This window comes from Thunnus albacares, chromosome 13 (genome assembly GCF_914725855.1).
Source record: "Thunnus albacares chromosome 13, fThuAlb1.1, whole genome shotgun sequence".
NCBI lineage: Eukaryota > Metazoa > Chordata > Actinopteri > Scombriformes > Scombridae > Thunnus > Thunnus albacares.
This window is the reverse complement of record NC_058118.1, coordinates 8,677,635-8,821,813: the sequence shown is the minus strand read 5'-3', so window position 1 is coordinate 8,821,813 and position 144,179 is coordinate 8,677,635. Positions and strand designations below refer to the sequence as shown.

The window sequence follows — 144,179 nt, the reverse complement described above, 5'->3', positions numbered from 1 at the left end:
TCAAGCCATCTTCAGTCTTCAATAAATGCTTTGGGAGGAAATGTAAAGCTAAAATTCTGCACTTGGCAGGCAGACTGCATCACTTTCCTGAGATACTTGCTGCTCAGTAGGAGATAAACAGCCAAGCTAGAGGATGTAAGCAGGTGCTGCAGCCTAACATTACATCCTAGCCACAGCTACCCCCAACCATGCCCCCTATACCTCCACAGCATGAAGCACTAACCTCAAGAGATTGATGTCATCACAAATTTGAAGTGCACCTCAGCCAAATTAACAACCAAAAGTGTGCTCAGAGAGCCTCTGTGCAAGATTTATATTGAATTTCAGGCACATGCACAGTGCTGAAATATAGCTTCTTTGATGAAAATAATGTTTCTTTAAAAATAAGAAATATAAAAACGGTCAAATTAAAACATCACTGACATAGGAACCCAATATCAAAGCTCTTGTGACCTAGTAGTTTGAATCGCGTGTTTGCTTTCAGAAGATATGCATGTTGCAACATGTACATGAAAGCTATAAATGCAATTGTCAAACAAAGGTGGTACACAGTTGCAGAAGCAACTCTTTGACTATGTAATTCACATGCAATGGCAATTTGTGCACATTAATATTTGATACATACATCTTCTTATCTGAAGGAACAGTATCCTCTGTTAGTCCAGAGCACCAAATAGAATGTGCAGTAGTTACAGAAACATTAACCTTCATCTTGTCTTGTTGTAGTTAAAAAAGTACTTTTGCAGTAATATGTTTTTCCATAACCTTCTTATGAATAGATAGTCTACAGTATATGAAAAATGAAGAATATGAAAAATGTTCTGTTCTATATTCCATGGCCAAGCAAACATAAATAAGACTGAAGTCATCATAACGGTGCACATATGTGTGCACAGTATGTGCAGTAAGAGTAAATCAGGCTCATCACCATAGAGTCAATCATAAAGTGTGCATGTGTACAGTTAAAATTAAAAGCAAAGTTACATGGCTGGCTGGCTTGCCATTTAGGGCAACAATATTTATGAGAAACTGTGAGTGTTAATAACCCAAATGTCATGTCCTCTCAATACACTTACTTACTTAAAGAATTGCATATCATGTAATATTGAAAGAAAAATACATTTTACCTTCACTCTGTTGTTGTGCAGACAACAGTGGAAAAACTATGGAGAAGATTAGATGTGATGCTTGAGTTTCCCTCATTGAACAGATCTGCGTCCCATATGTCTAGGCCAACAAAAGAGAGACCTCCTGAGAGGCAACCACGAGATGTTGAGCGAGGCAAATCTTAAACATCTAAAGGAATAGGCACAGTTCCAAAAACAGCTTTAGAGTCGCAGAGAAGAAGTAAACAAGCAAGAAACCCCGATTGGATGGGAACCAAGGTGAGAGGTGTGTTGAAGGAGCAGTTGAGGGAGACAGTGATATTCAATAACGGATTTTCTAATTTACTAAAAGCGTAAATGCAGGGGAAAAGAGGAATTGAGTTTATTTAGTTGGGTGCAGAAAGAAAAGGGAGAGACTAAGACCTTTATTTGACGAGTACTAGACACGCGAGGTGAGGGGAAGAATGAGAGACCTTTAATTAGACAAGATTGACAGCGAGAGGTTGTGAAGTCTAATTAGGTGTGTTTGAAAAAAACGCTTTTGAAAGTGAGATCACTCAACTGAATAAGAGACTTCGTTATAGCTGAAACGAAACAGAGAAAGTAAGAGATGGATGGTGTATCTTTTAAATCACTATGGGCAACATTTCAGATAACAATTGATGAGTTCTTTTGTCTGTTTCATGAGCAGATAAATTTCCTGTCAATTTAATTTTCATAATACTGAGGGCTATAATTTCATACCAGAGCAGATCAAGCTCATAACCTTGTAAAGTGACAGTGTCACTGGGCACAAGCAGGTATTTTCCTGCCTGCACCCATTTGGTAATTTCATGGTTCTCCATGACATCACTGGTAACCATATGTGAGGGGTTAGAACACTAAAGGGAAATGTCAATACAAATCAGGCAATTTGGCATCGAAAATTATGCTGTGCACTACTGTCAGATGTCTCAGCACAATGAATGACTTTTTGTCCTTTTTATAGCTTCAGCTGGGAAACGCATAATGTAGAGGTCTGAAAAATAAATTCTTATCAACAAGACTAAGTCTACACAGGGGCGTTTCTAGGAGTTGACAAGGTCTGGGGCTAAGCCCAGACCATCTGGGGCTGTGGTGTGTGTGTGCAGAGCCAAATTCTTTTTGGGTGGTCCCTGCTGTTCTGCCTGGATCACTACTGCCTAAATTTCATTTAATTTTACTGCATTTCCTGTATGACTACTGCAAACATTACCTTTCATTTGAAATTTAATTTTTAATAATAATGTTAAGATAATTGCTCTGGATAAAATAGGTATCTGCAGGGCAGCTGGGAATTCTCAAACCTATGGCACCAGTGTTTAATTGCTCCTTTACTTTTTTAGTCTGTTTTTACATTTTTATTTGACTGCTGTAATATTGAGCACACTATAAAAACTAATTTTGCCCATAAGTCATGATAGGTAGCTAACCTAGCTTTTAGTAATAATATTGATGTTTTAACAAGTAGCTAACATTAGTCTTAAGCCCTATTCAGATGGGATTGGTTTTACAGGGTGATGTCAAATAATTTTGTTTATCGCAGATGTCCCCACTACCTCAGTGATAATTACAGAGCAAATTACCAACTGCTTTTCATCCAATAAATTTTGAATGGAGACCTATATATGGAAATTATAGGCGTTTTCCTAAAAGTTTTGTCTGCTATCAAATACCATAAGCACTATTTGATTCACTTAACTGTCATCTATTTTTATGTTGAATTCTCACGGAGCACAGTAATGTGGCTTTCACTGTAACATCCGTTCACATCGCTGAATACTGCTTCAACACTCTGCTGGTATTTGAATATTTGAACAGTTAATGCTCACTCTACACAGGATGCCTTACAAAACCTTCCAGTTTGCCTGCTAGTAGTCTGTCATCAGATGTTAAAAAAGAGAGAGAGAGAGAGACAGAGAAGCATCACAAGCTGCTGAGGTGGGTGACTGTCCTGACAGCTTTAGGTAGCCACTCCAATCTGTAATATTTGAGAGAAATTACAGAGATTCTAATCCCGACCGAATGGGTACATGAAATTATCCTATGACAGTAATTAAGTCCCTCAACCTGTCAGTCGCAGTTTGCTTCAAAAATCAAGCATCAGGTTGAGTCTAATAACTTGGTCAGTACAGAACACACAGACATGATTCAGACAATGTTGGATACAGGAGAATCTCACCTTTTAGATATGTATTACAGCACATAGTCTGGAACAACAAAATATTTAACAAATTTACTTGACAAGTTTGAGAGGAAAGAAATGTTTAAGTCTGTGTAAAACAATTATAAATATGTGTTCTGAGTTTGTCACATCTCAGAAAAATGTGTTTTTAACCCAGCCAAATTTGAATGATTGAAAAAATCACCAAACATATGAGCCTCAAAATCATGGAAAAATAAGCAGTATTCTCTGCTCTGAAACGCTGGGGGTGTGTCTGCTGAAAGTACGGCCCAAATGCACAGCCTCTGAGTTAACAACGCTCATACTAAACTCCTGTATAAAAATACACAATTTAAAATAAGCCTTGTTTGTGGGTGTATGGCAAGCAGCATGGATATCTTAAAAATAAAGAAACATTAAAAGCCACTGTTTATTTTGGCACATACTTTGTAGGTAAATGTGGACTTGTTTCTGTAAAAATGTAACTTAAATGACTGGTTAACAAGCGATCCATCATCAATCATTGTTATGTTAAATTGTCATTTGGAAATGGAGTTTTTGGAATTAAGGACTATGTTTTTTCCAGATACAGGCAGACTGCACCAGCTGGAGAGTTCCCCTCACTCCTGCTCATGCTGTCTCTAGGTTCATAATTTTGGGAGGATAAGCCACGTTCCTTTGAGTCGCTCCATCTCCTCCTCTCCTCTTTTTTTTCACAAGTATTTGATGTCTCTAAAAATTTGTAAAATATGTATCTTGACTTGTTAAACCAGTGTAAATGTATTATTATGGTTTGATTGCTAGAAACATTCTTAATAGGTGTTTATATGGTTAATCAATATTGCAGTTTCTAAGTGTTTTCCCATTGGTTTTCATGATGTTTCACTGATGACAGAAATGAGTGAGTATCCAATTTGCAGGCATGTAGCTTTCAAATATTCAATAGGAAAAATTATTCCCCTTTAAGTTGAAGGCCAGTTTTCTCTTCACACAAAGAAATTAATAAGTAATCAAGGTGTTCCCTCCAAAAGAGCACCAAGGCTCCTTTTTCTTCCAAAACACCCCCCTAGACTATAAAGTTTACAACTCTTTGTCTGGCTTGTCTTCTTTTGCTTCTTCACTTCTCTGTTCCTCTCGGCCTTGACAGCTGTCAGTCATGGCCCATTCATTGCGTTTTGGGTGTCCTTTTTTTTTTATTTTTCTTCCGAGGGCTGAAAGCCCAAGAAAAGAAATTCTCAACTAAGGAGAAAGACTGACAAAGAAGCCATAGACCAAGTACCATTAGCCATTGCACAACTTTTGCCATATGAATAATATAGTATTTTTGTAATCTCCTATTTTTTTATTTTTTTCATGTAGTGAAAGTTTTTGGTTAGTTAGAGCTCCTGCATCCAAACTCTGCAGCCTGCCATGGAACACAACAAAGCTGGAAAACACACTGTGTTCCTGCTGTTTGGCCTCAGCTGAGTCTGAGACTGGATCCACCCTCCTGGGATGCAGTGAACCAAAGTGCTTCACTGAACCTGCTGCAGCGGTTCTCATCTTGCTGTCACCCTGGCGACCTGAGGATCACTGAGTCTGCTTTGCTTTCTCCAGCGTTTTCCGGGAAGTTTGCCTCATCATCAGCCCTTCATCACCACAGAAACAATAGGAAAACCATCTGCCATGCTTCTGTCTCAGTGTTGATGCAAAGAGCTATCCAAAATTAAATTTTTATTGGCTTTAGTTAGAGTTAATTACTTAATTATAATTGCACTTTTGACTCATTTTTGATAACATTCATTTATTAATCCATTCATTGTTGGCAGTAACTTAATTTAATTTACTTATTCATTCATTCATCCATTCTAGTTGTATATATGGTTAGTGGTACTAACCATATATACAACTGGTGGTACCCTTGGTAGTTTAATAAATATCTTGATTTATCACCATGTCGTTGTATTTGTGTATTCCTTTAAAACAGACATGGAGATCCCTGTACTCAGAGTTCACAACTTTCAGATATGAGACTGATTAGTTTGATTTTGTTATTTTCCTCCTAATTAATTAATTAATATTAATTAATATTAATTAATAATTATAATTTTAAGAGTACAAAATATTGATTTCCAAGTGTAGTCTAGTCCCTACAATTGTAGCCATTGCCATTATACTGACATGAGATTTTATCTTTTTGGCTTCTTCATGAATGAGATAGATATGTGAGTTTGCACTTACGTCACAAGAAATTATTGAAGAATCCTCGAACACCACAGAACCAGTCATGGTCCCTATGGAAGAATATTAGCGCTCCCCTGCATTTACAACAATTGTGTGTGCTATTTCCAGTCACAAAAATCTCTCACAAAAATCTCTCCAAACACATGGGAGACAACATGGATTTAGCAGCAGTAAACCAGTGAACTTGAGAATAAGATGCCATTTATGTGACTTTGAAGAACCTGCAGACATTAAACTATACTTTCGTCATTTTGGCACGCATTTGACAATTAAGGAAACTGTCATTTGGACATATAGGCTATTCGTTGTGCTTTTAAATCAAGTGTTAACTCCAGTTTTACATCACACAAAAGTTGATATCATAACTCTAACTCTTTACAAGATTTTAAGGCAGAGCCCTCAGAACACTCAGAAGATCATGTTTTAGATACTGCTGCACAAATAGCCAATACTAATACTCACTCAGCAGATAGAAATTGTGTTGGCTTCCAGTCAGATGATGACAAAGACTCACATCTTTGCTTCTATGCATGCAAGCAGTCTTTCATGTACGGGTGGGCAATATGGCAAAAATATCATATTGTGTTTGTTTTTTTTCCAGGCAGGATCTCGAGCCACGATCCTATTGCGGTTCTTTTTCATGTTGGTTTTTAAGACTGTTTTGCAAGTTACTGAATAGAACACAAGATTCAAGATTAAAAAAACTTTATTGTCTATCACATCATAGAAATTTGTTTAGCTTAGGGGCTCACAAACAACATAAAAACATACACCCATGAAAGACTCACATAAAATTACATTAAAACACAAACAATTTGATAAATAAATAGCAGCAGCTGTGCAAGGCTGCATTATAAAGTAGTGACAGTCTATTTGGCCTTGTTTAAAATGGATATTGCAGTGGAAAACAAAACTAACAGTTCAACCAAACTAATGTCACATCTGAAAAGCAAATAGTTGATGTGTAGAAGCGTTAACGCATTGTTTCAGATAACTAGCTGTATGTGCACTGTTAAAAAAGGCACCAACACAATAGACCAGAGCTGACATTACACTAGCTTGCAGCATGACAGAAGTTAACGCTACCAGTTAGCGGGTGACCTAACCACTAAACAGCGTTTACCTGCAGTCCAGTTTAACATGATGTGCAGCAGGTGAGCCTCCCAGCAGGACATCGAAACTGCTGTAAATTTCACAAAAATGCTACCAAGCATCAAATCTGAGTGAACTGGTGAGCTGGTGACGTGACGATGCTCAGCATTCACCATTAAAAACCAACAATTTGGGCTCCTGATGTGAACCGTACAGATAGTTTGCTCCGCTGTGAGCTTGTTTTTACCCAAAATCCTTATCGCTGAGGGTCATTTTCTCCAGCAGATTGGAGATGTGGTACAAGGTGCTCGCCATGTCAGCGCTAATACCCATTAGTTTCCTGCTAGCAGACTGTGCTGTGCTGAACTGATACAATGTGCACTGTAGCACAACACTAACGATCTCTCTATAAAGGCAGATTGTAGAGACATTTTAATCGTTCACGATCTAATATCGTCAAATCACACACCCCTACAGTCATGTATCAAAGTTAGCTACACAAGAAATAATGAATTTCATGAAATTGCTATTTTAGCTGAACTTTCAAAAAACACTGTTGAAGTGGCTCCTACAGAGCATAACTCAAGATGCCACACTGAAGTTAGTAATTGAGACCTTCCAGAAAACCAATCCTCTTAGCTGTCTTTTTAGAGAGTGGTTCTCTTGGAACTGAATACAAAAGGCAGTTATTTTACAAGGAAAGATTCAATGTTATTGAGCCAGTTGAATATTTTTAAGATGGTCTGCACAAAAAAAACTTTCAATTGTATTGCCAAAATAACTGAAAAGGGGTAACGTAATTGACAAAATCCTAGAACAGTCAAATGTAAAATCTCAGTCTGGTCAATATAGCCTAAATCATTTTGTGATGGGCTATACTTCAAAGATAATCCACTTCCTTCAGGGGAAGAGTTAGGTATTTCTCTAGAATTATATATTGATGAATCTGAAATACGCAACCCTTTGGGAACTTCAAGAAAGAAACATAAAGATACTGCTATTTATTGGGTATTTGCAGATTTGCTTGTCAGATACAGATCAGCCTTATTCATTATATACCTTGCAGTGCTGAGCAATATGATGTGAAGACTTTTGGTTATGAACCAATTGGTGAACCACTTCTTAGGGAGCTTTGTATACTTGAAAACCAGGGATTTTACATTGATAGGTTGGGTACCTGCATCAAAGGCACAGTCCTCTATGTGTCATCAGACAATCTAGGAGCTCATTCTTTGGCTGGGTTTCAAGAGACATTTTATGTTGATAAATTTTGTAGATTCTGCTTAGCCAGCCATGATGCTATTCAGAGTGTCTCTGTGAGGGATGGTTTGTTTCCACTGAGAACAAAAATATTGCACACTGAAGCTGTTCAGAGAGTAAAAGAGAACGAGGGTCTTGTTGATAGAGTGAAACGTGACTGTGTCCAACACAAACAAACCTACTTTCACTGTGTAACAGGTTTTCCACTGGACTTCTTACGTGACTTATTGGAAGGAATAGTACCCGTGGAGTTGTGTTTGTGTTTAAAGACACTGATTTACAAGAATGACTTTACCTTAGAGGAAATGAATACTGCCATTCAGCGTGTTCCTCATACATTCTCAGACAGGCCACAGACAATTCCAAAGCCCTTAAGATTAAAAGAAATGGGTTGGTGGGGACAGCTATGACAATTGGTCACTTTTGAGACTGCTACCCTTTCTTACTGGCAATAAAATACCTGAGAATGACATGACTTGGGGTATCATCTTTGTCTTCCTACACAGAACTCAATACACACAATGTTTTTTATCAACTGGAAGCACAAGTGGACTTCCTGATTTTGGGGAAATTGTTAATGTGCTAATTGTTGAAAACAGGCCCTGTTGTGGAACCATACAAGCTTGGTGAATGAAGCACTTGAGATGTTATAAGGTCTGCAAAAATCTCTCTGCAAAACTGCTTGTAGTCCAACCAGATGAGCTCAACGACTACGTCCCCCACATGGTTCGAGACATTCTTCTGGTTTCTCCTAAAGCATTTCTGCTGCATTCAGGTGGGTTAACTGCAGAGTTAAATAAGCACCTCTCTTCCACATTATGACCTTTTTAAATGTATGGCTACTGGATTGGATTGCATTGTAGGGTGTTTCTTTTGTTTTGTCCACCCCCGGTATCTTGTTTCAACTAAGTCTTGCCATTACCTTTACATGTTTGGTCATTCTCTTAAGAGGTATTGACAACTAATCCAAGTGTCATATCTTTAATCTCAAACTGCAGTTACTGTTGCAGTTAATGAAATAAATACTTATTTTATTATCCCAGTGCCCAACATGCTGCTGCAAGTTATTCTCAACAAAGATGACATTAGGACAATCCAGATTGATAATTGGCCAGAGACTCCTGATGAGTTTCATTAATTCTTGAAATGTAAGTTGTGAAGGAGAACTGCAGTATGGCTGTGAGATGAGCCAGACAAAACACCATTATTTCCTATGGCTGCAATGTGGCTCACCTTTCTGCACAGATCGAGCTGAAAAAAGTTTGCGTCTTCTGTTTTCTTTTTTATTTCCTATAGATTGAAGCTGAATTCACTCGGATCACTTCAGCTGACCTGAGAGGGCCTTTTTTTTCTGGGCTGGAACAGCATTTTCCTTGATTACTGCAGATAAAAAAATGTCCTAAGCATGCTTGATGATGATGTAAGTATTTTAACTTAGGGGTGCACCAAAGTATTGATCAATTATAAATTTTGGCCGATACTCACTCTCAAGTTTAATAACGGTGATGTCTAATTTGACTGATGCCCAGGGCCGCTGCTAACCATTTGAATGCCCTAAGCATAATTGGTCATGGGGGTCCAGTTTTCTCTTTTTCCGTTTTTCAGCTTTTTTTTCAGAAATTCATGTTGTCTCTTACTTGCCATTATGCCTCATTCAGGGGCGGAGCTAGACTCTCAGCACAGAGGGGGCGAAGCATTCTAAGGGGCCTTTCTTAAAACAGTCATTTTAAAATGCGCAACTGTAAAATAGGTGATTTTTATTGAGCCATGCAAGCCTAAGTCACAGGAAACATACAGTGAAGCCACTTTGAGACAAGCTTGTTCTGAAGAACAAAAAAGAAAACAGGTTGCCAGCCGCGTTCGAATGTTTCAGCACTGAGGACAGCATGTGGTGCTCTACATACACCGACTGACCAACAGTTCAGCACCACCACCAACAGATAGCGACAAACCAGGTGCTCTGTCTCCATACCATGTCTTTCTAACACGGGAATAACATAAACATAAAATAGACACAGCGGTCTACAACAATACAAGGCCTATTCGAATATAAAGTGTCTACAACACCACAGGCAGTGACACAGACAGGTGCTGAGATGCGGTAAACATGGAGTTAAACGACACATTAATCTAACATTATGACTGATTTCTTCATAACCAATTTTTAAGTTAATAAAGATTAATTATGGATGTTTTACTTACCAATTGTTGTCCCTGCTTAGACTGCTGAAGTTTAGTGTAACGTTAGTCCATTTGTGTATTTCTCCATCCTCCATGGAACAAAATAATCCGAACAGTTTCACAAACTTTGTACATTTCACGGTCCCTTTTAAAAACTAGCTACATCCTCCTCTCCTTCATGGTGGCAAACCTGCAAACCACTTAGTCCTTAGTAGTGTTTATGTCCCGCTCAACACACAGCAAAGTGAGGTTGGATAGTTTGGCCTCATCCACACACGAACGCAAATAGCTCTTAATGTACCTCAGAAGGCTGAAACTTTGTCTGGCAAGTTTCATTCACCATAAACATAAAAAGACGCGAATATCTCATATTCTGGATAAAGTTTTCAGAGAAGTTAGACATAAACTTTGAATCGCTTCTGCGGTCTTCACTTCCCGCAGAGTTAACGAGCAGAAATACGGACAGCGCCACTCTGCCATTGCAACCCACACTGTGGTGGGAGGGGGGATTACACCCATAGTTATAAGAACTACCATAGAGAATGAATAGAAGAAGCTGAGAGAGTTAAATTCTCCTTTTCCTCCTGCACCTGCGGGGTCGAGCACTACGTCCCCAGAGGGCCCCAACTGAGCGTGGGCCCTGGGGCGGCCGCCCCCTCTGCCCCCACAGTCGCTCCGCTTATGGCTTCATTCAAAAACAGCTTGTTAAAGCCGGCGAATATGGCAACCTTCGGGCGAAGGCGGGTTGTAGGCTACAAGCGAACCGAAGCAAACTCCGAAGCGAACAGACGAGGGCTTTGAGGGTTATACCACTCTGAGGAAGGGGCGGGTGGGGCTCTTTTTATATATTAGGTAAAAACATCTAATTTGCCTGAATTGAGTGATATGGTACATACAATGAAAAAAAACAACGGTGGGCCTGTCCATAACTAATATATATATATATATATATATATATATATATATATATATATATATATATATATATATATATATATATATATATAATTTGTGTTAAAATGTAATAATGTGATAATTATCATGACATTTTTGTCAACCTTAATTTTGGGGGGCCCTGCCTGGTACTTGAGGCCCCACACGCTCTGTATACTCTGCGTATGCTGAGCGGTGGCACTGCCAATGCCATAGCCAATATTATTACACTAGATATCCCAGCATGTGAGATGTCATTTGTTTTACTTCTCTGCATGTATGAAGAATATTTTAGGGCAATGTCAATGGTGATTGTACACTTTCAACTTATACAACTACTGATGCTAACACGTAGTAGCATTGGTATCAGCATTAGAAGTTGTAGCAATTATAGTAGTGCTAATAGAACAATAACAATACAATCACAATTAGTCATTGTAATTGTACTGTTAGTCATAGCAGCAAACTCACACAGTGTTGTGCTTTCTTGCACTATTTCTCTTTCTCTCATTGTCTCACACTCAGTCACTCATTCATATACTTTCAGAGTATTCAGAGTACCATTTTGTGAGAGTGAATAGACTGTTGCTTGTTGAACATGAATTTTTTACATGAATTTAGATTTAACAATCTATGGATCAGCTATGCACCTTGCTTTAATAACCTCTGTTATTAAAGCGGGGTGTCCTCATGGCCATAATTACTAAGTGGCTGGTGGTTGTGTGGCTTTAATAGTGTACTCAACCAAATGAGAAGGGCCGTCATTCTGTGGGGCCTGCCATATTTCCTCCATGAAGATCCTTCAAAGTTCCACAGGACTGCAGAGGTAAGCTTGATTTTTGATGCTGAATGAATCAATGAAACTCGATCTGGAAAGGGGCAGCAAGGCAGGCTGTTTCATGAAGAAAGAAGACAGAGTCTTTTGAGTTGAGCTTGGTGCTCTTTTTCTTTTTTTTGACATATCTACTCTGTAACATTGAATAATAAATGCATTTATACATACAGTCAGACTTGAATCACCAGACTTCTGTGGACCAAAATCATCTTTTTTAAAATTGTTTTAAATTATTTTCAGACTGACACAACACCCTCTGGAGGGCCCTAGTGAGTATGGATTTGGTTGGTTGAGGTTGGACGGCATATGTGCCGATGTGTAATTATTATTTTGAATGACCTTTGCTACTGGTTAGAATATCATAATATCAACGCCAAACAACCACTTCAAAATGTATTTCTCCAGTATTTCTCCACATAAGCATACAAAACAATCAAGTCACGCAATGTGCCTTTTGACTGTGTTGTGGCCAAGAATACACAAAAAGTAGCCAGCTGTAAATGTTTTAATGTCCAGCTGTATGGCCGGCAGCCAGTGTTTGTGGAAAACCCAATTTTTCCCAATTTTATTCACCCTATCAGGTTTGGTTACCTTTTAACATTTCCTCTAGCACCACTCTCAACCAAATGTACAAACTCACTGATCTGACAATTCATTTTTTGTCTTGTCAGACAATAAAACAATCACAAATGATTATACAGTTATATTTATTTTTTCTGTCTTTGAGAAGGCCACAGACACGACAGCATGGCAAGGGAAATGAAAGTCAGCATCCTCCTGATAAAAGAAGGAGAGGATCTTGACTTCTCTGTTGTGCTGGAAGATGAGATCATTCTCCATGGCATCAACGACTACTGACATGCAGTAGCTATGTTAATGGGTCTGCTATATGCACTGAACATTTACTACCAGTATACCTTCAAAGTCATTCAGAAGGTTCTCATGAATAGCGGCAGTGAGCACTGCTCTGCAAGGGTTCACGGACAAAGGAATAGACTTCTTCAGAAAATTGTGTAGGAACTACACTGAGACAGGAGTTTTGTGAAAGCTGCCAATGATACACTGGTTTGGCATTATCCTACAGTTTTCTTTTAGTTCTGTTCCACTATTACAATATAACCCTATTCACTAACCACCACATTCTCAGTTCAGCAAATTTAAGAGCTTTTCCATAAGGGTGTAGGTTAACATTAGTCATAACTTTGTATTATTATTATTGTAACACTCAAAGTATTATGAATAGTTACCTGTGTTGTCTCTTCCTCTTGCTGGTCTGCTCCCTCCCTTCTTGGCAAAAAATTCTGTATATCCATCTATAAAGCAAAATACATTGAAATTGAATGCCCAGCACATGATAACCATTGAGCAACTATCAAACAAAGGTAGCATGATGTTACATACTTAAACACTTACATACCAGGAGCTGAATGATACAGCAGCTAAAGTTAGCTAGCTGGCTAATTATCAGATATATCCAGGCAACACTGTTACCCTACACTAATTAGCTTGTTGACATGTATCAGTAACGTTAGTTTAGCCATGTTCTCCAGTGAAAATTTAAGAATGCACCAGCAGGAAATATCACAGATATGTAGTTAGGGTTTGCTTAGCTACAATAGTCAATACACCAGTGGTTCTCAACTCTAGGGGCAGCACGGTCGCTAGTGGGACTTTTGTTTATACCGTGTCTTTTTATGTAGTGTTGTCACTGCTGTGTGAGCCTGACAGCCAACTGACAGCATGAAGCAGAAGCAGACCGGGGCAAAGGGGGCTCTTCTGCTCTCGTCGTGGTCTTACAATTGTTAATTGTTAAAGCTAAGCTTGCCAGTTAGCCAGCAGCCACTGTCTTTTTCATACCTTTTATTGTATTTCAATATTTACTGTAAGTGTATTGCAACTTTAGCAAGGGAAGTATTAATCTCGTTTTTCTAAGAGCATCTCTCCTGTAAAGAAATCCTTTAGTATTTTCTCTATCTTTGATGTAATATAGTAACACTAATTACCAGTGGCAACGCTATTTGATCAATTATTTTAAGTGCTACACTATTATGTGACATGTTAAATTAACTGTTTGCTTGACGCATGTTTCATTGGTTGAGTTTCTCAAGTAACATTACACACCACCACTTTCGCATAGCTGGCATGTCATGTTAAATTGGGGGATAGGAGAGGTTTCATGTTATAATCTAATCGGGATTATGCAGGACACTATCAACATGTATTTGAATGTATGAATTATGAAAGGGAGGCATTTCTATAATATTGCAAAATAGTGATATACAGGTTAGCTGTGGAGCCAACTGAAGCTTATATATATTAACAGGTCTTGAACAAGACCTAAATAGAAAGTGAATAAAAGCATTGACATTTTACATTGTTGCAAATACCCAAAGGTCTGGAACAAGACCCAAGTTCTGTGAAATGAACTACATGCGCAAACGGTCAACAGAACTGGACCCTATGCTTTAATGAAGTGCAAAATCTCTTGTGCGCAAGACTGCAACATAATATGAGTCATATAAAAACAGCAGCATATGACATGTCACTAAATCCAAATGTGAAACTCTCCATAGTGGGTTGACATACCAAATAATAATACATACATACATTAAGGCTTGCAATTTGTTGTACCAAGTGCAAGCATGCATTCCCAATCTAGAAAACAAACAAACAAACAAAAATCAACAGTCGTTCAGTTTCACAAAAAGACACCATTTATTTCTTAACTGACAGTAGATTCCAGCTAGGATTCTGGTCCAATAGTTTGGGGATCTTTTCGTGTTAACCACACTCCTCTGATTTCCAAAAGCCACTCATTTTGTGGCTGTCTGCTATCCATGGCATAGTCGATCTCTGGTAAAGAAAACAAGCTAGGGTTGTAGAATATCAATCAAACACAAGAGCCCTCTAACATCACATAACCAGCACAATATTTATCAAAATTACCTGCTTCAGAAACTAATAGAAATAGGAGTTTACACTATCATAATCTATTGGATAGATTGTTTTGTTTCCTCACTGGGTACTGTTTCTTCCCCTTCAGCCAGTGAACAGTGTTTACCCCTGGTCAATCAGCAACAATCACTGTCCCCCCTTATTAAAAGTCCTACAGTGACATCCCCTGTGCTGTACACCTTATAAACTGATCAGTGCAGGAGCCACTTAACTGGCATATGACACATCAATAGCATGACTCATCAACTACTATCCAGCTGCTTCAAGTCCCTGCCATTTTCTCCTGTCTGGGGTGTTTGATAAAGCCCAAAGACAATCTCCTGGCTTACACATTCCGGAGCTTCACAATGATTTCCACATTGATCTGGGATCAGCTCATGTTAACTAAGCTAGCATTAACTGAGCTTTGAGAACATTTGTTGCTATAGCTAATAACATTAATCCTAAACAAAAAACTCTTTGCTAAATAATGTTTACTATTGGACAATATCATCATATAAACTACCTCTCTCTCACATGCACACCATTCTGGCAGCAGGCTAAGCTAATGTTAGGTTATTGTCGTCGCAAGACTAACACTGACGCCGCATCTAACCTAGCCAACAGCTGCAATAAATAACTTCATTTTTAAATGTTTTTAATTTCATTTATTTGTGCATTAACATCATACCTTAAACTTTAGCTGCACTGAGCTGTTACCTACCTGCTGCTTCTGCTGTGCCATTGCTCATTTTCTTCTTGTTTTCTAATGAACTTTGTCTGACCTAAAATCCAAGAATCCTTGATCAAATCTTCATCCCATCTCCAACTGGACTGATGGTCCTCCATTGGACCATTGTGGGCTTAAGGGTTTAACTGGAGGCTCACATTGCACCCCCTCACGCCACACCCCCAGTCTACAGGCCACAGCCGGACCCTTCTCGCTAAAGCCCTGGAAGCCCAATGTTGATGACATTGATGAGTCTACAGCCAAACTAGCAGCTAGTTTTGCAGGTATTTGGTCATAACCAAAAATAACAAATTGAAATTTTGACATCATGGTGACACTAGATTTAAAGTTAATGTCTGTACCAAATGTCATGGCAATCTATTACTTGTCGAGACATTTTACACAAAACCATGAATGTGAACCTCATAGTAGCATAAGAGGAAAAGTCAGGAGACCACCAAAGTCAATATAGTTCATCCTCTGGGGACTGTGAATGTATGTACAGAAATTCATACATTCACTGTTGAGATATTTATGTCTGAACCAAAGTGGTTGACTGAATGACCGTCATTAACATCCACAGAGCCATGCCGCTAAGACTGTCATATTTATAATTTAATAGTGTTATATAATTTCTTAGTATATATATAAATATATAATATAATAATAATATAATAATATAATTAATTTACAGAAAAGTAAAACTTTTCTGGATTCCTAAACTGTTCAGTAAATTTAACTACCACTATTTTCCATTGAATATGTTGTCCAATATATGGATATTATTGACAATTACCAAAAAAATGTGATTAATCACATTATTTCTCAAAGCATAACACAGTCTTCTGGTGAAAGTCTTAATTGAAAAAACAAGGTTGGAAACTGCATTTGTACAGTATTGGTGGAGGCATTTGATTGTCTAATTGTGCATCATGCCTAGTATCTTCAGCAGTATATTAACCAGTTGAGTACACACTTAAACATGTGGTTTCCTTATTATCTGCACTAACTCCTGGGGTAAATATATATATAATATAATATATCTAACTAGAGGTAACTTTTCAAATGGAGCGTTCAGAGCAGGCTGATGCCCTGGCTTTTGATTTTCAGGCAGCATTTTTACATAAGTTCACCTCAGTTTGGAACCATTGTTATTACAAAAAGTATTGATTATAGGCACTTTAAATGTCCAGCTGACCATAAGTGCTGTCTGTACTGTCTCATGTGAAGACAAAGTATTGAGATGTGTCTTTACCTATTGATACTGGATGAGAATGGATTTTTTACTCCTACAGTCTTTTAAGCACAATCCCAAATTGGTAACTAAAACCATTATCAGTGGACTATCATATAGAGCAAGTGCTTTCCTCACTTGGTATTTTCTCTCAAAGTGAGTTTCAGTAGTTTTGAGGGAGTCCAATAGTGGTTAATGATTGTAAAGTGAATGAATCTAGTTCTCATCACCCTTGACAACATTTTGGAATTCTTATAAGTTGGACCAATCATTATCTGTAAATGAAACATTGAAATCTTTCCCATAGTGATTTTAAAGCGGTAGGTTTAATGAACTTGCACACTAAAAGAGACTAATATCTAGGCACCTCATGACCAAGTCTGAATATCTAACAGTTGATCAATATTTTTTTTTTCTCATGCAGCAGCAACATTCACCCAAGATATATTTTCTTGGAGACTACAAATTTGGAGATACCTCCATCACCGATTAACTAGCAGTTTGTATTCTTGACAGAGATTCTCAAAGGGCCTCAAGGTATTGCTGTCATATAGATCTCATAACTTTTTCACTAGAGACATCAACCCCATCAATATGTAAGCTACTACTTACCTCTCTCTCTCTGCATTTATAAAGCTGACTCATCCTGCCATGATCCCACTCTGCTCCCAAGGCTCCATTCAATATTGTGCACAGGGGTGTCCCACTCAACCTCATTTCACAAACACTGCTCACTCACTGCAGCCAAACTTCTCTCTACTTGTCTATTAGCATTTCACAGTCTGATCTGCTCAGGTACTTGGAAGGGCTCACGTTATTGAGGGAGGATATATCATATATGGATTTGCACACACTAGAACATCACCTAAATGTATAGAACAGACATTATTTCTGTCCCTCTCTCCGTTCAGGATTTATGAGCAAAACACATTGTTTCCACTGCATTAAATAAGTCTGCAACCAATTAATAAAATCAAACAGAAAATGGCTGCTGCGCCACACATATACTGCAATGTCCTTGAAACCAGTCATAAAGCACTGACTGTAGCACCAGAAATAAATTCCTGATCATAGGACCAGAAGTAAACAGCTGACTACACAACTGGAAACAAACAAGCAGCAATGAGACCAGAAATAAATGACTCACCCACAGAGCTGGAACTAAACTGGTGATCACAGGAGAGTAGATAGATGACCAATTATCAAGTGGTGAATAGGCAAAGCTCCAAGGGTTTGACATCTGTGAGCTGTGTGCATATCCCCTCAACAAGCCGGTGCCCTTTCAGCTGCCTCTTAAAGGACTTGGTCGCTGCGAAGCTGTCTACACTGACTGTCCCTGAGGAGATGGGTCAGTTCCTCCTAAAGGTTACATTCTGTCACTCCAGGGGAGGAGGGTCAGTTGTTCATGGAGATAACAATCAGCTGGTGATTACTGTACAGTAGGTGTATGTGTGTGTGTCAAGGGCATACATTTGCATATGGACAGTAGGGACATGTCCTTACCAATATTTTGGGAGGACAGAATTGTCCCTACCAATATTTGAACTAACTCATTTGCATTATCTTTGGAGTGAAGTCATATTAGAGAATTCCATGTGCCCTACCAGAGGCTACGTCTCCAAGATCACCACTTTAGGCATGCTAGCATTTGATTGGCTAAAAGGGAGGGGGGCTATCTGAAGGCTCACGTCACATGCAAATATTGTACTTATTGTGGGACATGGAGGAGGCAAGAACTGATCAGTGTGCTGACAACAGTAAGTTATCAGGGCTGTCAGTACATACCTCAAGCATGGGCAAAAATTTAGTCTTTCTTCTCAGACTTACTCCCCTTCCTCTATTGCTTGCACTGCACACCACGCATAATGTAATTTTGTCCATGCCAACATGTTTTGTACTTTGTAGATATCATGCCAGATGCCACCAGAATAGAGAAGAGACATTAGGAGCTTTTCATCACCCAGAGTGTAATAGAGTAATAGAGAGTATATAAATAATCAGTCAACTGATGTTAGTTAACCATGTTAGCTGGTGCTAACTAGCAAGCTAACTCTGGCTTCTGTCAACTGTAGGCTAGCAGTCAGGTTTCTATCAGGAGTAAACATGAAATGGGTGGATATCAAAATATGATTTGAATTTCAGTCTAGAAAACCCATGGAAATGTCACCATTAATGAACCATTTTGTATGCAGGAAACGCAGCAGTAGGCTACAGAAGTAGAGCAGACTGATGAGGAAACATCTTCACACATGCATCATGCATCTTCAGGGTTTCAGGTGAGGTCCTAATTATGAATTTTAGTTTGAAAGTATATGGAGACATCAGCATCAAAGTTAGTGTTAGGATGTTCAATAAATATAACCTTCGAAAGTCAACATATTTGGTCATGAGTTTATTTGGAAAAAAATCTTACATCAGAATAAGTTGGTTTCATAAGATCCTATTCACTCAATATTTAAAATTGCTGTAAAAAAAATGGGACCCCAAGTTTAACCATATGTTTGTAAGTATCTTATTTATCGATGCATAATTTTATTACACATAGGAAACTCAGGTTGAGGGAGAAGCAGCTGGACCTTCAGGGCTTCAAGTGAGGTCTTAAAATGATTCTGTGATCAAACACATGCTACCTATCTACTAAAGCTAGAAATCTCTGTATCTCTGTGTCTGTATGTCTTTCGTGTATCTCTTGATACATTCATCTGATCGACTCCACATTTGGTGGGTGTATGGCTGGAGAACAAAGGGAGTGCATTGTCGAATTTGGTGCAATTTGGACATGCATTACGTTTGATATTCATAAACTTTGAATAAACCAGTGATCAGTGAGCCTCTCTGCTCTGCAGGGGCAGGGCGGAGCTTCAGGGCTCTGCCAACTGACTCTTGCATGTCAGAGAGACCAGAAACGAGGCGTTATATGAGTCAGAGAAAAGTGCTCTAAAAAGAGAATTGTAGACAGTGAAAACAGAGCTTTTAATCAAGAATGGACACTCTTACTCTGTGTCTAGACAGAAAGCGTAGCATTAGCAGCACGTTTAGCAGATCTGACTACACAGGAGGTCTTTAGGTACGTTGTTGAGTGTAGGTCATAGGGATGTGCAGAGAGCCCAGTATTTGTATCTATATGTTTAGGCAGCAAAATTATTTATATTTGTATTTGTATTCAAATAAAAGTGGAAATAGGTGTAAAAATCTAGTTTTTGTTTTTATTATGCTTTTAATTTTAGGATATTTAAGTGTTTAAATAAGTGTTCATGAATAAACTATCTTACAAAGGAGGTCCCAAGGTCTCGAACTCAAGTCTCCCAGATCATAGATTACTGTTCTGACTACTGAGCTAAACCCAGTGCATTGCCAACATGCAGACAGACCTCTACTTATTTATACACTCATAATACAGAGACAGTGCAGCATGTAACGTGTAGAGAAGAACTTCAAAGGCGATTCTTGCTTTGAAAAGGAGAAGGAGGTTATGGAGAGTCCCTTGGGAGCACTTCATGCATGTCAGTGGCTCAGTTTTATCTCTGAGGAACACCCCTGATTCCAGGAGTGATCACAAAATAAGAAAATGTGCATCATGCAGCAGGTGGATGTGACTCCTTTCGTTGAGACCTGCTGATTAACAGCAGAGCAGAGGAGAGGGACTGAGATAGTGATGTAACTGACCTGCACACTAGTATTCAACATGTTTTTTTTTTTTCTTCCCGAAAACAAATAATTTTTAAAATATTTGTACAAAATAAAGGTTTGTAGAAAACCCACAATTTGTGCTTTGCTGAATAATGCATTTGTATTCAGGCACACCCCTAGTAGGTCACCCGCATTTTGGAAGTGCTCAGAGCCCAGTACACAATGAGTGTAGTGAACTGAAGGCACAAAAAATAGGAACGATCAAAGAGCCCAATATGATCAATCCACTTTATTTTAGGATGCACATTGTTTAATTTTAAATGCAGCCCTTATTTTACTGGAAATGAGAAAAGAACATGTATTTATTAATAGAGTAGGCTACTTATAATTTATAACATCTGTGTATAATAGATTGTTTGTTTTTTTTCATGTTGTTAGTGTATATACTATATTCATACTATGTTCATTTTTCTACACGTTGAAGTAGCAGCCAGAGGCCAAGCAATCGAGCCATTCAGAGCAGGCACGTTTTGAACAGACACTGCACTAGTTATGGATTAACTGTAAATTACCAACTTACATTCAATGTAACTATAGTCTACCTATTTTGATGTTAACTTAATTGTAAGTTATTACAACACAGGATGCAAAAGAATAATTGTTAATTGCTAATGTTGATTTGTTTTCCCTTTAGGAGACAGTCAGTGTGAGTGAGGATGATCCTGAAGCAAGTCAGTATAGGAGTGTAATGGACATGGAGAGTAAGCCATACCAGCCTGATCCAAAATTCATAGTAGGACAGCAACTTCCAAACAAGATGTTATGGTTTCAGGTGAACTGGTACAGTCAGTATCCATGGCTTCACTATAGTCCAACACTGAAAAAGGTTCTTTGTTTTGAATGTGTCAAAGCATACACCATAAAAAAGACTACTTTGGAAAAAAAGAATGACCCTGCCTTCTAAACAAAGGGTTTCAATAATTGGAAGAATGCCACAGGTAGCTTTAGTCGCCACCAAGCCAGCAAAGCACACCATCATGCAGTACAATTAATGCACAGGAGCAAACTCCAGTTCCCACACAAATATCAAGTGCATCGGAAGAGGCGAGGCACTGTCTGGAGGAAATAATGGGTGCTGTAAGGTATCTGGCTAGGCAGAGAGTAGCATTTCGAGGACATGAGGCAAATGAAGGGAATTTCTACTACCTTGTGAAGTTGCTTACAAATGTTGACCCTGTTTTTTTCGTCTTGGCTCACCTGTTGCCATGATTATGCCAGTCCACAGTGCCAAAATGAATACTTAACCTTGCTTGGTAACACAATTGTCAGAGGCATTGTAGCAACAATCAGGTCCTTACCAGTGGTACAGCTGTCAGTTATAATGGATGGCACTCAGGATATACTGGGAAAAGAGCAAATTTCCATATGTTTTAGATATGTGGGCCAAGAGCTGGTGCAGCAGGAAGTCTTTGTGGAATTGTATGAGGTGCCAGGGACAACCGGTGAGCAGATAGCCAAAATAGCTATTGATGTGCTCTTGAGATTGAATATTCTAGTATCAGGCTAACGAGGTCAGACATATAATGGCAGGAAAGTGCTCAGGGGCACAGGCAGTGTTGAAGAGAGAACAGCCATTGGCTCGGTATGTGCATTGTGGTGCACATTGTGTAAATCTTATAAATGTGCTTGCAGTGCCTCTCCCCTAGTGGGTCCACGAACTTGGAACTTCAAGGAAATTCAAGGGACTAGTGCGTGGACAAGCTGTCGATACAGTTCTTAGTCAGTATGAGGCTGTGTTGTCTAGTTTAAGGAAATGGCCTTGGGGGGTAGGGTGTGGGTTGTTGTGTCCCTATCAATGTTGAGGCAAAACCTACACCCCTGGTGTATGGGTGTGTATAGAGAATGAAGGACGGATAAAAGGTTTGGATAAGTCTGCAAGGTAGGATTCCATATTACAGTATAATATGCATACTGATTTCTTACACAATATGGAAATAATATCAATGTTTCTGTACTGACTGCTCTTTAGGGCAATACTGTACTAAAATAAGTATAAATGTAAGCAAATTGCACCAGAAAGGTTCTGAATAAATTGATAATATGCACTTATTGATCCCCCACTGAAAGATTAGATAGTGCTAGTCAATAAATGTTGGATTGTGGTTGGTAAAATGTTCAGAAACTGTTAAACCCAGACGCTCCTGGAGATTTTATCCAGCTCGAAATAACAAGTGTTTAGTCTAATGTAAAAATTTGGACAAGCCTTTTCATACCCATCATTGGATTATGACCAAGATCAGTTTAAACAGTCCAGTACGTTAGCTCTGAGATTGGTAAGCACTCACAAATTAATTACACAATGAAATGCCCGGTGAAATAATAGGTTGCTAGAACCAAATAATGTAAAGTGTCCTGCAGAGAAAATACAGAGCTAGGATAATGAGCCAGTCAATTATTTGTATCTGCCCAAGTGACAGTTGGCTCTCACTATTCAGCAAAGTTAACTTCCTGCCTGCAAAATGTCACCGAGTTATTCTATTTTGCAAGATTCCACCGTCGCCAAAACCAAAATACCCTCAGAGAGGGGAAGACATATAAAACAAAAAGGAACTACAACAAGACTTCCAAGAAGAAAGTGAACCACAACCAATTATTCTATCACCTAGAGGCCTCTGTAAAAGGTTGACAGATTGTATGAGGCAGGTGATTAGTTTTAAGTGTCAGATGATTGGGCGGTGAACTCTGCACTTAGAGAACTATTACAAGGACTAATGGAAGGAAAGCTAATATTCTCAGAAAAACTCCCTAACAAGCTTTCTCTTTTTGATTAAATATAATGAAACACTTCAAGTGTTGAAACAGCTTTGCCAGTCAAATACCTAGAAACTGTTTTACATGGCACCAGCCATGATGATGCAGGCAGTGAACAGAATGACTTATAAGTGAGCACTACTTTTCCCACAATAAATATGAGATTTGCATTAGATCTACCCTAAAACCAGCACGTGAAGTCAGTGTACATTACTCTGATGCTGTTAAATTACAAACCAAGAAAGATTCTGCTAATTAGACTTAATATTTAATTACAAATCACAGCCTGTAAAATATAATATGCCAAGACTATCTTCCAACAACAGACTATAATGCCTGAGGGCATTACAGTGTTCTACACACAGCTCTTGTTTAACATTTCATTTGCTGTGAGATTTCTTGTGTTCTTACAGATGACTTTGGATATGTCATGCTATTTCACTTGCTGGTAAATCTTGAATCTTAAAGAATGAACACACTCTGACCCATTTGTGGTTTTTTTTTCTTCTTTCTTTGAGCAATGAGCAATAATTCTTTGGGCTCTTTAGCATATTATAAGGATAATATTTATTTATTTACCTATTTATAGTCTTTATTTTATACCATGTTACCTCTTCTACTTCAGGACAAACATACATATTTCATGGCCCTTGTATGCCCCTGCCTTCATTTACTTCCTATGTTTTCGAAGAGCCTATTCTGGCCCTTTTTGTTGTTCTTAACACAGCTCGCATTACTCAGCATATTTAGTGCCACACATACCTCTCCCAATCTATCCTTCGATCATTTAAGTTTACTTTCCATTCCAATCTCCACCTGGTTTGTATTGGGTAACATCAGTCTGAAAAATGTTTTTTCCTGTAATTGCACTTGACAAGCAACCTGCTGGCCCAAGTAACTGTTTATTGACTTGTCTCTCTACAGAGCGGTGCTACTCCTCATGGTGCAGTGCCACTGTAGTTGTTTGAGAGGCATAAGGTGCTGGCTTGCACCCATCCCCACCCAGGTGCCACAGTGTGTAAACGCAATGATCGATTTCGAATTTCTTGAGAGCTGCAGGGAATTCTGGTGGTTACACAAAAACTGTCCAAAAACCAGAGAACATCTGAACATCTGTACCTGCAGCATTTCACTGAGCAAGACACGATTTGCTCTCTCTTTGCTCACATATTCTATGTCCTTCTTGCAGCAGCAGCTAACAAAAAGATGAAGGAAATGGGTATTTGAGCCTGTCTACTCTAGATTAGCCCAGTTGCATATGTGATTAATGTTGATATGCCTGGTATTGTTTTTGGATTATCTTATTCACATTAAAGAAAAAATTCCAGGTCTTAATGAAACATATCATGAATCGAATGACCACATGAATGTTCGCAATAGATTTGGCTGGAGTTCTGGCAGTATATCAAACTGAAATTCAAGTGGGCACTTGAGGGAAAAAAAAACAACATGACCTCTGATGTCGAGAGCCCTTATTAGTTATTGCAGAGAACAGTAGATATTGTAAATGCACAGCTTAGGCTGCTAATGGAAATGAGTATGAGAGAAGGGAGAAACTGCTAATGTAGTTTAGACGTCTGAAGATATCCATGTACTGTAAATGCTGAATACATCTTAGGCAACTGCAAACTGTGTTAATTCCATTTGGACCTGTAGTGGTGGCTTATTAGATTACTGCTTAAATGTCATATTTATCAGGTTTAGAGATGTAAATGGAAAGCATTAGATGTATCCTTTAAGGCTACATAGAAGAAGTAAGCAAGCTCTCCCCGGCTAACAGAGAGCTCGTGTAGAGTTTGTGGCTGATTTATTCCAATACAGATCACTACTGGCCCACATGCCGTTCAGTGTGTGGGTGGTTTACATTAAACTAAATGAATATTTGGTGCTACAGTCAGCCCAGGAAGTATTTGAACAACAAAATACTGTTTGATATTTTGGCTCCATTCTTTTTCTCTACTTCAAATGTTCAATGAGATGATGCTAATGAGGTTAGTTGGTTTTAATTTTAGAGTGTCTTCAGATTCAAATTAATATTCAATGAAGCACTAGTTCGTTTCCTTTTATTCTACTGTTAGAGCCATTATGTGCATGTGGTGCCTGGAGACACAAGTACCTCTCCATGAACAAGGGGGGTTGTTGTGAACAGAGGCCAGCAGCACTGAAGCACCGCTCACCTGTTCAGCCCGACAGCCAACTCGGCTCTGCTCTGCCCTGCCAAGCTACCAGCTGGTGGCAATCTTCAATTACAACACCTGAGCCGCATTAACTCGTCAGCCCCGACCCTGAAAGCTAGCAGGTGCGTGAGGGGGAGGTGCAGGGCCTCACTGGTACCTGTGGACAAGGTTTAGCTCATGTTAAAGGAAAGAAAAGTAGTTATATTAATTTACTGAGATGCAGATTGTAGTGAAAAAATGAGCTAGCTACTGTCAACAAAAACAGTACATAAGCAGCCAGTTAGTTATCATTGCAACTCTGACAAATGATACATGTGCAGAATACTCTGTTATGAACTGTTGTTGTCTTAACTTCGTACTTCGTAATTCCAACATAATACAGCTACTTAGCAATAAAATGACAACTTTTATCCTGTCAGTGTAACAAATATCTCATTATGAACTGATGCTGTAAAAAACTGCACAGCTTTCGTACATTCGCACATTTGGTTTTAAACTGAGAAAGTGACGATCTTATGTTGGCAATCAGAAAACTATGGCAACATGAGGAGTTATCACATTAATAATTGGTTTCTTTGATCACATTTAGTTTCAATAGGAGCATTTTGCAAAGAGAAAATATTCAATATTTATAGAAGAACCATATATTACGTACTACCTGCAAGTAACTTAGAGAAAAGGTTGACATTGGAATGCTTTGAAAAGCAACACGTCTGGGAAGAAAACAATATGTTGAGTTTTACAGTGAAGTTATCGCACAAGATGAAGGCTGACAAGTCTGACATGTTATCTGACCAATTACTTTTGACATAATTAAATGTAGCCACTGTGCACTGAAGAGGTGTCTTTTTATATACTGTGTTCCTTGATTAAAGTGAACCCTCTGCTCAACCTCACAGCCATTATGTCCTCTCCTTGTAAAACAAATCATTACAGCAAACTAAAATTCAATCTCACTCAGTGCGGTGGCATCATAATAAGTGCTTGATCTCAGTGGCAGTGTGCCTCATCATTTGAATTAATGCTGAAATACTCTCAGCAACCGGCACTATTTAGACAATGATTTATTGAAGTGAGGATATTGACTCTGAAATTGATTTCTGATATTTTCATAGCAGAACTGAGAGTGACAACTGAATTTTGTAGACTATTAGAGTGTTTACATTTGTAGAGGTTTTGGCAGAAAGTAAACACATCTTCTGTGTTATGATAGATGAACTTAATTTATCTATAAAGTTCTTCAAACAAATTAACCAGAAGATGAACACATTGTCAGTAAGGCAGAAGTTCTGATACAGTGAAATTTTATTGTTGATTGCAATGTTTAAGTCTGCACGCACCTTTTAAATTGTTCTGAAATTAGTAATCACATTTTGACCCAAGTCTGTTTGAGGGCTCAATTATAAAAGGTCTGTCAATGCAAACGGACAGCTTATGGCTAATTCAGCAATGACTGAGAGTGTGCTCAGGTGGGAGGTAATAGGAATTAAATGAGTGATGCAAAGCTTCACAGACTCAGCTGAGTTGGGAGAGATGCTTTCATTGCAAGCTGATACAGACACAGTTTGTTTTTTGTTTTTTTTCCCTGTTTTTAGTATGTGTGAGAGCAACTGACAGCCATGATTAAATTAATGATGATGTTGTACATGAAACATACTGAGTGCACTTCTACAGAGTGCTTATTCACTTAAAGCAAACGTCCCGTAATGATTCACCTAAATTTACTTCATCAATTTTAATGCAGTAATAACATCCTCAGTTAATCAAAGTAAAAAATTATGGGAAGTGATACAAATTGCTGAGTGTTGTCAGACTTAAAAACTTGTAACCGTCATTTGTTTCACCTGTATTTCTGTTATCAATCATTTATATAGAAATGGCTTTGAATAGATGAGCAAAAAACTGCCCTGCTCTCAAGTACTTGAAACAGTAGTGCACATACAAGGATGCAGATTTGGATTGATCACGCAGACATTTTTTTTCCTCCAGTGAACTAACCGTGACAATGTTTGGGCATTGTTTTGCTTATTTGAGCGCAGGGCAGGCTTGAAAAAGCATCACAGTAACAAGGCTGTGTCTGATCCATGTTACATTTGTATTCACGGTTCTAAAAGACATGGATTTTGAAGTCATTCATCAGTATAGCAACCATAGTGCAGGCTTTTAGAAGCATAGCTCCCAGGTGCATGGTGTGTTATATAGAGAGCAGATGTAGCTTGAAGAAACATTGCTATTTGAAAGTATTTAATTGGAGACTGCATTTCAAGACAGCCAGCCCTGCCGCTGGTTTTATTCTAATTGCCAGCAGCAACGCACTTAATGAAGCGAGTGGTGAAGAGTGTGGGTAAAAGAGTGAGAGTGACCAGGTTTCCAAGGCAACAGCAGCAGTAGCCGAGTAGTGTTTTCATCTTGAGGAAAAGGCTACAGGAGAGCAGTGTTTCCCTGCAGTGCTTCCTGCAGCTCTATAATGAATATCTATACGGTAAAAGATATTCGTGGAAATGTTGCAGGGCTGAAAAATGCACACAAACCTGTAGAGTAAGGCCTTTACAATCCACCAGAGGAACAATTTTTCTTAGACATGTATAGACCACTTCTGAAGTACAATAGTGCACCCAGTTTGAAAGTAACTCTGCAGGGAGAGCTTGGAAAAATTTCTGTCTTAAGGTTTTAACAAAGAAATAGGTTAGTTGTGTTTTGCCCTGCTTATCTTACAGATATATATCAATGCAATTTCTTTGGAAGCCAGAATGTGTCTATTTGCACTATTTCAACAATACATGCCCACAATGGATTACTATCCATTACCCCTGCAGTACAGTTCTGCAAAGTATCAGGTTTGGGGTTTTTAGTGCACTTCAGCCTTGGGTCGTGTTCAGGTTTGGTTATTTCCAAATATCGTTTATGAGGAAATTACTCTCTTTTTCTTTTTGCCAATAGTCTGCATCCATGTGTGTCATGTGTTCCAAGTAGGACACACTAGGCCCAGCAGGAAGAGAGAGAGAGAGAGAGAGAGAGAGAGAGAGAGAGAGAGAAAGAAAGAGAGAGCGTGTAGCCGATGTGTTGCATTAGCCTAACGGTCAGTAATGGATGAAATAAAGCAAAAACTTGCTAAAGGGAGTGTTTCAAAATCCCCAATGATTCAGGGAAAGATTCATCACTGTAGGAACATGATGACCTTGTATGATCCATGATTATGCCTGTTCATAGAACTTGTGAGCTCATCAGGGAAAGGCTCTCACGGTTTAAACAAGCTGGGATGAACAGTAGCCAGTATTGGGAAAAGGCAATATTGAGCTTGATAAACACCCATGAGTAAGTTTTCATACCTCAGTGACTCAATAGGTGATCAGTACCAGTCCATTCAAAAATAAACCTATGTAAGAGTTCTCTAGCTACGGTTAAGGTTTAAGAATGAAGAGCATGTTCGTGACAAATAAGCATTTAGGTCAGGCAACTAAAATGTTAGATAAAGTTTAGGAATGATTGTGATTATGCTTAATCATAACCAAACACTGGCTGTAAGCACTGTAGGAGATCAGTCTCAGTCTGCGGTTTTAAAGTCAAACCCTTTGTTTGTTCATCTGCCACCCTGACATCCACACCCTCCCTCACTTTTCAGTATGCTACAAGCTTCATGGTTCTTCCTGATTTGGCACTGGTTGCTAAAAGCTGTTTGAGCAAACAATAAGTGCTCTTCTTCATCGGAGGAGGACATTCTCTAACGGGTAAGGCAGACAGTTTATTATTATAAAATATTATCGTGTCATGCGCTGTCATGCTATCACAGCTGGCTGCAATTTATGTTTTCGCTATGCATGTAACATTTTGTAAGAGGGAGTGATAATTGGCTTATATACAGCTGTAAGCTACTTGGTGTATCTTTGTGTACTGTATATTTTGGTCATTCCCAAATTAGTTATTAGAGATATTTCTTTGTCACTGAGGAAGGAATAGCTCAAATATAATGTAAGGTTGGTTTCCATTCTCAAATTTGGTAGTACCAGCCTCAGACTGTGTCTTAAGCTCATTGTACGGGCCAGTTTTGGGTATCAGTTTTTCGTCAGTTCGACCTCTATTCTGCAGATAATTACTCAGTTTGACAACTTTGAAACAACCTCATGTTACAAAAGTTGATGTCAGCCTATAGTGCTTCACTGTGAAAAGAATATGATGTGTAAAACTGAATTATAAGTCAGGCACCACATGAGATATGTATTCAGTTATTGACTCAATTTAACATATTCAATTTATCATCTTCCTGGTCTCATCTGTATTTCATTGTCAATTACCACATGGTCTTGGGTCTCCCTCACCCAATTCTAGGTGACTCCCCTGAATAGCAAAACACTTCCATGAGTCAAAAAGAAGATAATAACCATAATACTGAGACAGCACATCCCTCAAGTAAGAGGGTCTCCAGCAGAACATAGACACATTAATAATTGATAGATAGAAAGCCAGCACTACACGGCAATTCTGAGAAGCCCAGTGACTGCCACAGGAGAAATTTCCAGCAGCAAATAGGTCTTGAAGGTACCAGTTATGTCATCTTTCACTACAACAGTGAAGTGAAAGGCCGAGCTAGTCTAATAGACTAATAAATTAGAAAATTGAGCCCCTTACCCTGGGTTAAAATTCCATGGGGAACAGATGTGTTGTAATGCCTAAGTAACAATTTAAGCAGTACACTCAGATCACAAAATATCTGTGAATGGTAAAAATGCTCCCCTCAGCCAAAAGCCTCAAACACTCGGTTGTAGTGATGTAAGTTGTAACTCTGGCTTACCACAGTTTTCTAACCGTATAGTATAGCAGGCAGCAGCATTCCCAGTCTACCAGTCACAGCATGTGCTGTAATTCATTGCATTTAGCATCGAAAGCTTGAACTTCCATTTGTATCTGTTTCTATCACTGCAGTAGATGATGTAATACAGTTTGCACAGCAAGCTCTGCCCCATGTCCGCCTTTAAGGTTACATGCTATTGATAATATTGGCTTCCTCTCACTCCCTACAAAGCAAGGTAGGGGCTAAAATTAGCAGTGAGTTAAACAAAGCATCAGAGCTGATAAACTCAGTGAAGTTACTCATGCAAGTTCTGTTTGCAAGGAAAGCATTGGAAGAGAACCTGATGGGATAATTGTGTCTCCTCGAGCTCTTGCACCTCTTTCACCCTACTGCTTGGACTGAGAGAGAACTAATTACTGTACATGAGCTGGACTTAAGTTTTAGGTTGTTTCATAGTTGTGTTGGCTTTTCACATTAAATTTGCATTTGTGTAAGTAATGCAGCTTACTTATGCGGTAGGTGACTCTATAATTGCAGTGAAGCCACCACTGCAAATATTCTGCATGGGGTTGAAAAATGTCTCTAATGAAATATCCTCGAGGCAGTCACCAGGAAGTCTTCTAAACACATCAACAGAATCTCTCTCAAGCGATTGTCTATTAAGACGTGGCTGCTGCTTGCCTTAAAATCAGTTCAGAGGGTGTGAGACCTTTACTCTCTTGGTCCATCCAAGTCACATACTCACATTGAACCAGAGCTGTGCCATGCTAAGGCAAAACCCATCCTTCATACCTTCAAGCACTGGGAGTTCTCTCAGATCCAGGATGGTTCACTTGGATGTTTTTATCTTCCATCTCACTGGGTGGAAAACATGCATCATAATTATGCCCTGCTGTTGCCATAGCATGTTATGTGCAACAAACAGGTGCACGGCAGCGATGCACAGCAGCTTTTTATCTGTTTATGCTGTCAGACAGGCTGGTAAACTCCTGTCAAAACACTCACCCATTGGCGTGGCAATGGCGTTTCACAGGTCTTTGTGGAGGAGATCATGGTTGGCACCCTGCCTCAATGTGCTGGGTGTGTCAGGGTTTCTCTTATGGTCTATTTTGAACTCTGGTTCGAGCAACCTATGAGTGGTGAGCTGTTTTCCATTAATCTGCCCGTTGCCCCCATTTTCCAGTGCGCATTGTTCTCAAGGATGCACATTCCTCAGCCTCAGCTGGTGCTAAGCACTACTAGGGCTGGCAGGAGCAAGAGGCCATGCAAAATACCCATATCCAGGAACATTCTCAAGGGAACTGTGCAGATGGGTATTCAAGCCTTTAAAGTGCTGTTAGAGGTTGTGTGTACACTGTGATAGTAAATATTGTGACATTTTACACACTTAACCAACAGTCACATCAGGCAAATGCTGAATACAAAGCTAACCTTGTACTTGAAGACAAGAAAGGGGACAACTGATGGCAGCAAATAGAGATATGTACGGTCAGCTGCCTTGCTTCTTCTCAAACAGCCTTTCAGTACTCCTAAAGTATTACCCTCATTGTACAATGTAATTAATCTGTTTTTTATGTTTACTGGACTATATCCTCACATTTATATATTACTGAATGCAATGTTGAACTGAATGTGATGCTATATTTGGAGTATATTTATTTTATGAATACAAAAGTGATCTTTGACACCTACAAAATCAAATTACCAGTAACTACAATGAGCCATTTTTTTAATATATTATTCTATACAAAATGTCACTTTTCTCCCAGTGTTTACTGAGATAATGTGTGAAAAGCAAGCATACAAACATTGACTACATTACTACTACTTACTACTACTACTAAATTTTTATATAACAAAGCCATGCATTGACTGAAGTCTTAGCCATAATGCTCACTGGCAGCTATGACTGAGGACAATGTGTCTAATGAGTGTAGATTAACAAGCTTATACAAGGGAGATTGTTGCCTTTATCTATGTCCAGAAGAGTTAATATTGACAGTTCTGTTGGACAGTGCAGTTGTTCAGCACTCACAGAGTGCTTATACCATATGCTTGATCTTTGAAGTAAATATAATATAGGTTCAGCCGGCTGGTTGGTGATGACTTTTGATCTAACACCATCATCAGGTCAAAATTTCAGTCTGTCCAATACTTTGGTTTGTGACCAAATACCTTCAAAGTTAATGATATTCCCACCAGCCTCAGTTCTACTTTTTGCGCTAATTAGCACGTTAGATTGCAAACATGCCAAACTAAGATGGTAACAGATTGATGAAAACAATGATGTTTACAACACAGATATGACAAAACGTGCCATATATATTATAAATAGTTCATGCCTAAATGTTCAGAAAAAATGAAGACTGTATTTGTTACATCTCTCTAGCTCATTTTCACATCTCTGCTCACCCAACACTAGATATATCATAAAATCTCACAAGTGACTTAACATGTTGACCTTTCTCCTTTCACCATTTTCACACAAACGAACTATGACATACTGCCATGCATATCTAGTAACACTTTCATGCTTCAACATGATAAACCCATGGTATATATAATACCAAAGACCACCCTCAGGGCAGTTACATCATTTACTTCACCATGACCGCTAAAGATCAAAAACCAAATGTATCTATCTAACAATTTGGATATCTTTACAATGAGCATTACAGAGTCTATGGCTATAAACCCCAAGGCTTGTTAGCTTTCTCATTTAACATGGCCTGAGATGTACAGTGACATTACTCAGAATATTATCCAACTCTCTGTCTTGATCTTGCCTGATACATTGTGTGATGTTTAATAAATATATGCATTATCTACCATTTTAATGATTATTGAGGACAAGATTTTTCTTGCCATCTAGCCCGAGTGAATTAAAATGAGTGCTGTCTTAAAAATCCTTTAGCGCAGACACTGCAAGCGACCAAGAATGAAAGGCACAGTGGCATGTAGTACTATATTCTCTCTCATCTTAGGAAGAATATACAGCAGGACTACATTACCAGAGTGACTGAAGACTCTGTCTTGGATACTGTTTGTGAAACAGGCCTAAAATTGCTTAATCACTCATGTTACATTACTGTAGTTCACACATGACTAAATAATATTGTATTTGTGCAACAATGATTAAGTCAATTAAGTTCACAACTAATGTGCTAATGATCAAACACAGTAGAAAGGCATAGAGTGTGAACATCCAGACATAGAAGAGTTCCCCTTTCACTGAATGCTTTCAACCGTAGCTCATTGTCCATGGAAAAAAAAAAATCTCTCTGACTTAAAGCAAAGGCACATAGACATCTCAAAATTAACATCACAAGACAGCGGTCTCGTAAGCCTTGGCCTAAATGTGTAGCTATGGCCAGCTCATCAATGCTTTAAAGAAATGTCCTGTATTATGCTGAGTGCATGATGTGGACTGTGTACTTCTGCCACTTTTTTTGTTCTAGTTGAAGTAGTGAACACAGGTCCTGGGACTCTCCTACTTCATGCCCTGGAACGCATCCCTCTCGACATTCTAGGGCTTCCTGACTTAGAAATGAGGCGCTGGTCCCCACATGACAAGAATACTAGTTCTCCTTAATGAGCCTGTGTCCTAGAGTGAGACACATTTTACACAATGTAGCTCCAAGGCTGCAGAACCTCTTATAAAAATGTAACAACCAAACGCTTGTTTAACACTCAAAAGCGATGAATAATAATAGAAAACAAAGAAAACACTGACAACATTCATTTTTTCCCTGAAGTGATTTTATTACAAAGTTCATGAGGACTTACAGTATTACAAGAGAATTTGTCAACATGCGAAAACAGAACAAAGCAGAACACAGGAGTTTAACAAACTGGTAAGATAAGACAATCCACTGTTCACAATAAACATAAAAACTGATTAAGTCCTCAGGAGGTGGGAGCCGGTGAATGACTACAGTGCAGGCATAGAACGGCCACATTCACACTGACTCAGCAAAGGTCAATCCAACCAAGGCAAGATGTGCACATCTCAAGAAAACATGTTACAATTTTTATATGCCATCGGCTTTTCTCAGAACTTTTAGAAAGCTTCACTTGTATGTACATAAAACTGTACAAAAACATGGCATCACAAGCATTTTATCCTATATAAATATACCAACAATTAGGATAACAACTAGATTCTCTCTTGCAAAGACATATTTTCAAGGCAATTGTCTTTGTTCTAGATGAACAGTGAAAAAGATGAAATGTGCAGTTTATTTCAGTCTGTTTGGGAGAGGGCCTTTTGAATATGAACCAGTACTGACATTTCAGAAAGTAAAATAAAAGAAAGCGAGTAAACTGTTTCTACCAATTATCTTTGGAATTCATGCTAAAATCACTGCCTGCTTGACAGCAGACACAGGGTTGTGGAGATCTATGTACACTACACCACCAACATTTCTTTATTTTTTCACACAACCAGTTTGATAAGAGTCTTTGATAAGAAAAAAAAAATCCCCTGCCAATTTCAGTACAGTAATTTATCCATCTGTCCACAGAAATGATCACCATACAATACACACTACAGAGAGGCAAAATATACTCAAGTGAATTCAACATTAAATCAATGTTACAGTACAAATTAAACATTATTCAACATACTTTTGAGTGTATTTAGGTGCTTCATGATGTCCTCTAACTTTGATCAAGGAGAACCATTCTGTGTTTGAGAGAGAGCACAGTTCATTCAGCATGAGTTCAAAAGAAAGGTCGAACCTGGTGATATATTGTTCCAGGGGTGAGTAGCAGGTCATTAGCTGGAGTGAAAGAGTCCGACTCATGAAGGGGGGGGAGGCCCGAGCTTGTTTTTATTTCGTAGAGGACTTTAATCAAACTCCTGTCATTCAGTTCAGAGCAACGGTCGACGATCACGATCACGAGTTAGCCGCATTTATTTCATGTATTGGTGATCAAAAAGACAAATCTGAAGATACATTCCAGATTCACTGAAGCAAAAAGTGTACTTAGGCTGGAATCAGGTTATGATTTAACCCCAGAGATAAATCTTGATGCAAAGCAGTTGTGAATCTGAATTGAGCCAAAGAATTTAAATAGATAAAGTTGTGACTGAGGCTATGTGACATTGGATTTATCACTCATTGCTATCTTTCTCACTTGTCATTAATTCCAGGTCAGTGATCTTACCCGCTGCCTTCAGTTGGTGAAGGCACAGCTCTGAGAGGGGCGCATGGGGGAGCCGTGGGGGTTTATCACAGTGTATCATGGCTGTTGTTTAAATTTTATTTCAGTCGCTAAATGGCTTTGAAAACGGCATAATGTGCTTTCTCCCCCTCAAGGCAGGATAATCGCCCACCTTATTTAATCATGGCCATGTCCAGTAATTTCCATATGTTTTCAGTTTAATTATTCTAAACACAGTTTTCAATGGCAGCATGATGAGGTAAGTGCTGATAAAAAATACCCCTTTTAACTGATTGTAGCTCTGCGGGTGGATTTGCATTATCTGGTGGGTGCCTTGTCCTGGGGGTGTGCTCACACATGCCCTAGCTCAGGACTCATTACTCACCCTAATTAGGAAATGTCCATTCCAGGCTCTTCCACCCTTACTCAGAGACACAATCTCACTATGGAAATACTCTGCAGAGGTGAAAGGTATCTACAAATCTAATCAAATCAATGTTTAAATCAGAGACACCGGCTAGCTCTAAGATGTTGTAAGGCAGGCTATGTAGTCATCATTAACATCTAATTACTGACTAATACATAGTGTCCTTCAGACATATCCTTCAGATTCACTTGGAAAATCTTTGTAAAGATAAATGAAGCCCACGGGCATGCCCTATTTTTATTCTTTGCTCAATAGCCAAAGGAGGAAAAATACCTAATAACTTATTAAGCATGTTGTCCTCAATACAAGGAAATCATAATTAACAGGAGTTGCAGTAAATTGAGCCTGACTCCTACTATCTAATCTTACATTTAAGCTCAACTTTTCCCTCTATTTGTGGACATAATAATTGACATGAAATCAAATATTTAATTTGCAATCTTTTTATTTTAAAGGACCACACTGAATGTGGATTCTTTCCATTCAGTGGTTGCACTGAATGTTGAATTCACTTCTGAAGAAGTATATATTGAGTGAGAATACAGTGGGAGACTTTGGAAAACAAAGGAAGTGCTCTGAATGTAGAGCACCTATCTAGTTTACTTCAGCGTAATATTAAGTTGCGTAAGTACTTGAACTCTCCTGTGGCTCTCAAGACTCAAGTGCCTTCTTTCTGAACCTTAATGTAAATAACTGCTCATGCATTCATTAAATCTACAGGAGTTCTTATGGGTCGTGAGGGGAAAGGATTATGAGTTGCATGTAGAGCCCGTCTGATTGTCACGATAGAGAAAAGCTTTTTAAACTGACACACTGGTATGATTTCACCAACAGAGTGAGTCACAAGCTTTTGAATCAAAAGCCAATCAGAATGTATCGAGTGAGTAGTCTGCGTTTGGTCATTGTGACTCCAGGGGTACTGTGGCCAAGTCATGATGAACGATAGGTCACAGTGCTGAGAGTCAGTGGAACATAATGTCAGTTTAAATGGTGCCACACAGCTTTCTCCACCAGTGGCAGAGCTCTACGGGGAGCAGAGGTAAAGGCCATTCTACTATGATTATGGGTCGAAGGTGTGTGTGTGATTGTGTGGAGCGGATAAATGCCTTCCACAATTTCGAACTCTACTCCTGGAGATGGTTTCAATCAAGTTTTAACAGCAGCAGCAAAGAAAAGCTTAAATATGCTAAAATTCTGAGGCAAGTTTTTTTTCAGCTTATGCCAGACAAAAAATATATGTAGAACACACCATTCAAATGTATTTACAGCACTGTACATTAAGATAGACCATTTCATTGATTGTTAGTCAAAAGTGTTATGCCTTCTGATAGGGCTTTACCGGCCGTCTAGTAAATTATCTAATAATGGCACAAGAGCACTGATCACAACTTTCAAATTCAAGAGATCACTTCACAGAATGGGACTTGGCTAACTACAACAATAATTAGTTACTACTAAAGTAGCAATTACCGTCTGCATTTCCTTTTGTATCCTTCAAGATTTTGTATAAATAAATGAGTGAGTGCATCAATTAACTTTGTGAAATTCTTAATAAATATGCTAATAAATTAATAATTTAAGGAGGAAATGACAAAAAAACAAGTGTTCATGCCAGTGATTGAATGAGTCACAGCCTATTGTTACCTACAAAACGGGCATTGGCTTTAGCATGTTTAGCATGTTTCTCCTTCCGCAGTGGGTGTATCTTTTCTTCATTTGTGCACCGATCGGATGATGATATTCCTCACAGGTAAATTTCCCTTTTGGGGGTGTGGGCAGAGGGGGAGGTGGGCGGGTACTCAGAGGCAACGCTCAGGGGCATCTCCTCTAAGGGGCAGTCCTGACTGGCGTCATGACCACTGTTGGAATAGGCACTGCGGGAGGGTGGAAGGCGCGACCGATGCTCCTCGCCACCCAGCCTGGCGCTCCCATTGGCCAGGCGTCCCAGGCTCCCTCTCTCCTGGTAAGGCACGAAGGTGGAGAGTTTCGGGAGGTTCCTGGTCTTGCGTACAGGGGAGGGATGCCCGGGCATCCAGCAGGCGTCTGAGTGGCCCAATTCGCTGCACTCGGTTGTACAGTTTCCGGTCATTGCCACATCAGGGAGAGAGCGGATATCTGTGGGCAGCAGAGAGAAAACAGCACCATCAGTGAACTTCATAGTGATAAACATTCAGAACAACATTCATAAAAGATAAAATAAAAAGTCATATAAGGCATTTGTGAACAGAAATGGTGTCATCTGAAACACCCCATGAAACCCCCCACCACCCCCCTCCTTGAGGTCTTTGCAGCTGTTGCTAAGCAGTGAGCAGCAGTTGCTATGTAGCTGTTGCTATGCACTGTGTAATGAGCGCTACTCTGTGTGTAGTCCACTAGCTGATGTGATACATTCAGGAGATGGTGTGCTGTGTCTTTGTCATTTAGAAGTATCCAGAAGCAGTTTGTCTGGTATGTTTGAAATATATCTCTGTACTGTTTATACTTTCAACAGAAATGTATTGATTTCTACTACATGTGATGTGTTTGCTGTAAATGTTCCAAATTTGTGTTAACATAAAGAAGACAAGCATACACAAAATACTACAAAATCACAGACATACAGCACATTGTTTGGTAACAAATGAAAGGGATGGATTCCTTTGGGCAAAAACATTGTTGAATGAGTTATTGATTGACAGTGCTGAAATGAGTTTCCTGCCCTTGATTATCATCCATTTTTTATTCAGTCTCCTAATTAAATAAATGGGTCCATGACCCAGTGACCCCATTTTAATGTGCAAGCTGTGATAGCTCCAAAATACGCTTGCTTCAACCATCACTCGAGAGTATCACATAAAAGAGAACGCTTCACAGAACACCAAAACGTTCTAGGCAAGTAAAATGCTACGGAATAACCCATGTATTTTGTTTACCAGCAATGTGCAGCTGGCAGCCAATAGACTTGTTAAGCAGCCCACCTGTTGACAAGCTAAACATACAGCTGAGATTAAATGGAAATACCCTTCAATTTATCTTTGTTATCCCTTCAGACTCAGGCTAGGGCAGCCAAATCAATGTCTGTGGAGAGAGAAGCAGACAACGAAGATCTGTGAGTCTGTGATGTCACCCACATGTAAAGTTTTGATTGCTGTGATAAATACATTACTGTAACGCTACAGTGTTGTCCACGCCATGAAAGAACATGTCCATCACGGGTGCCCTGTCTTGTTTTGTGGCTTACAGACGACGTGTGAAAGAGAGAAAATGTATTCGTAGAGAAAGAAAAGAGCTCAGTGCTGCGTATACAACGGGTAGAAAGATGTTGCTGCATGTGCATGATGCAACCACAAGAGATGACGTATTACAAGCAGTAGTGAGAGTTCACAGTTAATAGAGAAAATGCAAGCTTGACAGTAAGCCTATGAGATGCACTATCAGTATTGTACTCATGACCAGTGGCAAGATAATTATCCCACAAAATGTCAGATCTCTGAGGCTGGAAAAAAGTGCATCTGGCCCACCAAGGCTCCAATCAATCAAAAGCCAAAGTGAGGCAGCTTGTGTGTTGACCAGGCATGACTTAAAATTTTAAACTGCGTAATGAAAATTAATGGTAGTTATTTATTCTCATTTCACGTTCCATATTTATGTCTAAAACATCCATTTCTCATCGGTAATCCATATACAATTGTCCCATTGTTTAGTAAAATAATAATTATTGGACAAAGGAGAATGCATAGCTCGATCTATTGTTGCCCTTAATCTCATTGTTCCTGTAATCCTAAATTGCTAGATGTTCAGGCTTTGAAATACATTTACTTCACAATTGGGCAATGTTCTGCCTTATCCATGCTTAATTATATCATTATGGTTAAGTAGCGAATTCTTCTCTCTGTTTACTAGGCCAATGTCAATGAACTGGGGTTCTTTTCAACTGAATAAAGTACACTTTTATGCTTGATTAATAGAGGGAAAACTGAGTTTGAAGCTTTGAGAAAAGACAGGCTACCAAAGCAAGGAGTGTGTGTGTGTGTACTGCCTCATGCATGATGATCAGAGTTCCATTTTTCTCAGCTCGCTAAGAGCGTTGTCTGTATGCATCACTGCAGTGAAATGGACTCTTGCTACAAAAGATGTTCATGGGAAGAGAGTTTGGGAGAGTGTTGAGGAGTACGCTTCTAAGCACAAGCACAGTTGTGTAGGCATCTACTCCAAAAGGATTTCACACTTGATTAAAGCCTCTCCACAGCTTCCAGGAGGTTTACGCCACACCAAGCGGCTTCGTGTAACATTCTGCGTAGCTCCACGACTAAAGATGTGTACGGAGGGGGGAAAAAGGTACATTGACACAGGTTTTCTAAAACACTTCTCATGCCACAGTTGTTCATGCTACTTTCTTTATGAATTAGAAATTACCATTGAATGTGTGGAATGTGAAAGGGCTTGGTATGAATACAATTCATGTCCACAAAAGATGCAGAAATGTCCCCATATTTACCTGTTTATGTATGATTTCTCTTTTAACTCATTCAGTCTCACAAAAGAAGAGATAAAAGACATAAAAGGTTAACCTGACTGCCACATCTTCACTGACTGTCAGGTTGGTAATTGACTTTAGGTTGACTGTGTTTTTAGAAAATAAAATTTGGACTTAAATTAAATGAACTGCCAACTAAAAGAAAACATGTAATGCAAAATGATTCCATGCACCAGTGACAGGAATTAAAGCACATTCTGAATTGTGCTCATCATCAAGGGCCATAAAATGAGCAATGACAGCTAAATACACTGCCTAGCTTGCCAGAGTCTGCCATTTTCTTCCAAAGGTGCCAAAGCACATATCGTATGTCATCAAGGGAGAACATAGATGCTCAAATGCCAGCTATTTTTGTAGGCTACTAACTTGCCTGTTAGTGTTTCATCTAAATTTTGCATGGTTTTATTTATAAAGTAGCTTTGACATATGATCTATTCTTCACAGACAATTTAACAAATGAGAGGTCTATGTACAGGAACTGCAACCTGTCTTGTTGGAGTAATTGTTGCTACATGCTGTCATTAGTGTGCTATAGTACATATAATTTCCAGTCACACATGTCGACTCACAACAGGTTTTCAACATGTAATAATAATAAATTGGCTATCATGTAGTTATGACAGAATGGCATGATAGGGTGTATCATTTGTGAAAGCACAAGTTTCTACATTTGCTTGCACTGACCTTTCTGTCACACTCAAATCCATCTCTGTAAAAAAAATCAATACTGATAATTATACTTTTGTGTCTGCCTTTTGCTGTGGCCATTAGCCATCTGTAGCTGTAGTACCCACTTACAGCGTGGCAGAATACTGTCTGCTCTGCACATCAAAACACACTCCCACACTTTGCTGAAATGATCATTGTTTGAATATTTGGTGGACATGATGAAGCAAATGAGTCAACCATGGGGTAAAGGAGCAGCCAAAGGCACAGTGGGGAAATTGGTATTTTCTCACCCACTCAAACCTGTTTTCTCCTGTACCTCTACCTGAAATAAATCTGCTCACAGGCTGGAACAAACCCTTTAGAGTTTATAGTCTTGTATGTCATGGATGGAGAGCCAAGGTGGACAATGGAGAAGAGAGAGGGAAACCACAGCACAGTTATGCTACTGGCTGGAACAGGCTGACTGGATTTACTGAGCTTGTGATTTGGTTTTGAAGAGCAGTGACTCAATGACATTTCTTCCTCTCTGCACACCAGAATTCTTTTCCTCTAGACCTGGAGATAGATTGCACCTGTAGCTTTCTCCTTTTATATTGGGTCAGTCTGCTTAAAGCAATATCATGAAAAAAACAAACAAAAGAAAAACAGTAATTTCCACCTTCTACCGCCCTCAGTACCACATCAACTACTCACAGTGAACCTTAGCAAAGCTGCTAAAGCACCTCCACTGCAGTAGCATAACATGCACTCCACAGTGCAGTTACAGAGTGGGGGTACACACAGAGCTTAACCCCCTGGCTGACAGATACATGTGAGGGGTGGGTTTGCATGCTGCTTGCATCAGGGTGCCAGTGGGAGGTGTTGAGTGTCTGAGGCAGGCTTCCTCATCGTCTGATCCCCTGCCCACGGGCATGGGGGAAGCTGCCTCTTCCTGAGATTTCACACTGCTCCTCTCTGTTTGATTGCAAATGCTGCCTCTCCCCACCGGCTGCTTTCCAGCGTGTGCGCCACACCGCTATGATCGATGGCGAACAAATATGAGAGACCCACTGCTCATAGAGGGATAACGGGGAAAAACAGCCACTATCGTTTGGGAGTGTATGAGCGATATTAATGGTGTATTTGTGGCCCCTGCAAACAGTTTATGTGGCAAATGAAAGTTCCAAGAAACAAAAGGAGCAAGAAGAAATGTTCCACATCTGAGGAGACATTAGTGTCTGGTGCTGGCTATCAGTATAATGACTGGGTGTGAATGTATACTGTGGTTGTCACACTCTGTGAGGAAAAACAACAAGAAACCAGGGTTTTGTATTTCTTTCGCTATGACATGTCAAGTCTTGTTATTCAAGTGCTCAGAACTGTTTCTCACAGTAAGCAGAGGCAACCGAAAACACTCTTTTTTTTTTTCCTCCAGAGGGGTGCATTTTTAAGAGAGGGAAACTTGCGACAAGCACACAAACATAGTGTTGACATGCACATTCTCCTTGCTCATTGTAATGGAATACAAAAGAACAATGGTGGAGTTTGTAACTTCAGACATGCACTTGCACATCTCACAAGCAAAATTAGAATGTGTAGGCTTGAAGGCTTTGTCACCTTATCACTACAGAGAGTGAAGTGTGAGATAAAGCTGCAGTCTACCATTTTGTTATAATAATGTGATGGTATTCTGTAGATAATTGGTATGCATTTATTCCAAAACACAATTTGCGTACAACTGTTCACACACATACACGCAGCACCACTGACATTTTATTCTTAAAGACAGAGTTATAAATGCACAATAACATACATCCATCTTAATTTACACCTGCTGTTTCCATGCATTTTATTTTTTTTGTTTTATGAAAACGAAATAAAAAACCTGTGAACAAACCACTTTACACTGCCACGGAGATAAATCTATGTCCCTTTGCTCTCTAAAGTGTAAATGGTTCAATGTTTTGGTGGAAACAAGCTAATCAATTTCTCAGTCAAACTGTCGGAGTAAGGTGATTCCAGGATAAGAATTGGTATTGAGGTTTAAGGCACATGTGTCAGAGTCTACTTCACAGATGTAAGGTCTGAATGTTTAGCTTCCTGAGCAGGCGAGCCGCTTGCTGACAAAGTCTGATGAGTGGGCATGTCGGCCAGCGGCACGTCAGGAAAAGCCGCTGTAGATGGTTCAGTGGGTGATGGTACAGCTCCTGTCAGTTCTCTCACCATCTTCCATTTTGTCTTGGAGTTCCTTTATTTGAAGACTGCCTTTTGTATCACTGCTTTTGACAAAGCCCTAGCACCTGCTGACAGATCACGCTATGCACCAGCTCCTCCAATTGAGAAGTTGATATGCAGTGTGATATGTCAACCAACACTAAGGCTTTGTCAAACTGTGACACACAAAAGGTATCTTCAGATAAAACAGATTCAAAACTTTGGCGGGGGGACTGGGAGGAAATGGTGATAAATGATGATACAGTTACTTTGGTAAGTAATATACTCGTTTCTCTCTTTGCAAGCAGAGGTGTTTGTGAAATGCTTGTGTGGAGAACAGTTTCATGCCTCTGCCCACAACAATCTGTTTGGCTTGCTGGCCAATTACTGACAGGAAACTGCATTCTGAACCTTGACAACAGAATATTGATCCGCAGCGGCTGCCAATGCAAAAAAAAAAAAAAAACAAAGCAAATTATTTATCATGAACCCAGTGATTCAGGCTTATGATTATCATAAAGTCCTGTTTCCAGTTTCAAGACTGTATCTTGATTGACTTAGTTCCAGCAGTACCAGTTATGCGTTTGTGACTGCAAGGTAACAACAAAATAACAAATAAATGGTAAGTCTCCAGATAACATCTATCCATTTGCATTAAGACATTAAACATCCTGCAGTACAGTCTTGACCATGGACTTATACAGTTATTCAAGTTAACTTTGCCTTGAGAAGAAATGATGCCTACATCGTGTTACCTAAATCTTTCATCAGGACAGTCAGCTTGGATAATAAACAGCATTACTCTATATGCTGTATTCAATCTCATATTAATGCAGAGAGGACTTAAGGGATTCAGACTTGAATGTGAATGTTGAGTTTGAAAGGCATTAGTTAGACATCAGTGCCTTCCTCTATATTTAGAAATTTGCATTTAGTCTTCAGGCCAATAGAGGTATTTTATTAATGCTGTTCATTTAAATCTGTATTGGGTGCAATAACAATAATAATAATAACAATAATAATAGTGTAATAACATGTATGTATGTAAATTCAAATAACATGATATACATGGACGTCATTAGTCATTGATCATGAAAAAGTCATAATAATTTAGGTTACACTATATATATATATAAGATTGAATATTAGAATTAACTGCATAGACATTTTAGCTTCATAGGTGTATTGGGAAAGAGTTTTTTTGTAATCATATAATACATTTATGGTGGCCATGTGATAACCTGTCTGCATAATTACATTTAGGCCCACTCTGCTTCTTCTTTCTCTCACTCCTGAAATAGGAAACCTTGCATTTCCCATTCACTTTTCTGTGTAATTTAATTAGAAAAGCTGAAAGAAATGTAGACTAAATCCCTGTGGTGCGAGGTTGTGACTGGATGCTCAATAGGCTGATGATTTTTTTTTTTTTTTTATATACTTTTTTTCCCCCCACAAAGTGTAACTCCATCACAAATTCTGCACAGGTCTAGTGAGAAGAAGAACTTGGCTCTCAACAGTTTAAATCAAAGTTTGTTTGAAAACATTTTCAGCCGCTCGCCGCTGAACAACCTCATTGTTCTTAGTTCTGCTGTGAGCAGATGTTTATGTCGACCTGTATTTCTGGTGCAGATTAGCTATTAAAAAAATGTGGGGACTTTATTTGGCTTTATAATTGGTGATGGCACTCAGGTTGGAAGTGAAGATGGAGTTGAGAAAAATGAACCACCAACAATATTGAGATGTTTATGACTGATTTAATGGGAAATATTGTCATGATTATTAAACACCGTTTTATCACCAGACCCCTCTCTGATTGCTGTGTGACATTTGCATGAGGAGTCACTTGTCTATTCCTGTCTCACACCCAAACGTTTTTTTCTTGTCTCTTGTCTCTTGTCTGAATGTCTCTTTCTTGGTCCGTGCCTTTGAAGCTTTCTTCCTGCTTTAGGCTTTCACATTTGCACTCTCTGGCTCTTTCTACCACAGTGGCAGCGCTCTGTGGCTTCATACTAGCATGTGCAAGATGTTTCATTTTGCAACAGCAGAAAACAGAGCCTATGAATTCAGTCTTACTGTTAATGTTCATTGCATTTAGTGCAATAATACTGTTGGGCTTTTATCTTTGTTTGTCGCCCACGTACTACCCTGTCTCTAAGAGCCTCCATTTAAACCATTACAAAATTTCAGTGGAAAATAAATATTTTTTCTTTCATAATTACACCAAGGGAGTGGTGAAAATGTCCTTTAAGTGTATCCAATATTTTGACTGGATATAACTGGTTCTAGATTGCTTTGATGGTCATTAACAGCTACAAGTATATGTTCAAATTGCACCGGATAGCATGGGTACAACTTTTATTTTCATCAGTAAGAGAATCAAAGTCTTCTACATATGTGATCTACAGTTCTAATCATCAAAGAAGGAATTATTTTCCTCTCAGGATTTTCCCCTGGAGTTAATTTCGATGCACCACTTTCATGCTCACTATCTTTCACTGATTGATCTTATTGACATGTAAAACGGATGTCTTCCATGATCCATTTGTTGTTTTTCCTCCCCTTTCGATCAAGATGTTATCTCTTTGCTAATTCTACCTTTGATCTCCACGGTCTACAGTGTGAGACGTCGTTAACTTGGGGCTAACATTAGCTGCTAATTATGCCTGCACCTGCATACAAGGCGGAATAGAAAATAGAAATGTCTAACCATCAACAGCACAGAAAGTTTGTTTTCCGAGTAGTTACGTATTCGCGGCTTCTTGCCATGTCTTGTGGGCTACATGGCCTTGCCTATGGCCATAGTTGTTCCAAGACAACGTTTATCATTTGATCATACATCATATCCTTAAACCAGAAACCAAGTGGTCAGGCTCAGATTGTGATCAGAGAACTGTGTAGTCTGGGTGCATTCTAGGCAAGATGCATATATCAGCAGGAGTGATATAAAGATTTAACTGTGATAAAAATTAATACACACAGATTTAAATAATGCAGTCACAGGAGATACATCATTTTCAGTCCGAGTATGGACAAACATCAACATAATCTCACAAAATCCGATCTTCAGAATCATATAAGCAGCCCATGTATGCGGCTAAATGATGACCCTGGGGAGGCAAAGCTTTATTTGACCGCTTACTGTAGCCAGAGACTTGCTGCGTGACTGACAATTCACTGGGAAAGTCAGAATACTAACGCAGTCAGATGGAAAGCTCTGTTCCTGCAATGCTCTGAACAATACAGCTATGTGTTTGGAGCAGGACAATTCAAATTTATAACATGATGAAATATGGAAATTGCCTTTTGTGCAGCAGAGAGGCAACAGGAGAGAACAGCAGCAATCTCCAAATGCTGTGCTGCCAGGCCTCAGCTTTTCTGACAAGGCTTTGATTAAAGAAAGAGGAAAAAATATCACATGGAATCAAGAGCGTGATTGAATATATAATTATTAAGGAAAACTGCAAATTTCAGTCTTTAAATATGGACTTAAAGAGAAACGCAAAACACAGAAGGCAGCAGGGGGTCATCATTTCTGCTTATGAGACCAGCATGATTCCCCCGCCCTGTTCTTCCTTAACGATCCATAGTATTCAGCTGCATGTTCGTGATTGACCTTTATAAGCTTCGGCATGGTGAACAAGTGTCAAAAGTCATGTCCTTTGATGTTGTTGAAACCCTCTAACAGAAAGAATCATCACCAAAATAACAATGGTGACCTAATATTAACTGAGATATTGGAGTAAATGTGGGGGAGAGGCAAGAACACTTGGGAATTTCTGGGAGGCCAAGTATTTTAGTTAATTGAATGAAGACCCCCATCTGCACTTTAGTGCTGTGTATTAAAAGGGCATTAAAATAGCAATATAAATGTTTTATCACATTAGAATAACATAAATGGACAGGACACTACACTACACTACATTATGAGATAATAAAATGAAAGTTTAATGAACTGATTAAAAAAATAGGTCAGTGACGGAGTCTGGATCTGTCTGTGACCCAACATGAAAAGAGAAAAATATCATAAGCTTCCACGTTTCAGTCAACCGTTGAGATTGAGCCGTGCGCACCAGGCATATTCACTTTGCTTTCATGCCATGTGAGTGTGGCTAGTGATGAGGTAGATTGGGGCTATCAAGTGTGAGGAAGCCATAGCAATAACAACAACAAAGCAGGAAAGCAGTTAGAAGAGGGAAGAAAAGCAAATGCACAACTAGAGTAAACATCGATGTTTTTTTTTTTTTTATTAAAGTGGCTGCACCCACCATCTGTTTTTTTCAGTGCCTGTGGTGGCTGTGTTTATGATGGGTACCTCAACTCCAGGGTAGATACAGTTTCAAAGTAGACAGCTCATCAAGAGCGACAGTGAGTGACAAGTGTTGGGACCTTGAAACATGACCATCTTAGAGGGAGTTACCCGAAGGGAAAGTGAAAAATCCATATTATTGCTTTAAGTAAAATAAACCCCTGGTGGTGACCAGTGACTTGCAAAAAGATGTTTCTGTTACAGCTTGGAACTAGCACAAATCACTCACAATTTTACAATGGAGTGAAGTACACGCTAATTAAAGCATATCCAGCAGATACGCAGGATGAACAGGATGAAAACAAGCTTCATCATGCAAAATTCTGTCAGAATTACTCCACTTCTGGCTTGAGAACAAGGGCTCTTTAGGGAAGGCTTGAGCCAGGAAGTGAGTTTTAATGTGAGTTTTGAAAGCCAGAAATTGCTAGTACTGGTGAAGTGATCACTGAGATGTGGCATTGATCAAAAAACCCTTTCAAGCCTCTGTAAAAATATTCTTTTTTTTTTTTTTTTTTTTTGGTAATAGGGCAGTAAAGTGAAGTTATGGCACCTTAAATGCATACCAATGTAACATGCATGGCCATGAGGTTAAGCAAGACAAATTCAGGTTATTTCTATTTAGCTCAAGGCATGCAGAATATTGACTGCATGATATACCATGTTAACACAAAACTGCAAATTAAGAATTGATCCATTCACAAGGTGGATATTTCCATTTGTAAAGAAATGTACTGCTGCTTTCCATTTAGTGTAGAAAGGATTTTTTCAGTTTCACTGGATATAGTCCTCATTGAGTTTGTAAGGTCCTTGAACTGCAGTGAATTCTGAGATATCCTCAACTGACTGTGAGAAAGCCTTAAAGCAAGAGCGGCTCCATTCCTCTGTGACTCACTGGAAATAAGGAAATGCATGTCAGACCCATACAGTACAATTCCAGTCCCTCAAGTGCCATCCATCATTGAAGGGCAGAACACTAGTTAGAGGGAGGTTTGGCGGCTCTCGGTCCCCATCACACTATGATGGAGAGATGACCCCCGGGGCCTTTCTCTGATGCCGGCTTGAGCTGCCCGACCAACTGAGGTTGAAGTGGATATGGCCCCTCGCCAGCATCCCCTCCCTGATGCACAATGCTCTACCTGCTCTACGAATCACATCTGGGGTGAGTCTGGGTAAGACCCTGTGAGAGCAACAGAGCACTACCACCACTTTCTATTTCTGCCTCCATAATTATCCTTAAAGTTCCAACTCATGATCCCATGTACCTGCCAGTGGACACTCAAGCTAAAAGGAGCAACTCTTACAGCCATGAACGACACTGGGCTAATTAAGAAATCTTTCTCCATGTGTCTTTATAAACTTGTTCTTTCAAACCCACGTTTACACACACATTACCACCTCCAAACCTGCTGCTTCAGCACGCTGTAGCCCAGACTCACTGGAGTGGCAAGAGCAGGCAGTGTGCTATCCAATTTTTGCCTAAGTACAGAGAGCCATCCACGTTTGTTAGAGTAATACATGAGCACATCTAAAGCTTAGGGATACTGGCTTAGGCATACTGGCTCACTCATTCATTTTACAAGCTTAGTGCTAAAACCGGACATTTTCAGTGGCAGTGTGGTGTTAAAAGCACTATTTATGGAACCTAATGTGTGCTTATATGCATGTACTTTCCTTTCTGCGCATAATTCAGAACACTCATCTGGGTTTTCATCCATGTTATATACATCTGGATAAGAGCTGAGTAGCTTGTGTAGATCTCAATTAAAATGACGAGATATGTCCCTAGAAAATGTTCTAGAAATTGTCTGCTAAATCAATCATGATTTATGCTTTCCGCTTCTTTATAATTTAAACAACATTTAAATAAACATGTTCTATTATTTAAACAACATTTTTACAGTTTTTCCATGTTTTCCCAGCAAGAAAAAAAAAATATAATAATACCCAACACAAAACATACAGTATATTCAGACTGTACAAACTAAACCCCAAATCAATTTCAGGTTCTGACAAAAGCATGCTATTATCAGTGATGTTATCATCGCAGTCTTCCAGTCAGCTGGACACAATGATGAAACTGCAGAGAAATCGCTTTTATGTGTAAAAGAAGGTAGTATGAAATTGAATGCAAGGGGTAGATTTATTGGGATAATGGGACTTCTATTCTGGTTCAATCTAGATTTCACAAGTGGCTGCAATCTTTGCCGCACAACAATATGTCAGTTCACACTAAGACACAATAAGCCAATTCCATACTTTGCTACAGTTAATGGTCTGAGCTGTGATGCCGTGTCCTTTCTCTCACACAGCCCCCTCACTCAAAGGTTTGGCCTGTCTGCAGTCATTTGACAAATACTGTAATGTGCAAGGCCAAAGTTTTGGCTGAGCGTGTAGGTCGCATTGTTAGTGATCACACAAGCGAAAGCACATTTTCGGATTCAAATTGGGCGAGGAAAATCTAGACACGTTCAAAACTGTGAGGCCTTGACACATCATCAGTTCCATTTTGGATTCAGCTGCATTGTCCCATAAAGTCATTGGTAAAAGGGTGATAGTAAACCATTGTCCATGGTGTCAAAGCCTAATCTAGGTTAGAGAGTTTAATTCTTTAATTCTGCTCCAGTTAGGATCTTCCAGTGACCTATTTGCTCTGAAATAAAATTACAAACAATCAGGGGGTAACAAACAGCAGCAGCTGATGTGAGCAGAGCACAATGCGTGTGCTACAATGAGCTCCGGATTATAGGCCTATTACTCATGACAACTTGCCTCAGGGGACCACTTATAAGCATGTTTTTTTTTTCTACAAAAACCTCCACAAAACTGCCAGTCCCATGACCTGTCCCCTCTCGGGTGGTGGCAGTTCCAGCAGTGGCTGGCGTAGGCCACGGTGCCGGTACAGGGTGGCATGGTCTCCACTGGTGGTCCTTCTTTGTTTTTCGACCAGGGGTCAGCGAACCCCTAGTGGCCCGTGGTGTAATTGCAAGGGGTCCGTGAAATAATATAATATGCAGGGGGTCCAGTATCCAAAAAATGGTCTACTCCATTCAATAGTACAAAACAGGCAGAGTCTGTGACAAGGCACAATGACATCTGTGTGAAGAAACCCACACGCCTGCATCAGCATGCTATACTGGCCCAAGCTGGCACTCACAGGACAAACAAGCCCCATTATGCTGACGTTCTGCCTCTCCGACTGCACAATGTCTTCCTCCAGATATCTCTTTATTTAAAAATGTTCCTCATGCTATGCACATTTATACATGCGTCATATTATTTTAGTGCACACACAAAACAAGTATTCACATGGAACCAATGATGTTGAAGCAGTAATGAATAAAAGCAGAGAAAAATCCCTGACAGGAGTTCAAAAAGAACAAATATACAACACTACATGCATCATCTAAGAGATCTAAGGCAGGAAAATCAGACAGCATTACTAAAGAACCTCATTATCATGCAAATGCCATTTATTCCATTTTATCTCACCCTTCTCAATAGCCCATATGGCAGTGAGTCCACACAGAGGAAGACACAGAGAGACCTCATGCTGGGCAACCGGCCACATCAAAATTCCTCCATCTGTGGTCAATTGAGTTTGTGTGTGTGTGTGCGTGTGTGTGTGTATGTGTGCGTGTGTGTGTGTACCTGTCTTCAATCCACCTGTGTCCTGTCGGTGCTAGCCCTCATATCACAGCCAAGATGCCTAACAACTGATCCCCAGAAGAGTGATTATTGTCTTGGTTGGACTGGACATGACGGGATTGCCGATCAAACTTGTGTCCCAAGAAGAGAGCAGAGGCCTATCAAGGGACCCAAATGAGTCATGCCTGACGGTTCTGGGCGGCACGAGGTTAAACAATTTATGTTATGTGACTCCTGGTGTGTGCAGGGACTCAAAATATGCTAACTGGCTAGGGTTGTCATCAGTTTTCTTTGTTATGAAATGTAAGTGCTGGAAGCCATTGAGAAACTAGGTGAAACAAAATCAAATCAAGTGAATTCATTCATCTTGTGTTACTGATATTATATAAATAAACAGTTTTTGGTACTTGTGTCATTTTTATGAGGACTTGAAATGCCAGACATAATATAAACAGCAAATCACCAAAGTGATGCATTCTCCCCGTGAACTGATCATTAACAAATATTGTACTATAAATCACTTTGATTTGATCCCTAATCAAAATCTGATCAGCAGTGTCTGAGACACAGTGGATGGACACATGGGACAGACAAAGACCAGTTCTTGGTCCTCCGCTGGTTTCACTGTGGAGTTTCACTGGAAAGGAATAAAAGGCTTTGTAATTTATGTAATGATAACTGTCTGTGGGATGAATATCGTGTTTTGTTTGAATGTAAAAACACAACTATTATGAAGAATAGATAGAAATACCTGCCAAATACTTTGCAAACCATCCTTCTATGTTTAAACTTATATTATTATTGAAGACAAATAAACCAAGGATAGCATGTAAACAAGGTGCATTTTTGAGTAATGGTCTGCCTCTCTTTAAGTGACTTAGTCTGTGCTAAAGATCTATTCTGGCTGTTTACCATTGTACTACTGCTTTGTTTTCTATTGTACTCCATAACACAATGTGGTTTCGAGTAAATAAAATCTGAATCTGAGTCTGACAAATCATGCATCTTGACAGCAACCAGACATACAAGATAAGCATTTTTCATGCTTTCTAAAGCAATCAATTTAAAAAGAATTACAGAGCTCAGTGATTATGATGAGAGTCTATTAAAGTAAAATAGCACTGTAATCAAAATGATTTAGAGATTTGAGTGTGTGATGTAACAAAGTCCAATGTAAACAAATACATGCATGCAGGTGCGTGCACACACGCACACACACACACACACACACATCCAAGGGATAAACATTTTCTGATGAGGCTAACCAACAGCTGAGCAATGTGCACGTGACACGCCTGAACATAAGAGTGAAAGATACACATGGGAAAACTGAAATGGAGTGCACACTAACACAGCCTGAAGACAAGAATTAGAAAAAAGTGGGAGGAGGAAGCAGCTGCTCAGGCAAAGGAAAAGAGGAACTCTAGAAATTAATTGCTGCAGATCAGGCAGCATACATGCCTTATATCAGAAATGTTATTACTGTCGTTTGAATCTACTCTTAACACCAAAGCCTAGAACCATGAGGGAATACATTGATGTCTACTTCAGTGAATCGGAGAAACACTTTTGTCTCTGCCAACCAGTCCAAGAACACCAAGTCATATTAACTATATTTAACAACAAAAATAAAATTTAACACAAACATTCACCAACTAATATAAAAATAACTAAAAATTTGTCTTTGCTAGTTACCAATCTCTGGCATTAATATCCTTAATACTGGCCTGTCAACAGACTTTATATCAGCTAACTGACTCGTCTTTCGGTGCATTTCAGGAAATCTTTAGATGCCTTTAAGGATAAAAAACTTTTGACCATGGAGCTCAGACTCTAGAAGCTGACCTGATACCAGTCTAATATAGTCAAGGTCTGACTGTTCACATTGCTCCACAAACAACCAAAAGTGGATCTAAAATGGATCATGAACTACATCACTCTCCACTGTAGGCCACTGGTGCACTCTCAAAATGTAGATTCGCCACTGTCAAAGTTCAACTTGTATAACAAAATGCACATCCATGTCGATATTTCTGGGGCACAGAGATGCAAAGGCTGACAGTCTGGGGTTCATATATTGCTTTTTATCCAACTTAAATGGAGTGACACATCATGCTCACCTTCCCATTTTTTGCCTGTCAGTCATCTCTACTGCAATGAATAAAGCTCCGCACCAGTACAACCTGTCACTCTGTCACTCAAATGCTTAAAAAAAGACTTCACGTCACCATTCAGGTGGAGCAGGGGAGGAATTCCTCTGTCTCTTTTGATTTTCCTGTCTAATCCTTCATTTTATGTGGGCTCTCTGTTATCTCCCTGAAGTGGGAATCACATTTTAATTAGGTCTATCCTTGGTTAGCAGTTCATCTTTGCATCTCCGTCTCCTATGTGTTCATCCTATGGGCTTTGCCTCCTTGTCAGAGACTCTTAGTCCCCGCTCCCTGTCACAATCTAACATCTCCCCCATCTTGTGCCATCTTTTCATTCTTTAACTGCTCCATCTCCACTCGCAATCTTGCTCTCCTGCTGCTGACAACAAAGAGCACCCTGTCTGAGAAAAAACCTGTGTTCTGCAGATGGGAAAAACACAATAAACAGCCACAACAATAGAGAAAAAAAGAGAGTGCATATATTACACATTTTAAGTGCAGAGAGCAGATGGAAATAATCAGCTGTTGGCTCATGGGCCTTAAACAGCTAGCCTGTGTATGTGATGACTAAATCTATCCATTAAATGGGATATTAAATAATCTCTGACCTCTATAGGGTTAGAGGAAGCTGCAACATTGGCAAGAGTCATCCTCTTGTACACACCCACCACCCCTTCCTATCCTTTAATTATATCACAAACTTATACAAACAAATACACATTTACAATAGAGATGAATAAGTCACCTAATGACATCCAACATAATTGTCTGGTGAAGAGTTGAGGCATCACAATGCAAAATAATATACTAATGATATAACTTTGTCATGCGCTATTTCAGCATGAGGGTGACAATAACTATCAACTCTATCAGGTCCTTGCTCATAAAAACCCTGTTTTGTATATGTCACTAAAAGTCTTATTACTTTTCCTTAAAATCCACATTATGCAAAAAAGCAGAACCGCCCATGCTTTTGAAAATGAATCTATACGTTCACATAAATGAAAAAATGGAAAGGTGAGCTGCAAAATATCAGCATGTAAAAGTGTCTAATCCAGAGAGCGGTGCAATGCAAAATACTATAACTGGAAATGCACCATGTAAATCACTTACCATACTGTGTTACAAGACAGGTAATGGATTATGTTTGACAGCTTAAGGCAGCAAAATTGTTATTATGATACTCAGTTCACAGAATGGCAGTTACAGCTCTGGCTATGACTTTTTTTTCTTTTAATATGGACCAATGCTGAGATCATCAGTGTTTAGCTCCTGGATTGATTACCGTGCCTCGAAAATATGGCTCCTGCACACCTAAGCTGTAGTTTAACTTCATTCCAACTAGAGGCAAGGAAATGCTTAGAGTAAACACAGTGATGTCTGCACAGATGTCATGGTTCAGATTTATTTAGAGGGCAAATGCTCCATTAGTTGGGCTTTTTTAATTAGCACACTTGTGAGGAAGGGTCATTAAGGATGTCTGACAGAGGACCTGCTGATGAGGAGGATGGAGACACTGCTAACGCCGACCCAGAAACAACACGCACACACACACACACAGATCTGCTTAAAAACCAATAACATTTTACACAGTCATCGACAAACACAGCAACTCACTGTCAGTGGTGTCACAACATTTCCTCTCTAAAGTTGCCACAGAGCACAAACAAATCTTCCACAAATGTCTCCATTGACAACACCACACACACACACACACACACACACACAGAAAGCCAAACAGATCCATTTACATTTAAATACATATTCATACATAACAGAATGGAGGGGATTGTCATACCATTTTCAGGGTGTTCAGTCTCTCCAATGCTGCCATCTGGAGTGGTTCTCTCATAGTGGTCTTCAGGCAGGGTCAGGGGTCCGATGCGAGGACCAGAGGATGACTTGCTGCTGGGTGTCTCTGATTCCTCCAAGCCGCTGTCATAGTAGCTGTGCTGAGAGGTATCCTGCAGGTCTTGCACAGGGTTGGTGGTGGAGAAGGTCACTCGCCGATGGGGATGCTAAAAAACAGAGAGACAGCAAATGAGTTTCTTCTTTTTCAACTTCACTTTTCCTTTTGTTTGTTGGTTCCATGGAGACACCAAGTGGGTTGTGTGGTAGCAGTTACAGCTCAAAACTCCACCATTTAAGACAACTGTCTGAAATTTGCCGGCCTTATAAAGTTCACTCTTCAAAAGTCAGAAAATAGTATTAAATATTAAACACTCTTAAATATTAAATAGTCTTTTGCACTATTATTATTCTGAAGATTATATAAGGTAGAAATATATGAACGGAGTGAGGTCACAGACTTCAATAATAAGAGTGTGCATATTAGCAGCAGCATAAATTGAATAAATTGAGACAAAAATACATACACTATTAAAATATCTCATATTATACCACAGAATTTAGATATCTAAATATGGGCCATGTGTTTAACTGTCCTGTATATGTAAAGAATGATTAAAATCTATTTGTATGCAGTATATAATAAATGAGCAGATGTACTGTATGTTCAAGAACTTTAGAGAAATGTGTTGACAAAACAAATGACAAATCCTGACATGTTGACAATGTATATGATTTTAAAACTCTACACACCTTATCTATGACAATAAAACAGCAGGTACATCCAGGGTACAGACATTGAACATGTGCGTATTCATGTTATCAGATGGAGGTGGTGTACAGTATGTACAAAAATAAAAAAACAATAACGTACATATTCCATGCACATTATTGTTTGTTATTTACACAATTAAACTCAGAAAATGTTATTGGATAGAAGTAACCTTTGTATAGAGTTATAGTAATTCCTGTGGAGATAATGTCTATACATTTGTGCAGACTGTGCAAACACATGTCAAACAAGTGACATAGGGTGTTCAAGAGATTGAAAACGTGGAAAGTAATATTATTGCTGCTATTATTATTATTACTCAGGCAAAAGTTTCATTTTATAAATCTGCCACTGCCAAATGAATTCTGATGACAATGATTGGTACACTAATCAGTAGCCCCAGCGAGCTACTTCCTATCTCCATATTTTAATATTTTCCCTTTCCACAGCTTTTGATGTTTAACCGAGTGGAAAGCTAGACAATATTTCTGCAATTTAACTGAAAAAGAATCCCAACAAGATCTAAATAAGGCTAACAAAAAGAACAAAATGAGCATTGGAAACATAGTTTGTGACAGTCACTACTTTGCCAGCATTAGAATACATCATTAGATCTGCTTTCGCTGTTAGATACTGATAAGCTTTGATGAAAGAATAAAAGAGTAAATGAATGAATGAAAATACTGATGAAATCCTGAATTTGATAGCTTGAAGAGGAGCAGAGCGCCATATAATAAATCATTCAAGATCACACCCTTTATCAAATTGAACGGCTTGTAAATACAGTTAGGAGACCATTAAATTTCCTCTTCCAAAGATCAGTTTACTAATGGCGACTTACCACCGATCCACAACAGAAAGATGACTCCTTATAGTGCACATGCAATCACACTCTTCCCCCACCCCCACACATGAGCACCTCTCGTAAAAGTCAGGAAAGCACTGATACAGCAGAACAGGCCTGCCTCTGCTGCTCGAGTCATCCCAGATCAATACCACGGGTCTGTGCTTTCTACCATTCAACCACTTTTCTGCCAAACAAATCCATGCTAGAAATCATTCGAACCATCATCCTTTTAGTACATACACACCAGATATTGAGAAATGCTTTTAGAGCTCGGGTAAGTGCTATCAACACTGTGTTCTTAATACCATTACTGGGCTTAGAAATGTTTCCAGAAACCTGCTCATCTCCCATCATCTCAACCAGACATATTTTTGCTCACTGCGCAGCTGGATCTCTTAGTCCTTCATCTAAATAATGATTGAGTTCTGGGATGCATCATATTTTTTCACCTAGTACTGCTATAACATCAATATATCAAACAAGGTATACATCAGGAAATCTATCTTAGCCCTATAAGCTACCTGCTAAATTTTCTAAACAAAAGAGAAAGATTCTGGAGACACAACAAAACAATGGCTCCTTATATATTTGTCTGTGATAGTGATTTGTATGCCTGGTGCAAAAACAAGAAAAAGAGGGAAATGGGATGACTTGAGGGATAAGAGTAAAACATTTGTTTTCTTTCCATTAAACATGCTCTTTGATTGGTGCTGCTTTGCACAGTAACATTTTCTAACTCAAAAGCTGTGTGTGTTGAGCTGGAAATATGTTATCTATCACAGAAAGAACGCACTGTTTATCATTACTCGCTCATGTCAATTATTTGCGATAACAGGCCAAACTTATTACAAATTCTCAGTTATTCTACTACTGTTATTGTGTTATTTAAATAAATGTACTATTGCCTCGTGTTGCTGGACTAGACAAATGATATATTTCAATGGTGCATTCTTAAAATGATCGGGGGTCTCTGTGGCTCCGTGAGTATTTAAATGCTGGGCGGCATTTACAGTTGTTGTTCAAATATGGATTCTTGCTTAAACTTCTCCTCAAGGCATCACTCCAGAGAGTCAGCATGTTTCCTGGTTATGATAACTAGCTAAGGCTGCAGAGATGGGAAATAGATTCTCCTTTTAGTGGTAGCACAAATCCTTTGCCAGGCCTTGGGGGCTGCAGGGATGCAGTAAGACGGAAGGATGGAAGGGGAGGCTGAGCAGGAGAGGGGAGTTGGTCAGGCAGACACGGACGGCGCTTTGGCTGGAGGGGACAAGCAGAAGGATTAGATTCTAGGAGACTGGAGGCGGGAGTGGGGGATTGTTTGGGCATTGTGGGTAGGAGTAAGAAGCTATGGGGCTAAGAATGAAAGAGGGGACATTTATGATGACATCTAAATTCATAACCCCATTTGGATTGGGCTAAAATGGCCTCATTTATGCGCGTAAAATTACAATCCCAAAGCAGATGGAAAGATTCAGCAGGATTCTGTCTTTATGAGGGGACCAAGACACATTTTAACAGAGTAATAAACAGCAATCATCCACTGCCTACCTGGAGCTCCCGTAGCGTTTGGAGCCCCTTTTTCTGTCAGGCTGCCAGAAATATTATCTACAACCTACTGCCTCAGAATAATCCCAAGCCACACATGGTTGCACCTGAATGTTTCCATTGATACACTGATATGCCAAAAAGCCAAAAGAGATGCTGGCAGTAAATTAATTATGTAGTTTCTTCGATTCATTACTGTTTGCATGGATTCATGGTCAAGTAAGATTAAAAGTGATCACAGTTTTATTATATACTGTAAATTAGGTTAATTTCCCCTTTAACCAGCTGTCCTCCACTGCATTAAGTAAACAAAAACAGTAAAAATCAGAATGACTGCTACATCCACCTATTTTCCTTAAGCTTTTCAGTGCCATAGATCCCACACTTATCTACACAAAGACCACCCCCACCCCTAGTGCTGAGATTGCGTTGCTTTATTGCCTTGAACATAATGCACTTGAAAAAAATAAATTAAAAGCAGACTGTGCACCTACACTGCATGACAGCCTGTGCCTTTCCTTTCCCATCTGCAACCTCACACGTACATAATTGGTATTTCAAAAACATGGGTCAGTACCTGAACTAGTCAACTTTGAATGAACAAATAAGCTACTTGTTATGAATCACATATATAGGAATGATTTGCACATCATGGTCTTTACACAAGTTTGTGTCATTTCTAAAATTGTAGATTACAAAATAAAAGTGAGAGATTATTTTCTCCACAGACAAAAGAAAAATGTCTTTTCTCGTTTTTTTTGAAAAAAGTTTTGGGAATGTTTTGATTGTGACTGACATCGCCTTCTTGTTGTGGACATTGCAACATACAGTATAATAAAAACTGTTGTCTAACCAGGGCGTGCTGTTAAGGACGAATTTTTTTGGATGACCAAATGTCAAATTAGAGGGTCTTGTCACAAAACAAAAATTATTTAGGAACTCTCAGGCAGAGTAATAAGTAAAGATACATTACAAGCTTTTAGATGTGCTTGTGGCTGTGTCTCAGGAGGTAGAGCAGGTCGACCACTAATCAGAAGATCGGCGGTTCGATCCCCGGCTTCTCCAGTCCGCATGCCAAAGTGTTCTTGGGCAAGATACTGAACCCCAAATTGCTCCTGAATGGCTCCATTGGTGTGTGAGTGTGAGTATGTTGGAATGACCATTCTGATGAGCAGGTTTGCACCTTGCATGGCAGCCTCTGCCATCAGTGTATGAATGTGTGTATGATTGGGTGAATGTTGGCATGTAGTGTAAAGCACTTTGAGTGGCTGGAAGAATAGAAAGGCGCTACATAAATGCTGCCCATTTACCATTTGAGGTTGTTATGTCGGCTGAAGGTACTCATTTGTAATTAACAGAACTATTGTTGTAATACAACAAAAAAACAAAAAAACATTTGACTTCATAAGCACTACACCCTCCTCTCCCTGTCCTTCTTACATTCTTACATGCCAACATGCCAACTGTAGTGTTGCCTCTGCTGGTGACTACACATCATATATTAAAACAATGGGATACCACAACATGATATGACATAACTTAGTTTCAAACAACTGATAAGGAGTGAAAACAGTCTGACACAGATCATAAGTGATGATCTAAGTGAGTTAAACCACAAGCTTAAAGCTCTATATTTATGGTAAGAGAAGCCTGCTAGTCTGAATTTAGCATTTTAGGCTATGCTGAGACTGGCAGCACATATCAGATTTATGGTACACAATAAATATTTCATTTATCAATTATCAGATTCAAACTACATTCATAGGTGTTTCATATCCGCTTAAGCTTTCAAACTGTCTTTTACATCGCTTTCAATTTGACACATAACAGTGACGTCATGTCCAGAGAGCTGTCAGCCCTGTTAGCTGGCTGTGACTGCTGCAAAAAATATATATATCAAACACCTCTGTCACTGATGTTGTCTGGTGTGATGGAGGACTTCTGCTCTGAGACTAGATATTGCTATGGTGTGAAGAGTTAGAGGATATATCTCCATTATTCACCCAGCCTGCGGCTTGCTGTTTTGTGTTCATATTGGAAAAATGCACCACCACTTTGTGAATGCACTCGTGCCTATGTCGTCTCCACAGCAACTGATGCAGATGGGTTATCGTTATATCTAATCGCTTGCAAATAACAGTCTGGACAGTCTGTCCTAAAGATCAGATTTGAGAAAAAAAAGGATTTGCCTGCAGTTTGAATGAAGGGAAAAAGGGATTCCTGGGGCAAATGGCTGTGCCTAAGCAACAAGAAGAGCGTTCTGGTGACTATGGAGCATCTCTATTGCCATTGCTGATTTGCACCAGTGATCCCTGATGGGACAGCAGATCCCACTGCTGTTGTGCTTTCCCATAGAACAGAGTACTCAGTGTGAATGCCCTGGAGCTACCTGACACCACTCTGCCGTAAGGTGCCCTGTCATATAGCCAAGCTTCGCTGATTGCCAGTGCACAGGGTTGCTGGTACTTATGCAGATGGGAAAGCTTTTCCATCCACAACTTTTTGAAAAGACTTTCAGCACATTTGCAGTTGAGTTAGATTTAGTGTTTGAATCTCTTTCTTATGCGTCCAAGTTTGGTGTTTTGACTTACCTGTATGTGAATATTTGGTGATCAAACTGGCGATTGAATTGTGTGTACTTTAACTACCTTGTAGAAATAATTCCATGGTGTACTGTATTTCACAGCAAGCAGCAGTTGAGTGGTTGATTGTATATATGGTGGGACTAGATATTCTGGTATCACAGAATATTAACATAATAATTAAGTATATTTAATAAATATAACACAGAAGATTATATTTTTATTATTATTTTAGAATGGTACTCTGGTGGTTCTTCTACACAAGTACCCCCATTTTATATTAATTTTAATAACGGTACATCCTTTAATATCTAACCTGAGATTGAAAGCTTGAGGAAGCATATAATCTTTGAGGCATTAACCTCTGATTTTTAATCTAAAGTGGTTGATACCCCATTTATGTCACTCTGATTGCATCTTCATTTATGCTACTCTGGCTGCTTACTAAAACATTTCTAGATCAAAGTCAAATAGTGCATAATTTTGATGAATTAATCATAAAAAATAATCCTTTTTAATCAATCCAGTTATCATAACATCATGTGCTAGATAGATGATATGCTATTTGCTGTACCACTAATATAATTTTGCTCTATATTTCCCTCTATATTTCGCTGCTATGTTAAAATGTTATTTTGCCCAAAGCTGAAACAATTTACAACAGAGAAAAGCACCAAACACTGAATTTAAATAAAATTTTGTGTTACTTTCCATGTCCAGTGAGTAGCAATGAATTTGTCACAGTTAGTTTGTTGCCAAATGTTTTCATTTAAATTTTTTATTACACAAAGGTATTGTTAAAGCTGAGTCATTGAGGCCAGTGAAACATGCTGAATATTCAGAATTTCAGTTGGACATGCAAAGAACAACCACCACCTGCGTTTCATAACTTTGAAGAAGACACATGAATGGGAATAATAACCAACACAGTCATTGCTATGTTGTATAGCAACTTGGGTGCTATTCGCTGGTCGAAAATACAGCTTCTACAAAGAGTTACGAAACAGTATCTTTTCTTCTAATAAAAGCAAACCAGTGAAATGGGAGGCTTCAGAAAGTGAAGAATGTAGTCTATATGTTTCACAGTCACACATACACACACACACACACACACACACAGACAGGTGAAAAGAAAGGAACGAGGTTATGAGCATGATGCTCATAGGATTTCATTTACTTTTCAATGGAGTGCTTTTAACCGGTTGTGAAGCCAAACAGCTATAGTATACTCCGCTGGAATACCCTCAACTTTTCTAGCTGCAGGAAACCTATGTGGCCTTGTTTATAAATCCTGAGTTGAGGTATATTGTATGTGTACTGGAGCTGGAAGCCAGACTTTTCCTATTGAATCACAGTTCTGTGTCTCTCAGATATTATGAAATGGGTTTTCTGCCCATGTTAAAGGAAACGGCTGATGTCTCAGTGCCCCTGTGATATGAAAAATTCAATTTAAAAGGATGAGAGAAAGAATGGTGCACGGCCTATTTTCATTCCCCCACACTGAGAGATATGAGAATGATGTTCTATTGTGTGGAGGAAATGATGCCAATCGTACTGCAGTGAAATTCCTTCATAATTCAATTCAATTTCTTCTAAATCCCAATGGCAAGCTCCTCTGCCAAAGAGAGGCAGAATGACGGAGACAAAAAGGGAGGGCTGGAGAGTAAGATGGAAGAAGACGGACTAAAGATTGAGACTAAAACAATGGGGAAAGAGAGAGCAGCCAGACTTGCTGAAAGGTAAGGGGAAGAGGCGGTGATACAAAGTGGAGGGGAAGTGGATAGAAGAAAAATGTTTTAGTAATGATTAATTTTGATCACTGTGGCATTTTAAGTATAGCCAACTAATTTTCTCTAATTACCTCTCTGCAGCGTCTGACAGCCAGCAGAGAAAATCATTTTTTGTTAAGATCTAACAGGACAAGCTGCTACAGCTAATTTTTGTTAGCGTTCAAAACTGGTATACTGAAGTATATGAAACCTGTGGTGTATACATCTTCTGTTATTCCGAATGTAGCATTAGTTGCAAAATGTGCATGTAAACTCTTTGATAGCCTGTGAGATTTCCCCGAGTGTGGTATCTAGAATTTCCATTTAGTTGCGATGTTTGTGAGTACATCTTGGCTCTGGCATTTTGGGCGTGTATGCAGGAATCAATGAGCTGCTGCCTCTGAAGGCACAGAAAAAATGAGCTGCACCAACAAATATGACAATGAAGAAGTGCACCTCTCAGTGCATGCAGCAAGCATAAAACCATAAAGACTGAAGCAGTTGCAAAGGAAATGCATATGGAACTGTTTTATTTTCCATTCCCCCATTATGTCTTCCATTCTCATCCCATCTACTGTTCTCTTCTCTCTCTTTCTCTGCACGCACACACACACACACACACACACACACACACACACACCCACACACACACCCACACACACAGTTGTTTTTGTAGGTGCAATAGCTCCAAGGCAAGCAGCGTGGAATTGGAGTCTTCAAAGAGTCTTGGATTATCAAAGAGACACAGCTACCAGAAAACTAGGGGACACGCTAGAGAGGGGGAGGGAAGAACATAAGTGAGAGGCGGGGAGGGGGGGGGGAGAGTGCAGAGGAGTCAGCATGGATTTGGGTGGAGGATGAAGTGATCAGACAGGGGAGGGGGGGGGGTGGATAAAGACCAGAAGTCCCTTTGTTCACGTACTGTACTGTAAATGGAGAGAAAAAAAGGCTGGAGTGAATGCATTAAAAAACAATCACATAGACCTTAATGGTCTTGATAGGCAAGACTGAATTCACATTCTTCACTGTCTGTGCCACCGCCTATTCTTGAGGTTCTTTTTTTTTTCTCCTACACAGAGAATTTCATTTCAATGGGAGCACTGGCCTTGAAATACCATAATGTTGTCACAGTAAAACCAAGTATTACTGCAGTAGGATCCACCAAGTGTGAATATAGCTGCCACATCTAATGACAAATCTGACTGTTCACGCCATTCCATACGACAGGATGTGGGAGTGCTGGTGTAAATGCATCACCCTTCGACAAAAAGCTCTCCGTCAGCCTCTCTGTCCCACAATGAGCTATGGATGTCTTTTTTCCATTACAAGAGCACTTCTCACTATAGAACACATTTCAAGTGAGTGTATGAAACGGATTCTGGTCGGTTCACTGCTGTCAGCTGCGGGGCATCATCCAGCAATGATCCTGTCCCGCTGCCACAGCTAACACACATAAACCTCCCACCTTCACTGACCTGGTTTGAACTAAATTAGGCGTATTTAATGTCTGATGAAAGCGTTAAATGCTCCTAGCACACAATGTCAAAAACAAATCAAAGTCCAAAAAGTAATTTTCTCTATGCAAAACTTTTCTTGTAAAATGTGGTTCTCATGTGAACAAAAGTCTTCCTCCTGCCTGTACCATTTGGTAATTTTGCAGGATGCCATGATATTGTTTGTTCTGACACAGGAAGAGGATTGCAGTTGTTAAGGAGTTGCACATGTTAAAGATGTTCTGTGTTGTTTTGATGGCATCAGCTTGTGAAGGCACACATGTACATGAACATAGACCAAAACCACAATACCACATGAATACAGTCAAAAAATGGAATCTTGATTGCTGTTTCTAAGCCACAATTAGCTGAATGAAGGCAGTACGCTGTGTGTGGATAGTACTAACACATGCAAGATTAAGATAACATTTTTGGTTGAGAGCAGAGAAGAGAAGACAACTTAGGAGACTGATAAAATACCTGGGATTCTAAGTATAGCTACTGTGTGGCAGACTGTTATGTTTAACATTGTACATGCAAAGCTTTTACTCATTATCTGATGATCAAATAATCGTTTTCTGTGTGCCACAGTTGAATTGCAATTGATTCATCAGCAACAGTTGTTTCTTTGAGCCTGTGCAGCTGTTATGTTAAATCTAATATACGTAGATACTGAGTTTGAGCTGATTAATAGTACACAATATAATTTCGGTGATTGGTATTTTTCTGACATAATGAAATAAGATGATGAAATGGGGAAACACAAATGCAATATTCTTTGGTGTCAAGAGAGATTTTGGGGGTGGGGTGTGTGTAGGGTTGAGGCGTGGGGGTGGGTGTGTGTGAAAGGATCAGTGGTAAAACTTAATTGGGAAGGGCACAGGATTAAAATTTTGATTGGTTAAGGGTTTAGACGGTGATGTCTTTTTTTTCCTCGACACTCTCATTGTCTTAAACTGTGGGGACTGAATATGCTAATATGAGCTCAAAGGGCCAAATCACACAGAATGAACAAGACTTTTAGTTGGGGGGTTTGCAAGCAATGTGCTACTAGACACTCTGGAAAAGAATCAATGTTCCGAACAGCGAAACAAGAAGTAAGAAGACAGGAGAAATGGAGGACACGATGTAGAGAAAAACAAAGAAAAGGGAGTCAGAGGAAAATAAAGCTGGAGAGCAACTGCAGAAGCTATTCTCTGCCACAGTGTAGAGGAAAAAAGAACTGAAAGAGAGAAAAGGACAGGTTGCCAAGCCTGTTCGGAAGAAAAGATGGTGATCTGAACTTAGAGAAGATTTTTACCAAGAGTGATGTTAAGAAGATGCCCAGATAAATAATTTAAGATAGCAGGAGAAAGAAATAACTGCAAAGAAAAAACCTCTAACCCTTACATGACAGAGGAGGTGCTTTGATGATGGCTATGCTTTTGGCCAGTCTGCTACAACTGAAAATGGTTTTTAAAAGTCTGACCTTTTGACTCTTGCATGACTTTTATTAATGCATCGGTTTTATCATATCAACATTGGGTGTTAAACACTGAATGGCTGTTAAATTTGACAATGTCTATGCCATCCCAATCAGGCTTCAATTGTTCAAGAGTTTAAGCATCTTACTGGCATTTACTGAAATATTGTTGCATTTTACAAAAAATCCTAACTATCTGATTGATGAGTCACAGCATTGTGCCCTACATTTATCTAACTGTCCTTGTGTTTTGGGTTAGGGTTAGGGTTAAAATCTCACAATCTGATTGGTTGATAGCCATGGTATAATGAGCATATACCACAGCTATGATGTTTAATGTCCTTTTACAGTTCTATTTTTAACTATCACTCAGCAGCTACTGTTAAAATGTTGCCAAAATCTGTAAGCAAGCAGAGACCACTGTCTCCGCTGCACCATGGTGCGGGCACAAATGTGAAAGCTCTATCCAGAACTATAGGTGACCGACGCTAAGGGACCGGAGAGAGTGGAGCAGCATCCTCACCACACCAAGCAATGAGAAAAAAAAGAGTACGCCTAACGTTATTGCAAACACTTTGCAACATGACCCCACTAACGTTGGACAGTTTTCCTATAAGTGTACAATTAATGGGAATGTTCATATTAATGTGAATAAATAAGCTCTGGTTTGATCGCTGACTAGCTTGAATGTTAGTTTAGCAGTGTACTGACAGTGCATAGCAACCGCAGGCAGTTGGGAACTACTTTCTTGTAAATGACTCTTGTAATGTAATTGTTATTTAATAAAACCGTTTTTATTGTATTGTGTCTGTAATTTCTATATTGTAATATTTTGTTAACTACCTTATAAAAGCAATATCTCACGACTGACAGTGGTATATTGTGATTATACCACAGTGAAGGGGGTTGTCAGCCCTCAACTGCACATTGGGCCAAACAATGCCCCTTAGCTGTGATATAATCACAACATACCACTGTCAGTCCAGAGATATTGCTTAAATATACAGTACAATATTGTTCTATATATATATATATATATACATATATATATATATATATATATATATATATATATATTTGCTTCACCAGTGTAAAGGGTTCAAGTTCAGGTTAAAAGTGAATTAGTTTCTCTTCGAGATGTGAATTACAGGCAGTGAGTGTCTAAACTCTATAGAACTCTAGTGAAGTCAGTCCTTTTCAGTTGCCTCTCAGACTCAGACATAAACACTCCCTTGGAGGACATAGTATATTTGTAATAGTTGCATTTAGAAGAAAACTGCCATGAATTGGAGTGACTACATTGCACCTTGGAGGCAGGCCAGCAGGGTGCAGGGTAAGTAAGAAACAGAAAAGACTCTAGGAAGTAAACATGTGATTAGGACCCCAAACTATTTATTGTAGACAGCCTAATCTTTGTCCATGTTAGGGTGAGGGCTGGACTGGGGTTTTGTACAAACATGTCCTTTTCCATTTCTTTTGAAATGGCTTTGCTGTTATGGTTGCTTGTTTCACTTTGGTATACATATAATGTATACTGCACTACTACAGTACATGACCTTCATGGTCACCACATAAGTAAAAGAAACTGCAAACAACCTATGCAATGGAAACACTAAACTAGTTATCTCTATTACATTATGTAATTGTGTGTAACACCAATTAGATTCACATCACCATACACGGAAAATATGGTGAGTGATTTTAATTCTTCCAGAAACTGAACTTCAACTTAAAAACTGAAACCAAGTGACCTCAGCAGGATACTTTAGGTGGCACATATTTCCACATTGTGACTCAAAACAAGAACATCACCTCCCTCTTCTGTGAAATTCCTTCGCTGATAAACTGTCAAGTGTTGCAATGGTGGAGAGTGAGAGCAGCTGATTTCATGGGCTTTGATAGAAGCCAGCCCTTACCACGACTATGATATGTAATTTGTTCTTCTCTTATTACCTGCACTGCATGTAAAATTCTTTTGGTCAAACCCAATGATCAAACACTGCTAACTTGAGCCAGCATCTGGGATTGAAGCTTAAAGTAGAGTCCCTAATTTTCCATGCCAAAAGCGAGAGAAATCAAATTTTACATAAATGTCTGGAATTGGCCCCAAAGTTTGTCGGATCACATCTGGTCATGCTCTATAATGTTGCTGAGCAGACACTTTGGCAGCTTTGCAAATTGTGATATCTGTGTGTGTTTGGCCTATGGGTTCAGAGCCCTCAGATGGTCAATTGCAGCTATATTTTTATCTAAATAATGTCCCAGGGGCAAGGTTCCAATTCAATCTCCAAGAGCTGTGGTCCTAAACAAAACTGAATTAAAGGCAGACAAAATTTAAAGGCAATACTTTAACAGAAAGACAGGAAAAGGAGTAAAGTCAATGGATCAATTTCCTACCATGCTGATAGTAAGGAGACTGAGGTAAAAAAACAAAACAAAAACTTATTTGAGCTGTTCTGATGCATGCTACATAAATATAAATTTTTACCTAAAGATGGCTTTTTTTGGTCATAATTCACAGTGTTGTCTGACATGGAATATGGCTGATATTTGCAGTTTACATTTTCTATTTATTTTAGCTTGCAAACAGTAGCTTCAAGTTCAGAGAAATCAATCAATATTTACTGTTTTTAAGCCCAGAGCAGACGTTGCACAGTCACCACACCTTAATAGCTGTCTGTGGGCCAGTATACACTTTGTCAGTGTATTCCCGTCAGCAAGGAGTGGTAAGCTCAATTGAACAAGGTTTACTTCAAGTACCTACTTAAATGTTCTGATACTTCTTGAAGTATGTACTCATTGCAGATTGAGGATTGCCGTTTAGCTTTTTTTCACGTTTCTCCGTTCCCTATAAGATACTGTAAAATAAGCATCTTCTAAACTGTCAATGTGAAAGACATATCAGAAGTTAATAATGCCAGAAGGGAAAGATAGACAGAAAAGAAGATGGGCTGATGGGGGAAGTAAAGAATCAGACATGAGAGAAATTAATCCTCAATATCCACTCCCTGCTGGGTACCTTATTGCCTCTCAAAGTTCCCATCTTCAGAGTTAATATCTCTATTGCTGCAGCATCTGACTGAGAAGCATGCATACAGTTCCATTTGTTTGAACTGGAACATAATTGGATTGGGGAGAGGGATGAAAAAGCCTTCAACCATACTTAAAACTTTTTTCTTTTTTTCTGGCCATGCTCTAATATTGTCTGTGCGTGTGATTCGGTGCTTCACCGTGCGTGTGCATGCACATGTATTCCTTGCTATTAATAGCTTCTCTTATGGTCTCGCTTGTCTTGATTTGTTACCCTGCATCCAAGATGTCCCGATTGGCAATACATTCCGAGAGCTGGACGATTTCGGAAGTGTGTCTGCATCTCATTCTTCCACTCAAAGTAATCCTTTTGATGCAACTGGATGGGGAGCCCTCATGCTCCTCCATCTTATCAAGGAACTTAAAAATCATGCTTAATTAGATTCAGTGACCTTTTTCATCTCAGGCTGCAAGAGTCCAGCCACTGTCGAAGCAGGATGTGTTCTCAATATTGATCTTTTTGCAAACCCAGGGATTGAGAAGAGCCCAGCGCAGTGAAACAGAAAAACAACATATCAAAAATCATCAGATGAAGAGATTACTCTGTTCGAGTGAGTGGCTGTGTGTGTGTTGAGGCCTTTAGGAGTTAGCGTGTTTTTGTGAGGAGAGCTCTGTAATCCACCTACTGCATCTCAATCATAGTGCAAACAAACAAACTCACAAGTATAAAGTCCTGCCCTGTGTTTCATCACCCATTTGCGAGACATGCAAACGTAATCCTAATGCATTTCTCATTCCCAGAGCCTACCTCAAATCACTTCTCCTTTTGCATTCCACTTCCCTGCTCTCCACTTTCTGCAGCAGCAGTCTGCAACTGAGCAATGATCTTCCTGCAGGCTTCAAACAAAAGATGACTTACAACTTCCATCCAGAAGAAAAAAATAGATGCCCTGTCGATGAAGCCAGACTGTCATTTCAAGTCAGAGGGGAATGAATGGCTGCTCACAAATTTTCAATTTACAAATACTGTAGCACATATCGCCAAAGATGTTCAATAAAGTTTACACAGTTATTAGTACCATGTGTATCACTAAAAAGATGGATATTAAGATATCAAGCAAACTGCCTTGAGTATAACAATGTAGGGAATTCTCATTTTGAAATCTTGAAAAATATGAGCAGATTTGTGTTCATCACAGTCCCTCTGCAACTTGGGTAATACTGTGGGGGAATACACAAGACACAGTTGATATAGATATGGTATGATATTGATGACAGATTTGATTAATCTTCTGATGAAATTTTGTCAGAGTGTTCCACAATGGGCTTTAGACAGAGCCCCAAAGCAGAATATCTAGTATGAATACTCGATTGCCATATCCTTTCAGAGCTCATTTGAGTCATATCTGACATATTTATGGCTCATCACGTCATATCGTAGCCATCAGAGTACAAGCACCATGAACCATTTAAATACTGTGGGCCATGCTGTCATCTCCTATTAGTAACATATGTCTGATAGATGCATAAGAAGAGGCACTCAACTTGATTCTTTCTTAGTGCTGCAGAAAAGCTTGAGCCCAGAGTTGGTAAATTTACAGGCAAGGATGATTTTGCAAGGAGGCCTATTTAGTTGAATAAGAAATGTACTTATTCATATTGAATGGAATGCATGAGGGACAGAGATACTGGAAGCATAGGAAAATACAACAAACACAAGCCTTATCTGGATACAGAATGCTACAATATCTTTTTAAAGAAGTACAAGTTAACAGTTGCACCCAAGAAATCTATAATGATCCTTTGTGTGCACCTTAACAGAGTTGCCTGGCAACAGAACTAGAGCTCTGCAGTGATTTAAAGTGTCAAACGAAATACATTTGTAATCCAAAGGCAACATGGATTAAATTTTAGACAGTAGGAGTGCCTCTTGGACAGGATTTCAATAGCTAAGGTGGGCGAAGTGAATTGGAAAATGGCAAATAATTTGCCGTACCTTAATAACTTTCAGAGCACCGACTCGTACCTGAATATGGATGGTTGAATGAGCAGAAAATAAGCACAACTAATTAACTGTGTAGTTTTAAAATGGGCAGTCTTAATGGATGCAGTTATTCACCTGCCTTAAGCTGGAATCTATGATATATCACTGAGGTTGACGTGAAGCTGATAAATCATGATAGCATATAGATCAGTGTCATACCTTTTTCCTCTGAATTATTGATTAACTCATACACAGAGCTGCTGTTTGAAAACACATTTCCTGTTTGCATTCGGCCACTAAGAGCCGTTTGATAAATATCACATCAAAAAGTGGGTTCATGGATAACAATGCCTCTAATATGCTTTATGTATGAACAAGATGAAAACTCTGAGAGACGCTCTTGTACCCCCAACTCTCCTCTCTGTCTCAAACACACACACAAATAAATACAACTGTTTCATGAGCAGACTGCTTATTTTCTGCTAAACAATGTTAAGCATTTACACAAAGAGACCCAAATGAGCCTCTGATTGAAGATAGAATCAGTGCCCAAGCAACCCATCACAGAGCCTCTCAATCCCACATATGCATGATTAATACATCAAACAACATCAATTCTCCTTCCTCTTCCACTTGTCAATGAGCACACACACACGCATATACACACCCACATACACAGTAGGCAGACAAACACACACACACACGCGTGCGCATACACCCCCACGCACACACAGACACAATGTACCCAAATCCTTACAGGACTGCGCATGAACACACAGACACTGCCCCCTCCATCATGGTTAATACATCAAACAGCATTAGCTTCCTGGATTCCTGAAGCTTAGACAGACACGGTTCTGACATCCCATGATTCTTCACTGGCTGCCTCCCCCTCCAGCTTCCCCACTTTCTTTATTCCCTATGAAGTCTGTTTGGGTGGTTACAGAACACGCTGCCAAAATAGATTCACTTACATATTACCTTTGCTTTTTGTAAGCTTGTATAATGTCATGTTAGAAAGCCATCTCCACAATAAGATGACACTGCTGAGGAGCTTTATAGGCTTGGGAGACGCAACAATAATAACCGGAGAGCACTGATCAACAGATTTTTTTTTTATTTTATACGATTTCCATATTCTTCTGACATCAGCAGGTATTTATAACCATGGATATCCAGGAGTTGCTTTTGTACCATCAGTTCATGGAAATACAATGAAGTCCCAGATCAGCATCAAAAAACAACAGGCCATCAAATGCATTCAAATCTAACCTTTACAATTCAAATACGTTTTTTTGTTTTATTGGGGTTTTTTTTTGGACAGTCATACCATAACATCAATGGATACACACTGAATGATGAGAGCAGGTGGCTTATTGGATCACGGTCTAATAAAATGGACATTCATTAGTATATATTCAGCATAAAGTGCTCTGTAATTACCATGAGAGGTCTATATCCTTACAATGCAACCCTGCATATGATCTCCATTTGGTTTTACGGGGCTTTCAGCAGGATATTGATTGAAATTAGATTTTAGAGGTATGAGCTGTAGTCTTTCCATAAATTAGTAAACAGACATCTTTGACTTTACTGTAATGAACTTCAACCACAAAAGGAAGTATTTGCCGTAGTATATCTTCCCCAATACTATCGACAAACTGTCAGTTTTTGTGATGCTTTCAGCATCAAGTAAATAAACATGCTGTTCCCTCCAGTCTCCATCTACTTCACTGTGAATTATAACAAATATATAGCAGTCCTAAAATTTCTGAAAAAGCCTTGCTGTTAAAAGCTCAATATTTACCTTATTCCAATACAAACTACACCATGCTGTTAAGAAGCAATTCAGATCCAGCACTGCTATTTTTCCACAATATTTTCATTGGCTTAAAGTAGCAACGTAAAAGTCTCAACGTTAAGGCACTTAGCAGATTGCTTCATGATTTTGAATGGTATCCAATGAGTATAGCTCCCCAATAAACACAAAAACAAAATGAAAAGAAGGCTGTGTGTGTTATGGATAGCCTACTGGGCTGCTGATAGTGTAGCTTAAGTGCAGGGAGACTCACATGTGATCTGCTATACTGCAAATCCTCAAAAAGAGGATAAAGAGGCTTTAAAATCACATTTACAGCACAGGAGCAGCATCCCGCTGATAAATACAGATCATGGTATTTGACCCTGTCCATCAGCACATTGAAAGGCTCATGGCTTCTACACTATAGAGTCACAAACCAGCCTTTGTCACTAACAGACACAGGGCCACACTTCAGTAACTCTAAATAATAGCACCGGTTTGTGAGACCTAGGGAACAACTGGAGAGAAGTCAACGATGACTCCTGAATTTTCCAGAAACTTGCCCTGTCATTTGACCTTTTATTTTATCTATTAAATGAAAACATGGTTTTGATTTTAACTCTCAGACTTGTGTTTGAAAAAGACAGAATGCAGAGCCTGTTGTGAAATATATTGTATGTCACACAAATCGATATGCTTCCTGAAAGCCAGCATGCCATATTTGTTCCCTCATAACATTCAACAACAACCTTAAATGTCAATACTGATCACCATCTGGTAGACATTTTCAGTGCTACCTGAAAGGAATTAACTTCAAAAGATTACAGGAATTCAATGGCAGCAGGAGCATGGATCCTGCTCCTCTAGTCATGGGCATATTGCTTTTGCTGAAACCAATAACCTACAGTATGTAAGTAAGTACGGTAATATGAAACCTGTGACCTTTATTTGGGCCAATGTGTCACAGTGGGCTTTTTAGTTAATTATACAAACAAGACAGCAAGTGTGTGGATTAGCTGTGTCTTTGCAAAGAAAAATAACCTGCAGTTTAATAAAAGCTGGCAGAAAATAATATTTCATATTGATATTTATCCCTACAGAGGATTTTCTCAAAGTGTATAGCTGTTTATTAATTCATAGTTCTGTTTTCCTAGAGAGAAAACACTCTCAAAGCTGTAATGAATATAATTAATGGATATGGAAGTGATTTTTAAGGATTAGGTTGTGTTTCATCACCCTTGGAGTTCCATTGATTGGACCTATTTTATTGTCCCCACAATCCTAACTAGAAGCAAGACCATCGATTGGCTCCTAACTGTCTGTCCACCAGTTCATCGTGCACATTAATTGGATTTGGACAAAACATAAAGGAAATAATGCATATCGTAACTTGGAGCATTTTTAAAATAAAATTAACTGGCTAGGACACAGGGATTAAAGCAAGAAAAGATTTGTGAGCCTGAAAAATTGTCCAGGAGGAAATGTGTACAATGTACTGAATTAAGTATTATATTAATTTAAAACTGCTCTATGCCTGAAATTAGGCAGAACTTTAACTCCTGAGGACATACTTTTCTAAATCTGTCCATATACATGTAACATATACTGTCTGCAGCGACGCAGCTTTTAACAGCTGCAGCTCTATGAGTTCATATTATAGAGGTTCACATTAGCTTGTGAAGGGGGAATTAAATAATTAAATTGGACTTGAAAACATCATACATGAGCTGACATCTCATGTTTATTTATTTTTTCATGCGACAGACATGACACACAGCATGGGTAATTCACTGAGTAATGTCACACACGACAGCATTCATAGGCTACAGTTTGCAACTCTTGTCCCTAGATGGACTTTTATAAAACAAAAAATGCATATATGCACATACAGTGCAATGAAAAATGCATATCTAACTGTAAAAAGCTATAAAACTATACATATAAAATACAAAAAACAATGGAAGGAACTTAAAAATACATGCAATTCTAAGGAAAGATGTCTGATCACGCTTCAGAAACTGTTTCAAATCAGCTTTAAAATGGTCCTAGATATGAGCCATTTTGAGGTCTGTGGGTAAGGAGTTCCACATATTGATCCCCTGAACAGAGAAAATTGAGCCAGAAACCCTGAGAGGTTTCACCATGTCACTGAGCACACGGAGCAGTTACAAAAACATTTATAGATACAGTAAGTTTAGTCAAAGTCAATGAAGTTGTCAAAACCTAACAAGCTTAATGTCTTGCCAACATAGGAATGATAAGATCTTATTGGCCTGACATCCAAAGTCTTTATCGCATGAGACCTGCTAACTACTGATTGTCTTAAGAGGCTTGATTATTGTAGAAAATGCATAAAACTTTGAACTGATTAAATAGAAAATAATACTAATTATTGAATGTATAAAACTCCATTCAACATAAAATGATGACAATTCTAAATATACAGTTAAAGTTAGCTTTTGTAACCTTGCTCACCATCTCATACATACATACATGTTTCTAAATAATAATCTAAGACCATTATCTCAGAAATAGTCTTTCACTTTTAAAGTTTTATTTAATTAGTTCTGACTTCTGGCAAGGCCAAACACCTGCTGTAGATTGCAAAAGTTGCTATCATGGTACATGACATTATACTTCAGCTACACTGACAAAAAAGCTACATGTTTCTTATTTTAAATCAAAACTGATTTACTGCCATTGGAATTCAAACACTGTGGATCATCAGATAGGCCTGGCTTGATAACCGTGTTATTTGAACAACCACTCCAGGAATTCAGCTGTTTTTTTTCTCCTTCCTTCAAACATTAGAGGCATATGAGGAAAAAATAGATCTATTTCCCTGGTGGCATTTTAGTGACATTTTGATGTGAAGCGTCTCTGGTGAGTTGAGCAGAAACCTGGTATATATGTTCAAATAAAAAGTCATCTGCACCTGATAACCACCTTGTATCATCCATCTCAGATCGATTGCTGAAGCCAAAATCCAGATGACCACCTTGAATCAATAAGAGGAAATTAAATGTGTGTTCTTTATCTAATTTTAATAGCGTTTCTCTCATAACCAAAGTGTGTTTTAACATTGTGATGGTGGCTAACACTGCTCTCAGACTGATGGAAGCAGTGGCAGAGAGGTTAAGTTTTAGAGTAAATACAGTCATGGCAAGTTTGGAGGTGGTTTGTCATGCTTTTTCCCTTTCCAAAACTGAATCAGAACAGACCTGGATGACTCATTGGCACTACAGTAGTAGGTTCCTGCTTTATTTATGAGAGCTGGAGGTTTTCTCCTGCATGTCTCCTAGGCCCAGTGATTCATGAATGGACGAGACAGCCTGAGCCTGCAATTGTGGAGGTGCATTGGGAGCAGTGGATATTGAGGATTAATTTCATTCGTGTCAGACTGTTATTCCCAACCCCCATCAAATCCATCTCTCTCTTGCTCTCTATCTACAATGACTTTCCCATTTCTTAGTTTAATAGTGTGAAGCACAATTATTTGTCCACTGCCTGATAAATGGGCTGAATATTACGATAGAGCAACCCTCTGATATACTGTAGTATATAATTTGTTGTTGGTGGTGATGATTTAGACACCAGGAGTCAAATTCTAGCTTGTTCTTAAGCACATATAGGATTTCATTACTTGCATAGTGCACCATGGCAGGGGCCTTGTATCCTGCAGGGTGATGTAATTGAAGGTTCAAAGAGTGAATGAAACAGTATATCTGGTGGCGCTAATGCAGCTAAGCTAAATTATATCCTGGCTATAGCAGGAAATGGGCATTTTCTTACTCAGTGACTAAACTGCATTGTCTTTGTGATCAAATGAGGAATGCCCACTCATTTGATTGGCTTAAATGACAAAAAATCATGCCACTTCCTGTCACAGTTGGAACTGTTCAACAGTTAACTTGAAATGTAGCCCGTGTCTCCAGTTTCAGTGACACAGGAGGTGTCCAGAGGAATCTTTGAAATAGATGAATATGTCCTGGTTTCAACAGTACGTGTCCCCAGATATTCAGTTTTGGCAGATTGTTAAATATTCCTTTCTAAATAATGTTCCCTCTGTATCCTGACCCACAAATATCAAACCATAAAACAAACAGCTATAACCCCATGTGGGGTTATTTCTGCAGCTGTTGATGGTTGCTCAGCTGCTGACATGCCAGTCAATCACAACAGAAATAGTTTGAACCTTCCTCACGACATTGATTCTGAAGCAGCTCCTACTGTCTGACAGGAGAGATTGCTGACATTTTGCATTTCACCCCACCAAAGACAAATTGTTCAACAAAGACCTCTAGTTAGAATTCCTTTATCTTTGGCTCATACTTAGTCAACTCATGATATTCAGAAGAAAAGACTACAGGAGCTCTCTTAGCATATCTCTATTACAAATATAGAGAATTTTCAACCTATTTTGAGAGTGGAATGGGTCTGTGCTATACCAGTCCATTCAGTTTCTTCATTAGTAAATCTGTAGCATACACTAGTACAACTTTATTGTTATTTTGTTTCCTTCAGTCTGCATTTTGCTAGAGTTATGCATACAGATATCTACAGTATGTTATGCTGGACTTAACCAATAAGATCAACCAGTGCAAAATAATTCCAAGGGGACAAAAATTGTATATGCATTAACTATAAAACAAGCAAGTGTAGTAAACTTCAAAAGACAGATGACACTATTTTCTACTGGCCCACTCAGTGTTGTTCCAGACAGCTTCCTGGCTGATCAATGTGTTAACTTGATTTATAAAGAACAAGACGTATTGGACTTAGCAATTACTAAGGATTGTGCAAAATAACTGCAGAGAAGCTCTGTGCACACCCTCAAAAACCCCAGTTTGTGCCACAGTGTGGCTTTGATGTACAAAAAGACAGATGCATATCTGTACACATCCCTCTCATTCTAATCCCATTTCATGGTATAATCTATTCTATAATAGTTCTCTAATAGATCAGCATTCATTGTAAAATGTTGCTATTTTGACTCAAGAGCATGACATATCATGAGTCTCTCAAATTTCAGGAGATCAGGGTTGTTCACCTTCACATTATCATACCTGACATTGTTGAAATGTCAGAAGTGATATTCTGGAAAGAGAAAATACAGTATTTCACAATGCCAGGTTTTGAAACTCATTTATGAAATGGAGTATTCAGATACACCTTTCGGGCACTGTTAATATTACAAGATAAGCTACTACGAAGCTGGAACTAACAACCTTCAAAACAACACATTAGGATACTTTTTTCCTATGTTATTGTGGTGAAAATGGACGACCTATCACTTGTCGCTATTTCACCGAGGTATTACAGTAGTTGCTCAAATGGTATAAACATATTTTTCTACAACAGCAGTTTTGTGACTTGATCTTGTGATTATTTCTTCATCACACAGAAAGAACTGAAAGATTAGATTTTTAGTGTGTTAACGCTGGAAAAACAATCTTTGTCTGGACTATGTTCAATAAATAAGTACATAAATAATATTGCTCACACACAATGAGACTCTAAGAAATAGCCTAGCTCTGACATACAATGTCTTTGACTAGATATGATTATTATGGCTGGTGGTTAGTAGTGTAAGACTGTTACTCAGTGTTTCCCCTATATTCATTCTGCAGCGACACACCGCTGCTGCAAAATTATGATCACTGCTACTAAAATTCCACTCGTCATTAATATCCATGGGCTACTAATGATTTTCACTCACACACTGCGCGAGCACGATAACACCCTAGTTACCGTGGAATTGTTTCCCTCTCCTCATTCTTCAAAGGACATGTACATGAAAGGTACTACTTATAAGAGTGGCATAGCTGCTTCAAGGAATAGGGCAGTGTGTAATGTGTGTGCATAGCGAGTATAGCAAGATTTTATATGATAACAATAATTACATTCATTTTCACTACTTTTTTGACATATATGCAATGTAGTTTTTAGCGTTGAACATATTTGTAAAGTAGTAAATTTGATTTTATGTCAATGATAAAGAGAAGGATGGCATCAGTCTAACTGTGACCAAGCTTTTCAGTGTAGTAGTTACCAAACACAGCCTCAGATACTGACTGACACGTAACCACTCTAGCTATGCTAAAATGAGTGTCAGATTAGCCATGTATGTTTAAAAGTGATTTTTCATTTTAGTAACTCCCACTGGGAAGAATAGAACGGCTTCTCTCAGTCTGCAGTCAGACCTAACTAAATAGCCAGGAGGGTTATGATGAGAACAAAACCAACAGGACTTGGATAGCCCTGGAGCTAACAGTGAGTTTATCATAAGATAAATATTAGAAGAAAGAGATGGAATAATTCCAAGCAGCTCGATGGCAACAACACTCTTTCTCATCATGACATCTTCTTCTCCATAGCCAAGCAAATAATAAGGCAGAATTTCCTTTCTTCTTCTTTCCATGTCTCACTCTCTTGCCCTGGTGCTCCGTCACTCACTGTCTGCGGTCTGCTGGGTGTAAGAGCATGTCTGACACATTTCCATTAGTGGGGAGACTATTCAATTACCATAGCTCAAGATATTTAAACCTTGCCAATTACTGAACATCTCCCCTTTAAATTATGCATACAGAGAGCTGATAAGGTTGTGTGTAGTGATTTCTCCTTTTGACATGATGCAATGTGTTCTGCTGTGTCAGACTCGCCTCTTCAGAGAGGGAGCAAAAGCTACATATTTGTTTCACATACCAATCCATTGATGGTTTGAATTTCACATTCACATTTAACATCCGTAGCCTGTTTCCACCAATGTTGTAGCAGGGGCGTAACTACCATATATGCAGGTAATGCAGCTGCACTGGGGCCCTCAACAGTTTGGAGCCCACATACACGGGCCCCTCTTTATATTGCCACTATTGTATTATAAGATCTGATGAGTCTACAGTAGACACGTGACCAGTAAACTTTAATGTAAGTATTTATAGTACTCAATGAGCCAAGTCATCTGCCCCATGGTGTCACATACTTGATGTCATTCACAAAACAATACAATAACATAAAACAATTTTACATATACAAGCATATAGTTTATTGACTCATGCCTCTATGTTACATTTCTAAATTAACTTTAAATAAGGATTTATGAGCAATTTGATGTTAAAAAATGTGCAAAGATTTCTGGGTTATGGTAATTATGCATGCATATTACTGCGTAGCAAAATCCACACAGAAGAGTAAAGACAGGAAGTGAGAAACAAGCAAAGGAGTACAAACACAAAAGTGGGTTTCAAAAGTGAAAATTGAAAGTAGCAGCCGAGAAAGAAAAAGCAAAGCTTCCAAAAATAGGCAGTTTCTTTAAAGAAGAAGGACGAGATAGCAAGCACTAGTTGTTCCACTGAGCAAGAGCCAAATAAGACACTTGCTAATGCTAGCAACAATGCGCCATCCAACACTACTGAAGATGGTAAGAACAAGGTGCAAGAGAACATGCTGGAGCCAATTGCTACAACTTGTGCAATTGCATCTCTGCCATGGAGAAGGGACATTTTCCTGAGAAGGTAGATGTAAATGTCAACATTATATTGTGTCTAAGGGGCCATGCAAACCCCTGGGCCCTTTTCCATGGGATCCAACACAGAGCAACCACTGCTTTTCCGCTGCCTACTGCACCAGCAAAACCAAATCTGGTTTGGAGATACCATGGACATAGCTATGCTACTTGCCCAAGCTAGATGTAACCTGTTGCGAGATCTGTTGGCTTTTTGCAGATTGTTCAGTGCTCAATGGAAAGTCTACGTGGAAAACAAACAACTGGTGCAATTTATCCACAAAAATCTAGCAGCATGGGATGTCTTCTGTTCATACCACTGCACGTGTGGTATATGACCAGAGGCGTATGCACGGAACTATCGACAAGGATAAGCAGAAGGACATTCTTCAAGAAGCAAACTTTTGGAGGCAGGTACTGGACCATCTGATTAATGTCACGCTACAAAAAACTTAGGCCAAATGAACAATGGTAATTTCCTCTCTATCATTGAGCTGATGTCAAAATACAACCCAATCCTAAAAAGATCTAATTAGTTGCCTAGTTCGCTCATTGAAATTCATAAGCCCATCAGTATAAAATGAGCTTATCGTCAACCTTGCAAAACATGTCCAAAAAGAAATTCTGGATGAAATGCAAACAGCCTAATTTTTTCTGTTATTATAGACACTACACAGGATATAGCTAAAGTAGATCAAATGAGTCAGATCTTCCGATATGTCACCATAGAGAGAGACGCTTGCGGTGTAGCCAGTGATGTGAAAATCAAGGAGTCATTCATTGGATTCCATGAGGTGTCCGATTCGTCATCCAGTAAACTTGCCAAGGATATAATTGCATTGATAGAGGACAATGGATCAGACCTGTCAAAGTGAAGAGTGTAGGGGTACGATGGTGCCGCTAACATGAGCGGCATATACACAGGAGTACAAGCAAGAATTGCTGCCAAGGAGCCGACAGCTGTATATGTACACTGTGCCTCTCACAACCTAAACCTCATTTTTAATGATTCTGTGAAGATACAAGAGGTAAGGAAGTTTTATGATACAGTCGAGCGCATATGTGTGAGTGTTTTCTTTACGCACAGCAAAAAAAAAAAAAAGGCAATGCTCTCAAATAGGCCTACAGCCCAGTCCAACTCCAACATCAATCCCACTGTCACTTTAAAAAGACTATGCCCTACGTGATGGTCATCCCGTTATGAAGCAGTGACCACTTTGAGGTACCGTACATCTCACGAACAAGCAAAAAGAAAGATGAGATGGACGAGGCTATTTCATTGAAACGTGCAATCGAAAAACTCAGCTTCATCTGCCTTGTTCTCCTCCAAAACAAGATTTTGTAATGCACAAACATTGTATCCAAACTTCTCCAAGCCGAAGATGCAAACATGGCCACAGCTGTTAGGCTACTGGACAGCACTATCACAGACCTGCAAGCCTTCCGAGACTAGTTCGAGGATAACAAACATACTTCACAGGCCCTCTCAAAGAAACGGGGGGAAGGCAAAACCTTCAATATATTTGGCAGAGGATGGTGAAAGGGCATATTGATGATCTTTGTCTAAATGAATGTTCAGCAGATGCAGAGTCCTATTTTCACGTGACTGTGTTCAATGCCTGTCTTGACATAGTGATATCCCAGCTGACAGAGATTCACAGGTTTGAGGGCAACAGTGGACACTCTCAAATTTCTATAGCCTGAAAGGCCGTGCACTGCAACAGGTGAACTTTTTGAGCAAGCAAGCAATGTCATATTTACAAAGATGACATAACCTTGGCATTTCTGACACAACTCCTGTCATTCCGTGGGTGTTTAAAAGAAAATATTTAAGAAGTGAAAACAATCCAAGAACCAACCAAGATGTTGATCGTAGACGACAACTACATCGCAGCAAGCTTTGGGAGAAGTCTGTTTTATTGCTTTTCTTAACAATTCCAGCAACTGTGGCATCTGTGGAACAATCCTTTTCCAAAATGAAGCTTATTAAATCTTACCTGAGCTCAAAGGGACAGACCTGTTTATCTGGACTTGCTATGCTATCAATCGAGAATGCCCACGCCTGCCATCTGGATCTAAAGGATGAGTTTGCACAGCGAAAAGCCCGGAGAGTGCACCTATGATGTAAGTAGAACTTATTTATTATTTATTTGACTAATAATCAACCTACACACTTGTGTTTTGTGTTTATAAGGCCTATGCGCAGACATGAATAAGGTTGTCAATGTGCAGGTGCACTGTCACTGATTATGTTTTCATCTGTGTCAAGGTGCGTTGTCATCGACCGATTATGCTTTCATATGTGTCAAGGTGGGCTGTCACTGATTATGTTTTCATCTGTTATGGTGTTCCAACACCAGATTTTGTCAAGTATAGCACGGTGGTCTGTTTTCCTAGTAATCATTTTATTAAGGCATCAACTGTGCAGTGCATTTTGCTGTTACTGGTCATTTTAAAGCTGCATGCTTTCATTTCTTTCATTCCCTACTGACATTAGGCTTTACTGATACAGGGCCACTGCTGGCTAATCTATGCTTTAATCAGCATGTGTAATGGCAGTGGCAGTACACTCAGAGAGAAAAGAGACTCACAAGCAACTTCTGTCAGGATCCTGGGGAAAGTATTGGGTCTAATTGTTGTGATTAAAGAAAACTACAAGACTTTGGGCTTTTTTTTTTTTTTTTAGATGGAGGGACTCTGCTTTCCTTCAGCACCGCCTGAGTGGAGCCTTCAGGTGCTATCCAAGGTGCTGAAGTTGTAAAAGCACAGACACAAATATCTGAAACACAGGCACTGTAACTGTCACTGTGGGCCACTAGTGATAATGTATATTTATGAAATTCTTTCAAAATCATTCTGACTAAATCTCATACGAGAACGGGGCTGCTATTGTAACAGAACAATCTGTACCGAAGGGAGACAGGAGGAGGAGAAGCAGGAGGAAGGCAGGTCACAGACTGAATAGCAAGCAGAACATTATGATGCACTGTGATGGGCAGACCTGCTTTGACCATGTTGCATTGGGGCCCTGCATTGACTTGTTACGCCACTGTGTTGGAGACTAAAAGTTGTAGTAAACACCTGAACGTTTTTTTTTTTTTTTTTTTCTGTGTGAAAAGTTGGGCTATGGTGAAATTTGCAAGGCTTTGCAATATACAGTACATGTTTTTGGGTGATAAAATGCTGATTTTGCAGTGGGCTTTGTGATCACAAAATTGCTAACGCCTGGTAGTTTTCTCTTAAACAAGTAATAATCATTGGCTCTAATTTTCTTGATGCCAAAGCCAGTCGACAAATTGTGTGTGCGCTCCAAGAGCATCAGATCTCTTCCCTCGTATCCTAGCAACCCCCTCCATTTCAAACGATACAGTAACATTCACACATCCTCCTACTCTGCAAGCCCACATACCTCTCTCTGCCCTCTGTCTCTGCTCTCTGCACCTGACCCAATCCCCAGGTGAGCAGCTACCTCCAATCTCTTACTAGACTTGTTCTTCACCTTAACCCCAACCCACTCATGATGACATTTTTTTCTACAGAGACACATATATAACATAAAACCTAATGCTCCTTACATTTTCTCCATCTCTCCTCTCTAACTGTGTTCCATACTGTATGTTGTATACACTTTGACACCTATTGTACAGTATGTTGGGTCGCTGTTCAGCACTCACTGTTCTCACACAAGTGTAACCTCCATTCTGAGACATTCATGCCTTAAAAATACATTACTTTCTTTCATGTTTTAGAGGAAGTTAGCAATCCTCTCCTTAAAGGACCAGTGTGTAAGATTTAGGTGGATCAATTGGCAGAAATATGGTAATATAACATTCATCAGTATGTTTTCATTAGTGTATAATCACCTGAAAATAAGAACTGTTGTGTTTTCGTTACCTTAGAATGAGCCCTTCATATCTACATAGGGAGTAGGTCCTCTTTCACGGAGCCCGCCATGTTGCACCGCCATGTTTCTATAGTAGCCCAGAACAGACAAACCAAAGGCTGCTCTAGAGAGAGCATTTCATTTTTCTGAGTTTTGCAGCCACCGTAGGTTCTCCTACATGCTTGGAAGAGGAGGAGGGGGTTATCAGTTGGTTGCAATCTGCAACCTCAACGCTAGATTCCACTAAATGGTCCTTTAATTTAGACGATGAAAGAGGCATGAAATATACAGATTTGTGAGAACTTCCCTATTGATTATTTACATTACTAACACACTAAACTCAACCATAAAACTTGTATACAAAGGGGTGAAGGTACAACCCCTTCTTGCTTTTCAACCAAAGTTCTTATTACTCACAGTGCATTCTGTCGTTGCCCCAAAATCAAGACAACTCTGCTGCTGATATGACTGAATACTAAACTATGCTCAAAAATGTTTAATGTAAATTATTCATTATTTTCTCAATGGCCAGCCAAGTAGCAATCTTCCTTCTATACTCTATACATATTATCTTGTTTGCATTTAAAAGATACGTACAATAACTAAAACTTTCTGTCTCAAACTTTTCATGGAATATTGCTTTGCCAATAGTTCTCACTCAAAACATTTTGTTTATGCAAAATAATTGCATATTAACAACGTTTGAAAAGTAAAAAGTTAGTGAAATGTGGCTGCAGCTGCAGCAGCAGCATATGGGGCGTCATGTACACATGAGCCCTGACTGGGTTATGTGTGTTTCAAAATATCAAGCATATTTATATATTGCATATATTACTGCCACAAACTCCCCTATTGCCAAAATTGGCGGATCACCTTTCAAGGATTTTTTCTTGATCCATATACATCTGTGAGATCCCTACATCTCTTGAAGCCTGACCTAACTGCTGAAAACATTACAGAAACCCTTAATTATCAGAGAAAAAAAGCCAAGCCCAAGGAAGTACTGGTAACAGGCCTGAAACGCTCAAGGCAGGGGAACAATTAAGGTTAGAATCCTTGGCAAGATTCTTTATAACAAGGAAACCCTTATTGCCAAAACAGTAAAAACTCGGGGGCATCATACTCACATCACCTAACCCCTGATCTTATCCTGCAGAAAATAACACAAAGGACCTCTTGAAAAGAAGAAGAAGCTGGTTTCAGGGAGGGAGGAACTGCAGATGAAATTTCTCTTTTAAAATATTCCATTGGTATGGGATTCTTGGCATAAGAGCAAATGTCATCAAGACGTAGATTAGAGGTGTCAAGTTGTCTGCAATGGGTGGCTTATTATTAAATACATGTCAAATTTAAACAGAATGTGTGAGTTGCATTCTCTTTCCCAACCTATCATCACTATTGTGACTGACAGCAGAATAACACTTTCAAGCAGGAGATGCAGGAAAAAGACGAGCACATGCTAAGACTGAGGGGCGAATTCACAAAGAATGGATTGCAGCCGCTGATGGCACCATGAATTGTGCATCATTTACAACCACTATCTGCCCCGTCTCAAGGTCCGATTCACAAAAGATACTGCACTAATGATTTGACGGGGCAAACACGCCCATATAGTTTTGCAGCTGAGTGTAATTTGCCCTTGTTTTGCGTCTGTTTGAGTGAGTGGACCGGTTTCCAGTGTTTCAGGCTTTTCTCCACATTTCAGCACACAGATTGGTCCATAATAAAAACTGCAGAGAGCACAAAAGCCTCAAATTGCATGTCTTTACTAAGCAGAAGTGCATACACACAGAGTTCTCCACAATCACAAACCAACTTTCATTCATTTTGCTTATTTTACTTCTCTAGTATTTCGCATCTCTAACATAATCCACAGAATGTCAAATGTCAGAATATAGCTATTAATGTGACTCAGGCAGGTCTGCAACATGTTAGATTAATGTCTGAATCTTACAATAATGTTGTTCAGGTGTCACTGATTGTATCCTGGATTTCACAGAAACATCAGTACTGATGTTCTGTTTGTTGCCCACAGCTGGCTGTGTGTCACAGCTGGCTGCAGCATCACACAGCAATTGAGATGATGAGTGCGTCTCCAAACTGAGAAAGAGGCTGTGCGCTTTTACGCACGCGGCACAGCAGCAGTAACTTCATCAACACCGGATCGGTCAGGATCTGACAATAATTAACGCTCTGTGTTTTCTACACATCTAGACAGGTCAGCTGTTACACACAGATTCCAAGTTTATATAGTGGGATTGTTTGTAATAAAGCAGCCATTGTGGATGAATCCTGAGCTCCATCAGAGCTGTCAGAACATTTTTTTTAAGTAGCTGAAAGTCCGAGATAAGCCTATCACCCCATACCCACTTGACCCCCCCACACCCGCGTCTGACTGAAGATTTCGCCCTTGATATAATCAAGCTTGAAGATTTGAAGAGAGAGGGAGAGAGAGAGAGTGAGTGAGTGCGCTTCAGCTAGGCTACCACCAACTCTCTGAAGACGCTAATAATTTTACTCTAACTGTGTGTGGCTATTAGCGCTGGTCTTTGTGAATTGGACTGTTTTTGCATTAAGGCTCATTTGCATAGAAAGGGGCCGATTTTGTGCCAAATGCATGCATATTATCTAATTTACATATGTGCAAATAGCAAAGGAGCACCAAGACGCTATTTGTTTGGCAGCGCAGTTTGGGGTGCATTTCACCCTTTGCGGGTGCTTTGTGAATTACACGGTTTCTTTTTGTCTCATTTGCTCAGGTTTAGCAGCGGCAAAAGCCACACAATCATTTTGTGAATTTGCCCCTCGGAGTTTGCTTATTTTGTCATCCTGCTCTTCACTGGACATTCTGATAAACAAAGTAAGGTCTCACTACAAACTCGTAAATCATCTCAAATGAATGGAGAAGATTAAGGACTTTCATGGAGCTGTGTCTCCAAGAAAGCAGAAAAATAGAAGCCAACGGCAATTGTATTCTCTTGTGAATACCTTATGTCTTTCATACGAATGAAGAAAACGAACTGTGTTATGCGTTATTACTTGTGAAATGAAGGAAATTAATTGAATTATATTCAAGTCATAAGGGTAATTGTTTCTGAGTCAATGACTGTTTCCGACAGTGAGGCAGACAAGCTGAAAGACACAAACAAGCTCCCAGCTGGAGAGATACATGCACAAATTCACAGAATAGAGCAAATTGCAAATGGCTATAATCAAATATATACCCTAGCAGTATTAAAAAACAGCCTGAGCTCCAGCTATCTCTGGGCTTTTATCTAATAGATTCTTATCAAAAACATAAACCAAATGAAATAATCTGGACCCCATTATCACTACCAGACATCTTGTGCACCTGTGTAGCAAGTTGACATTTTGACTTAACCACATATAAATACATGAAGACAGAAAAAGGAAAGGTTTTTATTATAACCTTTTTCCCTGAGGGAATAAAATACATAGTATACAATGCTGAGCCAAGGGCACAGCTCACATAAGAAAACTTTTGTCAATTACTGTGCCCGATCTGGGGCATTGAAGGTGTCACACAGTGTACATACAGGCACAGTATTTCCCTGCTTCACATTTAAATCTATGGTCAGACACAATGTTATGCCACAGGGAGGTTCTCTCATGTACATGAGTTTAACTGTAATGTCTGAAATGTAACCAAGTCCCTGCTCAGCGCAAAGCAAAGTTATGATATGAGACACTCAGTACTCAGCTACAGACAATAATCCATAAGCTTAAAGAAATTTACACAGAGTTAGGATCAAATGCATAGTGTTAAATGCACAGAGAACATAAGATCAAAGGAACGGGCTTTATGGAGGGCTATAATCAAATGTAAGGCTTATCACACATTTGCAGCACATTGATTTAAGTCATATGCTTATCAAGCACATACAGAAACACTATTAAATGCATAGACTCTTTCTAACATATTCTTGAGTTGGGGCTTTCACAAACACACTCTGAAATGTTCAGGTTTCTGATATATTGTATTTGAGCTTATCCATCTATGCAGACAGTCTGCTATCCAGTTAACAAGATGGAAATAAGTCAAAGGAAGCACTGCTAAGAGAGGATATAAGCAGCTCCTGTCATATAACAATTATACTTTAGTGAGTGTGTATTCTTATACATAGAGTATATCATCTGCACATGCAACTTTGCAAATCAAGCAATCATCTGTTTTTTTCTTCTTCTTTTTTAGCTCAAAATCCGATTACTTACTTCATTTTCTATTTAAGCATTTCTGGCTCCAACAAGCCACACGGGGAGAATGGCATAACCTGCTTATATTTTCTCCAGTGGTGATGGAATCTTTCAATAACTTCTGCAACCATCAAAGTGCTGAAATTAACCCTGCTGGGACACTTAACACCCCCTGATGACTGGAGATACCTTCAAGCTTGGTCTAGGCATGGCCAACATAAATGGCCACAGAAGTGTAATTGGTAAAATGAGGACCTGAATTGCTGTCTTACATGTCAAAGAGGCAAACATTCGGTTCTGCTAAGGATGTCCTGTTGCTAGTTTTTTTTTCCTGCTTCCTAAATTATGCATGGCATGCCTCAATGCTCAACCTCCAGCAATTGTTTGGGGATATGGGGCTATATCTTTGTGTAGGTCCAGTGGTGAGGTGGCATTTTTCTGAGGTGCAGTGAGGCTATTCTCTTGCCTGCACCCATTTTTGATTTTGGTGAACCATGATATGCTGTTTCAGGAGGAAAGGCACAGTGCAGAAGTGTCACTGGCCATCCAGAGATGTATTGCAATTTTGGTGTCAAGTTCCAATGTATTTTTTTTTATAATAACAAGTTAATAAAAATATAATGATCTATTGTAGCATCTTCAGCATCACATTTTTAATTGCAGAAAAGTTTACCTGTGGCAGAAATGAAGAACATGAATCATGGTTGTTTTTTTTATTAGTGTCAGATGAGTTTCACCATGGTGTAACTGAAAAAAAACTAAAAATGTATATATACTATGTACAAGAGTATATATAACAGTATATTATTACATAAAACAGTATACGCTACTATGTTGTGGATCTCTGTGGCCCCAAATAAATAAGGTACAGAACATGAACTGAATTGATATATGAAGCTCCTGTAACCGAAGAGTGGTTCAAAGTGCTCTACATTACATTCACCCACACACACACTCATTCATATGGCAATGGAGCTGAAGCTGCCGTGCAAGGTGTTGACCTGCTCTACCACCTAAGCTACTGTCACCTTACATACAAGTGCATCATTACGCATGAAAAACATGGTGACTTCCAGCATTCAGTATGTCAATAAATGTGAATTCGACTTACAAGAGACATTATCTTCCCTATTTTGACTTCTGCATATGTGCACTTGGAACTCTGCGTATTTTATACGTAAACAATAAGCAAGGGTGCTTCGAACTCTCCACTCCATTACAGAACTGTCAGTACATCATGATAGGAGAGCACTGCATGTAAAGTGGATAAAGGATATGATGTGATTGGCCACAGCCCCTGAACAACCCCTACACACACCTATTATGTATGAACATTGATTCTCCTTAATCCAAACCCACTTCCATGTGCACATCAGTGCCCTGCATGCCCTAAGCCATAAAAATACCAAAATTGTGTTGCCACTCCCTCTTCATACTGCATTCTTGACACCATGTAATATGTTTTGACAACGCAAGAAACATTTCAAATGTTAGACTTGTTTCTTCTAGAGACTTCTACATGTCAGATAATCTAATACATGACGCCTTGCTCACTTGTCTTAAATAGTAGACTGTGGCACGGCTCCTGCTTGTACATATAGAAGTTTATTGGCAAATTCTGCCGTCATGTCAAGGGGCCATATTACCCTTCTGTTGCTTCTGCATGCTAATGTGACACTTACAAAAAGGGGAAATGGCATTTTAAGGCTAATGCCTGTTTCTTTTCATTTTGATTAATGCGTCAGTTAATTAGATTGTATCGTGGTCTTGCCCCAGTGTAATACCACTGGAATGGCTCTAGTAATGACTGAGCACTTTTTCAATGAAGCATCCTTTATTGGACATCAGTCAATAAAGAGTATACAGTATATACACACACACACACACACACACACACACACACACATATATATATGGTCTGTCAAAGTTAAAGGTTTAAAAAAAGCACATCAACTATGTTTCTATCTTTATCTCAGAAGATACTCAGCCTGTCTCAGAGAGCTCTGGGGCTTCTTTATTGGTGAGGGACTTTGTTGCTCAAAAGTGAGCCTTACAAGCAGCACTTACTCCCAGTTTGTAAGCCTATGGTATGCAAAAGGGAATGTAAGCACTGCCTGAAATGCTGAGTTCAAGGTAAGACAGTCCCATAAATATGCTGCAGCAGATGAGAGAGAAAAATACATTTTTTTAATAATAACATAATTTGCTATCTTTATACTGGCAGATTCTGTATTAAACATACCACTTGACAGCTAAATGTGCCTGTGCTAAAAGTGCTGTCAGTCAACAGAAGTCTGTCAAACATAATTTAACACTGACAAAGACTGAACACAATGTGCCAAAAGTACTGCCTCAATTTCAAGGTAATTAGCAAATGTGGTAAATATTTTTGCACTGAGTCTCTGTACAGTGTTAGGTTTTAAACACTCACTAAAATGTGGTAAGCGTTTCAGTTCAATTCACTTTATGAATTACATGGGCTTAAATGGACCCTTTTTGCAGCACACTAAGAAAGAAGCAGAAAACTGCTGTTTTACAGTAGCAGCCTGTTTTGTGGTAGAATTTCTTCCCCCTGGTGAGTCTCCATTTAACATGAATTTTGTAAATGTAGGATTGCTTGTGTTCTGAATATATCTTGCTGGAGTGCTGAGGTTAAAAACAGTAACAGTATGGCTTCTGTGTTTTGACAGACACATATGCACACGCAAACACACAAACATTGAACAAATAGGCTTGAAAGGTGGGGTGATCTCAATTTGACAATATGAGATGCGTACTTCTATGATTACACTAGAAACATACACAAATGTATTTTTCAGTACGCAACAGTGAATGCAGCTGCAGTGGATGCATATTGTTTGAACTGAAGTGGAAGCTGGACAATCGTCCTACTGTAGGATGCCCTGGAGCTCAAACTGTGCAGCCATGGAAATATCAATGTGCTGGGCAAAAGAAGCCTTAGATGCAAACCCACTCCAGCTGTGCCACCGAACCTCTCAACAGCTGGAACCCAACACATGAGCCTTGGCAGGGCTGTTTCATTCCAAATCTGCTGTGTTATGAGTACAGGAAGAGCTGGGATTGTTTGTGAATGCATGGATTATAAATTACAATAAAAAACAACAAAAAAAATTAAAACAAAGAAAAACTAGGGTTTGAACACTGACAACTATTGATCTTTGGTCTGTGAACTAAGAGAATGCTACAGATGCATTTATCAGAGAAAAGGCGAGTAATGATCTGATCAGGACACTTTTTCTATGCTGTGAACATGTCTTCAAAGGGGAAAAAATAGCATTTCACAATTGTTTGTTGATAGCTAACTGTTCATTAGATTGTACCACTGTAACCTCCCTTAACAAAAGGAGATAATAAAGTTAGAAATAAAAATGAATTTTTTTTTCTATTGGTTGACAAACTGATTTCATAAGTGTTTGCTTTAAAAAGACCCATATCCAAAACATGAGCTAGATACATGCAAACCCATGAAAAATAAATGTGTGGATGTGTTACACCAAGTGCTCTTTGTAATGGCATTGGGAGTAAGTGCAAAAATGTTACAAGGTTACAATAACTGTTTAAATGATCTTACTCTTTTGCTATTTTACAAATGTGTTATTATAACCTTGTTAGCTCTTTGTGAACAGTTCATTAATAAACACAACAGGAGAATTACACAACTATGCATAAAAAATATTTGCCTTAACATCTTACCACGACAATGTAGAGCTAATAAAAAACAAGCATGGTCTCTGCTTGGCAATGTGATCAACTTTGTTACAACAAGCTGCAAATTCTTGGCCAGTGACACAGTATAATCAGTTTAATAGTCTAAGAAGGCTGCCAGTTATTTTGACCTCAAGACAGCAGAGCCCACAATAATTCTTGTGGCAAATAATTAGTTTTATCACACAATGACATGGGTCACCCGTAAGGGCTTGATTATAACAAGAGAACAATATAAGAAAATGTGCGGTTCAGTGGAGCTCTCAAAGGGGATTGCTTCTTCATATCTTGTCAAATTCCAGATGACATTTCATATGACTGCAAACCAGAAACAATCCTTCCCTGTTTGAGCCGCTGTAGCTTCTGAGAGTCATTATGTTGAGGGCTGAAATTCCACACTGCAACGCATTTAGTCTTCATTCTAAGTGTATTGTTTCTACAGACACTTAGCAGAAAGGAAGAGACAGAAATCAATGCGAGTAAAATATGTAAATATTACATAAATATGTAAGAAAAATATTGATATTGTATGAAGGCATTAAAAGCAGCCTTGTTTGCAATTAATCTTTACCTCTAACTGATTGACAGTATTTATTTGAGGTTGTATAATTCATCACACTTTCCATTACCCGTGGCGAGCTGTTCTCTTAATGGTACTACATATTGTGCCTGCCCAAAGGAAATGGTGTGGCAAACATGCACATTTTGCTTTTTTTTTATTCTGACTCCAATCTGTATGGTATTGACCATATGTTGAATAATATAGCCTACTATTTATTATTCCAATTACATTCAGTACACAGTATTTTTTAGCTCTGCCTGATGGATTTGCACTCATCTAATGTGTGCAGTGTACTGCTGCTTAACAGACTAAGAATTTGCATTATAATGATTTAGAACACCAATGCATTTTTAATGCTCATAAACAAGAGTGTGTACTGTGGCTTTTCTCACAGAATATGTTTACTTCGCATTTAACTATTTGTATGGTCGTGACATTTGCAGCAACTCCTTGGTATGAAATTGTTCTTGCTTATATGAGACTAATTGTGATGAAAATGCGTCTTTACAGAAACACAAAGACATACATTTATCTTGAATTTAAGGCGTCTCAATGGTGAGCGGCAGTGTTAAAATTACATAGACTCCAGTCATAGCCGTGGAGACACTGTGATGTGGATGTAAGCTTGCCTGTAAGAGAAACATCTCATTAATAGTGTCTCTTATCATAGAGTAGGAGACCTGATGTTTTGATACTGATCAGCTCTCAAATAAACTTAAGAGAGTTACGCTTGTCACCGCTGGGTTTTAGCAGTTTTTAAATTACACTGAAGAGCTCAAGGGGAACTCTACAGTATTCATTCATTCATTCATTCCTCCGGGCATCACACAATATCTCAGATACCACGGAGTGAATTTTTACAAAACTTAGGGAAATGATGCGTGTCAACACTGCATCTGAGAATTTTCAGATGCAGACTGATTGGCCCAATAGTGGTGCTACGCCTTTCATTCGATTTTCCATGTATTAACAACCTGTCACTGAAGTACATTTCTAAAGACAGCACAAGGAAGTACAGAGCATACATTCCTCCTGCTATTAATTTGTGTGCTACATCGTACATCAATATTCAGAACATAATATTCATACTATACAACAGAGTCATATCCTAATCCTATTACTTTAGTAGCACTGTTCAAACATACAATGTCCTGCTATCAACATTCAGTCCCTATGTTAGTCTGTCTGCAGGTGGTAGCTTAATAAAAATACTTCTAGAAATCCGGATTGTGTAAATTACATCTTCATGTAAGAATGCACATTTGCTATCCAATGCATTTTTCTTAATGTTTGCATGTTGCTGCTTGATATCACTGTAAAGTACACCTGCAGAGCATTAGAACTCTGATATTGTATGTCAGGCAGTGAGGCAACCTCACTTACACAATGCATCCACAACAAATGCAAGATAGTGAGACAAGTCTCTTAAGGTATTAGGGTGGCCCTAAGCCTTTATCTTATCAAGTCTCACTCCAATACACATGGGGATGGGGGGCGGGGACAAAAGGAAGCCAAGCAATTAATTGTCTTCTCTGCTTGGCATCTCATTTCAACACCCCAGAAGGTCTATTACAGGAGCAAGACAGTCATTAAACCTCAACAATAATCACTGCTGAGCTATGCCTTCATCCTTCGTGCTACAGTGTTTCCTGCTTAATGGCACTTGGCTATGACAATTCCACTCAATAGCAATAAAATTTTGATACATGCAAGGCAATTTATGGTATTTAAATGCCATGTTAGTCACATCAGTGACATGAAACAGAAGCAGGGAGGTAATTATTGTGTGCTAGAATCAGTCTATCTATTAAATGGACTAAATAATCCACTAAAAAATGACTACATAATGGAATGCAGCAGGACCTCTTCACATGCAAAAACTTCCAATACTTCTCAAGCAATAGAGCGCAAAAGAGAATATGTGAAGGTAATAGTGGAAGGCAGAGAAGTGAAAGAGCATTGCAGGGAGTACAAAAGAAAAGTAAAAAATGTAGGGCAGAGGAAACTAAGGCTGAAAAAGAACTCGGTAGGTGAGAATGAAGAAGATAGGGTTGAGGGCGCTCAAGAAGAAAATGGTGGGGGAATAGGGAAGAGACTGAGGGTGAGAAAGGAGTTTGAGAGGCATAAAACTGGCAGTTGGGGGAGAGGAGATGGTTCATTTGTCACTGTCAGATCAGTTTGTTTCTCCTTCATAACTGCAAGGACGAGATCTGGCCCACAACCCAGCCCCCGATCCTCCCCGTTCTTAAGCCAAACACCCATCACCATCTATCCTCCAACCTCTGCCAGCACCTGCCCTCTCTCCTATCGCTGTAGATGAGGATGCAACCCATGCTACAGTGCACACTGTACACACACAATTTTGTCTGCCTGCATGGACATGCTCACTGAGCTTAATCAAATCTATGTCCCAGTAACAGTAGCAACATATAGCCTGGAGTAAAATTATCTATCCAAAGGCTTGTCTGAATGATATTAGCATTTCTTTCAGGAGCTAAATTAATATGTAATGAGGCATACCCATGCAACTGTGTTCTTTTACAAAGCTCAAGTTTGATTTCGACTGAATATCATACAAACAAAGTATAGCTGGTTATAGCTCAGTTTGTCCGTAGCCCCTCTTTCTTCTCTATATGTACCTCCTGCAATGAAGCAGCATGCTGATATGGCACTCCTGAATGTATCACAGGCAGTATTCCACAAACTTTTATTGGCTGAGTGTCTACCCCAACCTGGGCCCTGTAATGAGTGCTATGGTGGTGCTTCCTCAGAGAAAATCTCTCAGCTGGAGGTTAAAAAACACTTTCTTTGGCTCAGGAAGCGTGGTGTAGTTGGCAATCATTTTGCATGTTCAGTCCCCAGTGGGTAATGTGTCTACGCATCCTTCACCAGGTGTAATTAACCTGAATTGTCTGCAGTATGTAGGTAAGTCTGTAATTACTGCATCTAACTGTGAAATGTTTCTGCTGCTTATGCAGTTATCTGACAAGCAATCCAGTTTCCAAATAATAAGAATGGTCATAACTCTTTCCATAAGGATACTATTTCTTACTTTGGAGTCTCTTTTCTTTCACTAGTTCTCTCGCCTTCTGACTGCAGAGCTATTCACTTCTTTCTTCCCTGCTGCAGTATCTGCTTATTTCCTTTATTTGTTAATATTTTCATCATTCATACACATAGTTTGACATTTATTTCTATCACAGATGATTTATTCATCTCTTTTCATCTTTTATTTTCCGACCAAACCACATTTCTCTGTGTATTTTAACATTCTTGAATAGACCAAATGAATGTTTAAATCCCTGCAGCTACAGCATATGTTACAATCCCAAAGTCCATGTCCATGAGAGCATATTAAAGATTTAAAGGAATATGTGACATTTTGAGACATTTGCCTTTTAATCAAGAGTTAGATGAGAAGATCAATCTTATTTTGTTCTCTGTGTGTTCATTACTGAGATAGATTTGAATAGTTATTAACCAGTGACATGACTCATCTGAAGGACACTACGAGGGCAACAGTGGAGGTGTTTACTTGTGCCATGCTAAGACAACAAAAAGGTGAATTGTTTGACTTTTTGTTTTGGACTGTTTGACAGTTTGGGGAACTTTGCCATCATTTGTACCCATACAATGAAACCTGACCTGCCAACATCAAGAGAAGAGCAGGTTGGCCAATGCCAGAAGAAGCCGACAAGCTAGACAGCCATCACCTCCAGACTCACAGGAGGATGCCCTGTCGTGTGTAGTCCTAGGGCTACAGGCAAGTCAAACCTATTGCCCCCAGGCCATTGAAATAGAACACACTCACCAGGAACAAATAGGAATATTCTCACTTGAATGCAACACACAGGTTGCAGGCGTGTTAGGAGGAAGGTAGACGGTGTTTTCAAATTTGCCCTAATAGCCCAATGATAAAATATCTTCCTGTCAAAAGTTGAAAAAAAGAAAAATAAAGGAAAGAAAATGCCTGCCAAAAACTATTTTGTATCCTGTTATTTAGCAAGCAATCTAGTCAGATGGTTTTTCCAGTCACCAGACCCTGCTGTTGTTGGTCATCTATTTTCCTGCTTCCCATCTTTGTACTAGGCTATGGTAACACATCATGAAGCTTCCGTAAACAGCTAAACAAACATCCTAAAACATCTACCCACTGCTTAAAGGCTTTTACAGGTGAGCAGCTGCAGTATCTTAGCATGTTCACAGGGGCTGCTCTGGCAGTTCTTACAAGTTAAAAAGTAATAACAATGTACTCAATGAGATTTGGACTACTGTAAAATGAACTGAGTCTAATCGCATAATAGCTGTCATAAGTGTAAGATCTGTCAAAACATTCTCCAGTTAAATGAAAATTTGACAAAAATCGTAATTGTCTTGTGTAACCTTGTGATTTAAAATTTTAAGCACATCAAAATTAAAGAGATTTTTTTCCTTTTGACAATTTTCTCTTTCTCTTTTCTCCCTTCAGTTAAAACGCATAAGGTCATATTACTGTAGCCCCATTCATTTGGCTTTCACTAGCTTACAATGAATTTCAAAATCATATTGACAACCCTGAGATACTCATCTTTTTGGATTAGATGTTAGTATAAAGTCAAACTTGTCATCACCCTTTTCATCAAGCCATTACACATTAATCTTACTTATTACTTTTTACTTATTTTACCAAGGCAACACACTTGGGCTAGGACAACATCAGTGCTGCTCTCTAACATTAACATCAGTAAGCTTTTGACCAGTTAAGTATGTACTACATGTTACAAGACACATAAAAGGGACAGTGTTGCAGATTCAGCTTACATTGTTCCTCCTGCTGACATAGTTTGAATTTACATAATTTATTTTAAGTGAAATATTTATTCAATTAAAAAGGTTCAGCAGTCATACTATTTGTCTGCAAATGACACCATAAGCAACATTATGAGTGAGAAGAGTAAAGAGTGCATAAGCACTTGTAATATGCAAAAAGGAAATTGCTTTGTGGAACACTTTAAGCAACATGATTTAAGTGGGGGGTTTTTCTTGCGAAGTTGATTTAAATTTTTCTGGATTTAATTTAAAAATGTTCATATAAATACCAGTATATATTTAATTATTATATAATAATCACAGGATTATGAATGGCTTTCTGTGCCATGTAACTTTTTATGGGCAAAATTAATGAAAAATAAAATATCTTGGTCCCCCTGCATATGGAGCATAATCCTATATGGTGCAGCTCCATTCAGAGTTGTCACACAATTCAGTCACACAATTTAAAACTAAAGCAATATAAGTACATTACAGTACACTGACCATTTGGGTAAAGTACATACATTCGTTTCAAAGAATGTATTTATTTTCATGTGTCCAACTATCATAAATACTTTGTAAACATTTAAGTTACAGCAATAAAACAAAAACAAAACATAATTATGAGTGAGGATTTAGAAAAAAAAAATCTATTAGTCTCTCACTCACTGCTGTTAAGCTGAAAAAAAGCATGGAACACATGTATTTAACCATGATGCCACAACAGTTTATCACAAAGAAATGTTTCTGCAAAGCTAATTAAAAGCCAAAACGTCAAACTGTATGGCAAACAGTTGGTTTGATGAGAATATGTGGATGTGACACATTGTATTGCTTTAAAACTTGGTATCAACATTTGTAGCTGGCATGACAATGTTTATTAAATGTTATGAAAATCTCCCAAAATACCAAATGGTAGATGGGATGTAACAATCTTTTTATAACCTTTTTCTAACAGAAATGCACCAGAAATAGCAATTTATGGTCAAGTCAGGGATTCACCTTTGACTTGATGTAGGATTTAGAATTTCAAACTCGCTATGAAAACTGTGTCTGCCTCTGGAAGATTTGGGTCAGGCTCATCAAACGTAATAAGCAGCGCTCTAATCACATGAGAGGCTGTATGCTGAAACCTCACAGCTGTATGCAATTGTTCCAATTGAAGGAATGTGAAAAAACTGCCATTTGCTGAGGAGCATGTTCAGGCAGTTACAAAAGACTGAGCGAAATGAGATCTGTTTTAGCTCAATAAAACTTATGCGAATATACATTTATTATTAAAAAAGGTGTGTTAAGCATTCTGGCTTGCTGACCAGAAACATCATGTGATAACTGTATAATTAAAACAGCTGTCACCAAATATCACTGATTTTGGGGACAATTACGACGCTACTTGGATATGACTATCACACTTCAATTTCTGAAACTGTCGCAACCATGTAGAAAAAATGCTTGACACATGAACCAATGCTTTTTGTGTAACAATCTCTGACACATGGCCCTGAATAAAGATAAAACACGGTATTTCAATGACAAATCAAATAAGTTTTACACCATCTGTAACTGAGCACCTTTGTGGCTGACTGGCCTTAAAGGTGTCTGTGGGCCAGAGCACTTCCCTAATGGACCTTAATGGGTTTTATGGTGCACTGCAGGCTTCTAATGGGGTAGTATGTCTGATGGGATGCTGCTCTCTGGCCCTCCTGGGCCTTGTCTAGGTTCCTAATGTGACCTGAAGAGAAGAATACATAATGTATCACTGTTCCTCCAAGTAAGTGGTTAAAACCTGGAGTTTAAGAAAGTGGAGAATATTGGGGGGTAAAAACAGGGAAATGCAAGGTTATGAGAATGTGTTAGAGCAAAAGACACGAGAAGAGAAGCCCAGGAGTTAAAGCAGCGGGAGAAAAAATACCATGGCATATTATTGAGGGACACTTTGGTGCTAAGCTGCTTATTGATAAAAGCACTAATCTGCCTGGCAGAAGGTAAGGAGGCTGGGATGTGTGGTGATATAATATCTCAGCTAAAGGCAATGCCATCAGGGAGCTGAGCCTCCACACAGCTTTACCTAAAGGAGTTACTCATTTTATTTTATTTTATTTTTTACATAAAAGAGGGAATTTGACCATGTGCCACTCGCAGAAAGCATATGAGCCTGTGGAAAAATAAGAAGAGATTATTGTGAACCTCTGGCTTTTCATCAGACATTTCATCAGACGTGATCGATAAGGAGAGACCATCACTTTTTAATACGTATCACTAGCATCACTTTAATTATTTTCCCTCTACATCAATGAGCAAGTCAGCAGTGCTAGGCATTTTGATGACATCAAGAAGGCTGATGGTTGGCAGTCAGGGCTAGCTGCACAGAAAGTTCAGTTACAATTGCCAAGTCTATTTGCCCTTAAATCAATAAATAGTTACATTATTTAAAAATATTAAATGCATAATTACTACGTCAAAGCTGACATGAAGCATGAAACAGTATTCATGAAAAGCACCACTAACTGTTCAAATTTTGGTTTGGAGGTTTTGACTTGTCATGTTGCACCAGTCTAGGTGGGTAATGCCAATAAAATCTGTTAAAAACAACAGGCTGGAAACAGGAAATAACAAGTTTCATACTATGTTAGTATTTTTTTGCACCAAAATCAAAAGGCTAAACCCACTGGACTCACACTTTGTTGCCACATTTTCCAAGTTTTATAATCTCTTCCTAAAAAAAAAAAAGAAAACATCCCTTGCCACTGCAGAGAACAATGTGTGGAATGTTCCAGACTTCAGCTTTTTACAGGTTACTTGTTGAAATGGCTCTCCAAATAGCATTAGACAAAAACAATAATTATGCATTAAATACCTTGGGCATAAGTTTGCATATGGACAGTACAGACCTACCAATATTTTTGAAGGACAGAATTGTCCCTACCAATATTTGAGCAAAATCATTTGCATTATTTTTGGAGTGAAGTCATATTAGATAGCATTTGATTGACTGAAAGGGAGGGGGGCTATCTGAAGGCTCACATCAAGTGCAAATATTGTACTCACTGCCAGACACGGAGGAGGCAAGAACTGATCAGTGTGCTGACAACAGTAATCAGGTTATCAGGGCTGTCAGTCCATACCTCAAGCATGGGCGAAAATGTAGTCTCTCTCTCATAGACTTACTCCCCTTCCTCTATTGCCTGCACTGGACACAACACATAACATAATTTTGTCCATGCCAACACATTTTGTACTTTGTAGATATCATGCCAGATGCCACCAAAAAAGAGAAGGGACATCAGGAGCTTTTTCATCATCCAGACTGTAATAGAGTAATAGAGAGTAACAGGTAGTGAACTAACTACTCAGTAGCCACGTTGATTTAAAACGAAAACCTGTTAGTTTCCTAGCATCACCAGCCTTTCCACTGTGGAAAATAATATCAACTGATGTTAGTTAAACATGTTAGCTAGTGTTAACTAGCAAGCTAACTCTACCTTCTGTCATCTGTAGGCTAGCAGTCAGGTTTCTAGCAGGAGTAAACATAAAATGGATGGGTATATAAAAATATTAATTTAATTTCAGTCTAGAATTCCCATGAAAATGTCACCATTAATGAATTATTTTGTATGCAGGAAATGCAGCAGCAGGCTAGAGAAGTAGAGCAGGCTGATGAGGAATCGTGCATCTTCAGGGTTTCAGGTGAGGTCCTAATTATGAATTATAGGGAGGCATCAGCATAAAGTTAGTCTTAGGATGTTCAATAAATATAACCTTTCAAAGTTAACATATTTGGTCATGAGTTTATTTTGGGGGGAAAAAAAATCATCAAACCAAGTTGGTTTCATAACATCCTGTTCAGTCAATATTTAAAGTTGTCCTCAAAGATAAATAGGACCCAAAGCTTAACCATATGTATGTATGTAACTTGTTCATCAATGCATCAATTTATTACACATAAGAAACTCAAAAATCAGGTAAAGATGCTGTAGGGCAGATTGAGGGAGAAGCAGGTGGGCCTTCAGGGCTTCAGATGAGGTCTTAAAATGATACTGCAATTAAATATATGCTGTTACGGATTAATTGTACATTACCAACATACATGTAATGTAACCATAGACTATCTATTCTGATGTTAACTTAGTTGTAAGTTATTATAACACAGGATGCAAAATAATGATTGTTAATTGCTAATGTTGATTTGTTTTCCCTTTAGGAGACAGTCAGTGTGAGTGAGGATGATTCTGAAGCAAGTCAGTGTAGCAGTGTCATGGACATGGGGAGTAAGCCATACCAGCCTGATCTAAAATTCACAGAGGTACAGCAACTTCCAAACAAGATGTTGCAGTTTGACTGGTACAGTCAGTATCCATGGCTCCACTATAGTCTAACACTGAAAAAGGTTCTTTGTTTTGAGTGTGTCAAAGCATACACCATAAAAAAGACTACTTTGGAAAAAAAGAATGACCCTGCCTTCTGAACAAAGGGTTTCAATAATTGGAAGAATGCCACAGGTAGCTTTAGTCGCCACCAAGCCAGCAAACCACACCATCATGCAGTTACAATTAATGCACAGGAGCAAACTCCAGTTCCCACACAAATATCAAGTGCATGGGCTAAAATGCAGGAAGAGGCGAGGCACTGTCTGGAGGAAATAATGGGTGCTGTAAGGTATCTGACTAGGTGGAGAGTAGTATTTTGAGGACATGAGGCAAATGAAGGCAATTTCTACCAACTTTTGAAGTTACTTGCAAATGATGACCCTGTTCTTTCCTCTTGGCTCACCTGTTGCCATGATTATGTCAGTCTACAGTGCCACAATGAATACTTAACCTTGCTTGGTAACACAATTATCAGAGGCATTGCAGCAACAATCAGGTCCTTACCAGTGGTACAGCTGTCAGTAATAATGGATGGCACTCAGGATATACTGGGAAAAGAGCAAATTTTCATATGTTTTAGATATGTTGACCAAGACCTGGTGCCACACAAAGTCTTTGTGGGATTGTATGAGGTGCCAGGGACAACCGGTGAGCAGATAGCCAAAATAGCTATTGATGTGCTCCTCAGATTGAATATTCCATCAGGCTTATGAGGTCAGACGTATGATGGTGCTGTTAATATGGCAGGGAACTGCTCAGGGGCACAGGCAGGGTTGAAGAGAGGCCAGCCTTTGACTCCGTATGTGTATTGTGGTGCACATTGTGTAAATCTTATAACACAATGTGCTTGCAGTAAGTAAGTAACTTTATTTATATGGTACCTTTCAAGAGCTGATGTCACAAAGTGCTTCACAGGGGGAATGAAGCATAAACATACATATAGACATAAAACACAATTAAAAACAGAATTAATATGAAATAGCTAAATGATAAAAGGCGTCAACAAAGGGGTCTTGAGCTGTTTTTAAAGGTGTCCACAGATGTTAAATCCAATGGTAGAGAGCTCAAAAGTTTAGGAGCCACAACCTCAAAAGCACAGTCTCCTTTAGTCTAGTTCTAGGAACAACCAGCAAACCCTGATCAGAAGACCTTACAGATTGCTGGTGACATAGGGCTGCAGTAGATCTCTATGTAGGCATATGCCTGACCATGCAGAGCTCCACAGGTTGTCACAGATCTTTGATTTGGATTGTGATGGGGAGCCAGTGAACAGCAATCAGAATCAGTGTCACATGAGACCCTTTGGGGGACCTGGTCATGAGTTTAGCAGCAGCATTTTGGACCACTTGTAAACAATCCAGGGCTGTTTTGCTGAGGCAGGTGAAAAGGGAGTGACAACAGTCAAGATGGGACAATATACAAACATGAATTAACATTTCCATCTCCGCTTGAGACACAATGGGCCTGAACTTTACAATGTTTCTCAGCTGGAAAAAAAACAATAGAGAATCAGACACTTGACATGTTTGTCCAGTGTCAAAGCCTGGTCCATAATGACACCTAGATTTCATATGAAGGATTTAACTGACAAGGTAATAGACCCAAGACCATCCCTTATCTTAGGGACAACACTAGAAGGGACAGAAATAAGGATTTCAGTTTTTTCTGTATTAAGCTGTAAGAAATTATCAGCCATTCGGTTTTTTAAAGCCTTTAGGCAGTTATGCAGTTATCTAAATTCATTACAATTCAGTCATGTTTTGAGTTTTAAATGACACATATAATGGAATATCATCTGCATAGCAGTGATAGGAGATAACTTTAAAGTGCCTTATTATCTGTCCAAGGGGAAGCATATACATGACAGACTACGACCAAGGACTGAACCTTGGGGCACCACCATACAGACTTTCAGATAAAAAGCAAGGCTGCAAACAGAAACTGTGAAATTCCTTTCAGAGAGGTAGGAGGAGAACCACTGCAAGGCTGACCCAGGGATACCCACCCACTACTTGAGGACATCAACCAAAACACAGTGGTCCACAGTATCAAAAGCTGCACTGAGATCCAACAACATCAACACCGAACATTCTCCTGTATGAAGATATCATTCAAAACACTGAGAAGAGCTGTTTCTGTTGAGTGCTACCGGCAGAAGCCAAAGATTTTATGCTCATCTATTGCAGCTGCTGCTCAGCTACCACTTTTTCTAAACTCTTGGCTACAAAGGGCAACTTGGAGATGGGACTGTAATTATGGGCAGAGATGGATCAAGATTTGATTTTTTGAGAAGTGGCTAAATAACAGCTTGTTTGAACTGAGCAGGTACACGACCAGATAAGAGTTGCTGATTATGGAGAGCACAGCAGGACCAACAGAGCCAATGACATTTTTAAACAGAGATGTTGGTAAGATGTCAACAGGCAAGAGGAAGTTTTCATATAGTTAACCAAGTGCCTCTCTGCAGTGCCTCTCCCTTAGCATGTGACACATTGCAGTGGGTCCATGAACGTGGAATTCTTAGCAAGCAATCAGGGAAAATCAAGGGACTATTGACTGGACAGTCAATATCAGAAGGTAACCCAACACAGTGAAACCTGTGTGTCTGAATAGGTGGATAGTGCGTTGACAAGTTGTTGATACAGTTCTTAGTCAGCATGAGGCTATGTTGTCCAGTTTGGAGGAAATGGCCTCTGGGGTAGGGGGTGGGTTGTTGTTTCCCTACCAATGTTGAGACCAAACCTACACCCTTGTTAAATACTGAAAGGTTTACTACTACCTCCTGTACATAGTCTTAGCCCAATATCTACACCTGTCACATAGGCTGGGCCAACCAGTCTTAGAGGGCCAACACTGATCATTCAGTCTAATGCCTTGATTCCCCCGGGCACTGCTGTGTCACATTCCAGCTGCAACGCAGTTTTGTTCCGACCTTCGCATGGCATCATACCCCACCTGAAGTGTTTCAGAAGCAGGGCACTGCCTGTACCTTGTGAGGCAGCTGGATTCACCAGAACATGAGATCATGTGAGAATTGCAAGATTACACAGGAATTGCAAGATCACGCACTAATCTGTGTAACAACCATGGATGTATAAAGAGAACAACAAACAAAAGGTTACTTTACTACCTATCTGACGTCTATTTGGTCATTTTTCCTTGATTTTTGTGCTCCTACCATGTCATATAAAATCTTGTGATTTTCCACTTCCAAGATGAACCTCTTGTTGTCCATGGTGTCAAATATCCTCTGAGATCCTCTGACCAGTTGACTTCTGGCCTGGTGCCACCAGTTATGACGTAATGTTGATGTAGTGATGTGATATACGATCAAGAGTCCGCACAGGGTGTTTTATTTTGACAACTGACCGGATGCTCTATGCCGTTCCTGTGCTTGACTTCCTGCACAGCTCAATCTGCTCTGTGCAGCTTGATTCAGCTTTCATCAAAAAAAAGACTAGGTGCGTATTTTTAGTGGAGCAGAGCAGAGAGCTACTTCTGGGACACTTCTGTAACATGCTGCTGCATGTCTGCTGGAATTACAAGCATTGACTAGAGTGGCTGTGTTAAAATAAAGTAGCATGACACCAGATTACATGTCATGACCCCTGTCAGACTGCATGTACTGTACATATGTGTTGGACGTTGGTGTTAGTGGTGATTTAGTGGTGTATGCTGTTCTCTAATTAGTTTATTGTGAAAAAACATTGTTGAAATGAGGTGTCTTATATTATGTACCATAATTCTAATAGGCTAGAGGCTTGGGTAGAGAGCATTAGACTACTTCAGACAGCCAATCACTATAAGATATGTACTTTGATGAAAACTATTGCGTCAAATGCTTTGTGTGTTTTATTCCGGAGTGTTTATAGATAATTTCACGACAACTGCGATCAGCTCCGGCAGCCGCGTTGGAGCCAGAACGTGACAGTGGAACCAAGCCGTAAGAGTGAGGTGCAAATCAAATCAATCATTATGTCCTAGTTCAAGAAATGATTCTCTCATTAGGGCAAGCCTGCTAATTGAAGTCATTTGCCTCTCTGCTGTCTCTCTTGCCCTCACCATGTTGATTATCCCTCTAGTTAAAGGCTTTTTTTTTTTTTTTTTTCATTCTTCATTTTCAGGTTTTTTTTTCCGAAGATAAAATGTGTTTTCTAATTCAAGTTACTTATTGTGTACACTGTAGCACTGAAGGAATGCATCCCTTTTATAGTAAGTACTGTACATGGAGATAATGGCAACAAGTTCTACCTTGAACCCTGAAGTAGTTGGTTTCAAATATATTATAATTCCTAAATAAAATAAAATAAGAGACACTACATACAATGCATATGATAGGAGCTAAGCAAGTAAGACTTGACAATACATGTGAGACTTATTTTGTGGACAGTAAAAAATAAACGGTTACTGATACCTATTGTAGACTGTTACAGCTACTAGAAGAATTACTGAACTATTATTGCTAGCAATGTTACTTAGTGTCCAGGAAGCTCACCAGACATTCCTGCACACAAAACACTCCCGTTAACCAGGGACGTAAAATACTGTCATTTCAATATCTCTTTAATTTGTTAGTTGTATGTTTTTAATACATATGTATTAAATAGATACATTTTTCAATATGGGCCCAATTTACACTTTTCACTTATGCCTCTTGATAAGCAGCCTCCTGCCAGATGTGCACTTAAGATGCTGACTATGTAAACCCAGGTGTGTCCAACTTCACATTACGATCCATGGATTCCAATTTTTAGTTAAATCAATTTCTAATCTTCTTCCCTTAACTACCTGGAACTTGCCAATAGGGCTGCACACTTCCATTGGTCTACTGGTGTAAAACCAGAAATCAGCATACTAATGAGTATCACATACATCAAATAGGATTTGACTTGTGAATTCACAAGAACTTAGTCCCCTCCACTAAAAAATGTGTTTTGCCTATTGTTACTTCAGTTGAATGTTTAAGTTTCACTGTGCAGAATGTTGTATGTGCAGAGTTTGAAACTAGAGGGCTGTTTTCACATTCATCTGCTGAATGGGGAAAGTTTCTCTGTGCTCATCGAAAATCTGAATTTAAGGGGTGGGCCTACCAACATCTTTTGGTCAGCAGTTAAAATTTTGAAATTAATAATATTTACATATTCATTGACTCTGGATTTTTCAATGAGGGAGAAGAAGTAGATATCATTTTAAGGATTTTCATGTGGTAATTGGACTTTTTTTGTGGAAGACCACATTTGACATATTATTATTCAAATCAGAGTATTTTTTATATATCTTGCAAAATGTCTAGAGGGGATCTTTAAAGAATTTCTGTCCCTCCAAGTTTCGACAGTTGATTGGCCTCTGAATAATTACAATGTATCCTGATATTTAGGTGCTCCAGTCTTGAAGTGAACATGAAACAAGGCAGCATCAGAAGGGTACAAGGAGGGTGCCAAGAAACTGTAAATGTGCTGAGTATAGCAGGTGGTCTGTGCATCCAGCGTTTCCGCATAAGCCTTGATTATTGAGCTGTGCCATCTTTTATATTGTGCACAGCCAGATCGCACAGCTGACATCCGTCTCCATCTACTGTAACTCAAGGTAACACACACTCTCTCTATCCTGGCAAGATACTTCAAAGGATGTCTGGGGATGTTATGTGAATATTTTTGGCCTCTATCCACCTGCCTAGCACAGTTTTTAATAGCAATGAGCAGTCACAGCAAAGAAAATATTAACAGGTAGAATTTAAGGTAGTAGCCCATTTGACTCATATAGTGAAATTATAACTAGACCAGTAAAAGTAAAGTAATATTTATTTATTCATTTATTTATTTATTTTCAATTTTCAAATTTGAATTTGTTCATTTGTTTAAACATTGATCCCATTTTTGTTGTAGAGTTGTGTATGTCATGCAGAACCAAAGGAAGAGCTTATTAGATAGTGTATACTCCTGCATGCAAACTTTTAATAGATATAATGCCCAAATTTAGTAGCAGTCAGTCAGAGAGTCAGTGAGTGAAGGGGGAAGTAGTTGCCTATAAAATGTTCATCTTTTGATAAACAACTTATTTAAATGTATTTATTTATTTATTTATTTTGTGTAAAACTTTCTGTGACAGTTTCTACATGTAGAATAGCCTGAATCATTCCAGGATGTGTTAGGAATATTTTATTATACTTTAATTTAATTATTGTCCCAAGGGAAAGTTGCCAGTTAAGTCTTCGTGTTCAGCCATCCCAAACAAAATGAAATTAGAAGTACAAAGTATTTAAAGGCAATGCTTCAGCAGAAAATAATGAAAAGGCTCTGGAGTCTTTGGATTCATTTCCTAATGGGAGAGAAAGAAAGTCTGGATGGGATCAGCTCAAACACTAACAATCCAGAAGACCCGTGTAACTCAACAGTGCAATGCAGGGCATATTGTATTTTCTGTTTTCTTGAGTTGTGGATGGCAGTGAGCACTAAGCTTATTGTTTTTCTGACAATCCAAGTGAACCCTTTATTATCTGTTCCTCTGTAGTATTATCTCAAAATTATACGTTGCCAAAATCTTGCTCAGTCAAAAATGCATTGTTCTACTTTATGTTTGAGTCCTCTATTGCATGACCTGTAACAGTCCTTCACTCGCAACAGCATATACACACAAATGTTTTTATATTTATCTCTAAAACAGTTTAATTCTGTCTCACACTTGTATTGTTGGTATTATATGTTGAATACTGACTGCAATCACAGCTCAGTGAAAAATACAATACAATACAATACAGACAACATGTTGCCTTCTGCATTGTCTCCCTCTCTTTCAGCTACAGAAAGACACATTCAGACACAGCCTCAGACTGCACTCTTTCTTGTCTCAGTGTATTCAGGAATTTTACCATTTCTGTAATTCCTCCGAGGCCCACTAACGGACCCTTTTCATGGCAGACATTTTGACTTATCAAAGCAGGAAAAGCACATGTGTAAAATGTATAACATAAACAATTGCTCCATTCCATTAATTGTCCCAGGAAACCATGTCAGTGAGTGAGCAAGCACCAGAGCCCTGAAACTGGCTCAACTAAATGGCTGCTGTGAAAAGGGGCTATTCCTTCCTATCTGACTCAATCACCTGTCTACTATGCTGTTCCACATCAGCAATTAGTCCAAGTAATTGTAGAGACAGGGTCAAAGCCAACTTACTTTACATTTCATCCTCAGCAGTACAGCCATTTCACTTGTTACCTGCACCTGCCTTAAATCTTCCTGATTTCCCTATTATCTGTATGCCTGAAACTTGCCTGGTGCTACTGTGTTCGCCTTAACCAATCTCCTTGTTCAGGGTTATAAGCCTGAAATTACTTCACCTAGTAAACTGAACTTCAACTGCTCTGTTCTGTATTGGTGTCTGGATTTAAGTCCACCTTCTTATGTCAGTTACCTGAATGACGACAGTATGATCTGGGCAAACTATGGACCCAGGATTTACTTTACCATGGAAGATGGAATAGAAGGGGATGATGGATGAAGTTTCATGAAAAACAAGTCCACTGTGTGCATAATTTGTACCCTCATGTTATCTGCTTTCTCCAATAGTGCAAGATTCCCAATTAAAATTGACTCAAAGCTGCCTCCTGAGAAACTGCTCTTGTCATCTTTACAGCATGACTATGTTTGATCCAGCCATGCCTTGGCTCTATCAAGTCTGGATCAAAGTACCATACATTCATTACTAGCTTCTGCTTTTAAAACAGCCTCTCAGTGTTTGTTCCCATGTCAGAACTGTCACCTTCTCTAAGCCAATAAAAAAATATTTTCTTTCAACATGCTTTTTGGTTGGCATTTTAAACTTAATTATGGTAGTGTAACTGGACTCATACAACCTTGCATATACTTACTTTATAATAAAACTACATTATATGCGGCTTTTCAGATAAATTGATATATGAAATGTTCAAATGCTGCTAAACAACCTTAAGAAATAGATAATAGTGTATGATGAAAACAGCAACCATAGAATGTAGTGTCACTAGCTGATTTAACTGATGTATGTAGGTTTGTATGTATATATGTAAATATATATATGCACAGTGGAAAATAGTGGGTGTTTTAAAGGAAGTTTAGTTATACAACTGAATTATCAGCATTTCCCAGGGGTAATATGTTCTAATTATAAAAAATACATTGAGTACCTGATATGCTGTATAATGAACTAATGTCACTAGTCTTCAACTAAATAGGTTTGACAACCCAGTCAGCATATTGCTGTATGGGCAAAGATTTGTTAATAGTGTTGTTAAGACCTGAAATGGAAGCTAAACAATAAACAGTATTTTCAATACAAGGTAGTGACAACCTAATGTATTGAATCACACTATTATGATATAAAACAGTAAGCAAAACATGCAGTACGGGCAGGGTAAATTATTCCGGCATCTACAATGCTTTTTACCTCACTTTCCTTCTAGCCTTCCTTTTCTGGGTAATCAGCCAGGGCAAATATGTGGTGCACAAAGAGCCGTTGTGTGTGGGTGTTTGTGTGTGCGCATCTGTGTGTGTATATGTGTGTGTGGGTGGGTGGGTGTCGTGCCTGTTTGAAAAATACTGGAAGGCAGATTGGATACCGAGATGGGAAAAGATAGGGAAAATACGTCAGCTGCACTCCTTGCTTTCCCAACTATTCGCTGAAATGCAGATGGCATATATCCAATGATTTCTAGGTTTCACTGGTCTTAAGTAAGAGAGAATAATGTGTCACAGTCTTGTAGAACAAGTGCAAATTTTGCCTCAGGCCTCCTCTGTAAAATACACCTCTGCTGAGTTCAAACAGCAGTATTGGGCTAAATTGGGCTAATCCCAGCTCAAAGGGATGCCTAAAGTTCACAAAGTGTGGGCCCTGCTTAACAATGAGGAAGGTTAATTAAGACTCACACTGACTCACTCTACCCCCTTTCCTGCTCTTAGAATCCACTGGATTGGCTTTAAGGAACTGTAGACAGGAATGGAGATGGAGGTGTAACCTCAAGGGGAAAACACTCATCCATTTCTGGTAAATAAAGCATTTCAATAGTGTGATATAAAGGATGAATTTAAAGCTTTTCCAGCAGTTATGGCTGCTGTGTAACACAGAATTCTCAGTGTTTCATACCACTCACATTGTGTTTTCCACAAATGTGGGATTCTCATTAAGTGCAGTGTGAAAAAAGGTGCCAACTTTTAGACCCAACAGGGCTAATTATCAGCTCTAATGGCCATTGTGAGTCACTGGTTTCTCCAGCAACCATCATGTAATATCACACATTCAAAGGTGACAAGGGGGGAACTAGAAACTACAAAGATAGTGGTTGTTAAAGTGCACCAACCTCCAGCTTGTTTTAGAAATGAAAGAGATTACCATTGTCATTACTGGATACAACTGTGCAGCAGCAGTGTGGCACCTTGGTGAGGTATTCATGTTCCATGAGGACTAGGACTGTGAATGTGATTTAACACAACATTATATGAATTGAACTGAACAAATCACTCACATACAAGAACATACTTTCTAAAACAATCCTAACACTAAATGAGAATGAGTAAATGTGTGTGCATGTTTGTGTGAAAACATAGTTTGTGCATTACATACGGTACATGCATTTACATAGTACATGATACTGGTAATTATTCCTTTGAAATATCTACACCTTCCTGTATGTAAATGCTTACCCACGCTCAATAGTTAAATTCTGACATACAACTGAGAATGGTTTAACTTGCCAAGACCCTGAGGAAAATTCCCAATGTCCCCACTTTAATTACAATATTACCTAAACAGGTGCAAGCAGTATGAAAGCAATTGTAAGGACCTCCTTTCAGCACAGGGAAGCTACAGCATCATGCAGAGAGCTCATCCTGTTTGTTGAAATCTAACATGGAGCCATTTTGAGTTTGCTTGATGATACATTTGCACTTTGAAAGAGTTTTTCTTGCAAAAAAAGTAAAAAGGAAATAGAGAAAATGACTTGGGTCTTTTTCTCATTTTCTAGGTGTTGGTGGGCTTTTACCATTTACAGTAAAATATTGTTTTTTGTTTGTTTGTTTGTTTTTAATTTAACATTTCAAATATTTAATTAATGTTTGGTATAATTCTTTAGAGTATTGACTATAGAGGACATGAGTCTTTCTGTATCAGCCTCACACAGGCCTATCGTCTTTCTCTCCGCTCATGATGCAACGGTACTCCATTTGTAGGCTTTGGAACAGCAAAGGCACTGTCCATGGTTCTGAATTTCATTGGTTTTAGACATATACAGTACATGACAACCGTTGGTTACAACTGTGGTTGAGGGTTTCAGATGTCTAAGTCTATTCCTGGCATTTATTGGTTTGTTTTTTTGGAACAAGCATTTTAGAAAAAAATATTTATTTTGAATTTGCTAGGCAATGGATATTTTTTGCCCAAATGCCTTCAACTGTGTTTAGAGGCAGTATGTCTGTTGTAATATATTATATCCAAGAGACTGCATTTCAGGAATTCTATGCCAAAGTGGGTTAATCTAAAGCAATTAGAGGGCTGAAAATGTCTCTACAGAGTCTTGGGAAAAGATCAAAATGTTTCTGAATTGATAGGAGTACTAGCCCCTAGTGGAGAAAACAAAACAAATATAGTTTTGCACATATAGCTGGCAATTGCTTAAACAATACAATGATCAAATTAGGGAATCTTAAACATCTGTTTGGATTTTGGGACCCTCAACAAACCAGTCTTGAGTTTACTGGATTCAAATATTCTACTATTCAGCCTCAGGCTGTTCTCAGGCTAGCATTTATAGGTGCAGACGTTTCTATAAAATTGATACAAGGGCAGTGTTACACCTACACAATACAGTATGTCTAATACTTGTGTCTATTATTAGCCTAGGTACATTTGTGGTGAAATGTAATGCACCCCTAATTCACTCCAAACATACTGCTCCCACACATGCATACATACTTTGCAACATCTTTATCAGTGAGGGTCCACTATATGGACTTGTCGACCCTCATTGATATAATGCATTTCCTCCTAATCGGACACTCTCGACTCCATGTTTAATGCCAACCCATACCCTAACCTAAGCCTAATTCTAACCTTATCCCTAAACTCAAATTTGTTCTTCCAAAGACATATGTACAAGAACACATGCACACACATTTTACAGCTTTCAGATGAGGCCACTTTAGGTTGTTGAACATCGACTCAGATTTTACCCAATAGATGGGTGTTCATCAGTAAACTGTCTTTTAACTGAAGCCTGAGGGAGGTGGAGAAAAAATAATAATTTAGCAGATAGTGACAGAGCTAAACTCTGTCAGTGGTACAATAGCTCCAATCCTTTGACTAAAAGAGTTGTAAAAAAAACAAGCAAACCTTGCTTTGCAAAAAATGCTTCTATTTCATGTGTTCATAGTCTGTAATAACGCAAGCTGTAAGTTTCCGACATATTATCGAGTTTAGTACAAACCAGACACCTGATCACATTCTCAATGAAAAGCCATTGTCGAGTGTAGCACAGTTAATTAAAGCAAGGGCACCACTCTACATCTGTCACATCACTTGGCAGTTACTTTAATTATATATTTTGGTCAATCTGTTCTTCCTGATGTGAGAGGGGATGCTATACATGAGACAACATCTGCTGAGGTATGTCACATGAGCTTCAACATCTGTCCATGTTTTTACTAAGCCTGTCAATCACTGAGTCATGTCTCATACGCATTTATGTTATCATATTGAGAAACCACAAACACTGTCAAGTGCTGAGAGCTTACATCTGTGCCGCAGTTACAATTAACACTCTTTTACCAAGCAGCAAATACACACACAAACCCAAAGATTGGCACTACACACACATACCCAGACACACCCTGTGGCTTGCAGTCATTTTGGTCCCTTATGTTGTCCATCAAGGAGACATTGGTGACTATTCTCTAAACAGACTCCACCCACAAAGGCTTGTGATCACCTAAGCTGTCAGCTAGCATCTGCCGAAACTACCAACAAGCCAACTGTGAGACTGACTCTGAAGATATCTCCACAGAAAATGTGTCACCTACACATGTTCAGAACTCAGCAGCATATTTTCCACTTCTATTTTTGCTAATTTATATGTGGCAAACTTTATCTGCAAAGTGTTGGAGAATGTCAAACTGTTTTGTATGTATGCCACTGCGATTTGATATATGGAAGCATCTTGAAAGCCCATGTCATCTTGTCTTAGATGAAAATAAACTGTAGACATCAATGGCAACTATGTTCAATACAGAATGATGGCCATCTTTTGAGTATTACTGTGGTATTATAAATATTACATTGTTAGAGATTATCTTTATTTGTGTCATTCAGAAATGTATCAGCTATCACAGAGGTGGTAAGAAATATCGATCATGCATGTTAGGTTGCCGATCATGGATACACTGTTTGCCTGAGAAGGAAGGCCCATGTAGCTGGCAGTTTTTGAGTTTGGGGGGGGGACCCTTATGAAACTGTTTTTACCTCCTACTGATATCAGGTGGTTTTTCCTTCATGTTGAATAAGAATTCAGTAAAGTTATTACCGGAAAAAAGGAGATGCATGTCAATAGCCCAAGTATAGCTGTCTTAGTAAACTGATGGGATCCCAACATCTTTACATTTTGTTGTACTACAAAGAATGTTACACTATTTAAAAATGATGCTAGTCTGACTTATCCCCTCTGCGTGCGTGCGTGCACACACACACTTGTCTAGTCCAAGACACAAAATCACACTCTTGTAGATGACACAGAAACCTAGAGACATACTAGCTTTATATCCCTAGACTCTACAATTTTTCCGTTCATAATCCCCTCTGAGTCTATTAATATTTCTGTTTCCATGGCGATTTGAGCCTTGCCAAATGTTGTACAGATAAGAGGAGATAAGAGCATAAGGAGCAGGGAGATAAGAGCAAGTGACCTGCAGAGATCAGAGCACTAGAGGTCATACAGAAGAGCAAAAGTAAGTCACTGAGAAATCGACCTTCCCTTCCCTGCTCAACTCAACTGCCAAGCCAAAGAATTTCTCATAGTGCAACACTTGCGCACATACCTGGAGTTAATCATTTTTGCAGCAACTTCTTTTGTGTATCCAATCTCATCCTTCAAAGAAAGTTACATGGGAGCAACACAAAAACATGACAGCATGTCACTGCAGTTAATATTGGGAGAAACAATTGATACTATATTCTGTTGATAACTAGAGTCTGAAAAGCTGTAAATATCCTTATTAAATTATTGTTAGAGTATATCAATGCTGTCCATGTGACCATAGACATTTTTAGTGGCAACTAGAATTTAGGGAAATGCCATTTTATTTATTGAAGCAAGTCATATGTTTTCAGATGGGAGTAGACATTTTGTCTCCTTAACCTGTCATCTCACACATTATGTAAAATCTCTAGCGAGCACAAAATTGAGAATAAGACAGATGTGACAGTAACAAATCTGCGGTAAAATATAATTTTACAGTTTTACAATCCAGACTGATGGAACAACAATAACACAAAACACATTCAAATTATTCAAATGTAATATCACATTTTTGCCATTTGAGTAGATCATGGCATATTACTGTAGCTGACAACACAGATCGTGGGTTTTCTGGTTTCTAGTCCTATATGAGTGTTTTTCAAAATGTAAAAGACATTTTTAAGAACTGTTGCACTCAATAAGAATAATATATGTGAACTCTAAAATTGAGATCTAAAATTGAGCTCTATTATAGCCTCAAACAAACATATATTTTGCAAAAGCAACACACCAACCATCCATCTACACAATAATTACTTTTTGCAAGGCATTTTTTTACCTGTTTGTTGTACTTCGGCTGGCTGGTCTTGTAGCTGTAATCTGAGTACTGGTCTGAGCCAGTAGAGTTGTCATCTCCTCCCGTTCCTACAAAGGTGTTGGTGGCGGGAAGGTCCTGGACAGCCTGGTGCTTCTGTGAAGCTGAGGGTGATTGGGCCTGCAGCTGAATGGACGGTAAGGGAGAGTTGGAGCGGTAGTGCCTGCTTATATCAGGGCTGCCTGGCGAATAGGTTAAGGGCAGATGTATCCTGGGGCTATCATTGACTCCATCAAGGTTGAACTTAAGACTCTTTTGAAGGCTGACCTCCTCCTCTTCCCCGAGTGGTTTTGGAGACTTCTGAGGCTTTCCTTTCCTTCCTCGTTTGCCTTTGGCATTCTTTGGTGCCTGTTTGGGTGCATATAAGTCTTTTGTTTCCTTCTTGCCAGCCTGATACCCACTCTTAGTTTCTCTCTGTATGCGGTGTCGAATAAATACCACCACCAAGATCAGCATGACAACACCTGCCACACCGGCAAGGCTTCCAAACAGAATGTTACTACGCTGTGCTGCAAAACCATTGTCAGGATCACCAGCAATGTCCCTGTCCAGTGGAGTGTAAAGACTGTGCCCAACTAGGGCTTCCACTAAGCTGACATTTGAAATGGTTTCATTGACATAGATGTGGACCAGGGCAGTGGCATGACGTGCAGGTTTCCCCCTGTCACTCACTCGTACCACTAGACGATGCAGTCCACCATGTTTTCGGGTCATCTCCTTTGCTAGAGTGATCTCTCCACTGGAAGGGGAGATGCGGAATAACTGGTAAGGGTTTCCACCAGCAATACTGAAGACCAGCTCTGCGTTAGGTCCACTGTCCAGATCTTCAGCTTCAACTACCTCCACATGGCTATCTGGGGAAGCTAGAGGTGACAAGCGCCTGAAGGAGGAATTTGAAGGCTTGGTGACCACAGGATCATTGTCATTTTCATCCAGTACATTGATGGTAACACCCACATATGAAGACCTGGGTGGCTCTCCTCCATCCACTGCTTTAAGTCGGAAAGTGTAGCTGCTTTCTTTCTCTCTGTCAAATGAGATGCTTGAAAGAATGGTGCCTGTTCCATTTTGAACAACAAACTTCCCTCCGTCAGGCTCTACAGACAGGTGAACCCGAGCATTCTCACCTTTGTCCACATCCAGGACTGTCACCATGCCAACTGGACTGAGGGGAGGCATGTTTTCCAAAACTGAAAAACTGTAGCCACTAAGCATGAACTTGGGGTCATTGTCATTGCGGTCAATGACTTTTATAACAACAGTTGCTGTTCCTTTGTGAACAGGTGACCCTTTATCTGCTGCGGTGACCCGGAACTCATAGCGTTCCTTATGCTCACGATCAAGCGGGCTTCGGGCTCTGACTTCTCCTGTATTTGGGTCAATCTCAAACAGACCTTTGATGGATGAGTCTCCCACAATATTATAGAGAAGTTCCGCATTGGTGCCACTGTCAGCATCCGAAGCTGTAACATCCAAAACCTTCTCCCCTGGTTGGTTTTCTTCAGCAAAATCTACCTCGAACAAGGTTGGGGAGAATATTGGTGAGTTATCGTTCACGTCAGTCACCTGCACCTTCAAAGAGTTTGTACTAGAGAGTGCTGGATTTCCAGAATCCACAGCCACAATCTCTACTCGGTAATCCCTAACTCTTTCAAAGTCAAGAGGAGTGGTGGTCTGTAAGAAATATTTCCTCTTGTTGTCACTGGATGAGTCGCTGGCAGGGCGAAGCTGGAAGGGCACATCTCCTGCTACCACGCAAGTGACCACAGCATTCTCTCCCTCATCCTTGTCTGACACTTGTACCAAAGCAACGGCTGTTCCCACTGGCATGTCCTCTGAAATGTTAGCCACTCCTTCACTGTGAGTCACAAGACCAATCCCACGAATCTCCACTGCTGGAGCATTGTCATTTTGGTCAGTCACCTCAATGGTTACAAATGTATTAGAGCTTTTGGGTTGAGGACCTTTATCCCTCGCCACCACATAGAAGGACAAGCTGCTGATTTCCTCTCTGTCCAATGACCCTTTGACATAGATAATGCCAGTGGACCGATCAATTCGCAAGAGTTTCGGTACTGGGTCCACAGCTTGGTGAAGGGTGTACTCAATTTCTCCGTTAGGGCCCATGTCAGAGTCATTTGCTTTGACCTACAATCAGAAGGAATTGAATGGTTAAAGGCATGAATTATGTGAAGCAATTTAGGGTTTGATTTAAAGAAAGCCAGTGTAGGATTTTCTCTGCTAATCATTGGTCAATTAATTAATTAATTAATCAATGGATGACTCTTCAAAGCACAACATATGAACAGCTCCATTCTGTATATTTTATTATTGCCCTTCCTCTCTGCTTTTGATGGTTATGTCACTGGCCTTTTTTTCTCTTTTGTGGGGCGCTTTAGATAGGAAGTGCTGTATCTCTCCTGATGAGTAGGTTGGCACCTTGCATGGCAGCCTCTGCGTTCAGTGTATGAATGTGTGTGTGAATGGGTGAATGTTGGCAAGTATTGTAAAGCGCTATAAGTGGTCGATAAGACTAGAAAAGGGCGATATAAAATGCAGCCTATTTACCATCTTTTTTTCCCTTTTTTATTCCTGAGAATGGGCTCGAGAAAGGTTCACATGAAAACATATGGCAAAATATTAAGCCTGCTATTTCTTTCATGACAGTCAGTGCAATTTCACAGTGGGATGCAGAGAAAATCCTACACAGAGCATCTTACTCCTACACTGACATTGTGTATCTCTAACTCTATTTCTGCAAGTATAATAGCACAACAACAGCAATAAGCAGCTTAATTACCTGTACAAGCATAATATGCTAATACTTGAGTACTTCCAGCACTTAACATGCATATTTGAGTAACAGAGTGAGACAAACTCATTTTAAAAATATTGAATATTATAAAGAGCATGATATGTGAGTGGCCTTGGTTTCCCAAGAGTTCTACATTAGAGGTTAAATTCTATTTTTAAACATTTTAAAGCTCAACACCAGAATAAAAATATCTGTCTTTGATTTGAATTTACACATGAAGACTGTATCTGACAAATTACCACTGCACTAACATGATGCACAGACTAATTTTTCAAAAACATCTTGATAAATTGGCTGAGCACTGCTGCTGAATATAAAATTGAAAACAGTACATCAAGCAGCATAAACAATTTTGGTTGCAATTTAACATTACACCCCAGACTGCAATTTGATTTTAAAAATTTATTTAACCTACCTGCAACACAGAGTGCCCCACTGGACTATTTTCAGACACTTCCGCCTCATATGTGGACTTTTCAAACTTGGGTGAGTTATCGTTGGCATCGGTGACTACCACTCTCAGCAAAGCACTGCTGTAGCGCTGTGGGTTTCCTCCATCCACTGCCTTGATGGTGAGGTCATAGGAATCCTTTAACTCACGATCTAGGTTGCCCAGGACAATGAGTTGTGGGAGCTTCCCACCCCTGTCGTCAGCCACTTGTAAACCAAATAGGGTTGCTGCGTCTGGCCCTGCAGTGAGGGCATAATCACTCACACCATTCCTGTCTGAGTCCCTGTCTGTAGCTAGAGGTATGGAGAATAGTGCCCCCATGATTGTATTCTCGGGGACAGAGATGGTGAGCACAGAAGAAGGAAATTGCGGGGTGTTGTCATTGATGTCCTGTACCTCAATGCGTCCTTCAATGAGTCGTGGGCTCTGATTTTGTATCAGATCTGTCACTGATACTTCAAATTCCAGGTAGCAGGGCTTACCCTTAGCGAGCGAGCGACAGTCCCTCAGGGTCTCTCTGTCTATGGGAATCTCTGTGGTGAAAATATCTCCCGTCTTTCCATCGACACGAAGATAAGGGGCACCGACTTCCAGTTTGTAGAGATGACCCGAGTCTGGCAGTCCCTGGTCTGCTGCCAGGCTACCAATAAGAGTATTGGGAGGCTGCTCCTCCTGGACCCGGTACAGGATACTGCCTTCAGTGAAGCCACAGTGCAGCACCAGGAGCCCAAACACCACAACTCGTAAATTCAGTTCCATTAGGTCATCAGAAGATCTGCCTGTAAAATGAAATGAAGAGAATTTGTGTCAAAATGTTGTTTCCTACAGGAAATCATATTTAAAGATTTAGCTGTAACATGCTTGGTATCTGTATCAAGCTCCAGAGGCAATAATTACTTAACTTTTATTACAAAGGAAAATCACAGAACTCATTAAGACCAGGGTGATATATTAAGTCAGCAGGAAAAAAGAACAAAAAACGCTCTTCATAGTATTGTTCTATTATAACTCAAAGGCTGTAAAATGAATTATTTTTGTCAATAAGTTGCACCAAAACCTACCACAGGCCTGCAAGCACAACATAATAATTAGACATCAACAACAAAGGGAAAAGAGGGATTCTAAAAAATGCAATAATAACTATATCCCAGTGTGGTTTCTTTTCAGTGCCAGAGCTTGAATAGCTTCAATAAATGTTTTTACAAATTTCATGTAGAACGTGTAGGATGTAGGAACAAGAAATTATATCTTGTGAGCTTACACACAAAACTTGGGGCCCAGTGTGGATTGTTTCAGCAATCAAATAAAAATGTAATACAAAATCTCAGTGATTCCACCCAGCCGAAGAGACTCATTATTTCAGTATTACACCACTAAACATCAAGTGGTTAAGCAATGTAGCTCAAAAATAACCTTCCATATACAGTAAAAGATGCCCTCAAAAATAAATCCTTATGAAACTGCCAAGATAGTCTATTTACAGAGCCGAACTGTTTCATCAATTTCATTATGAGAGGCCTGTGACAACAAAATCTTGCATACATAAAGGTCATAGAGGCAGTGAGGCCTTTTCTTCTCATGCAGATTACGCAACTTGGCCATTATCATCTCATGCAGCTTGCAACAATGCACAATTCAGAAAGTTTCATCCACACTCCATTGCCACTGGCTAGCTCAAACACTGTAATCATTATGTTTGATTTTGAACCTTTCAACTGTGTAATTACGAGGCATTATTTTAGTGTCTTCTTTGATCTGTATTCCCTCTAGCTAAGAAATTCTGGCTTTTTTCATGCTGCAATGATTTTAGACTATAATTATTTCCTGTGTGTGTGTGTGTGTGTGTGTGTGTGTGCAGAGTTCTATTGGTAATTGAAATGTGAGCAGACATTGAGGTTAAGTATCAAGGTCCAGTGCTCTGGACAACTTAGTGGTGGCAATGTTTTACCAGTTGTGTGTGTGTTGCATCTGGAGTGTCTACTCACTAATCCCACAGTGTTAATTTCTACACATTATTTCAGTGCAGCCTGTTGTGTACAGAATCCATTGTATGTGTCAGTGATACACAAATCCGTATTAATAAATGGACTGGGTAGCCAGACTGGACCTCAACACTGTTTCGTAGTCACAGTCTTAACAAAACACTGCAAGACAGAACTTTCTTGAATCATATTACTAAAATTTGTGCAAGCCTTTAAAGAATGTAAGTGAGGTAACATCTCCATTTTTAGTTAAAAAGCGATGTGTAGTTGGAATTGGGGAAAGAACAAGTGGGATCACAGCATCCATAGTTTGTGTGGGTGTGAGCAAGAAAGAAGGAGAGAAACAGTTGATTGAAATAAACATGAATATGGGCCGATATTCTGAGCTTGAATCAGTAAAATCAGTAAATCTGCATTTCCTCTCACAACACAATGTTCCAGAGAGGAGCAAAGCAAATATGCATTAAGCTAGACAGCAAAACACAAATATAAAGAATCCAATGAGAAATCCAATTCCTTTTCAATACATTAAAATTGGAAGTGCAGGTTATTGATGCACTAATTGCACAGTTATTGATGTGTCCCTTTTACATTTGCAGGGGGAGCCTCTAGTCAATGTAGCATGAATGGTGAGTGTGTTCTCTGTGTGTTCATGTGTACAAGAAAAAAAGGAAGACAGGAGTAAAAACATAATCAGAGGATACGTTCCAAAACACATTTCTAATATCTACAACTGACATTTAACATCCAAACATCATTATTTGTGATACACTTGTACTATATTAATTGTAAATGTTTCATATTGCTGTACCTGCTTACATTAAACTCGTGAGCTTGTATGAAGGTTTTTACTGAATAAAGAAATGTAATACTCAAATAGATAAAAGCAACTAATTGCATTGCCATCTTGGGAATTATTTCTTATATAACAATGAAACCCAGGGATGACACACAGGTTGAGAATGTATTTGTGCTTTAACTAATTCTTTTTCAATATTCACTGTTGAATGGTAAATGGACAGCATTTATATAGTGCTTTTCTAACCTACCAACCACTCAAAGAACTTTACAATACATGCCAACACTCACACACACATTCATACACTGATTGCAGAGGCTGTCATGCAAGGTGCCAATCTGCTCATCATGAGCAATATAGCGCTTTTTATCCAAAGTGCTTTACAATGTTTCTAATGCTCACTCATCCATTCACACACACACTCACACACCAATGGCGCAGCCAGAGGCAGCAATTTGGGGTTCAGTATCTTGCCCAAGAACATTTCGACATGTGGACTGGAGGAGCCGGGAATCAAACCACCAACCTTCTAATTAGTGGATGACTCGCTCGACCTCCTGAGCTACAGCCGCCCCAAAGTTGAGTTTAAGTTTACAAAAATTATTTATACAAACAGCCATTTAAAATGAAAAAATGAAAACCATTATTAATTTCATTATGTTTTGTTTAGCTATAACCGTCCCCCTCCCGTTGCATTCACTTCTAGAATGAATAGGCGTGCTTTGATAGTGACATGATTGTTATGGTTGATGACACTCATGACTTAATGTCTTCCAGTTGGCCTCATGCCTGTCTTCCAGATGGCACCGTGCCTGCCAGCCAAAGCGAATTGGTGTTCTTTTTTTCCCTTTGTTTACATTTACATTAAAATTCATGTTGTTCGTGAAATATGCGTTTTGCCCCTGTGGGGATCAATAAAGTTTCATCATCATCATCAGTCAGTGAGAATCTCTTATCAGATGAATATTGACACCATGCCTTTGGGTTTTTATCTAACATTCTTTAGCTATCTCACATATTTTATCAAAAGCTTGACAGCATCATTTTCCCCCGATGTCAAAGCAAGCTAAGGTAGTGGCGAAGGGGAACTTTTGCTAGAGGATGTGAGACTTCTTGGACTACTGCTTGTCTCACCAAAGTTCACTACCTGAACAGCAAAATGGATAAATTAGAACTGCTGAACGCAACTAGGAGTGACATTTCGTGCATCTCAGCGCTTTTCCTCTGAAAAACTTGGTTATCATCTGCTATCCCAGATGGTGTAGTAGACCCACATGACTACAAGCTGATTCAGGCAGATCGCAATACATAACTCAGCATAAAATCAAATGGAGGAACAAGAGATTTGTTTTTCCACTGTGTTCAAATGCGTCTGTTGTATTACAGTCCTGGTCAGCCAGGCTAAAATCAAATAGTTTTCGTTGTCATTTCCATAGTTAAGGTCTTAGCTTCTCTAAGGACTGAAATGAACAAATGAGAAATGAGAATGTAAAGAAGTGGGAAAGATATTGGCATAACTGGAGATGGTCATATGGTCAATACGTCCAACCTGTCAACACCCAAACACTGTGGCAGCACAGTGGTGTTTAAACAAGAGGATCACTGCGGAAACTTCTTCATTTGTGCACAGACTACCCATTACACTTTGTGGTGGGTACACTGGACAACTTAGACCTGCCTGATGCTTGGGTGACCCCTACTGTGATACAACTTGTATGAGTGCAGTACTCACTACTTCCTTTAAAATAGCTGTTAGGGCCCTTTGCAGCCTAAAGGGCTCATAAAGTAATTCCCTTAAGCACTGTATGCTGCAAAAAGCAACTAGCACAAATAGACAAGTAAACACCTTGAGCCAGACACTTAAGGAGGAGCTACAAAACAACAAATATTCTTGAGAAATATCTTTCCAGTTTTAATCAAGGCATCCACTGTCTAAATGAGGAAAAAACTTCAACTCTACCAGCGAAGCAGCATTCTGCATACAACCTCATACTGTGATCATGCAATGGCCCAGATGGTTCCAGCATAGAGAAAAACTGAAGGCAGGCTGTACCACAGTATGGAAGTGGACCGTCAAAGACTGTCTATAACTGGCTGATTGGTCTGCTATTTGCTATATCTCCTGCAAAAATGTTTAACTTCGCAACAAAGAATGCAGTCAAAACAAAATTGCTCAGCGAGGGAGTTTAGGACCCTGAGGAACATCACAGAGTAGGCTTGCCACACAGAAATAACACTGCCTGGCCAAAACCCAGCTTATTAAGACCATCAGGGGTGCCAAGTCTAAGTACAAGACCAGACTAGAAAGTCCATGCTTCATGACTCATGCCCAGCATGGCCATCACTCCACAGCCCCACAACCTGCAGGAGAAGCTCACCCAAGCATACCCCTTCACCTGGCAATGACCTCTAAAGATAATGGCTCTAAGAGCAAGGAAAGTGGTTCTCACTCCTGTCCACTGTGTCACCTGGGAGTCTGTTGTCATTTATGTTGGAGTTTCACTGATATGTAGAAATGTTGTTTGATTGATATCTATATCACAGTTTGTTTGTTTTTTTACCTAAGGGTCAAAAAATGTTTATAGACCAGGTATTCATCCAGGTATTCGGTTCAAAAGACAGAAGAGGCATATAAGCATCAAATGATATTGTGGGAAATGCTGGTTCTCCAAATTGCTAAATAATTTATATCACAATTTAGCCTTTTAATAATTTAAGAAAACTGTATTTGTTTTGTTGGAAAACAAAATATGCAAAAGAGGATAAAACAAAGATTTTGGATTTACAATCAGAATATTGGAATAGTTGCAACAACTTCCATAGGAAAAAAGACAAGACTAGAATTTCAATAATGGACACAGGCATAGGGGGATGTGTCCTCACACTTTGCCGTGGCTCCCTTCCCCTTTGTTCTGATCTCCCCCTTACCTCATGTTTCTACCATTTCCTCTACTGTCATTTTGAATGACAGTGAACTCCTAAAATTCCTCCTAGCAACTGGCTACAATCCTCTATCCCTGCACCTCTCCCTGAAGGCTCAGTGCCTGGTGACAGTACTGCTGCTCTGCTTCTCACAGAGAAGGTGAAAGACTTCACTGGCAGCTAAACACCAGTCAAACTGCAAGGTCTGATTGAGTCTCACCTGGAGCCCTTACACAGTGCACCACCTAACTGACCACACTGTTCAAGAGCACATTTCAACTTCTTCATGTCTATTATCATCGTCCATACCTGTGTCAAATTGTGCACAGTTGCCTGCACCCCTGCCTTAATGAGGCCAGGGGTGCTGACCTCAGTTTTAACAATGACTTGTTATGAAAAACTGGTGCCAACCCAGCTTAAAAAAAAAAAAATCACACCCACTACTCCACCAACCAGAGTTTGCCTGCATATTGATAAGCAGAAAATGCAAAAATATCTATACCACCTTGGCACCTATGAAAGGATCCTGTTCTGATTTACAAACAATCATACCAAAACTACTCCACATGTGTTGTGCCAAAAAGCTTTTGAACCACAGGCAGTTGTCGAACTGTCATTAGGTATGGTGACATATTATAGGTTGGCAGAAAGGGGAAAACACAAGGTTAACTGGTGCATCTTAAACTATGTGCTGTGAGATGAAGAAGTTATTGGGCACACTAGTGCCAAGCACAAAGCATCTACTGTATATCTTAATAGCTGTGTGGTTATCAAAGAAAAGCAATATATATTTGTAGTTAGGACCAGTAGATAGTGTTCAGTACAAATATCAATCACTGATGTTAATGATTATTAGGGGAAATATAGGGTGGAAAATATAGATGTAAAAAGGACTGAGTTTGATTGAATAAACCTTATGTGTAGGAGATACCAAAGCAGTACTTCAATCTGTCAGAAATTAGAGTACAAGAGTTTAAAGTGTATTTCATCATTTACAGTATTTATCACCAAAGAGAATAACATCATCAATCTATCATCATCATCTACAGTATTTCCTGAGTGTGACATGACCAACCCACTATTTTGTAAAAGAAAATAATTTGCAATCATTATCTTAAATGGTATTCAAAGAGAGGATATCATGTGTTGCCATTTTTGTGTAAGATGTATCTGATTTTGGCTTAAAGTGGGAGAAGTAGAAAAATAAAATGAAAGTGTGTGGCTGCATACATATGAGTGTTGAACTAATACATTAAAAAGGGTATTTAAAAAATGAAAAACAAAATGACTGTGTTGCGGAGCGTGTGCGCCTGGCTCTGGTTACCATAGAGACAGACTACCTGCTGACTGAGTCAACTCAGGGACTGACTGAGTGACATTTGCTCTTTAAGTTGGCTGAGTCCACAGGTCCAGCAAAAATGATTCAACCGTAAAAACAACTGAGGCATGATTGTAAATTACTAATATGTCAAAGGGTTAGTGTTGTGTTGGGAAAATGTCATTAAAGTAAAGAAATAAAACTGATAATTTTGTACTGTACTAATTGCTTGCTTTGAAGTAACTGCAGGAAAGATTAGGATCCAGCAGCAAATCCAGAACCTGAATTTTCACCTGTTACTTTGAACAAATCAAACTCATGCATTTCTGCTGTAGGATGTGCTCCTCCCTGCTTTGCTAGAGTGTTGAAAGATAAAGGATGATTTAATGATTTTCTCAACTGATGTGATTTGATATATTGGCTGACTCGATGCCTTTAGCTAGTATAACAGGTAAAATCCATTACTCTCTCACCAGCATGATTTATGATAGGTAGTATCACAGCCAAGGGTCTCCTCACAGCCGGTCCACCAATTGAATTTACTGCAAAATGTTACTCTACACATTTCTACTGACTGTACACCCTGGCCATTGGTGATGTGAAAGCAACGGTCTTTGCTTGGAAACACTTGATAAGGTCATTGGCATTAGAATCAGCTATTCAAGTGGGCTGCTCCACACAAAAAATTCTGATGGGAGGGTCACACCTAGCACTAAAAGAAATCCCATTAAATACGCCGAGATCAAAGAGACTGCATTCAGACATTGCCAGAAAGTTAGAGGGTGATATCGACATACTGACAGTTCACACTTTATATTCCTTGTTTGTTCGGTGTATGTTACTAAAACCAGACTTAAGTTAGATTTCTTTGCAGCTGGTGTTTTAGTGTTTTTATATAGCAGTATTTTGTGAAGGTTCACTCTCTTAAGTTCAAATACCTGTTAAAGCAGTTGTATCATAAAAACCCTTTGCACCCTTTCCATTGATTTTATATGTTTACGAACTGGCAAACATTCAGCATCCCTTCAGCAACTCCAGTACATAACATATTGGATTTTATTGTACAATATAGCACTTAAGTATTCAGAGGAAGTCTGTAAAGTAAAATTGTGAAACTACAGTACCTGATTTCATGGCAGGTGATGATGATATATATTGGAAATTAAGACGATTGCCTGTTCAGTTGCTGCTTATTTATCATTTTACCTTAAGACAGAGAGGAAGACAGCCAGACAGATACTTGATCATATCCCTAACCCTAACCCAAGAATTACTGTCAGAGCCGATTAATTCTGTTTTTGGCCGAACCTCCATGCACAACAGCTTCATAATCGACTGATCATCACATTCATCAGGTTTATGCTTTATAGCCAGTTTGTCAGATATGGGGTAAAACTGTGTTACAGGCCTGTTTTGATGTGGTTTGTTTTGACGGCCCTGTAGCCTACAGTGTGTGTGGGAACTTAGACCGACATGACTATGTAAAGCAGACTATTAAAATGTGCCTGGTGGTCGGTGGAGTGGCGAGAAACAACACCCAAGACTCTCACTGGAGAGCAGGGGAGATTACCCGTGTGGATGCGCTGACCAAAGATTTTTTCCCCCTTCAACTGAATGCACGAACCTCTAAATATGTAAACTGCCGATTAGTTAATAACATGGCAGGCTATACGTCGGAATTATTTGCGCAAAAATCGTTCCAAATAAAGACCCACTAATAAAGGCAATTAGTATGATGTTTGCAGCTAGTATAAAGAGATGGCGAGAGAGCGATGATACAAATGGATCACATTTTCTGCTTCACATAGTCATAATGGTAGCTATAATAAAATGCAATTAGCCGATCGCCAGTACAGATCACATTGAAGCGCACTCATACTGTAGCTGAAGTGCAATGATATGCAGAGTTAATGACTTAATACCATTACTCACGGAGGCTAGACCTCAAGCTTACTCGGATGTGTTTTACTTGCAGTACATCGTCTTATCAATCATGCAGCGCATCATTATTATAAGTGACAGATCTAGACTGTTGCCTTTCTATCACTATAGCCTGTCCTGTCAACCTGTAACACCAAGCAGCTGCTGTATCGGCTCGTCTATTGTAAAGTGCACGCGCAGACAACTTGTTGTATTAACAGTCTATTTGGATAACGGCCTGTTATTTGACATCACTTCAGACAAGTAAGAAATATTCTCTGAATAAACTTCATTCCAATCGGAACACACATCTTCAACAACCCAGTCAAACCAACTTTCTTGGTTAATTTTGCAGTAAATTCAGTACCTGAGCCAGAGACTTCTCTATGAGCGCTTGTCGCGTTGGCAATTCGTCCGCAGCTGATGTGTGTCCACCGGTGCTCCCAGAGGCAGGTGTCTAACCCTCAAACCTCCGTCACAGTGCTGACATCAAAATAACTTAAGCAGCCACAAAATCCATTCATAGCATTTATAACTTTCCGCATCAAAATTCAGGATACTGCATCCACCGTCGTCCGGCAGTCTTGTAGAGCGAATGCAGATTTCTGTCCGTGGAAATATTTTAAGTTATGAGCGGTTTGTCTTAGATTATTTTATGACAGAGCTGGAAAACGAGGAGGCTCATTCCACAGGGATAGCCTACAGTGTGCCATTTTCAATCCTCAATAACTGATCCCTGCCAAGATTTGCACTCGTTGGCGCATCCCTTTGGTCCAAGTTTCTCCAGCGCTTCCCCTGACAGAAGTAGCCTAAAGCGCACTCTAAGGACGCACTGGATGTCTAAACGATAGCATGATAGATGTCATTTTTGCACCGTTTAAACGCAATGGATAAGCGATAAACAAGAAGGCAATCTGAAGCATTTCCAGAGAGCAAGTGGTGAGATACTGTGGGTAGGTTAGTTGCTCCCCTCTCTCCCTCTCTCTTTCTCTCTCTTCTCATCAGAGCGTGGGAGGAGGTGGGGCTCCCATCCACCGCAGCACACAGCAACTTCACACTCAACATCACATTATGCCTGAGCTGTCTACCAGGAAATTGTATGATTCCTACAGTTTAAGAAGATCTCGTCAAACTGGGTCACCTCAAATAGGGAAATGAACCTTATTAAATCAGCATATCATGCGCTGAGCACGTCCTGCATTCATTTTATTCCTGCTGCAAAAACCATCGGCGCGTCTTTTGATATTAAAATGCACTGATTGTGCAACTTGTTTAAATTTGATGTAACAGGTAGCCCTGCACTGACAGTGTACTTGTTGATATGCATTCCATGTAGCAAAATGAGTGGCCTAAAAATGGAAGCTGGTTGGCCACTATTTATTCATTTGGCGCCACCCTCAGGCGGTTATTATAAGTAGTAAGGGAAGTAATACTACATCAGCTGAGGAAATTAGGGGAATCGAACATTGCTTGATGTTGGAGTGATGTATGTTATAATATGTTGGTTTCTTGCCAGTGAAGAAAATAACAATCACTATAAAGGCTTTGCTGTTGGTGTACACTGGAAGAAACTAGTTATGTCTGACATCATCTGTTAAAACTGCAGCAGTGTAATTAACCTCCCTCCCCCAAAAAACCCCAAAAAACAATGCTTTTGCTCAGGGCTATAAATCAGCATGGCTCAGCAGGGAGCGAAATCCATCCCACGCCACAGTTATTCGCTTCCTTTCTTCCAAAACACTGATGTCAGTGATCATAACTGCTTAAGCATATTCAATGGACCAGGAGCAATGAGTCAAACGCGGGTTTTGTCACAAAGGAAAGCCTTAAGCAATGTCCTCCGGAGAAAATTTGATTTCCTATCTTCCCCAGCCATTCTCAAGCAAGAGTTTATCAGTGTTTCCAGTCTGTGATCCTTTACTCCTCCCCCATCTCTCATTAGCTGCAAACACACAGCTGTTGGGTTACCTCTCCAGGGCTCCCATTAAGGGCTGCCACTCAGGCTTACAGTGTCCCTGAGCCAATCATATTAGAGCTCCCGCCCACGCACTGCCACTGCTATGCTACTCTTCACCAGCCATACTAATAACATTTAAATATTTTCACAGGTGGCCCATAAGTTCTCTCACAAGAGAGCAGGTAGAGAGACAGGAACAGAAGTTAACATTTATATGAATACTAATAAAAGGGAAAACCATATATTTAGGAAAGTGTGTGTCAGTTTCGCAACAAGGACAGCCAACCATTTGATTCAAATCATTATATGAGATTTTACATTTTTAAAGCCTAATGTAAAGTGAGACTTTGTCATTGCAAACTATTCAAATTCAGGTTTCTTGCCAGTGAACAGAAATTCAGTTTGATTATGTTTTGCTGTTTAATCGAATATTTTCTCAGCTGTTCAGCTTTATTTTATTTGTAACTACAAATCAAACTATAAAACACATCAATCAAAATCAGAACTTAAGACTGTGACTTACATTAACTACCTGTTTGATCAACTTATTATTGTTTCAGTCAGAGGATCTTTGTCAGGCATGTGGTATTCATATAATTAATTTATTGAAACTCATGCATTTCTTAAACTAAACAGTAGAGACAGACCAAGCCACAATTCAACAGTGGCATTGTCTGTTTCAGAGATGACAGAGTGTGGGCTGATATACTGCTTCATTTGATGTCTTTATTAGTGGCTGGTCTGTTTGATCCCCACTCACCTTTTCCTGGTGGCCATATTTGAATATGAGAGAGGCAAACGAGGACAAGGCAAGGGTAATCAGCGTATCAGAGGAAAGGCAGAGAAGGCCCTCAAACTCTACCAAATTCCCCCAAAACAGTCTGCCCCTCATATCTAGCCAACACATTGTCTGAAAGCCAGTGTCCTGAATATCACAGCGTCATACTATTTAAGGTTCTATCTGATTTTATCAAATCTCAACACATTCAACAAGCATCAGTTATGTAAGCAAGTCTTTCTCAAAAAAAAATGTTTTTGAGATCCGTCTTTATTTTTGTCATTTGATGCTGAAAACTTTGAAGCTCAGCAGGCTTGAATGCTCTGAAGGCAGACAGAATGTTATAATTCTAAGCTCATGGTTTGTTTGCTATTGCAGCACAGTGTGTGAATGTGATCTGTATATATTTACATCTATTCTCTTATCACATACCACACCTAGAGCACCTTCTCTCCCCCCCCAAAAAACACACACACACACACACTTTCATATAGAGAGAAAAGACAAACACAGACACTACAACACACACACGCATACACATAGCACATATAACACAGGGGAGAATAAATCTAAAGATAGAAACAATGAGGTAAAAGAAAACAAGTTAAAAATCTGCAACCAAAGTTGTCACTTTGAAGAGTAAATCCACACTGAATGAGAGTGGGTAAAAAAATCTGCTGCTGCACTATTCTCTATAGGTACAAATGTTCAAGGATGCTGTAGCTCTGGTCACATCCCAGTCAGTGATGTCACAGCAGGTGTTTTTGACAGCTGATGGAAATCACCCGCTGTGACATCAGAGGTGTGGCCAGACGTGCAGCAACATTTAAACCCCCAGGCATCAGTGCAGCAGCAGTTTTCTGTCATGTGATTTGTTATAGATTTATTCTTTAAATGTCACCACAATAAAAATAGAGTCTGAGAAATTTCAGCCACTGTAGAGAAAAACTTCCTTCACCTTCCTTCTGTTTTCTTTTCACCTCTCGGGCAGACAGGGTTGAAGAATATGTTGCATTCAGATTTGTAGCACATCCACTTGTGGAGCAGGAGTACTTACAGATGGGTCAACTGAGGGATAGAAGGAGCAGTGTTGTGAAAAGAAAACTCCATGATTCTTGAACCGTTCAGCCCTGAGAAAAAGAGTCAGCAGTTTATGAAGCAAACTTTGATGCACTGATACAAATCTGATTTGCAAATACTATTCATCATTACTAAAATTAGGTTTCCAGTTACTTGTGAATCTATCCACATGTGAATAAATGTTATTATGCAGCACACTAGTTGAACTATTGATGGTGTCTAAGCATATGCATTGATAAAGTGCTGGCATTTATTCACAGAAATCAAAGTGTATCTGAAAATGGCAGTCCGGGAATAGAGCAATGACTGTAAACACTAATAATTAGTAAACAATGCCAAATTTAGATCTCAAAACATGTAAATGTCATCGTCCTAAATCTACATTCCTCTGTATCAGTATCAGTATCAGCACTTGTTGAGATTTCATCAGCAGTAACAGTTGGATCATCATAAAACCAACTGTCTTTCCTAGTGGGTTCAGTTTCCATTTCCACATGGCTAATATCTGCTTTAGTTCCATATTCTGGTGCACAGTTTATGAAACTACCTAATAATGTAATTGACTAAACCAAACTTTGCTTTCAACTGAGCAAATGGTTTCACAGTATTACAAAGAAACTGATTTCATTTTGGTATCACTAATTCATTGCACAACTTTAAACCCCACTTGGTGAGGAGAGTAGGAAGTGAGGATTATTTACAGTATAATGGGTGCAAAGCAGTTTAGCTTTGTAAACCTTCTTAATGAACACAGTGGTATATCATTGTAGAGGTCTGCCAAAATACTAATTACATTTAGTCTTAAACAAGAAAGATGCTAATTTCAAATTTGACAGCAGACCAAACACCTAATGCACATGCATTTTATTTTATTTGGTAACATGCTTAAGACATGTCTTAATTTTCCAAATGATATTATTATAAATCTCTCTTTAAAACTCTTCAAAACCTGTTAATCAGATGTTTTTCATGTCAATAAGAAAAATAGCTCAGAGATAAAAAAAAAAAAATCTCTGAGGGTTGACACGATGAAACAACTGAAATGTGTTAACGGACAACTGATTTCCAATAGCACACTGGCATCTGAAGAGATTAAAAAGAGATGTGTTTATAAAGCTGTCAGCACCACATGAACAGCTCATCGTCATTCCTGTCATGATTTAGCTCCATGTGTGTGGATGGGTGTATGTGTGTGTTTCTGATTGGCAGTTACAAAGGCTGAACAATTTATCCACTATTTCCACCAGCAGCTGTCAATTCAGTTATCACTTCAGCTCATGCACACTTGTTTATCTTTTCCAAACAATATCATAGATGAGACAGGTGGGGAGCTTAGCAGTAAGATAGGTACTTAAGTGTAAAAAAGGGAGGGAGAATAAACAAAAATGACAGTCAGTGAGGTAACAAAGAGCGCATGAGTAGGAAGAAAAGGGGTGGTTAAGGTCATGGTTAAGGCCATACTTACCAATACATTTATTCTTTCTGTACTGTGTGACGCTTGGCCCTGAAACTCCCCTTAGAGCATATCACTGTATGTATATGCACACATTTATTTTATGCTCAGCCTCTGCTCCAAGCTCTTATTAATGAGGAGAGCGTACTGCACAGTAAACACAATGGGCTCTCTAGCAAGCAGAGAGTATTAAGAGGTGGGAGGATCCGCATCACTCCTCCTTCTTGTAGAAAATGCAATATCTGAATTTGAAAAAACAAGGTGCTTTAGAAATAGTTCCTTCATCTTCATAAAACTGGACTTCAAACAAAAAGCTATGAATACATATTTAAAATTAATATTCTATGATGAGTATGTTGCACTGCAGGGGTAAGTTGTCCTGTTACTGTCATGTAAACATGTCTCTGTGTCTTATACTGGTGCATAATTATCTTTATTCCAGGTTCTATGCAGCAGTGCTGGATGTCAGTGTTTCTCTTATACAGTAGGTTGGGGGCTTGCAGAGTGTTTAACAATGCCAGGAGCTAAAGTAGTTTGCATTTCCTTTTTTTGCTCATTGTTTATGTTTGCCACTGGGTTTGGATTATATCCACATGATCCTGACAGTTAGGCATGCAACAACAGCAACAATAACATTTCTGATAGTGAAACAGTAGGCTTTAAACACTCCTGCAGTCATTTGCTGCACAGCACAGCTGCTAACCCCACACCATCTAAAGGAACTGGCAAAGAGAGAGAGAAAGAGAGAGAGAGAGCAAATTAAGCTACTTAGCATTTTGGTCTTGCTTTTTAAAAAGATTAAATTGTGTACAAAGTCATATATAAATTCTATAGATTTGAAAGGATTAGCAAATGGTAGCATTCATCTAGTTTTGCAGTCTAAATCAGGGCCTCGACTAATTGAATTGTGGATCGAGTCATTTTGTCTCATTTTCCAAACTTGTATTTTTCTTATTTACTATGCATTGTGCCAAACCTTTCAGTTGATTACAGCCTCACTCTAATGGCAGTGGAAATGTTTCAAGATTTTATCCTCTAGTTGATGTGATTTTAGGAAAATAACAGTGTTCTCCAAGCTCTTAGAATTCAGCCAATTGGATGGTACTGTACCTATATTAAGGCTCATAGCTAACTGAGAAACATCTGCAGAGCCTGAAAAGATTATTGAATAGAGAAAAAAAGGCACGAGTGTGTATTATGAGGTTAACAGACAACACATCTTGCTTAAAATGTCTATTTGCTCATACCAGTCCAACCCAGATGAGAAAAATAGACAGAGAGCCAGGTAGCACTCATAAAATAATACAATATAATAACAGAAAGGCAGGTTTGGATCCAGCTATTTTCTTGATTGAACAATACATTCTGGACTAACAATTAATGTTTATTTACAGTAACAGTGATGGACTTTAATATTTGGACATTAATATTTGTCCTGTGCATCATGGCAAAGGCTAAGCCGTATGAAGTGAGACAGGATTGATCAGTATTTGGTAGAAGCTGAGATACAGAGTTGACTTCCTGTAATTTGCACAAAATGCTGCATCATTCTTCTTCATCATATGATTCTGGTAATCTTATGACATGCTTGCGATTTTCTGATGCCATTAACTCCCCTTATTATCTAGGTTAATACAATTCACAGTTCAATTGTAGATCGAATTCCAAACAGCTCCAATGTTTGAAGCAACTGAGTCAACTAGATAAGTTCACCTGACATTATCATAACCTGTGTGTGGATTTTTTTTTTTTTTTACTTACATTTTCAGACGCAAAGAGGTATAAAGAGCAATATATGAATAATATGCTTTTAATATAAACCATTTCCCAATGCCCGGGCACCAAATCCAATATGATTGAAAATCCAGTGAAAAAAAGATGATGTGTACGTTCAATGTGGTGAGATATAATATTCCATATAAAACTTAAGACCAAAATGTCTTGGAAATATATGTGTTTCAAAGAGAAAGAGACCAGTAAACAAATGAAATGACTCTATATTAACTGTATTGTTATTTTCATTATTAGATGTTGGTAAAATATGGTCTTGCTTCCATGAGTTTAATAATGTTCAAAATCAGATTCTGGCCTTTAAAGTTTAGGCGCAGGCTACAGCAGGAAATCACTTTTTTATCATTCTCAAATTATTAAACTCAACTTAATGAACACCATATTTATAATACATATGAAATAATAAAAAAAAAGTATGTTTTCCCATTTGGATGCATAACTTGTTTTTGGTGATAACACTGTAGTCCTTGACAGCAAAACTAATAATCTTTGGGTGCATATGCACAGTACCAAAACATAGAGTAAGTCTTTTGTGCAGCTGGTCATTTAGTTTGGTTTGCATTGAAATCTCTTTTCGTATTATTTAGCTAATCAACAGTCTGTAACATAAAACAAATTCAATTGTACAAATGAGAACCATTAGTGGTAAAACTTTATTTAGCATTTATAAACACTATACAAACAATTTTAAAATGGTTTATAATACAATTTTGTGTGGTTGGAAACAGATATAAAGACATTTTTAAGTGTTCATTAAATGTCTTTGGTAACAACTATAGCCCCTCCTATGAAGCATTCATAACTGGTATATAAACAGTTAATGGATGCTTGATAACACTGTATAACATATTTGTAATTATATACTGTATTATCATATGGCTTCAGTAGTTTTAAACACATCTACAAACTTAGACCTGCTCTACATGTGTACAAAACAGTTAATAAGTGCTTTATAACCCATGTGAAAAGGTCTGTTCTTGGGATGACTTAGTCATGTTGTCCAGATAACTCAGTAAGCCTGTAAAATGCCTATTATTGTTAACACAATTTACTATTTTTCTGTCTATATGTTCCCCTGAGTGTGCACTATAAGTACTGATAAATGCTGTACTATATTGATTACTATAGTCTACATCAGCAGTGTGTGGTCAAAATCTGAAGTTTAAAACTGTTTGTGTTTAAAACTACTGAAGATATATGACTACAACTGTAATACAGCTTTTTCAAACTTTCATTAATTGTTAATTGTTATGTACAGAATTAGTGTTTGACATCTAGGCTCTGACCTCATCGCTCCCCACAAGGAAACATTGATGTCACACAGCAGGAAGTGGGGGACAATGATATTAACTTCCCCCCAAGGGGAAGATAGACTCAAGAGCCTACAGGTGGATGCCTGTGTAGAGGTGGGGCTTTTGAAATGCCATATGAACAGCAGCAACGGCAGCATCATAGCAGCAGGGAAGCATGTGAGCAGTGTGGCCGCAAGTATGCAGCAAAGTGTGAGCAGAGCAGTGTTGGCTTAAATACGCTGGGGTATAAGGGTGCATTGGATATATGTAACAGAGAGGGGGTGTGGCATGTGAGTGGGGCGGCAGCTCGAGTTGGGCTGCTTGAACTAGCTCATAGGTGTCACTTCATTTATGAATGCTTCAAAAGGGGAAGTTATAGTTGTTTTAGACATTAATAAACACCAACAAATGTCCTACTACACTATAGTGTGTTGTAAACAGTTAATTACTATTTATATACAGCTTATAAATGCTTGATAGTGGGAGATTAAAATAGTGTTGACAAGACAGTACAATATATTTATTCTTATTCTCTCTTGTTACTAAGCAATCTTAGAATTGTATTTTTACTTAGAGTCTCAAACAAGTATTACATTTTGTCCAATTGTGACTGCACATCACCATGAATAGCTGCACTTTCTAACCCATTCCATAACAATCTATTATAAATTGAAAAACCTTGTCCTTGGCAATACATCACTTTTAATGCTTCTCTTTGTCCAATTCAATGGATGCCTGTTCTGCTTCAGTTGGTGTCTAGACAGCTCACAGTGCAAAAGGGTTTTTAACAAGTAATCATTATTTATACTTTTTTCTCAGTATACAGACTTATAAAATAAAGAGTTCAGGAGAACACCTACAGTGTTTCATCTGTCAGACCTGGTGAGACTATTAAACGAGGTCTTCTGAGTCAACATGGGTCAGATCCACAGTAATTGTCAGTGCTATTCAAGTCATGCATAAAGTCACACTGAATTTTTAAGTGTGATTTAAAATTCATTTTGATTGTAATCCCTGCAGGAAAATAAGATCAATGTGGTCTAATGTTGCACTTAATATGATTATTCTACTTGTTCCAGGTTGTGATTTGGTACGAACTGTGAAGAGTTGATTTATGGTATATCTTACTTCTTTATGCTACACCTCAAAACAGAAAGATGATTTGCAGGAGGTGAACATGGTAACAGTAACAATCTAATGCAATCCAATTACCGTGCAGCATAGACCATCTCTGTAAAGCTTATACTATTGTTGAGATTGAGTAAGAAAGGTGTTGATTGGTCTCTGTGGGAATTGTTGATGCTGTTGTTTATAGTGATGCTGTATTGATTTTGTTTTTTGTAAGGCATTTCTATCATTTTGTCCACAACCTGTAGAATTTGTGGATTATAGATTTTTTAGAAAATGGAAACCTTCCTACTCAGGGAAGTAAGGCAAACCTGTAGTAGAACAGATGCTTATAGATTTTGACTCAACAATTGTCCAAAAATGAAAGTGAAGTTCAATCAGTCCTCAGTTTGAATGTGTTAAGCATTAGCAAATCTTTATGATTGCTAAAAGGTGAAACAATGGCACCAGCTATTCCTAAATTCTATAGCTCAAAGAACAAGAGCCTTGGTGTGCTGCCTTGTGTCACTAATGGTTCAACCATTTAAAGAAACTGTTTTCCTCTCAATACAAGCCAATATGGGAGACATCCAACACTAGAGACACAAATCCAGTATTTTTACTATTGATGACTGTGTTGGTAATAAAGCAAAAAGAAATAATATGAGAGCAGGCCTCTAACAGTACATACCCTTTTGGTCTTATAGGGCATTTCGAATGAAAAACATTCAGCAAATGACATCTATATAAGAATATCCACTGGCTGAAAATGAAAGAAATTTTTCTTGCTTTATTGTGCATCCAAATAGCTTCTTGAAAAATACAGAGGCTGGAAGCTGCCAATAGAATACTTTGGGGAAAAGAGAGAAGGCAAAACATCTGGCCTCCAAATTTTAATTAGACTTACCAATGGGATTTCTTCCGTTTTACGTACTGGGATATTTCTTATCCTTGAGGAATACTTGACAGCATGAAATAAATAAAATATAAACTATTCATTTAAAATGGAATACCATTGAAATTAGAAATCCATGTTCATTTATAACTCATATTTGACTGTCTAGAACAGCAATCCTAAAAATCTCCACATGCTGCAATAATAGATATTGCAAAGATTTGAGTTCACTAGTTTGCACCAAAACCACATACATATTAAGACTTAGACTTGGGGGAAAATCATGATGTCTGAACCTTCACTGTAAACAAGCAAAGCTATTTTGTCAGGTTGTTTGTTTGATTTGAGATTTTATATGCTCAAATTAGTCTAGTTCAACTGAAGTGCAACTAGCACTGAAGCAGAAAATGCACTCTTACAGTATCTATAGAAAACACCCTAGAGTGAGTTTATATCACACAGGGAGGAAAACTGCTGCTTCACTGCTCTAAGTGGGTTTAAAGTTTGAAGCATTAATCTTTCTCCAAGCATTCTTTGTGCAGTCTCTCAGTCACCACTGTACATTGTATTTCAAGACTGACCAGCCCTGCCCTTGCAAGCTCAAGTAGAGCATACCTTTAAAAGGGGAATACTTGGAAAGCCTTACTATCATTTGGGCTAAAATTTGCAGGCCAAGTCCTGTAAGTTTTTTCCGCCGACTTAAGCTTGGACGTATAGTTTTAAAAAAACTAATTATCTATGCCCCTTGTGCTTGGTATAGCCTGCTAAAAGACTTAAGACAAAAACAAAGCTTTTTAAAGCAGTTATCAAGACTGTGATTCAAGAATATATCAAAGATGTCTGATGCTTTAATGGGCTGAACTTTTAATGCTGAGCTGAACTGAATAAAGCTGAGTTTTGCTAAGAAATTGGTGTTTGTTTTGACTTGTGTACTTGGTCATAATTGTAATAAATATATATATTTATATATAAGTTTTATTCGATTTTCTGCAGGGACAATGTGCCCCAATATTAGTGTTCTACAGGGGCTGTGACTTTTTGGTTACGACTAACAAACTGGTGCAATATGTGGGCAGGCACTAAAATAGTTCCTTAATATAATGTCAATTCCGCTGGCCACACAGGCAGATAAGCAGTTGGGAGGCATGATTCAAATCATTGGATAATGTATGGAGTAGGGGTGTGCCCAAATACAAATACATTATTTGGCAAAGCACAAATAGTGGGTTTTATACAAATATTTGTTTGATATAAATATTTTAAAAATTATTGGTTTTTGGGAAGAAAAAAACAAAAAAGTCAAATACCAGCTTGCAGGTCGGTTATCTCAGTCTCTCTCCTCTGCTCTATCAGCAGGTCTCAACGAAGGGAGTCACATCCACCTGCTGCATGATGCACATTTCCTAATTTGGACATTAATCTCGGAGTTGGGGGTTTTCGCCAGAGATAAAGCTGAGCTACCAACACACAAGAAGTGCTCCCAAGGGACTCTCCATAACCTGTTGTTCCCCTTCTCCTTTCCACAAAGTTAGGTTGTAAAAAATAGACACTAAATGAAAAGTGCAAAACAAGAATTGCCTTTGAAGGTCTTCCCTACATATTACATGATGTGCTGTCACTGTGTTATGGGTGTATAAATAGGTAGAGGTCTGTCTGCAATGAAGCAATGAGTAAAATTTGAGCTCAGTAGTCAGCGCAGTCATCTATGATCTAGGAGACTCGTTTGGGGACCTCCATCGTAAGGCAGTTTATTCATGAAAGCTTATTGTAAAATTTCTAAAATTAAACGTGTAATAATAACAAAAACAGGACAGGACTTTCTACTTTTATTCAAATACAAATACAAATAATTTTGCTGCCTAAACAAATACAGAAACAAATACAAATACTGGGCTCTGCACACTCCTAGTACGGAGTACTGAGGTCAAATGACTACTTGTTGTTAATTTTGACATGTAAGCTGTTTGCCATCACCACAACTGGACACATGAAAGAGAGACAGCTTACGCTGGTTAGACCTTCTTTCTTTAAGGTGGGTCGAACATAGCATTAAATGTACAGGAGCAGCAAATGACTCAGCAGGTATTGAAACAACATGAACAAAAAGTAGCATTTAAAGATCCCCTCCAGACATGTTTGAAGACCTATAAAAATACTCTGCTTTAACTAATAATTTTTGTCTGATAGGGTTTTAAGTGGGAATCAGTGACATTAGCATACCTGACAAGCTTCCAAATTACAAGTGGAGTACAAACTTAATTGCATGATTGTTTTATATATTGAATGCTGTAAAGGCACAAACATCTTAAATTACTAATGGTACATAAACAACACTGCGTGTGCTTGTGGAATGTTTGTAGGCTAAATACTGTTGATCTAGGAGTTCCACTCACTTGACAGTCTCCTATAGTAGCAACCCCAGCTTTCAAATGGCACTTAGTATTGCATGGGAAACAACCTTGCAGAGGCCTGAAGCTTGGACACTGGCTGTGTCCGAAATTGCTTCCTCACTCATTCACTTCTCCTTATATAATAGACAATAACTTACTCGATAGTGAACAGTAAATTGAGATTTTGAAAACGTACTAATCATCATTTTGCATCATCACTGACAGATGTGGAGTCACTTGGTAATTTTCAAATACATAAAGTGTGGGGCATTGCATTGTGGGACTGTTAGCAGAAAGGAATGTGCATGCCATGAACACTACTGTTTTTCATTCTGTTTAATTTTTGAGGGCACTATATGGCAGTATATACAGTATACACACTCAGAATTCAGACAATCAAATAAAATGGTGAAAGATAGATATTGTACACTCTATAGTAAACAGAGTGATTCCACAGACAGCCACTGTTAATTGTAGTATCATTATGGTTTCTATTTCTTCACACAAAATCATTTTAAGACTCATCTTGGACTTATCTGAAAAAAAGAATTTTATAAAAACTGACCATAAAATGTCAAACAACGATAAAATAGTTATAGAAGAATAAAATGATTTAACTATATACAAGTTTCTCTGTGCATAGACATCTAATGATGAAACTAGAGGTGCACTGACTTCACCAAGCTCCCCAGGTAGGATGTTCTCAAAGCCTGGGGGCCTGGAAAGCAAAGACTGAATTGTCTTTGGTCTTTAGTCGAGGCTACAGAATGGCCAGGGGGGTCCTGAGGCTGTCAGGTTACATACTTGCTCAGGTTTAAAGATCAGAGCTTTACTCAGACATAGCACAGTGTTAAAAGAATCAGTTCAACCTAAAATCACTAACAACAGATACATAACACTAACAGACAAGCACACCAGAGAAGGTAAATTAGAGGTAGTATGGTCTGACATGTGTTTAGTCTTCTTCAATAGCCTAGCAGCAGATTTTGCCACAATCTGGAACCATGCCACATTCAACCGAGACAGGAGAGAAGTGCATGACAGTTGTTGAAAAAACTATAGTGATAGTGGTGGTGCTGGCTCAAAGATCATCTGATGTGGTGTACATTTTAAACACAGGATCCAGAAATGCTGTTCCAACACTTTATTATTGCAATCAATGGTGGACTGAATGGGTGAACAGCTGGATGATTCTTCTATACAAAGGAAATATTAAAAGAAAATATTAGAAATATGAATAGTAGCAAACAGTTTAATAAATTAGGTAAATTAGGTTATCATTTGAACTTACATCATAAATTCATCCACAATCTGGCATTTCTCTTCTCCTTATTTAACATAGGACTACACAGGAATCTAGAATAATACAATACAACACATTCTTTAAAGCAATACACGCCATATCAACCAAACAGAATCGTATATGGGTGAAACATCCATATTGAAACTCACATCAGTTCTTTCTTTGTTCTGCATGCAATGGTTTGAAGGGAAAAAAGGGGAGTCACAGGCCTGAGGGGTGGAGTTATATAACGTTATGGGAGGGTCTAGTCAGGATTGGCAAACTATGCAGAGGCAGGTGGGGTTGTGACTTGTGATTTGACAGTTGTCAAGGTAAGATAAAGTGTATAAACACTACATAATCCCCCCCCCTCCATTATTTAAGATGTGTTTGTCATTTTGAGTGTGTTGCTCATGTTTTACATATGAATGCTGTATAACTCCTTCATTCTGAGATGCAGACCTGGCAAAATGAATGAATGGCTAAAAACTACAACAAACTGTAGCAGTTTTAACAACTTCTGGTTTTTAAGTCTTCCAAAATGAAGAAAATTGCTTTATGTCATGGTCAAAAATACTGTTTATTCGAGCTGTTGGTTTATGTAATAGTCTAATTTGTGATGTAGCAATGGAACAGTGAGTGGTGTATTTATTTTGATAAATATTCTAATTGTTCCTGTCAGCTAACTTAAAATTAAAAATCATGCATGTCTTTTAATGAATTTGTGAATGCAGATGAGGCATTGCATTGTATATTCTGGATGTTTGTGTAATTAGTAGTTATAATTGTGCCAAGAGGACTTTAACACTTGAGAAAATGTTTCTGAATAAAATATGTGACAACTTAATGCTAGCAGACATATGGAGCAAAGTATAACAATATTTAAAAGCTACAATTATTGAGGCGTTTCTGCATCACTGCATTGTGAATATGATAGACCAGAGATTGTGGTCATTTTAACATAATGCCTTAAAAGTTTTGGTGCCCTCAAATTTCAACAAAGATGACAAGTTTATCACACTAGTTGCTTTTGTTTGACATGAGAAGCACATTTTAGTTGGTTTCAAATAGTTTCAATACATTTTTCATTAATTTCCCTGCAATGTGACATAAAGCAGTCAACAACAGCAAAAGAAACCAAATTTACTAGAATTTCCACCACATCAGGAAAATGCACGTATGTCAATACAATTATCTGTAAGAACTTAATTTTCAGTGTTTACAGTACATTCATAATAAAGAACAAGCTAATATCCTTAACAGAATTTCAACATAGCCATTAAAAACTGTTATGTCTCCCTTGTTGTTAGCCATTTCCTTGCTTGCTCACTATTTTGCCTCCAGAAATTCAGTGCTGCCCCATTTCTTTTGTTTGTCTGCTTTGTTTTGTTACCATATTTGTACCCTTCCTTTTTCACTTGCTAACCTTCTGAAGTGCAAATGCTTTGAGACTTTTGGGACAACCACATTTAAAGAAATCATAAAATTCTGTCATATATGACTGGCTTCACAGGAAGATTCCAATAGATTTTTTCCTGTAGCGTAAAGCTGGTGGAATGTTAAACTACGTGTTATGTTAAAGGAGTCATTTCCAGTGACAAACCCACAAAAAATTTTCACCCATCTCTGCAATCACAGCGAAAAAGCTCAGATAAACCCACTGGATGCTAACTATCCAGAACCAAATGGCAGACAACGTTAGCGAATAGCTGCTTTACTACATTCAGTAGCTATGACCCAGTTATGTTTCTCACAATTTAGTGAAGATCAACACAGTGCTAGAAGGAGAGAGACTACTGAACCAACATTCATCAGATCAAGTTAATGCTAGTGTTTCTCCATGTGTCCTGGATTTGTAAACAGACAACTGTTTGCTAATACATTAGCTACAATGACTTAGTATGTGAAATGTGTTTGATTTTCCACCTCCAAATGGCCAAAAAAAAAACCCCAAAAAACAAAACAAAAAAAACTCATTAGTGAAGCTAAAGTAGTTTATAGTGAATACTGAATCAGTAGCATTTCTTCTTTAAAAGAAGCAAACAATATATTTTCAAAGTTTCTATGGTTACGGACCTAGAATTGACCTCAAGTTAAGCCTGACATTGGTAGTCAAGGGGCTGTTGGAAATTTGCATGCACAAATACTGAGGACTTATGTATTCTGAGCAATCTTGATAATGATCAGGCAAAGCAATGTAGAGATGTGGCTCACTTCCTCTCTCTGGAAAATTGCTGCCAAGTTAATTTGCATGTCATAGACAGACTTCTGTTGATAAGCTGTGTTAGGGGCATCCAAACTGTGTCTCCTTTAGCATATGGTGAAGACTGGATCAGGAAAAGAGGAATGTGTTGACATCTAATCTCAGTTGCCTCCACTGTATTGAATGCGCTCAGGGAAAAATAGAGGTTTGATATATTAAAATGAAAGTCAAACTTTGGACAGATGGTGACACAAGAGGAACTGTTGTTAATGTGCATACAAGTTGTGTATCTACTAACTGTAACTACACAACAAATTGAGAAGAGTTACATTTTAGGTGAAATTTGAGCAAAAGTACAGTTAATTATATTCTGGATAGTCAAATCCTTTATATGTAACTCTAAGTTGACAAATTTGGTGTCAAAACCAAGTGTAAAAACAAAGTGTGCAGACTTTTTTTACCTTGGTTTTAACTTTACATTGTTCGGTAAGTAAATGAGGTACTTTCTGTTAACGTCATGTTAT

The 144,179-nt window shown here is 38.9% G+C and overlaps 1 protein-coding gene and 1 long non-coding RNA gene across 3 annotated transcripts; one reads left to right on the top strand and one right to left on the bottom strand.

Moving 5' to 3' along the window:
* The first annotated feature begins 18,900 nt into the window (after nucleotides 1-18,900).
* Nucleotides 18,901-21,202, top strand: LOC122994964. The gene is made up of 3 exons (XR_006406695.1): nucleotides 18,901-18,986; nucleotides 19,256-19,300; nucleotides 21,035-21,202. It is a non-coding gene; the product is annotated as an uncharacterized LOC122994964 (long non-coding RNA).
* Nucleotides 21,203-33,870: 12,668 nt separating this feature from the next.
* Nucleotides 33,871-131,541, bottom strand: pcdh1a (protocadherin 1a). 2 transcript variants are annotated; one of them, XM_044371663.1, is made up of 5 exons: nucleotides 131,121-131,541; nucleotides 118,451-119,265; nucleotides 115,185-117,368; nucleotides 54,988-55,207; nucleotides 33,871-37,825 (listed from the first exon to the last, which is right to left on the bottom strand). In XM_044371663.1, the coding sequence occupies exons 2-5, from the start codon at nucleotides 119,243-119,245 to the stop codon at nucleotides 37,455-37,457; spliced, it is 3,570 nt and encodes a 1,189-aa protein (XP_044227598.1). In that variant the 5' UTR covers nucleotides 119,246-119,265; nucleotides 131,121-131,541; the 3' UTR covers nucleotides 33,871-37,454. The 2 variants fall into 2 exon arrangements, with proteins under 2 accessions (XP_044227598.1, XP_044227597.1); XM_044371662.1 differs by lacking the exon at nucleotides 131,121-131,541 and adding an exon at nucleotides 127,795-128,414.
* Between the last annotated feature and the right edge of the window lie 12,638 nt (nucleotides 131,542-144,179).

What these genes read in the sequence shown, in the direction of transcription:
- pcdh1a (XM_044371663.1), bottom strand. Translation starts at nt 119,245, where the DNA reads ATGGAACTGAATTTACGAGTTGTGGTGTTTGGGCTCCTGGTGCTGCAC. An exon ending in AGCCGAAGTACAACAAACAG is followed by an intron (nt 55,208 to 115,184) that starts GTAAAAAAATGC and finishes TCTGTTTTTTAG; the next exon opens with CATCCCCATCGGCGAGTGAC. An exon ending in GACTGAACACCCTGAAAATG is followed by an intron (nt 37,826 to 54,987) that starts GTATGACAATCC and finishes TGCTGCCCACAG; the next exon opens with ATATCCGCTCTCTCCCTGAT.